A 105,708-nucleotide genomic window follows, 5' to 3' on the forward strand; every position below is an offset into this window, starting at 1 on the left:
TTGATAGCTATGAGGCACCTGCCTCCCTCAGCATATGAAAGAGTGAGTAGTTCTGTGGCTGCTCTGGAGTGGTGTTATTTGTGTTTTGTGAACAGTGCTCATAGTTTCCTTTGGAGCTGTTGTAGGTTTGTTTATGACCAATGTATAAATCCAAAGAAATATGTGAGTGTTTTATGGCTTATGTATTGATGGCTTTAGCATGCGTGGTATGGTGTAGGTATGTTTTGAGTATTTATGAAAGACAAGATGTATATTTTCATGTAAGAGTATGTTTAATTTGTTTGTATTGTATAAGTGCCCTTGTTGGAACTGATGGTATTTGTATAGTTCACCATCTGCAATGGCATTGATTCTGTTGCCATTTTCAAAGTTATACACACATTCTCTAGGGATTCCCTTTCTACATTATTATTATTATTATTATGCTGTTTTATATTGCTTTTTTTCTGTATATTATTCCTTTTTTTTAACCATTTCTGTATTTATTTTGGGATCTTTGGATAGTGCCTGTGCTATGTTGAATGTTTCTTTAATATAAGACACAGTAAGTGGACAAACCTTTCCACAGTGTATTTCTGAGCACTTAATCTGTTCCACCCATGGTGCCAGTGCTCCCTACTGAACAAAACTCCATACTTTTCCTATGCTTCTCCAAATAAAACTCATATTGTTTTTTTTACCTCTTTTATTACATTCACCCTATTTCTGTTATCTTGTGAGCAGCCTTTCCAATGTATGTTTTCTCCAAACAAGTCTATTCAGTTCATATCACAAAGAAACCCCTAATTTATTTGTACTCCCTTTCTCTGAAGTGACATTGCTCTGGTTCTATACTTGTCTCCAATTTCATTGTGGTTTTCCTGAATATGTTCTTTATTTCTCTAAATGTTTTTGTCCCAGTCTTCTCTTATTTTATATCTACCATGCCTGACTTAATCACATTTGACTAGTACTTGTAGCTCTCAATATAAGAAATTTACTACTCTGTCCCTTTCCTTATGAAACACTCTGCAGCAGTCTGCTTTTTTAAATTTCTTCAGCTCTTCACCTAACAAAACCCTTGCCTGTCTCCTTTTCCCACTCCTAATATGTTTCTCAAACTCCTGTCCTTTCCCCGACCTCTGTCATCTCCTAATGAACATCCCCTGCCACTCTCCAACAAAATTTATTCTGTACCTGTGCTTCTCATAATGATAATGCAGCTGTTCTTACCCATGTTTTACTTCTATCTTCTCATAAAGAATGTCTCCTGTCCCTGAGCTAACAGAACCCATATTATACTTGTGCATTTTTTCATGGGTCTCCTGCTGCCTGTTTTTTCTGAATTAAACTATTGCTCTACCTTCTCCTTCACTTATGAAAAAATTCTCTTTGCTCCACTTTATATGAATAACACATACTCTAGCCAACAGAGATGTTACCTGACAAAACAGTAAAAGGTGGAACATCTTCAGTGTCATTCCTTTAGTAGAATCGCTTACAGCTCTCTCAAGAGAGAAAGGCTGGGTGCCCATTTCCTGATTCTTTTGTAAATGTTTATTTCTGCTTTTCCTACTCTATAACTTCCAAAGATGAGCTTTGTGAAAGCTAGCAGGACACGCTGACAACAGCTGTGGAGCCCATTTTTTTCTGCTGCCTCAGGAGCCTGACAGCTTAGGAAGCTCGGCCCCTCAACTCTGCTTCACTGCTGTGGCTGCTTGTCAACTCTGCCGAGCATCTAAATTTAAATCATGCTGCCAAAGCCCAGCCTGCCGCTCCTGGTGTCCCTGCACGGTGTTGTTTTACCCTTACAGAAAACCAACTCAGCAGAAAGGCACTCGAAAGCGTGAAGGACAGGAGGAGAGGGAGAAGCAGCCACAGCGGGCAAACTTGGGTCCTAGTCCTGCTTCGTGTCCTGGGATAGAGGAAGCAAGAGTGTACGTGTGGGAAAAGGAGGGTGGGGGGGTGAGGGAAAAAAAGGAAAAAAGCATATTTTAAAAGCAAAATTACTCAAAAGAGGTGAGCAGCTGACATGGAGCCCAACGCTGTGGCTGCTCTCCCTGACAGCGACACACTACAAAGGAAGAAACAGAAGGAGAAACTGAAGAAACAGGCCAGTGCTGCCAACCCTCGACCGGCCAGGGCCTTGTGCTGTCTGACCCTCCGCAACCCCTTCAGAAAAGCTTGCATCAGTATTGTGGAATGGAAGTATCCTTTGGTTACAAAGCCAAGCATTCAGCATGTTTCTCTTGCCTTTTCTGAAAATATTGAATTATTATCTGAGACCAATGGAATGAGCTACAAGTGCTCCAACTTATCCAACTCATCATTTGGAATTACTTACTCTGGATGTTGCTTTAAGAAAAATATAACATTTTTGGTATGAAATGGGCTTGTCTGGGGATAAACAGGTCATTCTTAATACATGAAGTTAAAGAAATGACAAGATGGATTTGGACCTGTATAGTGGAAAGGAGAGGGGGACTTCTTTGCTGTACTGCTTGTATGGTATGTACTAAATTTAGTTATCCTTGTTGGTCTACAGGTTTATTTAGTTTTGTGTCTTAAATAACTATTCTGGAATTCAGGTTTGTCAGCTCCATTTTATGTTTTATTGACACTAAGACTGCTTTTCTTAAAGGTTTATGAGCTGTTAAACCCTAACTAAACGTTCAATAAAGCAGAATGGTGCCTTTTTGATGGTAAAAGAATAAACACTTTGCATATTATATGACTGTTAGCCTAAATGAGTAGACATTGAATAGCCACATTAACACATTGAAGTGAAGGAAGAATGATTTAGAATATGTCAAGATGTAGATTGAGGTTTTGAGCTTTCTTATATATTTAAGTATGAAGATGATATTCTTGGGGTCCACAGCTGTTCGTGTGTGTCAGCTTCTATTAACAGAAGTAAGGCAGAAGGTGGGGGAAGTTATTGCTCTCTAGTGGACAGATTGAGGTCATGCGTAATGATAAAAATTGCTTTTCTGTCTCGCAGTCCTGGACAAATAAAATAAGTGTGGAAAAGCTAGGTAACCAGGTTTTTGGATATTATTCATTTTTTTTAGTTGTACTTATTAAAGAATGAATAAAGGTTTTCAATGCTTGCTTTGTTTAAATGACACCTTCCTGTTTTACAAGTATAGAAAGTAAAACTGACCATTTGCATTTCCTACTCTTGTTTTTGTCTCTTTCCAAGACATGGCCATGTGTGAGTGAGTGTATATGTATTTGTTTACTCTCCCATCCAGATGTTTCTAACAATGCTTTTGAGCATCAGTTCCTCATTTACTTCTTTCCCTATCTGTCTAAGGCTAATGGTAAAATAGATGGATGAATTTTAATGTGTTTATTAATGTTACATTAAAACTTTCAGATATTTAAAATTCTTTGTGCCTTAGGAAGTGTATTTTTCACCCATGAACACTCAGGCATCTTCTAAATTTTAAACACTGTTATTTTATAAGAAAGCAGATAATAAATTTTACATATGAGAGGAGATTATGCATTACATCAAACTTATTTGATTAAGTGATATTTATTTAATTCAAAGATTCCATCTAAATCTGTCAATGTCTCCACGTCAACTATACTGGAGCTAGTTGTGCTGCTTATGACTTCCATAACATTTTGTGTGAAGTAGTGCTGCTTATATGTACTGCTACTTAAAATGTCATTAAGATAGTAATTCTCTGTTTATGTAGACAATTTTGAGGACCCAGCAATAACAGTGTCCTTGAAAAATTTGAACACCCAGATGAGTTCCTTATGTGACCTTCACTATTCAAGCTTAAAGCAGCCAGAAAAGGATATTCCCTTTAGTCCTGTGATGCACTTAGTTGTTCTTTGCGGCACAGATTCCATGAAACACATGCTTACAAATATAGACTAGTTTAAAAAGCAGAAGCACCTTTCCAACGTTCAGCATGCTGTTACTTCAGCCTATTCTGTACCTGAAGTTAAGGTTTAAATGTTGTAAGGGAAGATTTTATTTTAAAAAGCATTTCAAAGATAAGGTCACATTGCAGTTATAGTGCTCATCCCTGCATGTCATTTCAATGTGCATCTTTGACTGTGCTAAGGTAATTGTGATTGAAGAGAACAGCTGCTGCCTGGAAATCTTTCATGGGGGTAGCCAAAAGAGTCTTGTCTCTTTAAAGACAAAGGGAATGGAAGATTGCATGATTTCTAATATATGTGTCAAAATGTTTCCCATTAATTTAATTTTAACAGAGCTGTGAAGTTCATACACTTACAGACCTTACCTCCATACTGTAGTTTTTTCTATATTTATACAATTAATTTTGATCAGAGTTATAAAGTGAGTTATTGGTGGCAACATGGTTTAATGATGTGACACCTTAGCCAATAGTACAAAGTGCAAATTAAAACAAAATTATTTATAACACTTTTCCACATTGAATACAACCCATGCAACTTTCTAGATAAAATAGGTAAGTACTATTTCCATATTCCTGGCTATTCCAGTTATACTTTGGAAATATCTGTTCAATATGTGATGAAGATGGTGATGTGATTATTTCCATATTTTAATAGATGGATCTCTCACAGGTGATGTAACTTGTTTAGGGTCAGACAAGTTGACAGGACAGTATCTCAGGTACTAAAATACTTTCATAGCACCATTTCATAGTGAATTCAATCTCATGCAAATTACCAGGTATAAAGAGTACTCCCTCTTCCCAGTCATTTTAAAATTTGAATATATGGAGAACTAGCTTGTGTTATGACTTTGTCGTGCTCATTAAGTGAATCAGTTGGTTTTCTTCAACCGGCAACTTAATGGTTTACACTCCATTACCTTAGCAACAGAGAACACTGCCTATTCAAAAAAAAATATATACAGGTGCTGGTCATAAAATTAGAATATCATGACAAAGTTGATTTATTTCAGTAATTCCATTCAAAAAGTGAAACTTGTATATTAGATTCATTCATTACACACAGACTGATGTATTTCAAATGTTTATTTCTTTTAATGTTGATGATTATAACTGACAACTAATGAAAGTCCCAAATTCAGTATCTTGAAAAATTAGAATATTGTGAAAAGGTTCAATATTGAAGACACCTGGTGCCACACTCTAATCAGCTAATTAACTCAAAACACCTGCAAAAGCCTTTAAATGGTCTCTCAGTCTAGTTCTGTAGGCTACACAATCATGGGGAAGACTGCTGACTTGACAGTTGTCCAAATGACGACCATTGACACTTTGCACAAGGAGGGCAAGACACAAAAGGTCATTGCTAAAGAGGCTGGCTGTTCACAGAGCTCTGTGTCCAAGCACATTAATAGAGAGGTGAAGGGAAGGACAAGATGTGGTAGAAAAAAGTGTACAAGCAATAGGGATAACACCACCCTGAAGAGGATTGTGAAACAAAACCCATTCAAAATTGTGGGGGAGATTCACAAAGAGTGGACTGCAGCTGGAGTCAGTGCTTCAAGAACCACCACGCACAGACGTATGCAAGACATGGGTTTCAGCTGTCGCATTCCTTGTGTCAAGCCACTCTTGAACAAGAGACAGCATCAGAAGCGTCTTGCCTGGGCTAAAGACAAAAAGGACTGGACTGCTGCTGAGTCGTCCAAAGTTATGTTCTCTGATGAAAGTAAATTTTGCATTTCCTTTGGAAATCAAGGTCCCAGAGTCTGGAGGAAGAGAGGAGAGGCACAGAATCCACGTTGCGTGAGGTCCAGTGTAAAGTTTCCACAGTCAGTAATGGTTTGGGGTGCCATGTCATCTGCTGGTGTTGGTCCATTGTGTTTTCTGAGGTCCAAGGTCAACGCAGCCATCTACCAGGAAGTTTTAGAGCACTTCATGCTTCCTGCTGCTGACGAACTTTATGGAGATGCAGATTTCATTTTTCAACAGGACCTGGCACCTGCACACAGTGCCAAAGCCACCAGTACCTGGTTTAAGGACCATGGTATCCCTGTTCTTGATTGGCCAGCAAACTCGCCTGACCTTAACCCCATAGCAAATCTATGGGGTATTGTGAAGAGGAAGATGCAATACGCCAGACCCAACAATTCAGAAGAGCTGAAGGCCACTATCAGAGCAACATGGGCTCTCATAACACCTGAGCAGTGCCACAGACTGATCGACTCCATGCCACGCCGCATTGCTGCAGTAATCCAGGCCTAAGGAGCCCCAACTAAATATTGAGTGCTTTTCATGTTCATACATTTCAGTTGGCCAACATTTCTAAAAATCCTTTTTTTGCATTGGTTTTAATTGATATTCTAATTTTCCAAGATACTGAATTTGGGACTTTCATTAGTTGTCAGTTATAATCATCAACATTAAAAGAAATAAACATTTGAAATACATCAGTCTGTGTGTAATGAATGAATCTAATATACAAGTTTCACTTTTTGAATGGAATTACTGAAATAAATCAACTTTGTCATGATATTCTAATTTTATGACCAGCACCTGTATATACTGTATATATTGCATCAAACTCAAAGCAGGCACAAAATATGTGTGTAAATCCCACTGCATGCTCACTTCAAGCTGATTTTCTTGATTTGTTTTACCCCAAATGCATTTCTTTACAATATGAAAGGAAGCTAAACGTAAAAAAGGTCAACAGGGGAAACATGCAGATTCCATGCAGGCAGCAGCTGGGTCATGAAATTAACCCAGAGTCCAGTCCCTCCTCATTCTTCTGTCTTCTCAAAAGTCTCCGAAACATGCAATGAACATAATGGTCAGATTTTTTTAAGTAACAATATAGGGTGTTTCTCAGTTTACTTATTTAATTCTTTACAGTGATCTGACTTTTTTCAAAGATTCTTAACATAGATGTTTCAGTATAACATAAACGAATACCTTTGTATTAGACATTTCATGGCTGGCAAAGAGTGGTCACCATGTACCGTGACGGTAATGACCCTATAAACCTATAAAAGTCATTTACATGCTAAGATAGGCAGACATGGTCCTCTTTAGGGCATTGAGCCTTGTCATTGTAGAGTGAGCCCCATAAAAGAATTGCATGTTGAAGACCTGTAATTTTCCAAACATTGTTCCTCCTTTGTGTTTGTTTTTAAGTAAAGCACTCACTTTAACATTTTGGAGTCATTTTTGTATTAGTTCTAAACCAACTAAATCATATCTTCTGTCTATACAGCAGAGTGTGTCTTCTTAGGTTCCATATTAATCCCAAAAATTACTTCTGAGATCAAGTGCAGATCACGAAAGTCTCACCTGCCTTCTGAATGATCTGATTTCCAGCTATCCCAGGCGGATTATCACTGACACCATAAGTCAGCTCAAAGGAGTTGAGGTGCTTTAATGTCATAAATTTAATAAAAATGTAATGCATTTTTTAATGGATCTAGCATTCAAAATCTTGTGGGGGAGTACCAAAGAATTCCATCAAGAATGTAACAGTCTCCCTCAATCAGCTTCTTAAGATTCCTTTCTTGAACACCATCTGCACTGTCAGAATTTACTGTCCCTTGGAGTACTCCCTCTTCCCATTCTAGAACACAGAGATACTCTGATAGATAATCTGAAATAGATAATCTCTCTCTCTCTCTGTCTCTGTCTTTCTCTCTGTGTCTCTATCTCTCTCTCTTTCTCTTGATCCTCCTTTCTCTCTGTCTCTTACCATGACCTTCACTGTGCTGTTTTCAATTTCCTGCATTATTTTGGCTCCATATTTGCCCTGTAAAACCTATTACCTTTTAGACAATCCTCAACAGGTTAAATAAGGATGCATGAATTTTTGCTTTGGTGACAGATTTCAAATTACTATTCTCCTATTCAATAGCAACTATCATACAGTACATGCAGCTTTCATGAGGGATTCCCCCTATAGGTGAATGTGGCAGGACATGATGATGGGTACATTTTATTTTTAGCCTGTCATGTAGCTTCAGTCTTGACATCATCACACTCAAGGTATGGTTCTGTACAATTGATTAGTAACTTCTCTGACTCGGACAAAGGAAAAATTGTGAATATGTTTTTGTGTACTTTAGACAATAGAATTAGAAGCATAAGACTCATTACCACATAGTGAAATCAATAGCTTTATTGATGAACTACTGTATATATCTTCAGGATATGGGGACAAAATGAGAGTATCTAGAGGAAAATCAGCACAGATAGAAAGAATATGTAAACTTCACAGAGGCAGTCTCCAGGCATTAATCACTATGCTACTGTACATCCATTAAGAAATACATCATTTGTCAAGTGTAATATTGAATACATGAAGAACATTACATTCTTGTAGTTTAGCATCTTTTGTTGATTGTTAAAAACTGTTCTGGAAGTAGTGTCTGAAAATATGTATTTGATTGATTGGCAGTGTTATAATGAATTGGGTTAAGTTAAGATAGAACTTTTCCATCCGGAATAACTGAGTATGTTTTATTCTTTTGTTGTTGGCTCAAGCAATTAATTTTGTTAAAAAATTTGAGGTTTTCTTGAAAAGCACAATAACTGAATATAAGAAGATGTTGATGATAATGATACAAATGAATCAGGTGAATTTCATAAAAATAATCATTGTAATTTATTCCATAGTAATAGGAACTGTAATCTTACCAGAATCAGATAATTTTATAATTTCAATATATAGCATCTCTGCTTTTTGACAAAAATGTTGATATTGTCAGTTATTTTTTTAATTGCTTCCAATGTCTTCTGTGTCTTTGTCAACTGATAATGATTTAATAATGTTTAATTTAAGGTTATAAACTGTATATTTTCAATGGATATAGCCCTCTTCATATTTTGGAAATATTTTTAAGAATGGTCTGTTGGCAGTGGTTAAACTGGGCATTTTAGCACTTCGCTAATAAATAAAATAATCTGCGTTGGATAATAGTGTTTTGGGCCTGTAAGGGAGAATACCACATCTGTTTTTTTTTTTTTTACGAAACTATCAAGGGACCTCCCTTGCAAGAGCATTTAGGCAGCTGAAAGACCACACCCATTTTCATTGTTAAGATGTCAAAAGGATACATAAAGCCTTTAAGGAGTTCTCACAACTTCCAAATCTCAGTGTAATCCTTAGTTGTTCATATACAGTACATGCTCTTAAAAAGTTCTGTTAGTGCAGTATGCATTACATCAATGCTATTTAATATACTGAAATTAGGTAAGATGTTGTCATTAAAAAGTTCCATTGATTGATATTCTGTTTATGGGGTATGAAGGCAATTACAACACTTCTGCAATGATTATTTTCATTTTTTGTAGACAATGTAGATATGACCTGTAACAAATGTACAATGTGTAATATCCTGAACCAAAACAACTCATCTAAGAAATTAAAAAGAAACATCACTTCAGTGAGACCAATATCAGATGTATTACAAAAATAAGTGAATAACTAGCATGTAATGAGAATTAAGTTCTTGGAAACAGTGAATAATAAAAAAATTTAATGTCTTTTTAAGCAAATGAGTTTTAAATGGAATGTGTCAGAAGATCTAATAAATTTACAGAGACCTCTAATGAGTCTAGGTGTAATCGAACTATTCATGGCACTTAGATTAGAAGAATGACAAGACTGCTTGCATCGGTGAATTGGAGTGGGTGGAGTGATGGGTATTGATGCAAAATGTTGCTGATGTAGGGTTGCACAGGGCCAGATAAAGCTTTATGACTCAACATCAAAACTTTGTCTTCAGTTCTGGTAGATGTCAGACACCCAGGGAAGATTGAACAAAACAGACATTAAATGCTAGCATGTGTGACTGAGGATCCTGTTGAGAAACCAGTTTAAGTTAATGTAATGGATTAAAAATAGAAATACTGTACATGAGTTGATTCCTCAATACAGACAAAAGCACAATTGTATCATCAGAGTGACAGGAAAAGAAGTTAAATCTGTTTAGCTGTGCTTTATTGCCAACAAAGTTCTATTTCGTTGTAGTTGAATTTTAAAAAAATGTATAATTTAATTTCTACAAGGCTGTTCATACTCCAGATTAAATAATTGAGCATCTTCTGCATAAAACTAATACCAAACTCAAAGCCAAACATTTTATAGTGAGTTAAGTACAGAGCTTTGAGGATTTGTTTATGCAACTGGAGCTAACAATGTTGATGAACAAGTTTTGCCTAACCCTGACGTAGGACTCTAATCAGTGGAAAACTGCCCCAGAGATGCTGTCCATTCCTAAAATTAATATCATTGAATATTTGCAGAAAAATGTCAATTTGAATCCCTCCTACTTTAATTTAGGCTTGCAGGAGTTTGAGCTTAATTTGGCAGGTTTGAGCATAAAGCAATGACCATCTCTGGATGAAGTACTGGTCCATGACAAGGCAAACATACAGTAATCATAGTCACTTATACAAGACCAATTTACAGTTGCCAATCAGCCTAGCACATAGTATGTAGAAATGTAGTTTATTGCTTTGAACAGCAATTGCCAAAATTAAGCTTTTAGTTTAAGAACATGACCCTGATTACATATTTCTCTGGATTTTATGATGTGTCTGGGTGCGCATATCTTTGTACATAGTCTACTAAATAGCTTGGTTGCAAGCTTTTATCCTCACAGGTGGTGCAGTGGTAGTGCTGCTGGTTTGCAGTAAGGAGACTGTGGAAGATTGTGGGTTCGGTTCCTCCCTGCTTTGAGTACTGAGAAAAGCGCTATATAAATGTAATGAATTATTATTATTAACTAAGTAGATGAAAAAGAAATATGTACCAGTGATTATCACTTTAACTTTCAGCTTGACACTGAATCATTACTACCATTAAATGTGCTATATTGGTTTTGTGTGTGATTTTTTTCATCTGTAAGAGTGTAGAAAAATGCATTTTATTAATACTTACATAATGGAATATACATCTGCATTCCCACAGATGGTGCACCACTAACTTTAGCAATGCTGCTAGAGATTTTGACATTTAATCATTTAGTTTGGGAGAAGAAGCCATAACAAAAAGCTTTTCTTGGGTATTCTAATTCCTATTTTATTTAAATATGTTAAGACAATTTTCAAAACAACTTTCTACCAATTACTAAACTTTACAATTGTTAAGAATTGTTAATATCATTCTCCCTCTCCCGTATCTCTCCTCCATTGAGGAATTTGTATCACTATTTCCTTGCTCACTAAACAGAACTCATGCTTTTTGTTTACAACTTTAAAATGTTTGGTTTTGAAAATTGAGAATCAATGTACACACTGGAACTAAGTGGTCCACACTGTGTAGAAATAGAAATTCTGGTCAGAAACTTTAAGAAATGTATGGGTTTCTGGAGAATAATGACACAGCATGGCAACTTTCATAGCAGTGCAAATATCATGCTCATTTATTTTTTATTTATTGTTCTATTTAGTGTTCTGTCCAATATGGTGACGTAATTGCATTATTTAATTTGAAAATGGATCATGTAAAGGTGTTTGATGGGTGGTAAAAAGAGACTTCGGCATGTAAATCTTGAGCTTGTGTTTGGAATTCAAAAGTGACAAGATATATTTGATTTAGCAATAGTTCAGATGCTTACATTAATGATTACTCCAAAATAGCATAAACTGATTAAGGAAGCTTTTCAGGCCCAGCAGGGTAGTTGTTATATAGGAAATCTTAGGCAACAACTCCACCAAAAGTTATTCAAGTAAACCAATTATCTTTTTTTTCCAATTCACTTTTTCATTTCAGTGTTAAAATTATTTTCCTGATTACAGACTGAAGAGGATTATTACCATGTAATGATATAAAACACGTGTGAACAAAAAATAAAATATTTAACATTTATTGTGTACTGTGTGGAGTGAAAGTGAAAGAAGGTTAAGCTTAAACTATATTAATCATTTGTGAGGCCATACCTGGAATATTATTTGCAGAAGTGCATAACAATACTGAGGAAAACAAAGCAAAGAGCTATTAGACTTATTCTGGAACTTTAAGGAATCATCTTTAAGGAAAGATTAAAGGGAGTTAAAAGTGGATATCACCTTTTACTTTAACAATTAGTTCTTTAAAAATAACAAGATGGCTCAGATTAAAATTAGTTAAGGATAAATTGCACATACATAAATGTTAGGAAGTTCTTACTGAAGACTGTGAATACATGGAACTGGATGGCAAATGTCTGAAAGGAGAATCTTTGACTTTATGTCTCAGTTTGACAATACTGTAGAAGCACAGAAACATTAGGTTAATAGGAAATGACAGGTGTTGGGTGCAACAGTGTGTTCTTGTCAAAACATGTATTGTGTTCTTGCATTGTAAATGTGTTAAATAAATATTCTAAATCACTGTGGCAAAGAATTGAGCAAAAATCTTAAGTAAAATAAAATATTTTTTTGACAACACCATGGTGGATGTCACGGTAGTATTTTTTCTGCAATGACCCACATATATGTGTAACTTTATGTAGTGTGGCTGTGAATGTACCTTGCTCAATCTGCAGTTGGTTCCTGCTTTGTGCCAGTTATTACAGGGATGGGCTTCGGAGCCCTGTGAACCTGGACTGAGTTAAGCAGGTATGATAATAAATGCATTAATCAAAGAATAGTACTGATTAAAACTAACTAAATTAATTTATATTGTAAGTAATACAACTGTTTATGAATACAGGAAATTCTAATCTTATATTAGTGATGTCAAGAGCCAGAGAGGTTGCCTTAGTGACAGGCACAGCTTAGAGTTTTTCAGTTTGGATGATACATTTTTGAGCTGCCATTTCAATTCTTTAATGCTTATGAGGTTCAAGACAAGATAGCCTATGAATATACATAAATACAAAATATATTTTCAAAAAATTATACACAATGAAGTGTGTTTTTAAAACATTTAATACTGCAGTAGACTTAGTATTATTACAACTGAAATGCAGAATTCTTACCATGATTTACTGTGTAATGCAGAATTTAAGATAAATTAAGCATTACAATGTCTCTGTTGCATTTTAGTACAATATGAAATTTAGTACTTTAAATGAAGAGAAGCTTTAATTCTTTTATAATGTTTTTATACTGCTGACAATATTTTTATAACTAGATTTTTTTTTTACTTTAGACGTTTAGATGTTATTCTGTTGTACATAGGCATAGTATGATGCTTATTTTGTACAGTACTGCATTTTTTCCAAGTTTTCTGCCATTTGTATGCATTTTAATTGTTTTGCAGCCTGATGAAATTATAATGTTTTCACTAGCTAAATGCATTTGCATTATTTTGCAATCATACATTTTTTATATTTCTGTTTTATGTTTATTTCATTTTGTCGTATTTCCTTACTTCATAAATGAATATTAAAATGTTAGAATAAGAATACAAAAACATATATAGGTATGATGTTGTCTTTTCACAGCACAATATTTTGTTACTGTTCCAAGCTGCTTTTAAGAGTGATTAAGCAACCAAGGTCTGTCATGAATTTAATGAGATTTGACTGTTTAAACTTATGTTGTAAAACTTGGAAGCATTTGTTAAAATGATCTTATATGAGGTTGTGTCGGCACATTTGATGTTTGCAGTCAGTTCCATCAATTTCATGACAGGCCTTGTATCGCATGGGGAGGTGATGTTCATCTAGCCTATACAAACAAAATAAAATCAAACCTGAGGAAAACGAATTAGTACAAAGTTTGTTTGGAGGGTTCGGGAGGCATGCCATGCCTATCCAACTGTGTGAACTCATTCAGAGGCTGTTGGTGATGTATGTCAAATAAATCACCAGGTGGAGCTGGTGATTCAGGTAACAAAGGTTCTCAAAAGTGGAGGAAACTTTAAGACTGAATTCTGCAACTGTAGTGCAATCTGTATCCGCTCAGTGGGCTGAAAAAATCAGAAAATGAATCTTGAACCTCTTTTAGATTAATAAACATTATAAATTTACAATAAAGTGTTATCCTTTTTGAAGTTTTTACATTAAGCAGAGCTAATAATTTTTTAATCTGTAAATTTAATCTAATCATATACAATGAAAATACATTTTTAAGATAAAAATTTATTTTTATTGCTTTGATTTACCTATGGAATTTTCAGGATTTTACATTTTGAATACTTTTGCCTTTTCCTTCTGGTATCATTGATGTAATACTTATATGTGACTTCAAAGCAAAAGTGCATAAAATATAAATTTGTGTGTGCAGTGTTTGTCTTAATCTAAGATGGCTGAAGTTGTTTTAATGAAGTCTGCAATGTTAACTTTGGTTTAATTTTCCTTTACCTTGGTGGGGACTCATTTTGTAACTATTACTTGACATACATTTCTTTATGTAAAAGAAAAAATATCAAAAAACAGAAAAGGCAGCAGTTTTCAATCTGCCAGATGTAGACATGACATGCATGACACCTGCACCCCCAAGTATGTTCCTTGACTTTCTCCAACAGACCATTTGAAGTTATCATTCTTCTTACCATCTTTGCAAATTGTGTTGCATTGGCTGTTTTCCTTCCAATGCCTGAAGATGATACCAATTTGGCCAACTCAAGTCTGGTAAGTATCTAACTTTTCTATCCTAATAGCTAAATGTTGTACATGATTATTGTTTTACTGTTGCTTGCTTTTTGAGTGCACTATTGTATTTAATGTGAAATGTTGTACACTGTTTATGGAATGCATGCCACAGACATTAAAAGGCAGATTTTTTTGATAGGTCAATACATATTCACCATAGGGTAGGCAAAGTTTAAGGAATAGTCAGTATACAGTTATTTCAACATCAGGGGCATTTTGAAAGGTGCTCCAGATTTGCAGTAAATCCTGTATATTTTGTAAATCCTGTATAGTTTTCATCTAGGAAGGAAAAGACCGGATTACACATCACTGTAGTTACCATATTTACTGTATTTTACTCTTTAACACCAAGGATAACATAAGACAGCTTAAACATATTTAAATCTCTGCTTGCCATAATCTGTTTTCAGAGTACACTCAGTAATTTTATATATGCTTATGAATTTCTAAATAGCTATTGCAGGTATCTTGAAATTTGATCCCGATGCAATAATGACCAAACCTTAACTAGAATAGAATCCATTTGTTCAGCAAATACTGTATTTGTATCTTCAAGGTTAAAATGTACTAAATTGTAAACAGTAATCCCATAGGTTATTATACAACTTATTAATAAAGATTAAAAACATAAAGCAATTTTGCCATTGTCTATTTTGATTTACTGGTTGAACGTAAAGATGTTTGTGTCACTCCTTTGAGTGGCTTTGATTTTAATATTTCACATTCTTAATATCAACAATAGAGCTATTTTGTGCTTTGCAAATCACGAAGACATTTCAGGTTTTATGGTGAGTTTAAATTGTTCATGTTTGGGACTGTGAATGTATGGGTTAGTATGCCCTAGGATAGACTGACACTCTGTCAAGGACTGGTTCCTTGTTAAGATGAATATCCTTCCTAAACTTCTATTTTTATTTCAAAACATTCCAATATATATCAATAAATCATTTTTTAAGCAATTAGATTCAACAATAACCTCATTCATTTGGAACTCAAAACACCCACGTATCCGAAGAGCGACTCTACAAAGACCTCAGGCAGAAGGTGGCATGGCTTTACCTAATTTACAGTTTTATTACTGGGCAGCAAACATACAAGCCATAAAAACCTGGACACAAAAAAAACGAACATACACAGGCTTGACTCGCAATAGAAATAAAATCCTGTAGTACTTCTTTATACTCTCTGCTCTGCGCTCCAATAAATGCAAGTTATTGCAAATATACTAATAACCCAATTGTGCTTTACTCACTCAGAATATGGAACCAACTTAGAAAGCATTTTAAGATGGAGAATCTTTTATCTGCGGCACCTCTGCAAGAGAACCACCTCTTTCAACCCTCGTAAACATATCCAGTTTTTAATACCTGGAAAAGTTTTGGGATTAAAATTCTCAGAGATCTATATATAGACAACATATTTGCATCTTTTGAACAATTATGTTCCAAATTCAACCTCCCAGCTACACATTTCTTTCACTATCTTCAAATTAGAAATTTTGTTAAACAGAAACTGCCCGATTTTCCTCACCTCGTACCTTCCACCATGCTGGAAAAAATACTGCTCAATTTCGAGGAATTAAACACCATTTCCGCATTATATAAAATCTTATTAGAGTCCCTACCTTTCAAAGACCCCAGAGGACATTGGAAAGAAGATCTCTTAATCAATATATCAGAAAAGGAATGGAAGGTAGCAAAGCAAAGAATTCACTCGAGCTCCATATGCGCAAAGCATAGAATTATTCAATTAAAATTATATATCGAGCTTATCTGTCTCGCTTAAAACTGTCCAAAATGTTTCCAGGGCAAGATCCAACCTGCGAACGCTGCAACCAAGCTCCTGCCTCACTGGGTGACATGTTTTGGGCCTGCACCAAACTAACATAATTTTGGACCAAAATTTTTAAGTGCCTTTCAGACAGCCTTGGGGTCACAATCCCTCCTAACCCATTAACAGCTGTGTTCGGTGTTCTTCCAGACGGACTTGAAGCGGATAAGGACAAGCAAACGGTGACTGTATTCACTACACTTTTGGCACGCAGACTTATTTTGTTAAATTGAAAGAATCCTAACTCTCCTCTGATAAGTCAGTGGGAAACCGATGTTTTATATTATTTGAAATTGGAAAAAATCAAATTCTCAGTTTAGAGGATCTGTACAGTTTTTTTTCAAAACCTGGCAGGATCTAATCAATATTATTTTAGAATAAGAGAAATAACTATTACCGCATTTATTTTCCTTCTCCATTTTTTATTTACCTATATATATTTCTTCCTTTCTTTTGTTTATTGTTGCCTTATTAAAAAGCCCTAAGCAATTGGCTAAGCTCTCCTTCTCAGGGGTGGGGTTTGATTTGTCTTCAATTTTTTTTTGTTATAAATTGATCTATTTGTATGGAATGATTACAATAAAATTAATAAATAAAATTAAAAAAAAAAAAAAGGACTGGTTCCTGGGTTGAATTCTTTTCTGCTTTGATAGGCTCAGGCCTCTTGTGTCCCTGACCTTGATTGAGCAGGTTTAAAAATGGATGGATAAATGCATAATTTGAAGACACTGCACCATTCAATAAATATGAATTGTTTTGTGAGATTAGATCAATAGGAGTCAGAGAAACTGTCTTTTCTCTAACTTGGAATTCTTTAAACAGCATGAGATTGTTTTTAGGGTAGAGGTTAATAGTCATGGCAATTTCTCTTTATGCTAGATACACTGGATGTTTTTGTCAGCATAACCTAATCTATTTTCACTTTGTATAATTGTTTTTGGGTTCCTTTGCTGGGAGTAGCATAAAACAGATGTTGTCAGAGGGATACAGTACTAGTTGGTCAGCATTTATTTCTAAGTGAGACAGATGCTATCTGTATATTTGTTATGCAGCAACTGAACTGAATTATACCTTTTATGTTAGTGAGAAGAAATCAGTGCAGAATATTAAAGCTTGCTTTAGGCTTTGATTTAAAGACTACAGGCAGGAAAAATGTGTAAAGAAATGTGGGGTGACAGAACATTCAATAAATGTGCAAGAGATCTCCAATGGGATGGATCAATGCATTTAGATCTGTGACTAAACTGATTAACTGTTCAGTGGATTAAACATTTCGGGTTATATTTCAACACTACTTTGAACATAACCAGAGTAAGAAATGACCAAATTTAAAATTTTATTTTTACTTACCTTTGACTAATCAATTTTGAGCTTAAGGAGTTTATTTTATTTCTGGCTTTTCTTTAACATGTTGCTAGCTTGCAAGTCATCTGCTATTCCAGCAATTTGGACATCAGGTTCACACATAATATGGTTTATCAATCACCATGTTGCTCTTATCAACTACTTGTTTACATAACAATTGCAGTTAGTTGTCTTACTGTACATTGCATTATACAACCACTTTCTTTCACTTCTCAAGTATGTCCAGGATTCTGGCAATACCCAGTTAAACTAAAAATATTTTATTAATAATTATGGAATACACAATACAGTACGTATTTTCTAGGGTTGACAGAGATCATCTTCAACTTTGCCAGACATTATGCTGAAAGCTTGGGTTTTAGTGTATTTTATTGGAATGATAGCAGACTAAATGGCTTTAGTATGGCTTCAACTGAACAATGGAAAGATGATAAATATACCTTATAAAATATCGATCAAAAAGGCACTTATTTTGATTATTTCTTTCCTGGCTGTAACAAGTACCAACTTTTCAGGAACATAGTAAACTAGAATTTATCCTGGCAGTACTTAGAGCTGTAAAGTGCACTAAATGGGAGGTGTTATTTCATCTGAAAGTGCATTATAGGCACAGCCATACACACACAAAATGTAATCTAAAGGCTTCATAACACTTCTTTAGAGTTTGTGAAAAAGCCATAGTGTCCAGAGGAAACACACATAAACCTGCTGACATCAAACAGAAGGCACCAAACCTAATAAACAAATCAAGTGTAGCTAGCAAACTTATTCTGAATGTATTTGCAATATATAATATAATTCAGTAAACTTTCAAATTAAATTATATCAAAACAATTTAAATTACATTTATTATTTATATAACATAAGCCACCAAGATCCTATCTTTGATTAGGTGGGTTATAAAATGAAAAGTGTATGGATAATATAAACTGTTAGTTCAGTAAGGACCTAAACTAAATCATATTTGTGCTTTTATTTTGAATGGTTGTGTGGAAAGAATGGTTTCAATAGCACTGGCACAGGTTAAAGAAGGTGATAATCATGTACAGACTAACAAAAAGGACATATAAAAATGGCAGAGGACCAAAAAAAACTCTGAAACAGGGTATTCAACCTTTTTTATTACTATACACCTATTTTTTCACAATTTTTTTAATGTATGAAAAATAGTGTAGTTTGATAAAAAAATAAAAATTACAAAGCCTAAAAAATTTTTATTTTTAATAAAAAATATACATTTCAGAGCTTAAATTTCATGTGTGGCAGAAAGGGGAGGATTTCCTCACAGTGCAGCAACATATTTTATTTATTTATTTTCTTTGTGGGAAAACATTGATGTGATCATCATGGATAGTGCGATTTATCTTATTATTTGCACATAGTAAGTTATCCTCATTATAGTTTTTGTCTATTAACTGAAAAACAAATGTTGCTTAAAACCAATACCTGTCAGAGAGAAAACACCACTCAGTTACTTCCTGTATGAGGTATAGAAGAAACTACAGTAACCCTTTGGGAAATAATATTATTAGTATTCACAAATGTAATCAATGTTTAGAGGTGAACTCCACGTTGGGTATGTCTTTCCCAGCAAGCTTGATGATGATACTTGTACTCCAATGTTTTTCCACCTTTTGGCGAGTGCACAGCACAAGTACAATGTAGAGAGAAACAAAATTCACATGTAGATCATAGTCAAGATGTCTAAGATCACAGATTAAACAATGTTTTGGGCTTATGTAACTTTTATTTAAATAAGCTTAATTTAAATCTACTCTTTTACATTTCAAAAGGAAGTTTGTTTTTAGGTGTGCTTATGGCTGCAAGACCAGAAATATCAAAGATCTCCAAAATGATGTTCTTAATGAGTTGTTTGCATATTTGCATTGGTTTTTCATATTTGATTATTCTTAATGATTTTATAATACATTGGATAGAGTTTTCACATTGAAAGGTGATATAAAATTAAAAGTGAATGATGGCAAAAATGGATTAAAAAAGAAGGATATTCAGGATTCCTGAATCATATTGAGGTGTGTTAAATTCTTTTTCCTGGTAAGTGTAGGTGAAATAAATTATTGGTTCTATGCATGTTGCATTAGCATAGATGTAACTTTATTTTTAAGGTCGTAACCGGAAAAAGTACAGTGCCATTGATATTGTGTTCATGCAGATAGTATTGTTAAATCCTAGAAAAGAGTCCTTACCTCTACTCTAAGTGTCTTCTGTCTCTGTCCTAGAGTGGCTTCAGTGGCTGCATGTTTTTGGTTCAACTAATTTTATAAAATGTATGCCAGTTTTTTTTTTTTTTGCTTTAACAGTAATTCTTGACTTCTAATTAATAAACTGGGGACACACACTCTTGCACCTACTGCATCTCGTTAGAACATACAACATTAAAACATTAGAAAAATTTAGACAAGAACAGACCCTTCAGACCAAAAAAGATCATCAGTCTTATCAACTTAATTCTTCCAAATAAAATCAACTCGAGTTTTGAAAGTCTTGGAAGTCTTACTGTCTACCACACTACTTGGTAACTTATTCAGTGCATTTATGGTTCTCTGAGGAGAAAAGCCAAGCAAAATGACACCTTTTATTGGCTAACTAAAAAGATTACAATATGCAAGCTTTTGAGGCAACTCAGGCCCCTTCTTCAGACAAGAAAAACCTCCCAATGTTTGTAGAAAATTTACCCTTAACAAGTTTCCAACTGTGTCCACATGTTCTTGTTAAACTCATTTTAAAGTAACAGTCTCAATCCACCATACTAATTTCCTTCATAATTTTAAACACTTCACTCATGTCAACTGTTAATCTCAATTTGCTTAAACTAAAAAGGTTCAACTCTTTTAATCTGTTCTCACATCTAATCCCCAGCAGTCCTAGAATTTGATCGTCTAGCATTTCTTCTTTGTCTGTAGTACAGCTTGAAAACCAAAACTATACACAGTACTACAGAGTAGGCCTCACAGTGTGTTATAAAGCTTAAGCATAACCTCCTTGGACTTGTACTCTATACATTGTGCTGTATAACCTAACATTCTGTTAACCTTCTTAATGGCTTCTGAACACTGTCTGGAAATTGATAGTGACAAGCCCACTACGACGTGTGCTTTCAATTTTCAGATCTCGTATTGTGTATTCAAATCTAACATTTTTACTTCTTACATATAATACTTTACATTTATTTACATTAAATTTCATCTCCCAAAAATCTGCCCAAGCTTGTATGCTGTCCAGGTCCTTCTGCAATGATTCAACAGATTCACTGATAATCCACCTAGCTTGGTATCATCTGCAAACTTAACCAGCTTGTTGATACCACTCTTAACTTTACCCAAATCTGATTAAGTTCCTCGCACCATCACCCTCTGCTTCCAGTGTTTTGGCTAATTCTGGACCCATCTACACACAACACCCTGAATTCCCACTTCTTTTAGTTTGATGCCCAACATTTTAAGTTGTAACTTATTAAATGCTTTCTGAAAGTCAAAATGAATAATATCATATGCACCATTCGTATCATATCATTTTGTTGCTTCTTCATAGAATTCCAGTATGTTAGTAAAACACGACCTCATTCATCTCCCTCTAGGACCAAGCTTGAGAATTTTAGTGTAATTTTAAGGCAACCCTGATCTTGGAAAGTGCAGAATAATAATTTGGTTGTGCTTGTTGCATGTTTTAAAGAAAAATAAATCTAAATGTGAGCTACAATCTTTATGCAAACTTTTTCAGAATTACAGTGATGCTAATCATTAAGTAGGATGGGAAACAGGATTGAACGTTAAATCAGGATTAAATCTTGAGATGTTTTTGCAAAAGGTGCCTGACGCTTTATTACTGTAACTGTTTAAAGTAATCATAAATGAGCAATCTTCTTGTATTTCTCTTGTCTTCTCTACCACACAGGAAAAAGTGGAATATATCTTTCTAATTGTCTTCACCATAGAGGCCTTTTTAAAGATTATAGCATATGGATTTCTCTTTCACCCAGATGCCTATTTGCGGAATGGTTGGAACATATTGGATTTCATCATCGTTTTTGTTGGGTAAGAAGTATGGAAGTATTTTTTTCAAGTTGGAAATTAACAAATGCTTATGCTTTTTAAATTTGATGAACTTGAATAAAAAAATTAGATCACTAATTATTTCCAGCAAAGGTCAAGCATTATGTAGTGTGGTCATATGAGTGAGAGAAGGTTGTGACAACTGGAGAGTTATTGGGGTGCCAACACGGACCTCCTTGTTTACTTGCAATCTTAAACAAAAATAACACTTGATGGCATAAACAAATCATCAAAGTAATCACCACATAAAATGGGTGGCTTCTTATTAAATCAGCTCTGTCGTTTGGTCAGTCAGATTCATAGCTCCTTCTTTCAAGTCATCTCCCTGATAAGTGACACTTCCTTCTGGACACCTCCTCGGCTTTTATCCAAATACAGAAGCAGTTTGCAAAATGGTGTAACAATACATCTACTGCCCAAGGAACCTCTTTTTATCTTGAATGATATAATTACATACATTTTTCATACAGTAAATATTGCTTTGAGACCATTCTGATATATTTTCCACTGGCTTGGTTGGGGAATCTAAATGTTAGCAACAAAACTAGGATAATTGAAATTGTAAAATGGTACAGTAAAATAATATGATTCTATCAGTCAAATCTGACAGAGCAAGTATTGTAAAAGCAGTGTATTCTTTCTGACAGAACTCATCTACTATATTTCAGATTCCATTTGTTGCCATTATGTTGCAGGTTCATGTTTCCAAGGATAAATAGCAATTGTTTCAAATACCTATTCATCCAAACTACTATTAATCTTCAAAATTGTTTTACTTTTATAAAGGTCCATGGGCTCATCTTGTGGATTAAACATTTCTTGTCATTCATTTTATATGTAACATTTATGAGCTGATGTTTTATCATAGATATTATATTCACTGGTATACTTTATTTATTTGTACAAAGTTATGTTTGATGATTGACTTTTTGTTTGATGTGTTCATAATGTGATGTATTGGTCTTTCTGTGAAACCCTGTGACAAACCAAATTTCCCTGTTTGGACACTAAATTTTAATTTAAATCTAAATTTGAATGTTTAGTGCTTTCAGCATTGTCATCCACCTTCACTGTTTAATTTTTTATTAAACTCTCAAATAGTGCATTATTGTCACTTATAAACTGTGCTGTTTAAACATTGCTTAAAATATGAATTCCATTTTGTAACAGTTTCTTTGACTGAATTCAAAATTACCCTGCTAAGAACAACCTGGATGATGTCCTGCCTACCCTTCCTGAGATGCAGAACAGTAGGCCAGAACTTGATTAATGCCACAGCTACAGCTGTTGTTTTCTTAAACTACTATTATCTTTCAGTCAAACACGAAAACCCTGCTGCTAACAATGCATAAAAGACATTCTCTTGTTCCATTGTTATAGAATTGACACCATGTTCTTTATGTCTCCAGAGATGCCATGCCTTGTACAATATGAGCAACATTCAGTTACTTTGTTGAAAACTATTTACTACTCTGTTTGTCAGTCTTTCGGGTGGTAACAGAGTCTTTAAGTTGGGTTAATCATTGGGAGATTAGTCATCGTGGTCTCTCTGTTTTCAGCCTCTTCACTGTAGCCTTGGAAGCCATCAATCGTATCGAAGGAATTGAAACTCCAGTTGGTGGCAAAGGGGCTGGATTTGATGTGAAGGCCCTTCGAGCTTTCCGGGTCCTTCGACCTCTGCGCCTTGTCTCTGGAGTGCCTAGTAAGTCACAACAAAACTTTTATGTGATATATTAATATATTAAAATGGGATAAAAAGGATACAAGAAAAGTGAGGCAACATTATAATGAAAGCTACCCACAGTGAAATGTGTTACAATTTGTAATAATAAAGCCAAAACTAGCCATATATATATATATATATATATATATATATCTATATCTATATATATAATTCACTAAGCAGCCGACCATGGCACGCAAGACAGAGACCATGGGATATGCACGACAGAGCCATGTCCGCCAACTCACAGAGCCCCTCCCACCAACAATTCACTAAGCAGCCGACCATGGTACACAAGACAGAGACTATGGGATACGCACGACAGAGCCACGCCCGCCAACTCTAACCCTCTCCTCCCGCGTCATGGGATACGCATGACGGCGTCCACCCTCGCAAACTGTTTTACGCTGCATACAGCGACTCCCATCCGCAACAAACATGCTTCTTCTTAGATGGTCCTGCAGGAACAGGGAAAACCTTTGTCTACAAAAACCTGATTCATACCATACTAAGAGCATAGTGTTTTTGTTGGCTTGCCCGCCTGCGTGCCCGCCCGCCTGACTGTTACCAGCATTCACCACAATGTACTGGAGTGTAAAACTATCGCAGCTGCTACCTCACAAACTGTCCTTATTCCCCGGATTTCCCTGACCCCATCAGATTCAAATTTGCCTTTTACTTTTACATGCAGACAATTTCCTGTTAGATTAGCCTTTGCAATGACAATTAATAAGGCACAGGGCCAAACTTTCAAAAAGACATGCCTCTATCTGCCAACTCTAAGACCATGGGATACGCACAACAGAGCCCCGCCCGCCAACTCTAACCCTCCTCCCACGTCATGGGATACGCACGACAGAGCCCTGCCCGCCAACTCTAACCCTCCTCCCGCGTCCACCCTCGCTCTCGAGGCATGCACACTGCCTGCTTATGTGCCCGCATGCAACACCTCACCAAAGACCGCCTCAGTCGCTTTCGTCTCTGCTACAGTCCACATGCACCTCTCAGCCACGTTGACTTTTCATTGTTCTTTTCGGTTCCGGCTGCTTTTCTATATATAATCCACCAAGTCGCCCGACCATGGGATACAAACGACAGAGCCCCGCCCACCAACTCTAACCCTCCTCCCTCGTCATGGGGAATGCACGACTGAGTCCCGCCCGCCAACTCTAAACTTCCTCCCATGTCCACCCTTTGGTCTGTGCTACAGTATGGCGACATCGACTTTTGAACTGTCACTCTGGAACAACTCAGCACACGAGCTATATTAAGCGTCACCAACGAAGACTCGCTACACCTTAATGAACAAGTGCTGAAACTTATCCCTACCAACGAAGTGACTTTCACCAGCGTTGACTCCATCGTCACAGACTATCTTGCAGATCAACTTTCATTCCCCGAAGAATTTCTTAATAGTCTTACTCCCACTGGCCTGCCTCTGCATAAACTCAAAATTAAAATTGGTTCAGTCATCATGCTTCTCAGAAACCTCCTGCCAGCAAAAGGTCTCTGCAATGGCACTAGACATTCTGTCACCAGCATTCACCGCAATGTACTGGAGTGTAAGACTATCGCAGCTGCTACCTCACAAACTGTCCTTATTCCCCGGCTATCCCTGACCCCATCAGATTCAAATTTGTCTTTTACTTTTACACGCAGACAATTTCCTGTTAGATTGGCCTTTGCAATGACAATTAATAAGGCATAGGGCCAAACTTTCAAAAAGATATGCCTGTATCTGCCAAAACCAGTTTTCAGTCACAGACAATTGTATGTTGCTCTCTCCAGAGTTCCATCTTTTCATTCACTCACAGTCATATCCTCAAACCCACCCCATTTGGACAACTGTGTCTTTCAGGAAATGTTCACTCATCAATAAATAATTATGCGGCGTATGCCATGCCGCGGGTTGGCTAGTACTGTATATTTTTTTATCTCAATGGAAAAATAAACCACTAATCCCGTCTGCAAAGATCTTGACAACCATAGAACACAGATATAACAGGCATGAGCAAAAATTGTTTGATGTTTAGTTACACTAAGTTGGATTTACTCAATCATATTTTGTCTTGTTCACCTGTTCTAGTGTGGACCTATGTGTTATAAATCCACAGATTTGTTAAGCTTGTGTCTTTGTAAATTTGTTCTAGTGACTCAAGGTAATACTAAAGGTAATCTGATTGTAATTTCTAAACTGTTAGAGTTTTGTATCTATATGAAGTCCCCGAAGGAGTGGTAAGCTGTTCTTTTAATGTATTTTATGGTATGTAATCAGTATGATTATGTTTGCATCTCTAGGTTTACAGGTTGTGCTGAATTCTATCATCAAAGCTATGGTGCCTCTCCTGCATATTGCTCTGCTTGTACTTTTCATGATTATCATCTATGCCATCATTGGTTTAGAGCTCTTCAAGTGTAAAATGCACAAGACATGCTACTACACTGGTACAGGTTAGTTCTGCACATGATTATTTCCCAAGCTATAAAATTTCTTTCCATGACTATTCCAAATTATGGGTAGAGGACAACAATTGTCTAATGTGCCTATATTGTAAACTTTACCGTTTGTTAAAAATGTAAACGATGGATCTGTATCCTTCTGAAATGTATTTCTTCTCACTTGTTTTTTTAAAGAAATTGTCGCCATTGTAGAGGGTGAGAAGTCAGCTCCATGTGCAGTGGGAGGGCATGGCCGTGAATGCCTGATCAATGGGACTGAATGTAAAGGAGGATGGCCGGGACCCAACAATGGCATCACACACTTTGACAACTTTGGCTTTGCTATGTTGACAGTATATCAGTGCATCACAATGGAAGGCTGGACTGATGTGCTTTATTGGGTACTTCAATTTTACTTCTTTCATTGCTTCCAATTATCTTCATTTCTATTAGAGTTTTTTCATAGATTAAAACTGAATAACATAATGTTGTAGGAACACACTTAGAGACAGCCAAAGTTTTTGGGAAACATTTATCCTCAAACTTGTAGAAAGAAAGAAGAGTACCATATTGAGAGGGTATCACCAATCATAGTTCTGTTACAGAAAAATCCCTTTGACATGAAACAGATGAAGTTTAGCAAGTTGGTTCCTGTTCTCCTCTTGCTTGTTTTCTGTTCTCTCTTTGCTCTCTCTGTCTCCCTCCCCCTTTCTTTCTCCAACCATCCAGATTGTTTGTGTCAGCTGTGGAAACTTGGGAGGCTGCTTTTATGACTTGCACATAGGGTTAGGGTAAACATTTGAGAGTGTGTCTTCACTAGAAAGAGAACAGACAAGCTACTTTCGATCTAGTTGGTAGCCTCACCCCCTTTAATATCTCATTCAGAGGCTTCCTATAACAAAAATGTTTGAGCACTGTTATTATAATATCATTGTAATTGTTTTGTTGTACCCATGGGCTCCTTGCATTTGAAACAGAATCAGGAAACTACAATGCTTCACTTCACAGCCTTCCTGATCTTAGATTGGTATTTATTTCCCATGCATATTGATCTTAGCTATTATTGTCTCGAATTTGCTTCATCTATGGGTCCTTTACTGTGTTTAACTGCTGAAACAAGGGTATATAGTTAATTGTGAAGAGCTCCAGTAGCGTTCATCATAGCTTAGAAAGAAATAAGCTGTCAGAAGAGCAAACATTCAAAAGTAAAATTTATCTTTCACATTGTATTGTGTTTAATTGGTGAATGCTAACATTGAAGAACCACAATGTTTATTCTGTTAGTAAAGCAAATAAACTGATATGTCATGAAAAACAGATATAGGGCCAACTATTACTAACCCATGAAAGATTAACTTTGATTATCAAAAGCTTTAAAATTTTTAATGCAAGAAAAAGGGGCTAGAAAGATTTAAGCTAGTATTTGCCATCTGTTGTGTTTAAATCGTAAATGAACTGTTATATAAGACCTGCTTGGAAGAATCTTAGTATTTGTCCAGTTACTGTTTAAAAATGTAGCATTCCATGTAAAGTACCACACTAACAAACAGAAAGACTGCATTGCTGACTTACAATATCTAGACCCAGAGATGGAGCTTGCCATTTCTCCTGTGCGTTTTTTGGCACTCCTCCTACAATCCAAAGGCATGCTACTACTAAATACCTGGGGCCACATGCATAACGCCATGCGTAGAATTCGCACTATAACATGACGTAAGCACAAAAGCCGAAAAATCCAGATGCAGAAATCTGTGCGTTCGCCAACTTCTGCGTTTTTCTGCTACATAAATCACGGTCAGCATGAAAAGTAACACTCTTGCACGCGCCTGATGTCCTGCCCCAACTCCTCCCAGAATTACGCCTCTTTGGATATGCAAATCAATATAAATAGCCCTTAAGCTCAGCGTTCTATGAAAAGATAATAGGAAAAGCAAGAGGGAAAATGGAAGAATTTCAGCGAATACCATATGGAGGCAAAGAGAAATGTACTATTTGTTGGTTTAAACAGTTATATAAGCAACACAAGGAAGTTGATCGAGTGACATAGCGTGTCGGAGAAACTCGAAAGCTCAAGTTCACAAAGTCGCACAGTGCCCGAAATAAAAAAGAAGTTGTCAGATATCAAAGTCAGCGTGAAAAGGCGACTCGTAGCCCACAGTCTGAATGTCATATGAAAGCTCATTAGGGTACAGTGAAAAAAAAGGCAGTGTGAAAAAAAGCACAAAATGTCAACTTTAATCTCGAAATTTCCACTTTAATCACATAGTTTATTTTGTCATTAAAGTAGAACATCATGAACTTCATCTTAAAATCGTTTAATTTACTAGTTTCTCAAATCCCATCGTAACTAAAGTAGCACGCTAAATGCTTTGTTGTGTATTTAATCTTATATGTGCTCTATGTGCCTGAATCACTACGTGCTCTTCCTCCGACAGGACACAGAATCCATTACATTCGTAATATTACAGCTCTCTGAATAATTAAAATACTGAAATGCATACGTGATATCGTATTCATCATGATATTAAAGCATGTTATTAAACATGGGAACACGGTGGCACAGTGATTGTTCATGTCCTACGCAAGATACTTGCTGAGCCATGCGCGACCTTCGATGAAATGCTTTATTACAGAATTACTGTTTTTTTCAAACGTACTAACCCTTATTCCTGTCCTTACTTTTCTTTCTCCAAATACCCAATATAACATAATCAGCTCTGTAATAGAAGTTAAGCCATCTGTAAGCTTAGAACGCCAATTCTTCAAAACTTTTAAGGAACATCGAAATATCTTCGTAATGTTTAATTATTCTACCCATCTATCCTTCCAGTGTCGCGCCAGCCACAGCATGAATACAGCGCGAGGCAGGAAGATTCAGTGAACGGGGCTCAAGTTTCTCACTAGCGCTGCGGCACCGTGTAGTTAAAGTTAAAGTTTTATCTGTATAATATCATAAATATATTTTGCTGCATTTAATCTTAAAAATGATATCGTGATCATATGTAAATACGCGCTTTATAAAGTGGCTCAGGTTGTGCAATATTATAACTATCATAAGTACAATTACCTCACTGTAACTTGCAAGTACAAACAGTTCTACAAGGAGCACTTGATGGACTGATTGAGAGCGTGTATAGTTCTTGGGATGAAACTGTTTGTGAACCCAAAGGCTCTGAAGCGTTGGTCGGATGAGAGCAGTTCAAATAGCGAATGGCTGAGGCGGTGTGTGCTTGATGCTGTATACCGATAATTCTGTTTCCGATCGCTGTAGATCTGTGATTCACACTTAGATACAGTGATATAAATACTCTGAGTGGTGCAGTGAGAGTAATATGAAAAATGATGATCCGCTGTGGCAACCCCTAACTGGAGCAGCTGACAGAAGAAGAAGAAGGTGCAGTAAGTTATGGTATTTGGAATAGTTTGACCATTCTGTGGAGCATTATATTGTTACAGGTTAATTACAATCAGATGCATTAAACTAATAAACAATATGCGGTTAATTTCAGTGTATTTTATAAAACCACGTCAGGAAAAGAAAGGATAACCACACAGGAACAGTAGCACTGCTTTGAAGCTGGGTTCCGCCAGTCTGCAAAACCAAGCGGTGAACTTGCGTACGACAGGGTATGACCGTGGAAATGTGTGTGGCTTTACGCCAAGTTTAGGTTTTATACATCACGATTTGAATGTGGAAACGTTCTTACGCAACATTTCTGTGCGTACGCACCGTTTATACATGAGGCCCCTTCATGCATAAAGCCGTGCATAGAATTCGCTCTATAGCATGACGTAAGCACAAAAGCTGAAATGTGCTTGCGCACAGAAAAATCCAGATGCAGGAATCTGTGCATTCGCCAACTTCCGCGATCTTCCGCTACATGAATCCTGCTCAGCGTGGAAATAAACGCACGTGCATGAGCCTGCTGTCCCGCCCCACTCCTCCCAGAATTACGCCTCTTTGAATATGCAAATTAATATAAATAGCCCTTAAGCCCAACGTTCTGTGAAAAGGCAATGGCAAAAATATGAGGAAAATTAGAAGAATTTCAGCGAATACCAAATGGAGGCAGAGAAAAACGTACTATTTGTTGGTTTAAACAGTTATATAAGCAACAAAAGGAAGTTGATCAAGTGACATAGCGTGTCGGAGAAACTCGAAAGCTCAAGTTCACAAAGTCACACAGTGCCCGAAATAAAAAAGTTGTCACATATCAAAGTCGGCGTGAAAAGGCAACTCGTAGCCCAATGTCTGAGTGTCATATGAAAGCTTATTAGGGTACAGAGAAAAAAAAAGGCACACAGTATGAAAAAAACACGAAATGTTAACTTTAATCTCGAAATTTCCACTTTAATCACGTAGTTTATTTTGTCATTAAAGTAGAACATCATAAACTTCATCTTAAAATCATTTAATTTGCTAGTTTCTCAAATCCCATCATAACAAAAGTAGCACGTTAAATGCTTTGTTTTGTATTTGATATTATATGTGCTTTATGTGCTGGAATCACTACGTGCTCTTCCTCCAACAGGACACAGAATCCATTACGTTCGTAATATTACAGCTCTCTGAGTAATTAAAATACTGAGAAGTATACGTGATATCATTGTCATGATGATATGAGTTAAAGCATGTTATTAAACGTGGGAACACGGTGGCGCAGTGATTGTTCATGTCTTACAGCAAGATGCTTGCTGCACCACGCGCGACCTTCAATGAAATGCTTTATTACAGAAGTACTGTCTTTTTCAAACGTACTAACCCCCCAATTCCTGTCCTTACTTTTCTTTCTCCAAAATACACAATCGCCACACAATCAGCTCTGTAATAGACGTTAAGCCATCTGTAAGCTTAGAACGCCAATTCTTCAAAACTTTTAAGGAACATCAAAATATCTTCGTAATGTTTAAATATTCTATCCATCTATCCTTCCAGTGTCGCGCCAGCCACAGCATGAAAACAGCGCGAGGCAGGAACAAACCGTGAACGAAGCTCAAGCTCGCTAGCGCTGCGGCACCGTGTAGTTAAAGTTAAAGTTTTATCTGTATAATATAATCAACATATTTTGCTGCATTTCATCTTAAAAATGATTTCGTCATATGTAAATACGCGCTTTATAAAGTGGCTCAGGTTGTGTAATATTATAACTATCATAAGTACAATTACCTCACGGTAACTTGCAAGTACAAACAGTTCTACAAGGAGCACTTGAGCCGCCGTTGTGGATGTGGGTCTAAGAAAGGGTAACCACACAGGAACAGTAGCACTGCTTTGACACTGGGTGCCGCCAGTCTGCAAAACCTAACGGAGAACTTGCGTACGACAGGGTATGAGGTACCGTGGAAAAGTGCGTGGCTTTACACCAAGTGTAGGTTTTATACATCGCGATTTGAATGTGGAAACGTTCTTACGCAACATTTCTGTGCGTACGCACCGTTTATACATGAGACCCCTGGTGACTCAAAATAAGCAAATCCTGTGTACCTACTCGTACTCTATAGGGCACTTATATATCTTTCAAAATAGGTTCCTACCTTGTTTCTGTTGCTTCTGGAACAGGCCTTAGCTACCTGTGGGCTTAGTAAATGGTTAAATGAAAACATACAGTGATTGATGCATGGAAATATCCAGCAAATATGTGTAGTATCTTAAAATAGATCTTAAAATAGCTTGTAACTTGCTTTTTTCTACCCCAAGACTAATCTGGGTAGGTATTATTTTCTGAGTTGAGGTTCAAGTTTATTTTCACCATTTCATGCTACATCCTACAAAAGTGGGTTGACTTTTTTAACTGTTTGATTAGATTTAATGCATGGGCTCTAAAATATATTTAGCCAGCAGTACGCATTTTTTTGAAAAAAAAAATTGCATAATTTATTCTAAAATGAAGACTTGCCATTTTTTTGCCAATAAATTTTTGAATGGTTCCCATCCAACATTCTACCAGAGGTTCCTGATTAATTCATTGTAAAGAATTAACTGTAAACAAGCTTTGGGATACCAGAGCAACATTAATACTGTGCTTCCATACTGGTTAATCCCTTCCTTGGAGCTACATTCGCAGTGTGTGCAGTTACAATCTATGTTGTTTTTTTCATTATGAGAGCACAATGACAATCTTTGTGAATTGCATTGGACAGTGGAAAGAAATGTAGATCTTGTTTGCTTGATAAGAGGCAGGAGGACTCCAGGAAGGGACTAATTTGCATGTCTTTCACAGTTCATGACAAAGAAATCATGTATATCTTATAAATACAATTACACTAGCTTGTAAATAAAAACAGGCAACATCTGAGAACAAATCAGAAAAGATACTGTCATCTCTGAGGCAAAAAAACAGTTGTGGCCACACTTCCTTACTTGTACTACCTGCAAGAAGAAAAATATTTAGGATGTGTACTTGTGGTAACTGCTTGCATCTTATGTCATTCAATGAGACAAGAACCTCAAAGAATAATAGGAATGTGTACTAGAGAGGCTAATCTGTGAAAATGTTTCTTCATCCCTTGTATATTTGAGCAATGTTCTATTCATATCTATTTATTTAGCAACACTGTCAAACCATGCGCTAAATAAATAATTTAATGTTTCTCTAGACTCCTGGGACAACTGTTATACTTCCATGAATTTCAAAGTAATAATAATAATAATAATAATACATTTTATTTATGTAGTACCTTTCCCATGATGTAATGTGTTCACCCCTACCTCTTCTTTCAGGTTAATGATGCAATTGGAAATGAATGGCCATGGATTTATTTTGTGAGTCTTATTCTCCTTGGATCCTTTTTTGTGCTCAACTTGGTGCTTGGTGTTTTGAGTGGGTATGTGAAAACATGCTGTAAAAGAGTCATTTTGCTAGTTTCCAGTGTCCTCAAATCAATAATACTCAAAGTATTGTCATTTGTTTTTTATCCGTAAGTGAATTCACCAAAGAACGTGAGAAAGCCAAATCCCGAGGAACTTTCCAGAAGCTGCGAGAACGACAACAGCTGGAAGAGGATCTTCGGGGTTACATGGACTGGATCACTCATGCAGAGGTCATGGATCCTGATCAAGTGCACAGAGAAGGTATGTCCATTTTTTAACTCATACAAGTCTCACTTTGCTTAACAGACTTTTATCATGTTCATCTAATGTGTCAGTGCTGATAACAGATAAAAAATACCTCAAACACTTGTTATAAATATTTCTTTTGATAAATCTTACGCATTAGAGTATACACTGAAACAGTTTTGATCTTCCGGTAAGATTTTAATTTTTAGTTTCTGTTCATAAGGCAGAGGATAAACAGAATAAAAGTTTTTATGAGTATAGTATAATAAAGCAGTGGATAATATTACGTTTACAGTTTTGTAAATGACCAGACTATAAAAACACATTTTCATAATCAACAAATATGTAACAGAAACATATATTTGCTGTTGATTTTATAGGCTTACTAGCCTTGGATGATGCTGGATCAGAGACTGAGAGCCTTTATGAGATTGAAGGGATGAACAGGTGCATCTTTTTGCTGTAAGTATATTTACTAAATAGTAGGTTAAAGGAAATAATTTTACAAATTTTGAAACATGTAGCTGTCTACCAAACACACTCCAGACAGGCTGAACACAATACAAATTGTAGTTTTTTTGTTCTTTTTTTTACTTTTCTTAAGAAAGTTGGACCCATATTGGATTACAACCACACATTATATTGCCTTGGCATTCCTTTTAATAACCTAACCACTTACCATTGGATGCAAGTTTTCATCCAAAACCATTTCTTCTTTAAATCGAATACCTACCTTATTTAAGCAAATTTTCCCTGTTTCAATGTTTTTTTGCTTTAATTCTGAAATTACAAATTGAAACAAACATGTAAATGTGATTTAGATGTGGATTGCATATAACCAGCTTATTAATATACAGGTTATTTAAGCCATTATTTACTAATGAGCATTCAGTTGGGTTTATAAATAAAGTAGAACCTCAGAGAGAAAGAACTTTATGGGGGAAATTAGATAGATAGATAGATAGATAGATAGATAGATAGATAGATAGATAGATAGATAGATAGATAGATAGATAGATAGATAAGAATATTTATATATAAATGCATTATGATCCGACTGCGGTGGGTTGGCACCCTGCCCAGGATTGGTTCCCTGCCTTGTGCCCTGTGTTGGCTGGGATTGGCTCCAGCAGACCCCCGTGACCCTGTGTCTGGATTCAGCGGGTTGGAAAATGGATGGATGGATTATGATCCGAATACATACAAGAATGACTAAAAAGGAAGAAAATTAAAAAGAAAGAAAAACATCTGAATTTGTAGTCCCAGTCACAGTGAGTCCCATAACTTTGTTTGCCTTTTTAATTAGCTTGTTAATTTGGTGGCCCTCTCTTGAAGTGATGTTACCTGCCCAGCACACCACATCATAGAAAATCACACCAGCCATCATAGAGTTGTAGAAGATGTGAAGGATGTCATTGACCACATTAATAGAACTCAGTCTCCTAAGAGAAAAAAGAAGTATGAATAAAAGAAATAAAAAAGAGCTTGAATAACTCTGATGTATCTCCTGTCCTTTAGCATTTAATGTTGCTTGTATTGGCACTGGCATCTGCTCCCTTAATCATTGTTAGTATTTGGATACAATTAAGGCAGCAAATTGCACAGAGAAAGGGAATTTAAAAGAAAATAGCAAAATATAAATATGCTTGTAGAGAATGGCCAAAAATAGAAATATTTATATTTCTTATTTTCTTATACATGTAAATGTCACATTGCAGCACTTTTCTAAATGTAAAATAAGAGTAGGAAGAAAGGTCAGCTAATTAAAAAATGAGAGAGGACAAAAACTTGGAAGCCCTGGAAGAAACAGAGGACTAGACTTGAAAACCCCTGTGCTGACTCATGCAATGTGTCTTTAAACATGGCACTGTCAATAGGATACCACATTTGCTAAAAGTCTGCATGTAAAATTTCTTGTAGATCTGCCATGGTCAACTTTAAGTGCTATAATTGCGAAGTGGAAGTGTCTAGGAAAAACAACAGCTCATTCACGAAGTGGTAAACTACACAAACTCACAGACAGTTTGCCTCTGAATGCTGAAGCACACAGAGCATTACAATCATCTGTACTTTGTTGCATCGCTCACAACAGAGTTCCAAACTGCCTCTGGTAGCATCATCACAGAACTGTGTGTCAGGAGCTTCATGAAAATGGCCTATAGGAAAATTTTACTGCTCAAAGGTTGGTCTTTGATGGTTCATGAGACTTAAAATAAATTCTCATTTATGATTCATTTAAGAATTTAAGCAAAATTCCTTGGGAGAAATAACTTTTGACAAAAAAGAGACATGAGATACAACTGAGGTAAAAGGAGTCAAAATTGTGAATTTGGTTTGAAAAGCGAGACATATTTTGTGAAACATCTTTCTAGTCTTGTTTTACTATATTTCAAGACTTCATTTTTTAAGTCTTAACGACTATTTCAAACTGCCTGATTTTTTCTTCCAGAAAAACTATGATCTAATTGGAGCACAGTAATGTAACTTACAGCAACTAATAGTATTGTTCAGAAGCAAGGACTACAGTTTTGTAATCTTAGTAACGTGCCTTATTACCACAAACAACTGTCCATACATTTCACTATATATTACTCACACTTTCACTATATATTACACAATGTACATACTTTCAAATTGCAAAAAAAAAAAAATGTCTATTGTGTAATGTCGCTGAGATCTCTGTTAAAACTCAAGAGGAGACATCTGTGAAAATACCAGGATATTTTTTCAGGAGAAAAAATCTAAATAACATGAGACAAAAGAAAATATCTCCACTAAATGTCTCGATTTTGTTTCTTTCTGATCTCATTGTTGTCTAGGAGAAAACAAAAAGATATTTAGGAGATCTCTTTTTTGATCTGCATTAATTGTGGAGGGTTTCCATGGCCAAGTAGCTGCACACAAGCCTAACTTCATTATGAGCAATGCCTTGATTAGCCTCTGGAGCAATGGAAGCATGGTCTCTGAAATGATGAATCACGCTTCACTATTTTGAAGTTTGATGGAAGAATCTGAGGTTGGCAGATATGGAGAATACAACCTTCTGCATAGAGCCAAAATTTGTTGGAGTAGGAATTGTAGTCTGGGGATGTTTTTCAGCTTATGGGCCAGACCCCATGTTTCTAGTGAAGGGTACTGTTAATGCTACAGCATACAGAGACATTTTAGACATTTGTGCACTTCTAACCGTGTGCCATAAGTTTGGAGAAGGCCTTTTTCTGTTCTTGCATGACTATGCCCCTGTGCACCAAGCTAGGTCCATAAAGACATGGTTTGATGAGTTTGGTGTGGAGGAACTCTAGTGACTTGCACAGAGTCCTGAGGTCAACAATATTGAACACATTTGAGATGAATTGGGACACTGATTGTCAGCGAGGTCTTCTCATCCAACATCAGTATCTGACCTTATAATGCACTTTTGGCTGAATTGGCACCAATTCCCACAGATTCACTCCAAAATCTTGTGAAAAGCTTTTAGTGGAGGCTGTTCTAACCTAAAGGAGGAACAGCTCTATATAAATGTTTGTGGTTTTGAAATGGGATGTCCCAAAATTTTGAATAGGTGTGATGATTAGGTGTCCACAAACTTTTGACTATATAATGTGTTACTTGATCTATTAGTATGTCATATCGCATAAAGAATATCCATCCATCCATCCATTTTCCAACCCGCTGAATCTGAACACAGGGTCACGGGGGTCTGCTGGAGCCAATCCCAGCCAACACAGGGCACGAGCCAATCCCGGGCAGGGTGCCAACCCACCACAGGACACACACAAACACAACCACACACCAAGCACACACTAGGGCCAATTTAGAATGAAAGGTTGCCATGTACTTGTGTTTAGAGTTAACACATTAAACTAAGTTGTAAGTCAAAGGAGAATAACCAAACTTTGAAGATAAAATCACACAGTAATAATTTGAAATTATGAGATAAATACACATGAGCCCCTGAGCAAAGAGCCTTAAGTACAGACATAACTGTGAAGTGAGGAAACAAAGCAATAAGTTCTAGTACAGATATTTCCTTGTAAATTCTAAGCTATCTATAAAACACAGTTGACAGTTGTTCTTGCCATGTGTCTGAAATTTAGATGATGTTGGAATAATGGGCAGATATTGGAGGTTAAGTTTCAAAATAGGGTCAGTTTTAGTTACATATGAAGTATTAGCTGAAGTATCTGGTGCTGCCTGGGTATATGGTATAGGTATAATTGGTTCAGGAAAGAAAGCAAATATTTGTGTTTTTTGAACGTTGACCCTTTCTATGCTTTCATGAGTTAATAATTTGTTCTTTTTGTGTGTGATTGGATTCCATAAATTGTAGAAATTCCTTGCTAGGTTGTAACCTTGAACATTACTTCTTTGTATTTCCTGTTTTAGTGTGGTTTCATGGATAAGATGTTTAATCTCACATTAGTAAACTGGATGTCTTATTGAATAATTGAACCATTGTTATGGCATGTAACCTGGGCATCTCTACCTGTGTTTGCATTGTTCCTTCTATTGAACCCTAATCATGATGAAACTTTTGAAACTACTTAAATTCTGCATGTTAAGTTGGGTTAACTGTAATATTCATTCATAATTTCATGAACATCCAATCAACTAATTCAGAGTAATGATGATTTTTGTGGGGTTGTCCCTCCCATTATGACTCCCCAATGAAATTCATGAAATGCCACAAAGCTTATCTTTTAAATTACACGAATAATAATGTAAATGCAACATTTTGCAAAAGTAGACATAGCTGTTTTTTTTTAGAGAAATTTGACTTTTGGTTTTGGTCCACCATCACAACTCAACAAACCTGCAGTAATTTCCATTAAAGTCAAGTTTTTAACTTGTATCACCATTAATATGCATGCAAAATTTCACAAAGTTTAAGTGGTGCATTTTACACACCCCACCCCATCCATTACAACCACTTTTCCAATGAACTTTTTAAAATGTCATGTAGTCTAGATGTTAAATTTGCTCAGCTTTATTATACATGTAAAATTTGATTAAGAGTGACACAGCTCTTTTGGATTAATGAATATATTTAGGGTTGCCCTCTCATCACTGAATTTTGAGTTGGACCAACAGCAACTATCATGCAAAATTTTATGAAAATCAGTTTAGCTGTTTTTGTATGATTAGCAAACAAACTAGCGAACAGAAAAGATGTAATCTCAGGGTTAAAATGAGGTCCTTAGTGTGTAAAACTCATAAATAACATTAAACAAAGCGAAAAAAATTTAAAAAAACAAAGGGTATTATGATTTTGTTTATATAGATTATATTATCTTCCTAGTAAAATGCTTGCTAAAGACACAACTCTTTTTGTGACCCTTTTTCATTGGTAGTAATAAGTTAGATTGCAATCACTCAGTTCAAATTCCAACACCTGAATTGAATCACAATGAAGTTAAACAAAAGCTTCAACAATAGTTTTATTGCAGTATTTCTTGAAAGCATAATATAAGCGCTATATCTCTATTTTCAATTTGCATTAAGTTACAACCATTTTAAAGTCTACATAGAGTGACAGTTAAAAACAACTTTGGGAGTCTTCTTAGGAATAAATGTCTTGTTCAAAGAGGACAACTGGAAAGGACCAAATATATACAATTAACTGGTTTAAATTTTATTTTACATTTGAAATGAAGGATTTTGCTGAGACAACTAAATATTAAAAGGAAAAGATATCTTTAGTAATAAAGAGGAACATATTGGTGGGGCAGCTAGGATTATGTATTAAATATGCTGCTTGTTTGTTATACATACTCATAAACCTGTAACAGCAAGTATCTTAATGTTTTCTCATTCTGAGAATCAGTTTTCCTTCATCCAGCCATTCATTTGCTGAACTTGCTTTATCCAACAGCATGGTTTCAGAGCTGGAGTCTATTGCAGTGGTATATAGTATAAGACAAGGATCAGCCATGAAGGTGATTTTACTTCTATATACGACACAGTCGCACACACCCACACTCACTCATGGCAGGCCAATTTAGAGTCTCCGGCTTGCTTAACTGGAACATTTTTGGTATCTGAGACAAAAGTAGAGTCTTCTTCTTCTTCTTTCAGCTGCTCCCGTTAGGGGTTGCCACAGTGGATCACCTTCTTCCATATCTTTCTGTCCTCTGCATCTTATTCTGTTACACCCATCACCTGCATGTCCTCTCTCACCACATCCATAAACCTTCTCTTAGGCCTTTTTCTCTTCCCTGGCAGCTCTATCCTTAGCATTCTTCTCCTAATATACTTAGCATCTCTCCTCTGCACATGTCCAAACCAACGCAATCTCATACCTTAAAAAAACTCTAAAATTTAGAAGAAATTGCAAAAAATCATGAAGTGACTAAGCTGGAAATCCACAGTTAAATGAAGTGAATGTTTTAACAAGATCCTTTCTGCCATTCTTTTTTAGACGACAGAGTCGACACTGGCATAGGTGGTTTCGCAGAAAGTGTCGTGTCTGGGTGAAGTCCAGTTTTTTCTATTGGCTTGTGATCTTGCTGGTGTTCCTCAACACACTGGCCATTGCAACAGAGCACCATAACCAATCAGATTGGCTTACTAATGTTCAAGGTCAGATATTTGTAATACAAAGTTATAATGAATGTATTAGAGGAGTAGGTTTATAAGTAGTTTACTTATAATTAAATTAGACTGTTTTTGGACTCTATGTGACTTGTCTACAATTGCAACATTTTTTTCTGGTAGCCTCAATTGTTTATGTGAAGAGGTATCCTACCCTAAATGGTAAATCTCACTGCGCTTCTCAGGAATAAACATCCTTTCAAAACAGTCAATGAAATCTAAAACCAGATGTCCATTTGAGGCTCCCTATAACTTCTTAGAGCATGGATGTAAATCCTGAACACATTTTAAGATAGTGAATTGGTCTTAGATACAGACATTATATCCAGATTATTTCCTGAAAATGTTAGACAAAGTAACAGTGCTCACAAAGAAAGTGGAGATTTGATTGTAAAGCTTTATATTTGGTGAATAGTTAAAATGTATGGCAAATGAGTGATGAAATGCAATAAATAAAATGAGTCCTTCAAAGATTTTTATTACATCATTTTATTTAAAGCACTTCTACTTAACAATATAATTTATTTTTTCAGTCCTATATATCAGGGTAGCCAACTCCAATCCTGAAGAGCCATAGTGGATGCATGTTTTTGTTCCAACCCAGTTGCTTAATTAGAAGCCAATCCTCACCATTAACAGATCTTATTTAATTTCATGGCTCGTTAGTGTTTTACCTCTACCATGTCAGTTCTTTCTTAAATCATAGATTTTGTTTTCCTTTCTAATGATACATGTATCATTTATTTTGAAGCCTAAAACAAATGAGTAATTTTCAGTTCTTCACTTTCCCTTCAGTTTCCTTCTGAGTATTTAATCAAACCAAATTGTGAATGATAAATGATGGAAATGGAGACAAGCTAGATGTAGAATTGTTGATTCCTTTGTCATTTGCATCTTATTGCTAATACGGACCAGTTAAAACAACAGATACAGCTGTTTAAGAGTAAAATAAGCAATTAAGGGTTCACAATTTTAACAAGAAAGACAACAAAAAAGAATCAGAAAAATGTTACTTGAGCAATAAGTACTACATCAGCAGTGAATGATTTCTCTTGAAGCAATTGGGTTAGAACAAAAACCTGAAGCCATGGTAGCTCTCCAGGACCAACGTTGTTCACTTCATATTTAAAGGGTCTGAGTCTTAAAAAGCAAATAAATTAAGTGAAGTTAATTAGTAGCAAAAACTAGTCACTAATTAAGAAAATGGTTAGATTGAAAACCTGTAACCAACTGTGGCTCTCCAGGATTGGAGTTGGCCACCCTTGCTATATACACTGTACTGATTATAGATTAAGGAAATCCAGAAGCAGAATGTAATTCAGCATCATTATTGTTTTCCACCTGCTCTATGAGGAGGCCTGCAGTTGATAATAATCCTTTATATTTAAATTTGTAAGAAAGATTATTTTCTTTCACAGTGGTATAGAGTAACATTGAATGGGTTATGGCTTTAACTAGAGTGAAACATGCTAGATTACTATACCTGCAAAGTTTAACTTTGTTCTTTTATTCCCTATACAGACACTGCTAACAAAGTTCTTCTGTCATTGTTCACTGCTGAGATGATACTCAAGATGTATGCACTGGGGTTCCAGTCTTACTTCATGTCCCTGTTTAATCGATTTGATTGTTTTGTGGTCTGCATTGGTATAGTGGAGCTGATCCTGGTTGAAATCAATGTAATGTCACCTCTAGGCATTTCCGTTTTGAGGTGTATCCGGTTACTTCGCATCTTTAAAATCACCAGGTGAGCAGCCACAGACAGAACTGGAATAATAAAGATCAGAAAGAAAAGTAAAGAGTAGTATCTCTCAAGTGACTTGACTGCTTCACAGTCATTACTGGGCATTTCCATAGAACAGATCTGCATGTTATGTCATGATTAATTATAATCTCTGTGTTTCACAAATATGTAACTAGTAGCCATCTTCTTATTCACTAGGTGAGATGCTTACTGTCATGTTAGAAGTCATTTAAACCATGAATTCTTTCATCTGACTGCCACTGATGAATTTTTCAAATATTCAATTTCTACAGTGCTGCATTAAAATAATAAAGGACAAAACCCAATAAAAGTGTACATATTTGTATATAAATCTGTTATCTTCTCAATAACACTGTGGCCCATTTTGGGGAGGAGTACAAAGAGGAGTACAAAGTATTAAAGATGTAGTAAGCTAATTAAATAAAATCAAAATTCTAAATCATCTCTAGACTTACATATACAGGTGCTTGAAACCTATCTACCATGTGTGGTGTCTAAAGCACAACATAGTATCTCACTCTTTCCACCTTTTCACATTCTCCTACTTGCTAAACACTTGTCAACATAAATTCTACTGGCCTCAAGTTGGTCATGGTCATATGAAACTGTAAATTGCTTACAGGCTGCTCTTAGAGCTCCCACTACCTGTCCGAGGTGTCCCTGCCATTCTGAAATATATTAGAAAGTAATAGGGAGCCACTTATAGGCTTGACAGACTCCTACTCCATTTTCTTTGTTTTCATCCAAAAGTCTTCCATCCAAATCTAAACCCCAGGTCAATATTTTAAAAGCTTAATCCATTATAGATCAACAGAGTACTAGAGTGCTACACTATCTATCTATCTATCTATCTATCTATCTATCTATCTATCTATCTATCTATCTATCTATCTATCTATCTATCTATCTATCTATCTATCTATCTATCTATCTATCTATCTATCTATCTATCTAGAATTTGTCCACCATGAGACTGTAGAGCAAGCTACCTGTAGTGCAGTTAACCTGCTGCTATAATAAATAAACATATTAATTATAGTATGTAAGGGTGGCATTTTCCCCTTTTGGTATTTCAGATGACAGATAAGGATTTTTTTTCAGATAGTTTTAGGAAATTAGTCATCCAATCAAATTATCAATACATGTAATACTTTTGTTTCGTCTTCAGTATAGATACAGTATATACAGTATCTGCTTATTGTTTCTGTAACTATGAAAGTTAATCCTATATGCTCAATAAGAATTTGATTAATTGGCTGCATGCATAAACAGAATACGAGGGAATAAAAAATCATGATTTTATTTGTAGCTTGTATTTTACATTCTTTTTTCAAATGAAAGCAAACATGAGTGAGCATTAATCAAGTATATTTTTAAGTGTTTGACACCATTTTGATTTGCCGAATTTATACTTACAGTATGTTGCTCAAATGGGCATAACTGTCAAATGGGAATGCATTTTACATGAAGTGAAATGGATCATTGCAAAAATGAGTTACTTAACATATCAAATCACCCTATATTCTGACAGGTATTTACTGCACTTCATCAGGTCATATTCATTTACAACACTGATCTCATTCCAAAGATAACTTTACACAATACAGCATACAGAAAAGATACTGTAAATAATATGATCAAAAGCATACATTGCATTCAGGTTAAAAGATATGAGTAAACGCAGGTAACACAACTAACCTAAGAAACAATCTAATAATTAATCACCCTTATTTTCAATTCTATACAAATGTAAAGATTCTGTATTATCTAATAAATCTTTTGCTTAAAATTCTCATTTGATGCTTTACTGCAGTTACTTAAATGAAAAACAAAAATATACAATAATATCTTTCCAAAACATAACAGATTAAAAAAAGTTAATGACACCTATTACAGTGCAATCATTTAACCAACCTACTTCCTATACAAGTTGTCCTTTGTTATTAAGGTTATTGGAGAAGGTGGCTTCACTAAAATTAGATTGTATTATAAAACTGACTTAATCAGATGCTGCTGTGGGTCACTGCAGGTGCCATTTTTATTTCAGGAGAAACACTAACCAACAGCACCAGACCAAATGTGAACTCCAGATTCCAGTATCTCTTAGTTTATATTGCTTCTTCATAGAAGTGCATCCATTTCCTAATGTAAAGTAATGCTTTTTCGCATCTAGAGAAATATTTTTTCTTTATGTAATTTAAACGCATCAGCCTATATTAAATATTCAATTAAAGATCTTGTGAATTTAAACTCACATTTATTTTTGTTTTTTTTTGATAAAACTCTTAAAACTGAGCAAAAAATACTATTTTAGTATACATTGACTTTTAACTCTTGCAGATACTGGACTTCTCTAAGCAACCTGGTGGCTTCATTACTCAATTCAGTACGTTCCATTGCCTCACTACTGCTCCTCCTTTTTCTTTTCATCATCATCTTCTCACTCCTTGGTATGCAAGTGTTTGGGGGCAAGTACAACTTTGAAGACACTGAGGTTCGTCGCAGCACCTTTGACACTTTCCCTCAGGCCCTCATCAGTGTCTTCCAGGTACAAGCTTGAAGTAAAAACTTTTATTTTAGAATTGCCAGGAAGCTGATAAGCATGTGTATGGTCTGCACAGTCTCCATAATTATGTGATTACAACAAAAGTGTTTTTTATTAATTATTCGTAAGAGCTACTAGAAAATAAAGGTTACAGGTATCTGCCCTAGTTGTGAAATAGGATTTTCCAGGCCAAATCTAAAGATTTGAGCTGAAAGTAAAGTTAGGTCTACTTGGATCTCTACCAGTAAGGTAAGATTTTTTTATAATGTGTAGCTGCAAAACTTTAATCAAAAATATGTCTCTGGAAGCTTACTCTTTGAGTAATTAAGAAACACAGTGTCTGAAAGTACATGTAACAGCTGATTGCTTTAGTGCCATAAACTGAAAGAATTCACAATTTTGTATATTTTTTTATTATTACATATTTGGCAAAAACATTTACCAAATGTCACTTGTAACATCAGCATACTTTGCAATTGTTTATATTTTATTTTGTGCAGGTTAATTGATTTGTTGAGGGTCACATAGTTAAACAGAGGAAGAGACTGAACCAGCAACCTGTTTAAACTTCAGTGCCAATACACCACATTGCCCGTTTTTTCAAATATAGACAGTTCTAAACAGAATTCATTATAGAATGACTAAAACACAAAGTGCCAAATATATTGTACTGTATATGATTTGAACAAATAAATAAACCAGTGTAAAAAAAGGCCAGGTGAAAGTATCATTGTTTCTTCTTTTTGTTTAGATTCTCACAGGGGAAGACTGGAATTCAGTAATGTACAATGGGATTATGGCCTATGGGGGGCCTACTTTCCCAGGAGTACTTGTCTGCATCTATTTCATCATCCTCTTTGTCTGTGGGAACTGTATCCTCAAATGGTCATGTCATTAAATAATTACATTTTATTGGTATTATTAGAATGATGTTATTTTCATGATGAAACATTTTATGAGTTAATACTTTAATAGCAGCTTATGCTGCCTATGGATGCAGTTGTATGTCGAATAGATCACGAATACACCTCTGTGAGCTAGAGAAATAAATACAGTCTTCAGCATCCTGAAAAATATCACCAGCTGTCAGCTTTGGTATGTGAGCCATTCAGTTTAAACAAGGATTATGTATCCATAAAGGTGTGCTTCTTTCACAGATTATGAAACGATGCTGTGACTGTGCAGAGTGTCATCCCTTCTTATTTTAGGCATTCACAAATAACACTTGATTTTAACCTTCATTTGAGTTACTGTGCATGCTCCTAGACTAAAACCAGTATACCAAAAACCATGAGAGTCACTTGTGGCTTTAAATTAAGTGGATCTAAGAATGGCTATTAATGGATAGGAAGAGGTGTGGTTAAAATAAGGGAGGATCAAAGCTCAAGTAGTACATACATAACTAAACTTGTAAATAAATTAGGGGTCAAAAGTAGGATTAGAAAACAATAGCAAATGAGTGAAACAGAAAACAATCAGGAAACAATCAGAAAATGAATCAACAGAGTCAAGAGGCAAGCAGTCCATCCCAAGTCACATTTTCAACTTCTTCATTATTGTGCAGGTAGCTGAATATGAATATTGGAGACTAAGTCAAGTGTGGGAGGTTAAGAACTGTTAATGTTTTGTTTAATTTATGAATTCTTTAATAACAGATGGCTAACCACAGAAAACAGAGACATTATTAGCATAATCAGAAACGTTAGTATCTTGTCACAAAACAATCAAGAATTTATTACAAATTGAGAAAGTAATGTCATGATAAGAAACAGACTTATGATGTTAAAAAACAAAGACAAATTTAAAACTTAAGCGAGATTATTCATAGAAAAAGGTTAAAAACATGATTATCAAAAATCAAAATCTATTGTGAACCATACTTTCTAAAGAATTGCCTTCACCAAGGAATTGGTGGTGGTTTAGGGTGAAAAGTACAAATATCCAAGAGAGGCTTGGAGTGGAGCCACTGACCTTTTGCATCAAGAGGAGCTAATTCAAGTGTTTGGGTATCTCCCTTTGGAGGTTTTATGGCCATAACCAGCTAGGAGGAGACCCTAGTGAAGAACCCAGGGCTCACTGGGAGGGTTATATCTCCCAGATGGCCTTGGATCACCTTTGGATCCCACAGTATGAGTTGGCAAGTGTAACTGTCGAAAGGGACATAAGGACCTCACTGCTAAGACTGTTGCACCAGTAACATGGTCTCAGACAAATGGTGGAACATGAGAAATGATGAGATGAGAAGGTATTGCATAGACTAAGGCAAAACATGAAGCAACTTTAATTGAGCATAAAATGGGGGCCAAGGTCAATATTAAACATACAGCGTAATGACACATAGCAACAGCAGACAATGCAAACTAAAAAAGGAACTGGTCAAGAGTGTGAAGAGTTAGGTGTCATGAAAATTTTGTTTAATGCTTCAGTTTGTTTTGCCCTTATATGTAGACAAGAATATGGACTTAACAAGTTCTCACTATATTCAAGTGGGTTTTCTTAAAGAACTCTATGTTTTTTTTCTCAAATCCCAAAAATATGCATGCTACAGTAGATTGATGACTATTGAATGACCAAGTGTCAGTGAAAGTGAGAATGGTGTGTATCTGAGTTTACTTTTGAAAGATCTAATAATCTTTTGCTTCCCTTTGTATATTAAATTTTTGCATTGTGTGGGATGTTCTATTCAAGTCTTCTAGCCTTGCAAAAATATAACGTGTATTATATATCAATTGTTTTTGTTGTTGTTCTGATCAAAATTCCACCTTATAGATGGTAGACTCATATAACATTTTAATATTACCAACCCTGTTCCTTGTAATCAGTATTTTTGTTATCAATGTATAATAATTTGTAATCAATGTATAATAGTAACTGTCTTCATAGTGAGTATTTTCTTTACTATGATAATTTCTTATAGTAATATACAGAATAGTACATTTCCCATCCTTAAAGATATTTATATTTCTTCAGGTACAATTGAACTATGTTGTTAAAATACAAAAGCCATATTCGATGAGATGTTTTTCTTAGTCACCATAACTTCAGATATCCTGCTGAATGTCTTCTTAGCCATTGCTGTGGACAACCTGGCAGAGGCAGAAAGTCTAACCTCAGCACAGAAAGAGAAGGCTGCAGAGAAAAAACGGAGGAAAATGGCAAGGTGAGGACTAATGAAACCTACAATTTATAACAACTGAACATCTATTAAATAAGATACATTTGATATCTGTTGTGGTTTTCTTAAACCAAATAGTCAGTAGTCAAAGTTGTTCTGAATGAATCACCCAAGACAAAAAGATTAAATGCCTTTTGTTTTGATAAGGACAATTCAAAAACTGACCAGAAGATTAAAAAGAGGGTTTCCAAAACAAGTAGTAAAAACATAAGTAATAAAAGTTATTAAAAAAATCAAAAATACTACAAGGCAGGAAAAAGAGTAAAAAATACAAGTGCAAGTGCAAGCCAACATGTCTATGATTTTCAACCTTTAGGATTTTTTTTTCATTCCATAATATTTTATTTTACAGTCTTGGGGTTTTGGATCACAGATAATCCAGATTAATAATTTTGCTGGACCAATGTTAATTTTTATCATTTTGTTTTTAATGGTCACACCTTTTTGTGGCTCTATTGCCATATCACAACAGCTGCTGCAAGGGTGTGTGGCTTCTGGAAGATTGTGGATATCTCCTAAAGAAACTTAGTGTGCATTTCTCTATAGTTGTTTTTGTCATTTCTGCTCCTGGGTAAGCTTATTTTGACTTTTGGTTAATGTATTTCATTGACTTACTGGTATGCACATTAGCTAAGTTTTTGACTCATGTTTATCTCCTAGTCCCCTATCCTGTTTTGTGGTCTGTCTTCCTTCCATTCTTATGGCAATACAGATGTTAGGAATACATCCAAATGCTTGTATGCAAACCGAAGCATACTACTATCTTTTATAAGCAGACGTGATGACACAACATATCACAGGACTTTCATGTCTCATGATGATGTGGCACCTGTAAACACAACAATAAAATTATTTGTTAATAGCAGATTTAAAGGTGGAGCTGCAACATAAAATATCACATTCTAAACCAACTAACAAAGATTACGAAAGACACTATGTAATACTTGTAAAAATAAAATGAACACAACATCTGCTCTTTACTTTCACTGCTCCTTTTTGCTCTGTGTATAGTTCAGCACATGATACTAATGAGATTTGTTGCACTTATTCAAACTTTCCTCTTATATGCAGAGCCAACAAACCTGAAAAGTCAGAAGAAGAGAAGCTGCTTTTGGCAAAGAAATTAGAGCAAAAAGCAAGAGGAGAAGGAATTCCAACCACTGCAAAGGTAAAAAGGGTGTTATGCACTTCTCAGTATTCTGCTCGAGAAAGCAACACTTATTTAGTCTTGTTTACATGAAGGGGACCACTCAAGACATCCAAACAAATTAGAGGACTTTTATTGTTTTGACATTGCGAAATCTGACAATTGGCAAACATTGTATTGTCTGTTATCTGTCCTACTGGAGCATGTATATGAAAACAATATAATCAGCATATGAACATTATCCAGTTAGTATATAGGTCATTATACAAATGCATGAGACCCACTTCCATCACCTCTTAATGGCTGCCTCATTACTAGGTGATGAATATAATTACAAATTTAAGCAATATGTGATCTTAAGAAGGCAGAGAAAAAGTAGCAGAGAACATTTTAAATCATTCATTCATTCAATTTCCAAACACACTTATTCCAATATGGAATAAGATACTCTATTGGATGCTAAAGATTATCCTGCAGCACCTAGTACAAGTCAGGAACCACCCCTGGATGGAGTGCCAGTACATCATAAAGCACAGTCATACACACAAACACATTCACTAGCACAATTTCCAGACACTTATTAATTTAATCTGCACTTATTTCAGATGTTGAAGCAAACTTGACAACCTGATAAGAATATGCAAACCTAAAGTAAAAATTAATAAGGAACTGAAATTGGGTCTCTGGAGCTATGAAATTCATGAAGTCCTTTAGTTTATCCATTATATTAATTTATTTCATCTTAATGTGGTGCACTGTTATAGCAGATATTTCAATTACACATTGATTTTTTTGCTTTGAAGCACAGTGGTGCAGTGACTGCTCTTCATTATTGCTTATTTCATTCTATTGCCATTTTGTGCTTATTCTTTATTGATGACACCATTTTGTATGTTTAATTTCATGTGCACTGTCATTTTGGACAGATTCATTTTGGAATCATGCCCAGATGTGGTGCAGTGCATGTAATAACATGATGTATGGTATTATCATGGTCACACTGTAAAAGAGGGCTGTGAGCATTACATTTAGGAAATTAAAGAAAAGGAGTGGCTAGACACTTATGCTCAAGAAATCAGATAAGTAGGTTCTAATTTTGTTTTCAAGCTAATTAGTTCTAGGACTTTGAGTTTAATGAACAATAAAACTTCTAGGATACTGACATTTGTTCACAACCTTGACTATTCTCCTGATAAACGTCATTGAAATACCTTTGTCACTCAGTCATTCAAACTCTCTAAAAGAACCTGCAACTTAGTTTGAACAAGACAATTCTCATGTTCACACTTTTTTTTTCAAGATACTCTGATTTCCTAATACATCTCCAAATTTTCCTATCTATCTATCTATCTATCTATCTATCTATCTATCTATCTATCTATCTATCTATCTATCTATCTATCTATCTATCTATCTATCTATCTATCTATCTATCTATCTATCTATCTATCTATCTATCTATCTATCTATCTATCTATCTCAAAGGCATGCTTGAATATCTAATTGTGGTTATCTAATTTTCTCATTGTTGCCTATAATTTGCTCTGTATGTTTTAAGTGCGACCAAGTGCATGAATGTACTGTGCAATTGATAGGTGTCCCATCCAACATTACTTTCTGCCTTTTGCACAAAGCTACATGCAACCCTATAAATTGCATTAAATAGCTTAAATGAATAAATAAATGGGTTTCTAAAAAAGTAATATATGGCCTTTAAATTATAACATTTAAAACTGTATTATAATTTGCCACATTTTTTATTCAGGTAATCTTATAGCAATAGGAAAAATATATATATTTTTTGATTAGTTTTGTAAAGATGACAACATATTTGCAAAATATATAGGGACACATTACTAAGAAGCTCCAACAAAACTACATTGATCGGAACCTGCCTGGTATGTTTAATTCAGACTGTCATATTGCATGAGAAGCCCCAGCAGACAATAACTATTTTCTGTTTTTTCTTTAATGGCCACTGTACTTTTAGAGCAACTGTGGAATTTAACTGACCCATCTGTCTATAGTCAGGCTCAGTGTTATTTTTATTAATGTCATGTTCTTTATTTCAGCTCAAAGTGGATGAGTTTGAATCCAATGTCAATGAAATAAAAGATCCCTACCCTTCTGCAGATTTTCCAGGCAAGGATACTTCAGTTGTTCTGGACTGTCCTTCCTTTAGGCAATGGTTACCAATACAATTTTTTTTTCTTTCTTACTTTCTAATTCAGGTGATGATGAGGAAGAAGAGCCTGACATTCCCCTGAGCCCTAGGCCCCGTCCCCTTGCAGAACTACAGCTTAAGGAGAAGGCTGTTCCAATGCCAGAAGCCAGTTCTTTTTTCATTTTTGGGCCACAGAACAAGTGAGTTGTTTTTGGCCTACAGTATGTTCAGTGCTGTAGACAGTGATTTCTATTAAGCGTAGAAAGTGTCACTAGTTTGGGCTCAGTCCCCATATCCTGAATTAACTTCATTGTTTTTCACCTGAAAGTCTAACATTGCTATTTTATAGGAGGATATTATAATAGATGGAAGATGATGAGAACTTTTACATTGCAACCAATTAGATTCTAGGCACAGTATGGCATTAAGGAGGCACTGAAGTGTAGAACGGAATATAGGCAAGTGTTTCATCACTTCTGGAGGCATAAATAACTGGATCATTCTAATTACAGTATATACACTTAGGCAAACAAAAACTGAACATTTCTATAAGACAGAATTTAATCTTTGAATGCAACATAATTTATTATAGCTAAATAATGTAAAAAATTATCATGCCAATTCCAAGCACTACCATTACCACAACACTGGCTTCCATATTTCATTTACTTATCCACAAAGTACAGCTGCTTTGCTCAGGGTCTCTAGACATCACCAACATCAACCTGACCATAAACTTATCTTTCTGTGTGTTGTGTCTACTGATATGTAGGACATATACTGACAGTAAATCATTAACGGTGTACCAAACAATAATCGCTGTACAACCATCACAATTACTAACTTACTTCACTTCAACCACTTCTTCTGTCACAAGCAAACCAATTCTGGCATTAGGTGCACTGGAACAGAATAACATATAACAGTACAATATAAGCCTTGAATTGATTGTTGTTGCTGTTGTTAATTCAATAAAACAGAAAGTAATCCTTGTAAGATTATCTCAGCACTTCTATGTAACTGTAAACTCATTCATCTGTCTATCCATCAACTCATACGTTCATCCACTTTTACTTCCATTATCAAACCTGCTTAATCCAGGTTAGTGTCATTGGGCAAAGTGGAGTTGTGAATCTAAGTACAGACTGAATATGCCTGCTTGAAAATTTAAGTAAGAATTCTTGAGTTTGATTTGTGATTCAACTTTAAATTAAAAGCTATAATAAAATTGCAGTTATTAGTTAACTCTAAACAACATATTTTTGAGAATATGAAAGAAAAAGGAGAACCCGGAAGACCAAAAACATACCCAAAATAGACCCAGGAAAAGCATGCAGACCACGCATAATCAATGACATGGCGTGGAATTTGACTGGAGACTGGACCCATGAAGTAGTAATGGTATCCACGGAAAAACTATCCTATCCATAAAAAGTGGTTAGAGTACTGCAAACAATCAGTCTCTATTGTCTCTGGCACGGTAATTAAAATATTTTAGTAAATTCAAAACTCAGAAGGTAGACTTTTAACTAAAACTGTAGTTCCAGGATACATAATATTTGTTTTAAACTATTTCCACTGGCTTGAACTTCTTACACAATACATATATAGTGGTCTTCTGAGGGAATGACAGGTCGTAACAAAATAAATGTTGTAACGCCAACCCTGCCATCCCCATTTACATCAGACAAAAATAAAGACAGGAAATGCACAATGGCATCAAAACCACAGCAGATCATAGTGTCCTTCAAGGCTGCGACAAAGTAATCTTGTTATTAGATAATATAGGAGCTCCATTTCTGTGATTGATCTGTCATGAAACGATGTCTCCTTCTGGGTGGTTTGCTTCTATGGCCCGGGGACTAGAAGGAACAGAGTTATTTGCCCTCACTGGGCAGATTCCGGGTACTGTATAGGAAAAGGACGACAACGTAGTTAGTGACAGCGCCCATCTGTCGGCCTGGATTAGAACTACATACCTGGGAGGAACTCAGGGAGTGACCCTCTGACGCACAAGCACAACAATATACAGTATATACAAATACTATGGTATTTTGAAAATCTCAGAAAACTGAAATATGTAGACACTTGGTACCTCATCATAATGGCCTAAAAATAAGCCTCCAACTAAAACTAAGACTTAAGGTTTTCCAATAATGCACCAAGTTGATAGTTGCATTTTAAAGCTCAAATATTGCATTTCATTGATGCTTCTTTTGATCCCAGAGTGAACAGAGCTGATGTAAAGCATGTGTTCTCCTCAGATCCCTGTTAACAAGACCATTCTTATTTTTTTTTTTTTTTGTTTCCCACAAGGATTCGGAAGCTGTGTCACCGGATTGTCAATGCCACCACCTTTACCAACTTTATCCTCCTCTTTATTCTGCTGAGCAGTATTTCTTTAGCTGCTGAAGACCCCATCGATCCTGAGTCCTTCAGAAATCAGGTAACATATCCTGTATCCAGCATTTGTTTTGTGCAAATCCCTACACCTATATACTAAAATCATTCATTCTGCGCAAGATGCCCAGCTGAACTGAAAGTGTAGATATAAACTGTAAATATGAACATTTGGAAATGCCCAACTGAACTGAAAGTGTAGTTATAAAAACTGTAAACATGACATAATTGTGAAGTATTCCTGCAAAGCAGCATTGTGCTATAGTCCCTTTTGTTGTAGTCAGGGTGTAGCAGCCTTCAAAAATCACATAAAAAGATTTTCAGTACTTTGTACAAATAAAACACGTTATTTATACAGAAACCGGATGACACTGAAGAGAGTAACACACCTCTGATAATGCAAAGACATGCCTTTGTGTCTTAGTATAAAAAACAAGTTTTACAAAACAACAATTCAACATCCAGGAAATGTGCTAAAGTTATCATGTGTAATACAGTAGATGATGTAAGGAAGTAGATATTCTGATCTTAAAATCCAAAGTCCAAGCAGCAGTGTAAATGTGTGTGAAAGGCGCTATATAGGCGCCCGACCCAACACAGACTTACAACGGAGACACGTGTAAAACAAAAGATAAATTTATTTTTCTTCACCTGTGGGGCATGCCTTCTCCATGTCCCACAGGCACAGCACAGTCCCAAAAAGCACACAAACCCAAAATCAAAACAACAGTACTAAAGTTTTTCCTTCACTCCTCGCAGGCAGCTTCGTCCTCCTCCTCCCGACTCAGGCTCCTGGAGTAGTGGCTGCTGGCCCTTTTATATCTCACCCAGAAGTGCTTCAGGTGCTTGACCACCTGCCTCCGATTGCACCTCCGGGTGTGGCTGAACTACGCCCCAGACGGGCCCAAGAACCCCTGCAGCTCCTTCTGGTGGCCACCCTGCATCCCAACAGGGCTGTGGAGAACTCCATCTCCCCCGGAGCCCTGCGGGTATCTGAGGCACCACAGTCACCCAGGGTGGCTGCCACCACGTGGTCCAGGGGAGGTACTGCATAGCCCATGCTCGTTCCCCTGGAACATATAGAGAAGGGGCGTCCTGGCCGGGCATGGCCCCTGGCTGTCCGTTACACAGGCAAGAACCAAACCTGGGTGGGATGTCAATTGTTGGCATGGCACCTCTCATGCTGAACCAATTTAGAGACATTAATTAACCTAAAATATGCATTTGAGATGTGGCAAAAAAAGGAAGCAGTACGAAGAAGACCCAAACAAACACAGGGAGATTATGTAAACTCAACAAAAACAGTAAAAATTGAAACCAAATCCTTGCATCTGTGAAGTGCTAACCAATGTGTCACCCAATATAAAATATGGACAAGTACATAGAACACTTTAAGATTGTTGGTAAAGAACAAATAATCTGAATATTTTTTATTAAAGGTTTGAAACAAATAACCTATTTTTGAATAGACAAAAGCCATCAATAAAAAAGTTATATTCCATCTGCAAAATATAGAAATACCATATTTAGATTGCTACATAGCACTTTAAAATAAAAAAAACAGACATAGCCTAAGCGGTATCAATTACAAATCCATGCAAGCTTGTGAAGAACAGTTGGTGCATCCTACACAGAATTTGTTGCATTCATCATTAGATGGAAAAGATCAGTGACTGTCACAGTCCCCATGAGCAATTGACCAAAGGAAATAAATGATCCATAGTGTATCTAGTTGACCTTAATACCAATGAAGTGGTGGCGCAGTGGTAGCGCTGCTGCCTCACAGTAAGGAGTTTGCATGTTCTGCCTGTGTCTGCATGGGTTTCCTCCCACAGTCCAAAGACATGCATGTTAGGTGCATTGGCGATACTAAATTGTCCCTAGTGTGAGCTTGGTGTTGTGTGTGTGTGCCCTGTGTTGGGCTGGCGCCCTGCCCGAGATTTGTTCCTGCCTTGCACCCTGGGATTGGCTCCAGCAGACCCCCGTGACCCTGTTTTAGGATATAGCGGGTTGGAATATGACTGACTGACTAACCAATGAAGTGTTTGAAATTACAGCATTATAACTTCTTCTTTAGGAGGGTAAACTCCATCTGGACCCAAACCAGAATACATACTAAACAGCAAGGAGTGTTTAGAATGCCCTGTTGTAATCTAAACTATATTTCTGGGCATCTAGAGCAAAGTATAAACTTAGTCGAGATTTAACAGTGGGTTCAATACCTGCTGGAAATATTGTATGATACGGCTTGGGGTTAATTCTGCTTACAGTGCATGCGGAAAGTATTCACAGCGCATCACTTTTTCCACCTTTTGTTATGTTACAGCCTTATTCCAAAATGGATTAAATTAATTTTTTTCCTCAGAATTCTGCACACAACACCCCATAATGACAACGTGAAAAAAGGTTACTTGAGGTTTTTGCAAATTTATTAAAAATAAAAAAACTGAGAAATCACATGTACGTATGTATTCACAGCCTTTGCTCAATACTTTGTCAATGCACCTTTGGCAGCAATTACAGCCTCAAGTCTTTTTGAATATGATGCCACAAGCTTGGCGCACCTATCCTTGGCCGGTTTCGCCCATTCCTCTTTGCAGCACCTCTCAAGCTCCATCAGGTTGGATGGGAAGCATTGGTGCACAGCCATTTTAAGATCTATCCAGAGATGTTCAATTGGATTCAAGTCTGGGCTCTGGCTGGGCCACTCAAGGACATTCACAGAGTTGTCCTAAAGCAACTCCTTTGATATCTTGGCTGTGTGCTGAGGGTCGTTGTCCTGCTGAAAGATGAACCGTCGCCCCAGTCTGAGGTCAAGAGCGCTCTGGAGCAGGTTTTCATCCAGGATGTCTCTGTACATTGCTGCAGTCATCTTTCCCTTTATCCTGACTAGTCTCCCAGTTCCTGCCACTGAAAAACATCTCCACAGCATGATGCTGCCACCACCATGCTTCACTGTAGGGATGGTGCCAGGTTTCCTCCAAACATGACACCTGGCATTCACACCAAAGAGTTCAATCTTTGTCTCATTAGCCCAGAGAATTTTCTTTCTCATGGTCTGAGAGTCCTTCAGGTGCCTTTTGGCAAACTCCAGGTGGGCTGCCATGTGCCTTTTACTAAGGAGTGGCTTCCGTCTGGCCACTCTACCATACAGGCCTGATTGGTGGATTGCTGTAGAGATGGTTGTCCTTCTGGAAGGTTCTCCTCTCTCCACAGAGGACCTCTGGAGCTCTGACAGAGTGACCATCGGCTTCTTGGTCACCTCCCTGACTAAGGCCCTTTTCCCCCGATCGCTCAGTTTAGATGGCCGGCCAGCTCTAGGAAGAGTCCTGGTGGTTTTGAACTTCTTCTCCTTACGGATGATGGAGGCCACTGTGCTCATTGGGACCTTCAAAGCAGCAGACATTTTTCTGTAACCTTCCCCAGATATGTGCCTCGAGACAATCCTGTTTCAGAGGTCTACAGACAATTCCTTTGACTTCATGCTTGGTTTGTGCTCTGACATGAACTGTCAACTGTGGGACCTTATATAGACAGGTGTGTGCCTTTCCAAATCCTGTCCAATCAACTGAATTTACCACAGGTGGACTCCAATTAAGCTGCAGAAACATCTCAAGGATGATCAGGGGAAACAGGATGCACCTGAGCTCAATTTCGAGCTTCTCAGCAAAGGCTGTGAATACTTATGTACATGTGCTTTCTCAATTTTTTTATTTTTAATAAATTTGCAAAAATCTCAAGTAAACTTTTTTCACGTTGTCATTATGGGGTGTTGTGTGCAGAATTCTGAGGAAAAAAATGAATTTAATCCATTTTGGAATAAGGCTGTAACATAACAAAATGTGGAAAATGTGATGCGCTGTGAATACTTTCCGGATGCACTGTATAATGTAGTTGCACAGTTTGTTTGTAATTTACTTTATTTTGTGATCCAGAAAAATGAACAAGTGTACTGTATGTTTCTATTGTCTCCATGTTACTTTACATTTTGTACATACATTATGACAGAACTTATTTTGTAATGATGGTGAAGGTACTGCACTGCTTATTTTTTACCACCTCAGGAACATTTTAACAATAAGATCAGAATTCTTTTGAAAGTCTGTATACTAACATATCTAAGGTAAATATGAAGATAATAAAAGTGATACTTTTGGATATTTAAGAAAAAAAAAAAACAGTAGTCCTATCTACACAAACAAGCTTCTGTTTTTAGAAACATAAAATTGAACTGCAATACTATTCAGCTACAAGAGTCATTGAGGTCAAGCAACAATCTCTTTTCCTAGAATGCAGAGAAATGCAAAGCATTACTGTTTAGAGTAACGAGTAGCTGAATTTGAACTAAACACATTTCAAACAAAATATATTTAAGTGATTTTCTTTTATATTTTACTGTATGTTTTGCCATGTCTTTTGTTTGTAATGTAATGTACATAATAAAGCTTAACTTGACTTTGAATTTATACAATAATACGTTGTCTGTCACACCTCTAATTCCTTTCCTTTCTTTTTGTCTGTTTGATTTAGATTCTTGCTTACTTTGACATTGTCTTCACTGTGATTTTCACAACTGAAATTGTTCTAAAGGTATTCTTCAAAGCAATCTTTTTTATGATTTTAGTTGAAAGCAATTCTCATATACAGCACATGTTTTTAAAGTTACTTCTTTGGTTGATGCAATCTTTACCCTTTTACTGTTTATAAATACTTTTTTAGTACTAGAGTGTTGTACCATGTTAGCCATTATGGATGTAGTGAGAAGTTAAGCAAGACACCTTTAATTGGCTAATTTTAATATTAACCAATAAAAGGTGTCATTTTGCTTAACTTCTCACTAAATACTTTTCAAAAGAAATACATTAATACACATCCTTTAAGTGACAGAAAGCTATTCTGACAAATAATTTCCACTTTGCTTTTGGTCAGGGTCATACCTCTAAAACATGAGCTCTTCATGGCATTTCTATGCCTAAATATTAAGAAAAGTCAAAGTTAATACATCCTGTTGGAATTCATCAGCACAATTCCTCAACAGGTCATATGTGGAAATTTACCCCTTTAAATTAACATAGAAAATATGATAAAAATATCTGTAATACATTTTTATTATAGGTACAAGATAATTTCAAGGGAAAACGTTTATTCTCAGTACAGATGTTAACATTTTTGTGGTAGCATATTAATTGCTCATCACCTCTGTTATTTCTAAGATGCGTAAAACCTTTCTCTAAATCTTCTCCTACCCTAACACTGTTTTTTTTTCCTCATGTGCAGTCTTGTAACCCCTTGACTGAGATGTGTCTCAGCCAAACACTTTCAGGCTGCACTATTCTTTGTTCACGGTTTTTAAAACCTCCAGTAAACATTTCTTAAACATCCTCTCCCTTTTAATGCCCATTTTCAATACCCACTTCAATCTTATTGTTATGTTTTGTGGAATTGTTGACACAGGGGAAGGTTTTTGAGTGTACTTTTTAAAAGATTATAAAAATATTATAAAAATTATAAAAAGTTACAAGGATTAAATTATTTTCAAAAGTATGATTGTATATTGCTATGTGATTAGTAAAATAAATTATGTGGTTGTATTTTAAGAAAACATGGGAAAAATACACATTGATATACTGCAAATAAATCCACATTCATTTTTGATCACAAGAGGGGGACCAGCAACATTACTGCTGGAATTTGTATCATACTTATGGTTCACTATTACATGTGCAAGTATCTATGTTTAAGCTGCTTCACTGTATTTTCATTGCAGGTACCTGTAGCAGTTTAATATTTAGTATTTGAATCTAATTTCTAAATATTGACCTTGCTGAAATGGATTTCTATGGTTGGGTAGTAGATTCATTATAATGTAAATGTTTAGTTATTTTCTGCAAGAATATGAAATATTTTTAAAACCTTCATAATAAATATTCATGCTTGGAATGCCACTGTTTAAGCCTCTTTGGAATACTGAGATTAGTTACATTGACTTGTATTGTTTGGTCAGGAGATGACACTTTTGCATTTAGGTGGCAATCTGTAGTTGAGTCACTAAATATGGCTTTCTCACCCTCTTTCTCTCTCTCTTTCTCTCTCTTTGTCAATCCTCCTCTCTCTTTCTCTTGCTTTCTCTCTCTCTCTCTCTTGCTCTGTCACTCTACATGAAGATGACCACATATGGTGCATTTCTGCACAAAGGTTCTTTTTGCCGGAACTACTTTAACATCCTGGACTTGCTAGTTGTTGCTGTGTCTCTTATCTCCTTTGGTATCCAGTAAGTTATACTTTCATATAACTCCTTTAATTTAATATTCTGGGGATTTAAAAACTCAGAAAGTTTCAAAATTATAAACACTCTCCTTGTAGCGTTATCTCCAAGAGGAGTATGTTGAATTACCTGAAAACTCTAAATTAAACTGCAATGATTGCAGGTATGTCTGCGAGAAGGTCATTACATCTCATTTGGGGTTTGGGTTTTGTTTGCTTCTTGATGTTTCTTGCATTTACATGGTTCAGAAAGTAAATGGATAGATGGAAGGGATCATGTGAATTGTTGAAGAGGAGACACTTCTGCCCTTATAGGTAAGGGCATCCCAGATAGTGTCTTAGAATTAGAGAATGATTTTTAGCTCAGAGTATTTGGCAGTTAGTCATCTTCTGCAGGATTGGCAAATATGAATGTAAGATGCCAAGGCTTTGTTTTAAACCTGAAGACAGAGAATTTAGGAATATCAGCTTGTTTCTGATTCAGTTAAAGTGTTAATCCTCAACACTGTAGGCCCTTCACATGCAAGAGAAGTAATGAAATCTATGAAATAGATGAGATACACAATACCTAGAAGTTGCTTATTTAAAAAAAGTAAATCATAACCCAAAACATGTTCTGCTAATATGTATTTATTTCAGTGCACTACTTTCTTATTGTTTTTACATTGCTGTAGTTTTTATTATCTTTATTTTTACAGAATATTGCTCAGTTTTACATATAACTATCACTAACATAAACTTTACATAGACTAGTTTTCCTTGGTGGTGAGAGTGCCATTTTAGAGCTCAGTACACATAAAGCACATTATTTTGCTGGGATACATTCTCTTATTGGGATGCACAAGAGACATTTATCATTCTTTTGAGCATCACTCACCATTATCTTCATTATTTATTTAGAATCTTTTATTTTATGAGTATACATTTGTTTTAATTTCCCTTTCTGTTTCCACATTTTTTTAATTATTTTTCAGGTCAAGTGCCATCTCTGTAGTAAAGATTCTGAGGGTATTGAGAGTCTTAAGGCCCTTAAGAGCCATTAACCGGGCAAAAGGATTAAAGGTTAGTGCTATTCCCTACAAAGAAGACAGAAGCAAAACTCAGTGGTTATGTTTTCTTTGTTTACAAAGTGTCCCAAAGAGATTTGACAGAAATATCAAAATATATAATGTAATGTAAGATTTTTTTCTTTTTGTAAGATCTTTTCTTGTGCTATGGTTGTTTCACAAATGTACACAAAGAAAAAATTGAAGGTACTGTACATACTTCATCAGATGTAATCCCCATTGATATCTGTTATTAGAAATAATTTGTGACAAAGAGAAATTCAAATTATTTATAGGGTACATTAAATCCCTCCACCAATACATTAATTTTTCAAAATAATTTTAGAGAGCTGGTGCCAATAAATAAAAAATACATTTTTAAATCCCAGATACAAAAGTCTTACTTATAGTAAATTTCTCCATTTTTCTTATTCCTACCTTTAATTTATAGAACAATGTGCACATTCCCAGATTTAGTTTTCAGAGAGAGTGTTAAGTGAGCTGTAACAAAGGACTCATATGAAATACTTACAACATCAACACAATGAAGCTGTGCATTCTTTACATTTCTGATGTAAAAAATAAAGGTTCTATGCACTGAAAATGGAATGCTGTTTACACATGTATTTTTAAATCTGTCAATCATTATTTTTCTTATTTTAACACATTGTCACAGGGTCTCAGAGTCTATTATATACCAAGAGTGTGAAAAACTATTTTTTGTTGAATAACTGTTTTTTTGCCAAGTATTTGGAATTTATAAAAACAGTAAGAGGATACAAAATGCTTCCAGAATTCAAGTAAATTCTTCTAGTTTGTGATCAAAGATGATTTTTGGTTGACTAAATTTTTGTCTTTTGTTTTTTTCTTAATTTGGCAGCACGTGGTGCAGTGTGTGTTTGTTGCAATCAAAACAATTGGGAATATTGTCATTGTAACCACACTTCTGCAGTTCATGTTCGCCTGCATTGGAGTCCAGCTGTTCAAGGTGATTCTCAACCCCTTACCCTCTTCGGTTTGACTTGTTCTAGGTTTCAGAGTTGTTTCTGTATTACTCTGTTTATGTATGCTCCACTTGTTTAAAAAATCATATCTATTACAAGTTCAAAAAACATATTGGGAGACTGTTTCAATTATCAAGTTTTTGTTGTTTATTTTCACAATACAGTTGTAAGTATGACTGGAAATTTTCAAAAATTTCTCTTGCTAAATTGGGCAACTATTGATATATAAAACAGGTTATTATCTTTATTTTAACAACTTCAAATATTTTCACTGTTCTGAATCCTTCTCTCCATTTTACTTTTTAGGGCAAGTTTCACATGTGCACAGATCTCTCTAAAATGACAGCAGAAGAGTGCAGGTACAGTCATCATTGGATATCATTTTGGATATGCCAGGATTATGCTTACAGTTTTGTTCCTTTCCAAGATGGAAATCAGCTGAATGCTAACTTTAAAAAATATTCCTTATGATAAAATAATATAAATATAAGTTAGGTCTAGTAAAATGAAAAAGATTTTGCTTCTCTCTGATTGCCTATATTCTTTTATACCTTTAATATTTAGTCAGATCTTTTCTTTAATTGTATCAGTGAGGAGAATGTGAAGGAAAATGTCACCAAAGTTTAGTGTTTATTTAATTTCTTTGATATACAATCTAATCAATATACAGCCCACAAATGAAATGGTTTTATATGGAGGAGTAGGACAGCATGCATTCCATATTTCAGGGGGAAGAGGCTAATCAATATCTACAGGAAAGGTGTAGTTCCAGTTATTGCTTCTAAAATTGGACTAACCAATTACCAAGCTCAATACACACTTTTTGACACAAGATATTTGGTATTATACAATTTTCTTTAATTAATCCTTAAAATATTAGTCAAAATTTTGTATTGTTTTCTCACTCAGGTTATCTTTTATCTAACTGTAGGTTTTGGCCAAAGACATGTAAGCATTCAATGAATAATTTATGCTATAAGTGCCCTCTCATTTGTCAGCCTTCTGAAGTAACTTCCTAATATTTATCCTCAGAAATCCATGTTAATAAAAGGATAAGCGTTAGTGTATATATCTGTGTGTCCACCCAGTTGCTATGTCTCTGTTATTCCAACAGATGGCACATCACAAACATGAACACTGCTTTTATGAATCCCATACCAAATGACATATAACATAAACATATGCATGGTACACTGCAGATATCAATGTTGTGGTGTATATTTATTACTTAGATTCAACCTGTCGAGTGGCACAGCTATTAACAATAAAGCAGCTGTCAATCAATAAGCAACAGCATACTGTATAATGCTTTTCACTACAAGAAACCTTCCTTAAAATTTGCTTTAAAAATTCAGTTAATGTCAAAATACAAGACATAAATAATGCAGAACTTTAATTAAATTATATTTCTTTATTACTTTCTGTGTTTTTGAACCATTATTTTGCTCTCATGACTTTTTTCTAGCCTCTTTCTGTAGCCATTGTGCTTCTCTGTGTTTTAAATTCAACTGTATTATAACTTTTTGCTTCCCATTTTGTTTACATTCCAGTTCCAGATTTTGATTGTTTGTTGTCCTCCCGTATCCCAACCAACTCATTAACACAAATCAGCCTTTAAGTAATGTAGCTAGCAGTTCTACCCCTCTCAGATTATCTGTTTCTCAACAAATGATCAGCCATAGAGCTACAAACTGAAGGCATTACATAGACTGGGCTGAACATGCAACAGAGTCATGCCATAAACATTGTGATTTTTTTCACTCCTCTAGCCTCTTCTAGATGTACATTAAAATTTTCTAGATAAAGCTATCCACTCTGTTAAGAATGGGGCTATAGATATACAAGAGGTCATGTGTATTGTTTCTAAATGAAACAAATTTTGTGGTACCTCTATTTCTTTTAGAGCTCATTGTTGTTCCTTCATCTAGTACTATTTTAGTTTAGGATTAAGCAAACTCAAGACCATTTCAGAAGGTTGAAATTCGTAACCATTTCTAAACTGAAGAGCAGTAATTCACTAGCTGTGCCTGTCAACATCTTTTCCTCCTCCTTTTTAGATTTATCAGGGGCTGCTTGGTGGTGTTGTGAGCTGATTTCATATTATTTTGTGTACTAAGCCTTATGGAAAATTCAATTTTGTATTGTTTTTTGTATTTACAGTAACTATTATCAACAGTTGTTGAAATGATTCTGCTTCATTTACAATGCCTTCATGTTTGTATGCGGGTGTTGCTGTTTGATGTATTCTATTACCTTGACACAGCTTACAGTTGCTGGGGGGGGGGTGTCTCGGAGGTTGCAACATTTGTGTTATGAGCATGATACAGTAACAGGTCACTATTAACGTATATTCCTTATCCAAGACTGTGGAAAATTGTACTTTGCTTACACTACCTTTAAAAACAAAACTATCTGTTACCTGATCTTTATGGCCCATGTTTTTTGACTGTTGTCTCTCGTTTTGCTTTTGTCAATGGTATTTTTGACTTTCCAGTAATGACCCTACCCTTTATTTTTGACGGCGTTTCTTCTTCTCGTTCTAATCATTTAAAAGTCCTTCTGTCCTTTTGTAGACAGCTAAGGTGGGGAAATAAATATGACAGTATTACTACTACTACTACTGCTACCAAAGCTACAGTTTTGTTCCTTTTTGTCCTAATCTGTGTTAAAACATTTTTCCTGTGTTTAATCATTCATCCTACTGACCTTAATCCGACTTTCCATGTTTTCTGACTTACTGCCCCTTGACTCACATATTTGTAGCAGCATCAGTAGCAGTTCTTGGCCTGTTTTTCTTGGGTGTAACTTCCACAATAACAAACAGCCAGTTCTACCACTAAATGGTTACCATTTGGCATTTGAGTGGAGGTGAAATCTTAATGTGGTATGGTAAGCATTCGATACCATAATGGTTATGAATCAGGAATTAATAGAAAGAAGCAGGAGTTCAGACAGGTAACAGAAAATACTCCTCTGGTTTTCAGATATTCTTTCCCTTCTAGCCTCAATTTCTTGAGTGTAAATTAGCCACTACAAAAATTATATATATATAAAACAGTAAAACTGAGAGGGAAGCCCCAGAAACAAAGTAGTCTACCATGTCATTTAGCAGGACAAATGTCAAACATAGGTGTATTGATCATTACACATGCTACACTAGCAGCTATTTTCCCATAAGGTATGCATGTAATTTAACCATTACTGTTTAACAATAATGAGCTTTAAATTAAACTAGAAGTCATGTACTGTTCCTCCACTGTGTCTGTAAAAATTCAGAAAACGTGCCCATTTTTACCTTCAAGCTATATTTGATTATACTATTTATATTAAATCACCTCCCTTCTTTCCCTCACACACATATTAAATTATCATCTGTTGTGTACTTATGACTTGTAGTCAGGATATGACAGTATTGAAATGACATGACATGATAGAGTCAGATGATTCTATACCGTAACTTCCATACATTAAATTGGATAAGAAAAGATGAAGACTTCTTTGTGGTATTTTTTACTTTTGTCTTTTTCAGAGGCCAATACATTGTATACAAGGAGAATGACTTGCATCAGTTGGAGGTCCGGCAGCGCATGTGGTACAACAGCGATTTTCACTTTGACAATGTGCTATCAGGCATGATGGCCCTCTTCACTGTTTCCACATTTGAGGGTTGGCCACAGTAAGTTTACCCAAGTCAGACAATTGTTCAGTTTCTTTGATGCACAAAGTAAAATATTTAAAAACTGTGACTTTACCATGCTTTAAACATACAGATGCTTATTAGGGCCAAAGAGAAGAATAAAACAAGAGACACAATGAATCTCAAAGTTTCAACTTTAGTGTTGTAGTTTATTTCATGATTAAACTGAAAAAAATCATACATTAAAAAAATCCATAATAAGTTTGTTGCATTTCAATCTGTCAATACTATCTTATAATGTGCCTTTTTCTGAAGACTTTTTATGATTGTGCATGTGCAAGACACAACATGCTAAAAATGTATTAGCAAGGTTGATGAAGTAGGAAGGTTGCCCATTGAAAGAATTTAAAAGGTCTTCATTGAAAATTTGGGTATAGCAATGAAGACAGAATCAAGTAATGCTCCAAGACTGATGAAAACCATGAACAGGAGTAGTTATCATGATTTGACATTCCTGAATAAACAGTTTAGAATGTAGAGTATCAAACATTCTGCAAGGAGCAGTGCATGGTGCACAATATCAATTGATCTTTATGGGCATAGCTTTCTTTTTAAATAGAGTACTTTTACATTATTTTCTTTTTAAATGTATTCTGAATTTTAACATTTCATGAGCATTATTTGTCCTTTAAATTAACATTCACATGTTTATGAAGTCTTTCTATTTGTCTGACAGGCTTCTTTATAAAGCAATTGACTCCCACACAGAAGACATGGGGCCCATTTACAACTACCGAGTGGAAATGTCCATTTTTTTCATTGTTTACATAATTCTCATTGCCTTCTTTATGATGAACATCTTTGTGGGCTTTGTTATCGTCACCTTTCAGGAACAAGGAGAGCAGGAGTACAAAAATTGTGAGCTGGACAAAAATCAGGTAAGATACCTGCATTATTTTTAGAAGAGCACTTGAGTTGTCGACATTCTTGGTCAGAAAACTGCATTATGGGTAAAATCTGAGAATGGACATGATTGTGCATTTTTTAGTAACAAAAAAGAAAATTAAAACTTTGTTTTAAAAAAATCTGTATTGTATGTTAATATCAGGCAAGTCTGCATTTCAAACATAATTAGATGCATTGTTACAAATTGTGAGGGGGTGCCAAGCTGTTAAGAGGTTTCCTTGAGAAACAGTACCACCAGATGGGCACAGAACAGGAGTCAGTGTCTCTCATGGTGAGCCTCCAGATCAGAGAAAGCGCACCATAATGGCAGTAGCTGGAGAGGTTGTTTAGGGGGTTGCCAAGGTCCATATGTGTGCTAAACACCCTGGAAGGGCAACAGGTAGAGACACTTGCATGTGTGGGAGATAGAGAGAGAAAGAAAGGAAGAGGGTGAGGGAAATGGAGAGAAAAAAGAGAGACAGAAAGGCCAAAGAAGGAATGACAGAGTGTGAACAACTCTAGAGAGTGCAGAAAGCTAGGAAGCCGCTGCTTTTGAGACCTGGAACATCGAGGTCGACAGAGAACTCATGATTGCAAGGACCCCTGTGCCTGCTAGACAGAGATCTGATCTGGTGTCTTTGGAACAAATGGAAGGTCTCCTCAACCCCTGAACAGATGCCAGGATGTACTGTAAACTCAGAGTGTGATTTAAAGCCACCCCTCCATAAGAGTCAAAATGAGTCAGGAGGGAGTGAAGTAAAGTAAGTAAACTGCAAGCAGTAGAGAGACCACAGTCAGTCTAGAGATAAAAGAGAGACTGGAGTTTAAAGATATGGTTGAGGTGGTACTATGATGGACAAGTGGGTGGGCTGCAACACCTGATGGACAGAGGTTTAGACCTGTAAAGAAAGACACAGGGGTGGGTTGGCAGGAGCAACAGGTTTTATTGGTCTGTTTATTCTACTGTATATTATTAGAATTATAATTTATGTGTAATCAAGATGTCATATTTGGTTAATTTATGTCTTCATGATGTTTTTCAAGGTCTAGAGGGCTACCAGTATTATAATTCTATGACTCAAGATATGACATAATGTTAAGAAACACTGATAAAATACAAACATCATTTTTGTTTCAACCTGACTCTATTACATGAAGTCATTATTTCAAGATAAAGTTACAATTAAGACAGATGCTGCATTATATTGTTTATATGAAAATAATAAAGTGACCTTGCCATGAACTGTGTAATTATGTGATGATCATTTAACACAAACAATTAATGCTCTTTCTTAATTACAAATACTTTAAGTTAGTAAATATATATACATTAATAGCAGTGGAGAGATAGGCTGACAACACTGTATTGCATTCTAATTCTAATTAAATATATATACAGTAACTGTAATCTTCATAAAGCTGTATTAATGCACTTCCACCTGTAATATGTCACTCATATCTTGCCTATAGAAAAGCCCATCAGTGTTCCTTTTACCATGCCTCTATTTACTTTTGGTTTGTCTCATATTTATGCCTCCTGCTTATTGTGTTTTGGTGTTGACAATCCTTTGACAGTCTCCTGCAGCTCTCTTGAATCAAATTGACCTCATTATTAAGACAGGCCCCTGAAATGACCTCTGAGCTCAAAAATTGTTTTCATATTTTGACATTTGTTTCTTGGTTTTTTTGTCATGTTTTTGCTTCCTGGTTTCCAGCATTATTAACAAAAGTCTTGAGTGTGCTCCTTGCCTCTGTGTTTATGGAGAGATTTTCTCTCATTCTCCATTTCTTGTTCTTGGATGAATGTACTGTAATGCCATTATTCAGCTTGATCTCCATCATGGTTTTGTACTGGTGGAACTATGCATCTTCCATCTGTTTTCTTTTTTTATCCATGTCTTTTTGTCATTGTCTTGCTTTAGTGGATTATTAAGAAATATTATCAAATGAAAATTGTTAAAATGCTATTTTCCTTAAAAAGTCTTGACTGTTTTTCAGTAATCAGGCATAAGCCTGTGCTGCATTTGTCAAGCCACAGAGTGCAATATTGCATCTTGAATGTGGGTTTTACAGATATATCAGCCAAACCTTAATTATTGATTTTTTTTTGCCTTGCAGCGGCAATGTGTACAGTATGCATTGAAGGCCCGTCCACTGCGTCGCTATATTCCAAAGAATCCCTACCAGTACCAGGTGTGGTATGTGGTTACATCATCTTATTTTGAGTACCTGATGTTTGTGCTTATTCTTCTAAACACTATCTGCTTAGGCATGCAGGTAAGTAATTTGACCCTTTAAATAATCAGGTATCTATTTCACAGTATGAATTTTCACAAAGTTCTTTGCAAATCAATGTAATAAGTACAGTGCTATTTTCTATTGCCTAACTATTATAAATGACCTTGTACCAGATCCCACTGTGTTCTTACCACATTTTTCTCATTTGTAGCCATAACGTTTGGTATATATTAGTTGTCCAATCACAAAATTACTCCTCTGGAGAAAAGGAAACCAGTTTTACAAGTGAAAAATCAACTCTGAATACTTCCTATTAGCAAAAGAGATAGGGTGAAGGCTACAAGGCCCTAGGTTATTTTAATAAAATGTGCTCTGCAAACATTAAAGTGAGTTTGCTTTATTATAATGTAGATTATAGTGCTCAAAGCATCTCTAATATGAAATTTTGTAAAAGTCTTTGGGTTAGTGTTCAATGTAAGCATATGCCATGTGCAAAAAGGGGGTTAATTCTATGTTTATTTTGTGGAATTTTCTTTACTCTCTATAAGCATAACTTCTTAATATGTTTTAGATACGATGAACAAATAAATAAAACAGATAATGAGAATACATTGATGGAAGAATGGATCTGAGGCAATCTCCCATGCCAAATATTTTCAGATCAATGATGTCTTTAGATACCTAAAGACTGCCCACCTTTTGCCAACCACTGATTTTCAACCAGCCTGAAGTGTGGAGACTGAGATGGTCATCGTAAAACATCGATTCTGTTTTCAATCAATGATTTCTTCATGATTCTTGGACTTTAACTTTGTGTAAATGTAATTCTAGAAGGCCCAACTGTGAATCTGCACCAGTATAAATGGATATTACGTAGAGGTCATAAGGCCTGTGATACTAAAGAGGTCACCCAAGACAAAAGGCATCATACCTGCATTAATGATTCAACAACTTATTTTTAATATTAGGTTTTTTAATATTAGTTTTTTTTATCTTTCTTCAGACAGCAAACATGATGATGGTATAAACAGACCAATAGTTCAATTTTGGTATGTTCTGGCTGTAATATCCAGTTTTAATCAAAATGCCAATGCCACCTGCCAATATTTTTGTAGATACAGCCTTTGAGTGTTGATTTAGAAACTTGATGTCTTCAGTATGCAGTTAGATGCTGCAGTATCTAAGGGTGACCCTTTTTGTCTCCCTGCCTCAATATGCATGGAGACAAAACACATTTGCATACTCATCATTTTAAGTTATTAACTGTTTTAACAATTTAACTTTTTGATTGATATAATAGTGACTAATTGAACTGTTTTATGTATTTGTTTGTAACCAATGCCTGATTTGTGAAAAACAATTACTATGTTTTTTTATATGACTCTTCTTTAGGTAAATACTAAAATGATGCAGTGTATATGTTACCACTTTTTATGGCAAGTCAGATTTGAAAAACAATTAATATGTATGTTAATTAGCAGAATATTTTTACAGATTTGCAGATTTTCTTTTTCATTAAATAAAGGGTACGAAACAAAATAAATGTACATCCAAGGTTTAAGCATTAACAATAAACAAAGGCTACTCATTAGAATAAATACCTTTAGTTTTTACTCTTTGGATATATATTACAATAAGTCATTAACTGGTGTATTTATTTTATACATCATTGATGGAATAAGGAAGTACCTTAAGTTGACCTGAGGCTTGAGCCATACCACCATGAACCTCATCTTGCCTTTGGGCAAGACTATTTCTTTGAGCAGATAAAGGACCTCTTTGAGAATAAAGTTCAAGTATGCCCAGATTCCAGCAACTTTTGAGAAAATACAATATTAGGGCTATCTGAATTACTGAGCATGCTGCATAATAAACATGGTAAAAAGAATAACCAAAAACAGACTATCAAGTCAAATCTTCTTTCAGTGGTATAGTTTGTTTTTCATTTTATAGGTACATAGCTTCATTTGACTGTTTTGAGTCTCTCATTATGTAGAGAAAATGTATACTCAATAGCTGATCTTTGGTCTTTGTCTGCACTGGCATCAACATAGCAGTATATTGGCAAGAAATAGGCAATCTACCTGTTTTATGGAAACACCCATGTTTCTCATTAAATCTTTTTTTGCTTTACTCTTGGTGACTGTAAGTTTTTCTAATTTGTACTTCTCTTTTTGCCTACTACAGCACTGTGGCCAGTCAGAAGAAATTAATTACATTTCAGACATGCTGAATGTGGTCTTCACTGGCCTTTTTACTCTTGAGATGGTACTGAAGCTAATGGCCTTCAAAGCCAAGGTAACACTATTAAGCCATTCTCAGATCTTGTTTCCCAAGAAAGAATTTCCATAGGTGATACCTTGTTATGCTTATACTGTATTTTTACAGGGATACTTTGGAGACCCCTGGAATGTATTTGACTTTCTGATTGTCATTGGTAGCATCATCGATGTCATCCTCAGTGAGATTGATGTGAGTAAAAATCTTTCTTTTGGAAAGTTATAAGTGACGTGTTGGGTAATAATGATCGGTCAAGTGGATGTTCAATTAATATAAAGCAAAGGCATCACTGTATACTGTATGTTACACCATTTACCAGTGGTTAAATTAACAAAATGCTAAATAGCTGAAGTCTGTGAGACTGAAAACTAATGCAGGTAATAATAACATTTGTTTTGTTTGATTTGCCAAATCCTTGTTGTAAACTTAAGTAAGCAGTTATTTAGTAAACCTCTGGAAATTCACTGCATAGATGAGCCATTTTCATGCTAGAAATGAAAGAGTCTGCCAACCTTTTGAAGAACATGATTCTTTAAATGTGTTGTATTTTGTTTTAAGAAGTCCTCTTCAGTACAACTTCAATCAGCCAATTGAAGTGTTTTAATATCTACATGTATTTGCTGAATATGTTATCATTTTTTAGTTTTTATATAATAATTTTATTCCGTAACAAAACACATTTAAATAAGTACGGAGATATGTACATGTACTTTTTTCTTAGATATATATTGATAAATAAATCGTGTATATAAGGAAAAAGAAATTAATGTTAATTTTGACTCCAGATGTGCCAAAATGTATCCTGTTTATTTGAATGCTATGAAAGTTATCTTAACCTTTTCCTTCTTTCCTTCTTCTTCTTCTTGTCTTCATTTTGTTTTTAGTCCTTCCTTGACCTTTTTTAATCTGCATTGCACTGCTCTTCATCCATTTTCTCCTCTTTTCCTGGCATAAGTAGTTGTTCTATTACTTTCATACATAACAGCTTTTAATTTTGTATCATGTTATAACCTACTCCTTTTTAAGTATCCCTAGTTGCATTTTACTGGCCAATAGTTTATTACACTCCTTTGTCTGAACGGTGCTTAGGATTAGTGGCAGCATGCTTTTCCTTAATTCCCTTGTGATGACCTTTAAACAACATAAATAATTTGGCATTCTAATTGTCAATGCTTTGTAGAATGGCATTCTAATACTCTATATTTTATAAAATATATAGAGTAAAACTAGATAACTGGCAAAATGCTGGAAAACCACCTAACCTCTTCTCGCTTTTTGTTTGTTTGTTTGTTTGTTTTCATCATCCCATCTCTGTTTCCTGCGTCCTCTGTCCTGTCTGATGTTCTCCCCATTTTATCCTCTCTCTTGCCATCTTTTTCTGCGCCTATGACTTTTATCTGTCTTTCTTTCTACTCAACAGACTGCGCTTGCTTCCAGTGGGGGACTTTACTGTCTGAGCGGTGGCTGTGCTGTAAATATCGTTCGCACTCGCATGAGGCTTGATGTGTACATGTTTGGCTCTAGCTTTCTCTGCCTGTCCTGTTTGCCTCCTTCTTTCTTGATCTCATGAGTTTTGCTTTTGTATCTCATGGTTACGATGACTGAGGCAATGAAGAGGTGATGAGTTGTTGGGCAAGAGAGCTCATTCTCCTACCTGTACTCTAGAGACCTTATTGCTGCAGTCTTAGGTCCACAGATAAAACTTTTCAATTCATTACCTAGGCTTTATTACATTATTTAAGTCTGCGTGCTAGCTTAGGAAAGGCAGGAAATTTTGCTTAATCTGCAAAAAATAGAAGTCTATTTTGTCCATACAGTTAGCCTTAAAAGGTAAAATAGTACTTTAGTTTAATCTATGACTATCCCACTCATAGTCAAAGTAGCATATAAACAACAGTCTCTCTATTCACACCTCCCTGTTGCTCTCATTATTTCACAAATACACAAAACCTTGACCTGTTCCCCCTGCCACTGAACCCATAATCTCTTCTTGATTCCAGGCTCAACATAGGTCCTCTTAGGGTCACTTTCGATGCTGTTACTTCTAGTGTCATGTTTAGAATTCTTTGACTATAGAATTGCCAGGTTAGAGCTTATTCTAGCAGACCCTAGTATACTTGATCCCCTAGAAAAGGCCAGATATTATATACCTTATTATTGAAACAACACTATTCCACTCATGTCAGGCTGGAACAGTGTATTATCCCCAAATAGCTCAGAAGGACAGTATTTTCTGGTCTGCCATTCCTAATGCCATTCTCCCAAGCTGAAGAGCATGTTGAGTTAGAAAGATACTGTGGCCAAGCTCCCATATTCTGATTTCATGAAGACTGTACAGTATATTTACTGTATGTATATATCTTCTCCACGTGTTTACCAGCACAACATACTGAAGTTGTTAGCTATTCTGCCTCACAGTTCTAATCATCAGGGATAACTTACAGACTTGGTATCCACCTGTAGCATGCCCCAAAATTACTCACTGGGTCTTCCTCAACCCTTTAACCCTATTAGGTCATGTGTCATTTCTAAACTTGTGAAAAGCCTTCACTCTGGCTTTGTCATTTCAGATTTTTTAAAACTTCTGTTGTGGCTTGGCACAGTAACGTTTGCATGCTCCAGCCCACATAAAATAAAAGAAATGTGTTTCTAAAAAGCCAGAAATTCATAAAAATTGTTGATTAGTTTGCAGTAGCCTTGTCTGTTATTACTGATGGCTGCAAGATAGACCATTGAGTTTAGAGACAGGCATCTCAAGACAAGAGTTACAAATCTTTTGTAAAGGAGGCTTTATATGTATGCAGCTGCATGCTGTCATTGCTTTTTGTGCCGTGTCTTTATTGTTTTTGTTGTTTGCTGTATAAACCTGTGATTCAGAAATCCAGGAACTGAAATCAGAGAGTCGATTGAAGCTATCTGCTGTCTCTGGATGTGCAAGACCCTTGGAACACCACCCCTATTGCTCAGACAAAAAGGAGTTCTGTCATTCAATCTGTGCAAAGTAAAAATTGTCCAAACATACAACCAGACTTTATCAAGGCAAAAAGCATTTTTTTTAAGTTATTACGTAATTGTTGTATGCTGTTTGAAAAAATGTATGAAATGGTACAGTTAGTTCACATATCCAGTTTAGTGCTGCTTGTTGTAACAAGTATAATTTTCAAGTTTACTGACAAGAAATTATTCACAGGGAACACATAAATTATCAATGATAGCATATGGATCTGGACATGACTGCTTTATTTATACCAACTATTCCCACCAGTAATAAATGACATTATTGACCAGTTATTAGCATAATTGGCTTTATTAAGTTGTAGGACTGTATTTAGGGAACAATAGTCCTAACATTGGTATATTTTACTGATGTTACAATTGCAAAGTTGACTTAGGTAGTTTTAGTTTATCAATAGCATGGTTTAAGCTATAGCATCAAAAGCAACATTTTTGTGAAGGTTTTTCATTTTTCATCTACATATTTCACAGGGAGCATTTTCAAAAAATAAAGTGAAGGCTGTAATCTATTTATGCAGTATTTAAATGAGAGAGGTCTCCTTTTGCTGTTTAACAGCTTAACTGTTTAACTGTTCTGCTGTCTGAAAAGTTAATTTGAATTGTAGCAACCAGGGGATGGGTGAAAACCAAGCCAGAGGCCATAACTAAGAAGTTGGTCGTAAAAACATCTCTAACAGAATTACTAACCAGAACTCAAAGTCAAAATGACAGCAAAGGATCTAATCCCAAATGAAAAGCACACTGTACAAACTGGGTCTTATTTTGAAATATCAGCTAATCTGGGATGAAAGAACATGCATGGCACAAACGTTTTAAATAATAATGTCACCGTGTGTTGCAGACAAACCCTGGTAAACAAAACCATGACCAATTGAAAACAAAACAGTTTCCTTAATGGCAGTGCCCATAACAGAACACAGAATATACTGTATATTCTGCACATCCCACAATCTAAAATCCAAATCCTTATACAGAGTAAAAATGTTCTAAACCCAGAAAATCAAAAATTTAAAATTATGGGACCCACAAAACAAAATAAAAGGAGAACAGAAGAAACATGTAAAGAATCAGCTTATAGCCTGCTAATCCTCTAAATAGGAGGCAGGTGGTCCAGCAGCATCAAAGGGGCCCAGCCCCACCCCTAGATTAAAGATGTAAAAAACAAAATTTGCAGAAGAATTTATAGAGTAATAATACAAAAAAAATAATACAATAATTAGATACACAAAACAGCCAAAACAATCATTAGAAAATAGAAAAACGAATAAACTCAACAAAATAAAGAAAGCAAGTATACAGTGTGTAAGCAGAATTTAATCAGACATATTAGCATATGTTTGTTTTACTATTGAAAGGGACTATAGGCAGCAAACAAATTTACAGTGTTTTTCAAAATACACAAATTACCTGGTAGTACAAGAGAACATGATTCTAATCACCCTATGTTTGGTCAATTTTTTCTATTCATTATTTATAATCTGAAAAAATCTGTATTGCACAATTCATCTGTTATTTGAATTTATCCTTAGGTTGATTTATGAAGCTGTTTATAATATGATATTTTCAGTCATTTAAGATATTTCATGTTTGATCTAAGCTTTCATTGTCATGGATATAGTTATACATGCAAGCTGATGGTACTTTTTTAAAGTTGCTGTTCAGTCACATTTGATAGTCTTTGTAATGGATATTGTTGGTATGATTAATATATATTATATTGTAGCTGCACAGTTATTTTTAAACATTTCTGGATTTCTTGTTGGTATCGTTAACTGATAGTTGTGCTGCTGCTGTTAATCTAGTAGTTGATTATTTTTGACCTTGGTTGCTAGTGATATCATTTTAAATATGAAGTTTTGATTTCAGAAGCACGATGACAGTGTTTTGTGTTGCTGCTTCATAGCTCAAAGAAACTGGGTTTAAATCAGGTTTGGTTACACCCTGTTCAGAATTTGTTTGTACTCTTTGCATCTTGCCAATCTTTTTCTAGATATTTCTGTTTTCCTCTCATTTACCAGTCAGTTTAATCTGAGATTTTAAATTTACCTTGTATACATGAAAGTGTGTGTGTGTGTGTGTGTCTGCTTGCATGTGCGTATGTGTGTGTGTGTGAGAGTGTTCCCTGCACGGGACTGATGATCCTTGCAGGACTGGTTTCTGACTTAAGCAGAAAACTGTTGGAATAGCCTTGAAGCCAAATACCACCCCCAACACCGTGAACTGGATTAAGCAGGTTCAAAATGCGTGGATGATTTTCATTTTAACTAACTTGTTATAAAATTTCTTATAATTTGTTGATGAAGGCATACATAATTAAATAAGTTATTCTGATATTGGTATAACATTTTGTAAATGGATCCAGTCGTAAAAAAGCACCTCTACCTTTGGAGAAGAATAAATTACCATTTTGAATTGTGTGATTAATATATATTAATATATTGTAATACCACTTGTATAAGGTGATTCTAACAAAGTTTCATACTTAATATTACTAAATGAAATTTAGCAATAGTTTAGTTTAACCAGTGAAAATATTAACAGAGATCTAACTGACAGAAAGCAATGGCTTGGGTGACCTTTTGGTTCTGTATGCTGTTTTAACAGAAAACACCCTTCCAAAAGGACTTTTTAAGAGTTTATTGCTATTCCAGCCATTAAGATGAAAAGGGCAATGATTTTATAATTTATTAATATTTGTCCAGAAATCTTACTGCTAATTTATGAGAGCTAGATAAATGCTTTTTTTTTTAAGACACAACATATCACTGCTAGATTTGAGTTACTTTTTAACATATTCAGATAAGATATCTATGAATAAATCTGATAGTAAAGAGAATTAATTTTGTGATATTATAAGAACCATATTGGCAAAAAAAAACCCAAAAAGGTTTTGTCAATTGCATTCACAATGAGAGTAAACATTGATCAATTTATCCACCTTTATATGGGTTTTATTGTATCCCAAAAATGTTCAGATTTATCTAGAGTTTACTGCACCATTTTACGCATTTTACTTATCCTTAAAAGAAAAATGGCAACTTCTCATGAACCAGGTTGGTGCTATTTACCTTTAGCTGAAAATAATTCTTCCATGCATCAGTTTAAAAGTAATTTCAACTTTACTGAGATTTTGTATCAGGTTGGTTTCTTATCAGTGTGTTGAGAGGATTTCTTTAACTTAAGTAACACAGTACTTTAAAAATAAAAATGTATTACTTTTTCAGTTTTGTATTATACATCACCATATCTAAATTGCTTGAGGTACAAACGACTCCAGGGACTTTCAGTTAAAAGAGACTTACTTTCAGGAAATAAACTTTATGTTCAGAAATAGATTCTAGTGTTTTTATAGTACATCAATGGAATTGGATGCATACCTACAAAACCTAGCCCAAGCTGTGCATTCCTATGTATCTCTCTACACTGGTGTGTTTCATAAATGATATATGTCAATTTAAATGAAAAAAGTGTAATTAGTGGAGTATTTGTTTGTGTACTAGAAGTAACATTTTCTTATCTTTCATTGGTTCTTTAATAGTAGAGGAAGGATAAGTTCACACCCAGAAACAGACCTACATAAATATGTGTCTTCTCTTTTGCTTTAAAAACATTATAAGTTTTGGTCTTTCATTTGTCTACCTTTTCAGTATTTTTAATGATTCATACAAATTGTGTATTAATTGTAAATGTTTAAATTTTCAATCGAGGGCTTTTGTGTATTTATCGATCCTTTGATGTAATTACAGTAGCTATGGAATGATGACCTATTACAATACCATCAGTGAGTAGTGGAGAAGTTTGCAAATGCTAAGACATTATGGATATTGCTTGGTCAAATATGTCTTCTAAAACTAGTTGACTAGTATAGCGGTGCCAGACTCAACCCCTTGGAAAATTATTATATCATTGTTCAGATGGTTTCTTCTGCCAGACTAGATAAGTTAGGCTGTTACAGCCAAATTACTATCTATTTTTTTATTTTAAATCCTTCTTAAAGTTACTGTTCACTAGGGCCTGCCTTCTAAGAAAAGATAAGAAAATGAATTTGAATACACAACCAGAGACTCCTGAAGAATAAATGAGTTTAGAGGGCCAATGTGCTTTCTAATAGCAACTTCAGCATCTTGTGGTGATTGACAATACTGTATATAGTATTATTTCTGTTAACTCTGCCAGATACTTGAGCCACTAGATACTAGTCAACACATAACAGGACATTTTTGGCTGCTATGTCTATCAACAAGAAATGATAAGCCAGTCATGCTGAAGTTTCCGAGTGGACAGCCCACTGGTAACCGGCCTCTAAACCTTCATTCTGCTTAATTCTATTTCCCATTTTCTTCACTCTTTTTTCTCCACTTCTATTTTTTCCCTTTTATGAAGGAATCTGAGGACAACTCTCGCATCTCTATTACTTTCTTCCGACTCTTCAGAGTGATGCGGTTGGTCAAACTGCTTAGTCGTGGGGAGGGAGTGCGAACATTGCTCTGGACATTCATCAAGTCTTTTCAGGTGAGATTCAAGTACCAAGAACACACATTTTTGCTTGTGTATAGTTGAAATTTGGACTAAAGTTAAAACTCTACCAAATCAATCAACCAAATCGAGAAAACCAATAGGTGGAAATGTCTGAGCGCTCAATAATTAAGTATTTCATAAAGAGTTGTAATAGGAGGATGTGCTGTCTTGATAAACCTCTGCATCATGGAATTCAAAAGCATAAGTGTGTTCATAGAAGAAATGCAAAAGGTGGTAATGAAGACAGGGTCAACGTAAAAGTACAAAGAAACGGAACTGAAACAAAATCCTTTTGCTGCTCTGGGCTGAGCTGCAGTATGTAGATCTAGTGCACCTATCCATTCAGTGGAGTGACTTCCTCACATCAAATTACAGTTTATCAAAGCACTCTTACCTCTTTCGTTCTCTAGACCCTTGCCTCTTACGTTTGCCAGTTGACTTGTCAGTCCAACTTGATTCTTTTCTATAGGTTAAAAGAGCCGTTGTCCTGAGGTGGCTCTAAATTCCATTCCATAGTCACTTGAGATTACGTCCAGACAGGATTTGGTCTATAAAGTATCAAGGTCACCTAGCATTTTATATAGCCTTTACAGTAACACCTTTTAGGCAGCTTTGGGGCTACCACATTTAAAAGAATAACATGGTCTTATTTCCATTATAAGATGATATGCTGCCACATACTAAAGTGAAGGTTAACAAATGGGCTTCATACCAACACTTGTTTCAACAAAAATCGGGACTGAATAACATACAATTCCATCTAGCTAGACTGCCCTTTCACCTCAGACTAGCTGGCCAGTTTATGTCCTACTTGGGTTGACAGGCTTATAGAATGTACTGCACAGCGGGATAATCCAGCAGTCTTGCCAAAGTGGTTACAGCATTCCTAAAACTTTGGGGAATTCATAATGACCTGCTTTAAGAAAGCTGTTTCTTTCTTTAAAGCACTAAATAATCCTTGACTGACACTTTACAAACAATCATCAAAATGTTAAATATTAATCTACATCACATTGGTTTTACTGACATAACACCCACGTAGCTATTTGACATGGAATATGTCTTTTTGTCATGGCTTATGTCATTCTTTTGTTCTGTTTTTATTCCTAATATAACATTAATATCATTAAGACTCCTTGACCTCTTCACATGTCTATAATCTTTTGCTACAATCTTGTGCAATGGATTGTCTGATGCCATTCATTGTCCAGTAAGTAAAAAATTATTACCATACTGCAACCAAAAAAGAAGATTATTAGCATAATGACAGCAGAGCCATACATAGACAAATAACAATGGCCATATAACAAAAAAGTAATCATTTTTGTTTCCATTCAAGCATAGATTCACACATGAATATTACTAAAAGAGAAAACTATAAAAAAACATTGTTAATAAAACAATAATTGTCATTTAAAACAGAGAAGAGAATTCCTAGGCATATCATTGTGAGGCACAGCGGTGCAGTGGGTAGCGCTGCTGCCTCACAGTTAGGAGACCCGCGTTCGCTTCCTGGGTCCTCCCTGCGTGGAGTTTGCATGTTCTCCCCGTGTCTGCGTGGGTTTCCTCCAGGTACTCCGGTTTCCTCTCACAGTCCAAAGACATGCAGGTTAGGTGCATTGGCGATTCGAAATTGTCCCTAGTGTGTGTGTGTGTGCGCGTCCTGCGGTGGGCTGGCACCTTGCCCAGGGTTTGTTTCCTGCCTTGCGTCCTGTGTTGGCTGGGATTGGCTCCAGCAGACCCCTGTGACCCTGTAGTTAGGATATAGCAGGTTGGATAATGGATGGATGGATGTTGATGTAAATGCTTAATGTAAGCTTCAGTAAAGCTGATAGATATGATGATTTTTCATAGGAAAGTATGGATGGTCATTTAATTTAGTCACATGATTTATGGTGTCAGAGAAGGAATAAAGTTCTCAAAAAAGATTTAATTGATGCAGTTTATTTACCATGTTTTAAATAATTTTTTTAAAAATAATGCTTTTCAGACAAGCTCCACAATTATAAATACTTTCTTCTAAATGATTTTGGAAATTTGTATATCCCAGTTTTTATTCAATAATTCAATAAACTAAGTAGGAAAAAGTTGAGTTGCATAGCAAGTTCTTACTAAAAAGAAATGTGCTGTTTGTATTTTATACAGTTGATGAAGAATTTAGCAAACAAGTCAGTATAAAATGTTTAAGGGTACTGACTGGCCTTGTGCTAAATGTAGAGGTCTCTTCTCTACAGCTTATCTCACCTTTTTTATATTTTCTGTGTTGTCATCATTCTCAGTGGTCCATTCAAACCACTATCATACCATTTTAAAATTGTGCCATGAGAATGAACTTTAATACAAAATCTTCAATGAGGCACCAAAACTCCATTTAGCATACAATACTGTCATGGCACTTCATATACCCCCACCCTATTCACTTTCCTCTCACAACACACCAAAAATCTTCACATTCTTTTGTTACACTATTTATTTTTATTTCAACATTTCATATTAGCACCACTGTCCGTTTAACTCAGTGCTTGTCTATCATTCCCACCTCTCTCGCCCTTTCTTATACATGTCTTTGCTTGTCATTTATCTCAGGTTGATTGAGTTGCAGTTGTACTGCTTGCAAGTATATGTTGCCATTTAGATAACTACATTTCTGTAATCCTGCAGATACTATCTTGTTTTTTGTACTTGAGGACTGTACAGATCAGTCTGGCACAACCTATTTGCTTTACTTGGATATGAGGCACTGAAGAACCATTGATTTTATCTATTTTTTTTAAGTCATGGCTCACTGATTTTAGTTGGGATTGACTTTGTTTTTGTTTTTAACATTAGCATTTCACTTTGTTCACTTCACCAGGCTCTTCCTTATGTTGCTCTACTGATTGTGATGCTGTTCTTTATCTATGCAGTCATTGGAATGCAGGTAATTTATCTTACTAGAATCTTCTCCCAAGCCTAGGTTCATAGCAGACTGGAACAAGTTCTTCTGTAATACTGTGCGGTATTTGTTTCCACTGATTGTCCCTTCAACTCTGATAAGATTCCCAGTCCCAGCACATGAAAAGCATCCCCATAGCATAATGCTGCCACTACCATATTGCACTGTAGGTATGGTATTTCTTGAGGCATATTAGTTTTATGCCACACATACCTCTTTGAAGTCTGGCCAAAAAGTTACATTTTGATCTCATCTACCTCATAACCCTCTCCCACATCTTAACTATGTCTTTCTCATGCTTTGTAGCAAATGCCATATGTGCTTTTATGTGGACCTTCTTAAGGAATGGCTTCTTTTTTGCTACCCTCCCATAAATGCATGTTTTCTGGAGAGCTGTTGAAATTGTGGCCCCATGGCCCTTCACTCCAGTTGCAGCCAAAGAGCATTTCAGAGTTCTGAGATTGACAGTTGAATTTTTAATAGCCTCTCTCACTGGTCAACGTCTTACTCTGATGTTTAGTTTTGAGGGATGGCCTGTTCTAATAAGAGTCTGGGTGCTGCAATGAACCTTCCACTTTCTGATGATGAATCCAACAGTGCTCAACAGGATGTTCAAACTCTTCAATATTTTTTTAGCCATTTCCTACCTTGTGTATTTCAATGACTTTGTTTCTCACAGCAGAAAGCTCCTTTGTCTTCATTTTTGTAGTGATTGTCCAGCAAAGACTATGGTCCTTACAAAGGGTGCTTTTTATATTCAGAGAGATATAAAGGACTCACAGCTAGCATCTAATTGTGTTTAATTATGGTCAAATGACTGTCACCTTTGGGATTAATTTATCATTTGTATAACCCTGGAGCTCCCAAAGCAAAGAGGTTTAAATACATATACAAGCACTAACGTTTGAGATTTCCTTCTTTGGTTAAAAATCTGAAGAAAATGGTTTATTTTCACTTTGGAAATGTATTGTTACAGCAAAAGAGTTCACATTAAAAATACTGAATAGATAAATATGTGAACAAATCTTTTTGATTGAATGCTTTTGCATGTCATTGTATTTCAAAAAGAGTAAGGGACAATAAGACGTTATACTGAATCACTACTGCAAACTAATTGGTAGTTCAGCTACTAACATTATGGCGTTTTAGTCAGAAATCAAGTGAGTTTTATGGAAGTGAACAGTGTTATAGCCTCTGAGCACAAACTGTCTATAATACTAAAATAATGCTTGAAGGTTTGTAGGATGGGAATAATTTGTTATTGGAGTGTGTGGAAGGTGCCTTGTTCAACAGAGTCAAGTTTGCTCATTGTATTATTGGAATTTTTGTACCTGTAATAAGTCTAGTGTTTTGGATGGAATATTTGCTGCATTGAGGCATATTATTATCATATCTTGCTTCTCATTCTAGGTGACTGAGTCGTACTTATAAATCAGAACTGGTAAACATTTGCACGCTTGTGTGGGGAACAGTATTTTGAGCATATCTGTTTATTTCAGGCTCTGAAATATTTATAAATTTTTTGATCAATTAGAAGGAATTTATTGTTAAAATTGTTTTATAGCTCATTGTCTGACCTGCTGTAATTTGTAGTTTTTCTCTTTAATATATTTCTTCAAGGTGTTTGGCAAAATTGCTTTGGTGGATGGATCGCAAATCAACCGCAACAATAACTTCCAAACCTTTCCTCAGGCCGTGCTTTTACTATTCAGGTGAGTAAGAGGTATACAGTTGGTTGAAAATAGTACATGACTTTTAAGAAGTAAGAGAAAAGACTAACCACTACATGACATATTCAAGTGCCACATTTGAAATGGTACAGCATCGATACTAATTTTGAAGGATGGTTTTTATGGACAATTCATTGCTTCTCAAACTTCAAGTTAAGATTTCACATTGTGAATAAACATTGACATTGAACAAAGACACAAACTGCTTTATTAGACTGTTCATCTCCTCTCTCTATATACCATATAAATCGGCAAGCAGAGTCACTTTATAGATTAACCTGGTGGACATAAATCAGATTAGAAAAATCATGACTAATCTTTCCAGACACAGAAATCTAAAAGGATAATTGACAGTTGTAATGTTAAGAAAACTGCAGAGTGGAACATAAGTATTGTAGTCAAGCATACTTCAAAGGTATAGTTACACAGAGAAAGAATTTCATTTTTTCCAAATTAATTTGGAGAAAACCAATAATATTGTCTTACTGTACTGTATATAGGCCAACACTGAGGTTAACTTGATAGTACTCCTATTATTTCTTGTATATAGACAGGAATATAATCAAACAGTGACCCCTGCTTCTCACTAATGACATTAACCCTCAGCATCTAATGCAAATGTACATGAAGAAATCCAAATACTGGCCCCATGTCATGCATAGCGTCAAACAACAGAAACATGGAGCCAAGCTTGATATATCCCTCAAAGTCACCTCTCAGATTATCTCTGTGATAAAGCTGATCAACTGCTCTGCATCTGCTCCAGACTGACACTAAGGTGAGGTTAACAGAATCCCTATCTTCTGTTCTAGTTTCACATTGCACTTGAAAATGTCTTGAAAAGCAGTCATAACTGTACTTGACAACATTCTGCTAATATAAACTTATACAATAACCAAAAATAGGTCCCAGTGAGCTAGCTGTATATCTAGAGTATATTGCAGGTGATTGAGAGAACATGGGTAAAGTCAATATTCCCCTCGCCTAGAACAGGGTATCAGTCGTAACTATTGTTTACTTGTTGGTCCTGTTGTTCATGGTGAACCTGGTATGTGTAATTTTTGTTTTGTATAATATCTGTCCCTTACAGCCTGATATTACAAAGGTTTAATCTACACATTTCCACTACTACAGTCCACTAAGCAGCTCAGATGTTAGTCTAACAGAAACTTCCATTTCCATTCCAATATTAATGATTTGTAGTTTCTCAAGTTAGAACCTAGGGTATATGGACCAAATATTTCAATTATTTTCTAAATAATAAAACTAAACTGTTGCACACAATTCTAGTACTGCATTGCAATTTGTGATTTTTTAAAATTAATGAAACATACTAAATTCAACTCGGTCTGGCAGAATAAGATAATTGACATATAACTTTGCATCACCTGTCAAATGCTCCAGGTACAAGACTCCATTCAACCATTTTCAAGTCTGAATAAAATGAATTTAGGTTTTGGGGTGGAAGCGGCCTGTGTTTTGGGGTGCTGAAGAATATCCCTGCACTATTTGGGTCAAAACAGGAATTAAGCCTAGATGGGGAAATAGACTATATAAAACACAAACAATGTAATTTATAAAAGTACTAGCAAAATACCCGCGCTTCGCAGCGGCGAAGTACTGCTTTAAAATTTTAAATAATGAACTGAGGGAAAATATACCAATAATTATTTGTTAAGGATCTCTTTGTATACCATATTGTCAGTTCGCCCCTCTGGTTGTAATATGACCAAGCTGTGTGCTGAGCTTACTCTTGAGCATGCAACGTATAGTTGGCCATGTGAAAAGCAAATCAAGAACGGCAAGACCGCGTCAGCTGCGGAGCTCAGCTCGGAGCAAAATGAAGTGAATGAAATGAGGTGAATGGGAGGGGAGATAATCACGTGACTCCCCCACCCCCCTTAACTCTCCATCCCTCCACAAACACACAAAGACAGTCTCTCGGATCCCAACTCTCCTTTATATATATAGATTACAAAATTTTACTGAAGTGATGTTTTTCAAAAAAGGATTTTGCTACCTTTTTATATTCATTTAAAGTCTGTGACAATTTTTGTGGTTAAATTATTTTTTTCTTTTAAATAAAAAATGTTACAAATAAGAAAAGACATTTCATTCTATTTAATTCAGTTATTTAGTTAAGAGCGAAGATATCAAAATGTCTTTCTTCTCCAAACATTTTTCAGAATTTTTAATGGTCTCGGTTTCAGTTATGTGACTATACCTTTTTTCAAATTTTGATGAAACTTTGAATTTAGAATAGCTTCCAGCTTCAGCCTTGAATGCAGTTCACTCTAGTTTTCATCAATGACTTCAGATACATACATTATTGCTTACATTACCTGCATTTGTTTCACAAAAGTCACAAATGTGAAGATTTTATTGCACTGTGTTTAGACAAATTTCACCAGTGAATTGTGAATTAAATGAATAAATTGTGGTTCTTCTATTCTTGTTAGATGTGCGACAGGTGAAGCCTGGCAGGAGATCATGTTGGACTGCATGTATGGGAAACTTTGTGACCCCAACTCAGACTTCCTGCCTGGAGAGGAATATACATGTGGCTCCAGCTTTGCTGTCTTCTACTTTATCAGCTTCTATATGCTTTGTGCCTTTCTCGTAAGTAATATTTCACAATAATTAGTAAAGTACAAGGCAGAGCATTAGTAATTATTTTGCCTGTTGAATTATCTTGCATTTTAACCCACCTCACATTGCATAGTTATTCTGGCTTTCTCCTGTGTTTAGGAAGAGTTAACATCTAATTGATAGACAAACACCAACTCTGCAAACATTATGTAAATTCAGTCATCTTATAGCTTGTGTACCCAGTCTATAAGGTGCTCAAGTCTGAGTGACATGAAAGCCTTTCCAAAAAAGAGTTTTTGTTTTTTTGGGAATACAAATGTTTCACAATATCTTAAATAGGTGGCTAATACATTTGTTAAAATGTTCAGAAATTAAAGATTTAAAATTGGCATCATCTAAAATGTGTTAACACTATTCTGAATGATTTATTTCTAAAATCCTTAGTTTCATTATGAAAAATACTTTTCCATTAGTTTTCATGTAGGCCTACTATTGTTTGATTAATGTTATAAAAATAAAACTTGAAAGTTTCTATAAGAATATGTCACATCTGTGAGCTGCACAGAATGGCAACTTCATTTTAGGAAAATTATTTAAGATCTAGAATAAAACAGAAACAGACAATAGACAATGTGGGGAACAGCCCGGACACAGACAGGTAGACATGATGGTTTCATCACACACACGTTTATTTACAATATTTACAAGTTTTGAAGTGCACAAACCCAGTGCCGCAGCACCAATCACCCGTTAAGTCCTGGCCACACAACACAATGCCTTCTCAGTCTCTGGTCCACCTTCACTCCTCTCCACCGAGCTTCGTCCTCTTCCACCCGACTCTTGCCATTGAATGGAGGGAGGTGGCCCCTTTTAGACACCCCCGGATGGACTCCAGGTTCTTCCCGAGGAGCCTCCGTTGACACACCCCTGTGTGGCGGAAGCTCTGGCTGTGTACCCGGAAGTTCTCCGGGTGTCCCCAATCCTCTTCCCCCCAGCACTTCCGGGTGTGGCGGAAGTGCTGAGGTCCAGGGCTCCCAAGGCATCGGGGCGCCCCCTGGCGGTGACCACGGGCCCCTACAGGGTTGAGCTTCCAAGCTCTGTACCCGTGGTCCCCAATAGAACCAGGGCAGATGACCCCTAGCGGTCTGGAGGAGGAATGAGCCCTCCTCCTGTCTTCCTGGGTGTCCCGGCCGGGTGCCACAACAAGTTGATAGATTTTATTCTTGACACGTCTCTTTTAACTTCTTGTATGTTGCTTATACTTGGTGAGTATAACCTCACCTACATAAATCTTTGAGCCTATTACAAGTACAAGTACTGTGTGGTTGTCCTATGAAATGACTATGAACCAATACAGTATAAATATATTTTGGATTGAAACTGAAATGAAATTAATTCTGCCCTAGAACAGTGGCGGTGACCAGAGTAAAAAAGACAGAGCACAATATTTTGTATTTGGATATCTGTTTGGGTGTAATGTGTGGCAATTTATAATGTGAACCTACATAATGATAGGAATCTTTGCCTTCTTTTCCTAAAAGTAATAGCCAAAAAAGATAATAATCTGAAAATCAAACCTCAACCTTCCCGATAGGTATTCTAATTTAATATGTGCCTTGTAAAATTTTGGGGAGACTGATATTTAGAAATGAATAAAGGCTAGTCACATTGTTCTTATTTTTCTATAGATTATAAATCTATTTGTAGCTGTTATCATGGACAACTTTGACTACTTGACTCGAGACTGGTCTATCCTTGGGCCTCATCACTTGGATGAGTTTAAGAGGATCTGGGCTGAGTATGACCCTGAGGCCAAGTAAGCTGTGTGTTTTTATCTAAATATAATTTGTTTATTTAAACATCCGCAGACACTTCTGCCTTGCATAATGTGATTTACAATGCTGAGTATGCAAATTACACTTTCTCCACTAGGGGCCGCATTAAACATCTGGATGTGGTGACATTACTGCGTAGAATTCAGCCCCCACTTGGCTTTGGAAAGTTCTGTCCTCATCGAGTTGCTTGTAAGGCAAGTATGGATATTAGACTAGAAACCAGGCTATATACAGTAAATACCGGAAGGTTACTGATTGTGAGAATTTTTTACCCATTGAATTTTTGCTGAATTCATTAGCTTCACTTTAGAAAATATAACATACATTTACATCATTTAGCAGACGCTCTTATCCAGAGCGACTTACAACAGTGTTTGTTAGTTTTTTTCGCATACCCCTTGGGGTCAGAGCGCAGGGTCAGCCATTGTACAGTGCCCCCCTGGAGCAATTACAGGTTAAGGGCCTTGCTCAAGGGCCCAGCAGAGTAGGATCTCTTTTGGCACTGACGGGGATTCGAACCGGCAACCTTTGGGATACCAGCGCAGATCCTTAGCCTCAGAGCCACCACTCCGCCCATAGATGGTTATGACAGATACTCTTTTTTATTTTGGTAAAAAGGGTAATAACATAATCAGTGAATAGGCAGCCTTCTTATCACTCTACTTTTCTATAAATTAGATTCACTCTTCAAGTATTTTATTAAATATGAAATAAGAACCATCAACAGATTGGTTTTAGACAACCAAATATCATTGTGAGTGTCTTCTGGAAGTAAACTCTTGCAATAAAATTTTGTTATAGGGAAAGTAGTTGTCATATTTATTTCTGCTCATATCATTTTGAAAATTGTGCATGGAATCTCTGTTTCATCTTTCAGAACCATGATGAGATCTGTACATCCATAAATTGGCAAAAGTTCACATTAAATAAATTCTCTTTCTGTATTTATAATCCAGACTTAGTAAATCAAATAATACAATTTATTCAAAACATAAGGATAGTAGAAGATGAATGTATGCAATTATGTACTGATGAAGGACAACAACAAAGAACACAAAACATAAATCTGTGCAAGCTTAGTTTGATCATTTTCTCTCCTGTAGAACATAACAGTGCAATACACATAACTTATGAAATTTATTTTCTTAATTCTTACCTTAAGAAGTATTCTGCAAACATTATTCCTTCATAAGTTCTAGAACTAGTTATAAAGCTTCTAGTGTCTGCACCATGATGGTGCTGTTGATTTTCTCACAGCTCGTCTATACTGGTTTACAGTATTCACCCAAACACAGCTCCCCTGTGTGTGTGAGAGAAAGAAATTTATAGAGAGAAACTTACAACAACTAAAAACATATTCACAAAAGTTATTACTTTTGGTTGCAGTGATACCAATAACCAAATTACTTTAGCTGGTTTTATCCTAAGTCCTAAGTTGCAATCTATAGTTCTTGGAATCAAAGTAGTTGTACTTATAATTTGGTTCTTGTTGACTCCTTGTGTGGTTGATGATTTGTTCCTGGCTTTTTGAGTCAGCTGTCAATGACATACATTGAAGGATGTTCAACAAGACTTTTCTTTTTTAGTTAAGAGGCTCTTTTCCTTCTTTGCTTTGGTCACATCTTTTGGTTGCAAGCGATACGACAGTTATCTCTGAGGTTTCCCACATACAGTGGTTCTCATTTGCTAGTATAAAGTTTCATCTGCTGGGCAGTAAGTAATCAGTCAGCTCTAATTGTGAACAAGACGAACGTATTGCTGTTCATATGGTCTGTCTTGCTTTACTTTAGCAAGGCTTGGACTTGTAGTACCCTTGCCTAACTCTGTAACAGACTTGGCCACATCCTAGGCAATAGGTGTCCTGCTATGGAGATGATGTTATGGTCAGGCTGAAAGCATAAAGGGAGCAGAGAGATAATGCATGCAATGAGTTATATAGGAAGGCATGGACGTCTTGCCATTCGTTTCTCGGGAACACATATGTCCAACATTTTGGTTGGCAATTGGTGCAAAGTTTTCTTCTTCAAGGTTGCCAATTGTTGAGTTATGGCTCTTTATTTACTGAACAATGTTTAAATGGTGCATCATGGCGACATCTCTGGATGTCATTTTCTATGATTGATTAGTGTTATCATTTGTTACCTGATGCTTTAGAAGTTAGGATTGTGTCACACCTGCCGCTTAATCAACAGACTTGTGTGCCAGAGCAAACTACTGTAAATTGGGTAATTCCTGTCTGTTCTGTGCTGTGCAGTGGACAATGTATAGTATTTCTGGGCTGCCACCCCAAGGGGAACCTTGAACAAAATACGAGTAAGTACCACTGCTCTTCTGGAAACTGGAAAAAAGATTTTTTTTCTTTTCTAACAGCGTCTTGTCTCCATGAACATGCCTTTGAACAGCGATGGCACTGTTACTTTTAATGCTACTCTGTTTGCTTTGGTAAGGACTGCCCTAAAAATTAAAACTGAAGGTAAGCACAGCTCTGTGTTCTCATAATCTTTCTCCTATTGAGAAATTGTCTGTATTATTAATAATTTCAAGCCAATAGAGATCACATATTGTAAATGTCCTACAAGTACCAGGCAGTCTGATGGTACATGTTGAGCATCTTTCTTATTATTTGAACAGTACTAACCTAACTAAAACAAAGATCTTGCCTTTCACCATTAGGTACATAAATTTTTGATGGTTTTACTACTTGAGCTGGAACCCAAATGCAGACCAAACCACAGAGTTATGTGTCAGTAATATGACTACTTTAGGAAGCAAATGTCCTAATTAATTTAGTCAGAACCATTTCAGTGTTGAAAAGAGATCTGCATATCTGTTTTGTCTTTTTTGTGTATTTTCTTTGCCCATGCCGTTTGTTCAACAGTAGTGCCTGGGAAGGAGAAGTAAGTTTGATAACACTATTGCTTAAGTCAAGACATATTCCTTTACATTCAATAACTCAGCTCCCCTCTCATTTTGTATTCAATCAATATATAGGTTTTGTCTTAACAATATTTTTTATTATATAGGTAATTTTGAACAGTCCAATGAAGAACTGAGAGCCATCATCAAGAAAATTTGGAAGCGAACTAGCATGAAGCTGCTGGACCAGGTCATTCCCCCAATTGGAGGTTAGATTCTATCTCCGTACAAGTACTTCTTGTATCTTTAAGTTCCTAACCAAAGGAAGTAGTTATGGCATAATCTGTTCTCAAAGTTGCCTAATCTAAATCAAGCTGGTAAGTTTCAAAACCTATACTGGCAGAATTGGATGCAAGGCAGGCATGTGGGGTATCAGTTGTTCATTCTTAATGAAAGAATTACATTTATTAGTTCATGTTAATATCGTAAAACATGGCTATAAGATACATGTTGATTCTGCTAATAGTTTTATAATATTCATTGTTTTTAAATAAGTGTCCATGCAAAATGAGAGTGAGATTGTTTTTACTGAAGTTTGGAGGTTAGCAATACAGAGAAGAAACACCACCAAGGATACCACACATGGCCTCTTCAGAATGTCACAAGTCATTTTCTAACTAACCATGCTTTTTCCTTCTCTGACACCTTGCTACACCATCGGTACAGCATGTGAAACTGAGTTTCAACTGTGCTTGTCACTGAATAGTTTTAATACTACTATCTTTAGAATGAACATATTACTCCTTCTGTTCATTTATTGTGGTCAAACAGTTCAAGTGCAGGCATAAATATCAGCAGCAGTAAACAGTTTTAATGGTCAGTTGGTATACAGTCACTATGGTTGGACACAAATAAAATGCTCCCACATTAAATGCTTCTTGTCCACCAAAGTCCATTTATGTTATCACTCCACACTACAAAGAATACATTGTTGGTCAGCTATTCAGAATTTGCAAGACTGTTTTCTAATGTCTCAAAGAGTGCTTCCATTTTTGTTACAGATGATGAAGTGACAGTAGGCAAGTTCTATGCCACTTTCCTCATCCAGGATCACTTCCGCAAGTTTATGAAACGCCAGGAGGAGTATTATGGCTATCGGCCAACAAAGAAGAGTGCAGTTGAGATACAGGTATCATTTATTGGTGTGTTCTAAAATCTCTCTAGACGTTTCTGCATTGAGATCTTGGCTTTGTTTCTCAAATTGTGATTTTTATACTGTGAACTGATACTGCATCACTGTCTGAATATGTGCTTCTTTGGGGGAATGGCTTTAATAAGGACACATTTTAACTAAACGCAAGAATAACCAGGAGCTACAGCAAAATGAGACTGCAGAGTTGGTTTCGGTCCTTTTTTCATTACATGAAAGAGCTATAACTGTTGCATTACTTGTCCATTAATTAAATCATATGTCAGAGACTGATATTTGTATACTACCTCACATCAAATATCTGAAGGAAATTTTGGCAGTGCTGAATTTTTTGTCTATTTTTATTTACAATGTTACAGAATACATCCACATTATCTCCATATAAGATATACAGTAGGTATCATATATCCTATTTTCACAAGTTTACTAGGTTCAAACACATATGTATTTACAAGTCCAAAATATGGTTTGTCTTGCATTCCTGATTTGCATGTCATTTCTGTAGCTTCAGCTGGGGACTAAGCTTATGGCATAACAGTACCTTTGGTTTTACCTCCCAGGCTGGGCTGCGCACTATTGAGGAAGAAACTGGGCCAGAACTGCAACGGGCCATCTCAGGTGATCTTACAGCAGAGGAGGAGTTGGAAAGAGCAATGGAAGAAGCTGGAATGGATGAGGGCATCTACCGGGTGAGAAGGGTTCAATAAATCTGAATGGACTTTATGTTCTGGGCGGCATTTGTTGTAACAGTCATTGTTATTCATAGGTTATGTTTTCTGATGTCCAAGTTACAGTATATGGTCTCACGTATCTTAATCTATAATGTTGCTTCTATAGCTGCCTTTCTGTCATTTTCTCTCTTTTTTCCCTTGGATGAGCCATATTTATTTCAAAATGCACACGTGGACATGTGACATTGGACACATTTGATTGGGTATCTCTAATTTTGAATGACTCTGATCAAACTGTTTGATCTTTTAAGTACCTTCACACTCCTTCCTTTCTCAAGATGTAAATTAATTCTGTAATTCCTATTCCTATGGCATCCCTCCATTCCCACGTTAGAAATTAATTAGAACATGTTCTGTGGCATCTGTACTTATTTCCCATTCCCAGGTCATAAACGAATTGAAAAAGAAACTGACTGGAACATATGCATAAACTACTGGTACAATACAGGAAGAATGTAGAAGAAAGAATGCTTGCAATGGCTTTAATTAAAGTCCTGTAAATTCAGTTCATCATGGTTCATTTGAGCAAAATAGATAAAATTTAATATAAGCAGTCTGCAGTTTTCCACTCCGGGACACTCTGATTTTCCACAAATATACAAAGATGATGTGTGTTAATTTAACTGGTATCTCTAAATTGGCTCTGTATGAGTTACTGTGAGTGTGTGTGTGTGTGTGCGTGTATGTGTGTGTGTCTGTGTCTTTGTCTGTGCTTGTGTGACCTGCGATGGACTGGTTCCTACGTTGTGCCCAATTCTGACATGATAGTCTCCAGCCTAGGCAATGAATGGATATATGTTTTGTTTTTCTAAAAAAAAACATTTTGCTTTTCCTCTAACCATATGGATTTAGAATTGGCTTACAGTTTTTTGTTAACCAAACAGAAAATGTTTCCTAAATGTTTACTCTTGCTTCCAGAGGTCAGGCGGTTTGTTTGGCAACCATATTGATCATTTCCCAATGGAAAGAAGCAGTCCTATGCCATCTCATGTCACCAGTCAACGTCCACTGCAGTTTGCAGAGACCAGAAATGAAGATATCGAGTCCCCTCCAGATTCTGCTTTTCTTCACAATGAGATTGAGTTTTTCCCTCTTCAGGATAATGTCAAAAATACCAACAACAATGCAGTAGACAGGTAATCACACCACATACCTCACATACTCCTTAAAGATTTGCTGTAGCTGTTATACTGCAATTTGAATAAGTTGAAATAATTAATACTTTTTTTCAAAACCCATGTTTTACACATGCGTTACATTCATATAAACAATTTATGCTAAAAAAACTGGCCTAAACAATATATCAGTACAAATTGCTTAAACACCCTTTACTTTTTCCTCATTTCTAACCTTTTCTGCATAACCTGCTGCTCATTTTAAGGTTTGACTATCAGAGTGAGACTGCTAGAGAGCAATCCGTAGCTACTATTGATGAGCTCATCAATTGTAGACCTCCTCAAATGAAGAAAAGCAATAAGCCTGGTGAGTAAAGAATGACTTCTAACCTTCATGGCTGGAATGTGCATCTTTTATAAGTTGCTTTACTTACGTGTGTTTGTGTAACATGCACTGAAATAATGCTGGACCCTTCTGCTGTTTTATTGGTCAAAATTACTTTTTTTATTCTTTTTACCTATTTATTTTTTCTCCTTTCTTTAAAATACTTGGCAATTAAATTTTTGGTAACAGATAGCATTTTTAACACTAATGATAATGTCATGCAAGAAGGAAGATACTCTACATTCTTGTGTAAAAATCCCAGAGGTTTACCCGCTACATATCTCGTTAGGAAGTCAGTTCTTGGAAATTGTACAAGAGGAGGTGAACATACACTACCACAGCATGCTTTCCTCCTTTCTTTGTCTTCTCTTCTTATTTCTTCTTCTCCAAATCAGTTCAATTTTTTGTATTTAAAGCCATCTCCCTGATTAATATAGGTGCATAGCGTGTCTTTATGAGCAAAGCACACTGGTTGAGATTACATTGCACTTACCTTATAAGGATGAAAGTTGTGAAGGTTAAGAGCACCAGAATGCTGCAGTGCCATTTATCTTACCTTTATGTGGAGTGTAAAGGCCAGCCCTGACCCAGACAGATGTAGGATACAAGTTCAAAGCACACAGGGCTTTTATTTTCTTTTTCTTCCCTCGTGGAGAATGTCTTCCTGTTCCCACGAGTACACAGCACAGTCCCAAGCACAATACAACACTTGTCTTTCTCCTTTTCTCTTTTTTTCTCCTTCACTCTCCCTCTGGCAAGCTTCGTCTTTCTCTTCCCGACTCAGGCTCCCGGAGTAGTGGCTGCTGGAGCACTTCCAGGTGCTTGATGACCTATTTCCGGTAGCACTTCAGGGTGTGGCGGAAGAGCTTCTCTGTAGGGCTCAGCAGCAGCTACAGCACCCCCGGCAGCCCACACGGATCCCATCAGTGCTGCACCAAACTCCAATTCCTATGAAGCCCTGCGGGAGTCCTAGGTACCGCTGCAACCCTGGGGGGCTGCCATCTAGCGTTCCGGGGGAGCTACTGTGCTCCCCCGGTCCATACAAGAGAGAGGCACCCCAGCCGTCCGCCACAGGAGAAAGTTATAATTTATGAGTGTACAAATACATTTTTGAAAATCTAGTGCTTTAAAATATTTATTAAAAAGGCAAACTGTAAATGTGGCCAGCGACTCTGTAATATTAAGAACATAAGAAGATTTTTGTCAAGAACAAAACATTGAACCCAACTTGTCAATCTTTATTCATCCATCCATTTTCCAACCCGCTGAATCCGAACACAGGGTCACGGGGGTCTGCTGGAGCCAATCCCAGCCAACACAGGGCAGGAACCAATCCCGGGCAGGGTGCCAACCCACCGCAGGACACACACAAACACACCCACACACCAAGCACACACTAGGGCCAATTTAGAATCACCAATCCACCTAACCTGCATGTCTTTGGACTGTGGGAGGAAACCGGAGCGCCCGGAGGAAACCCACGCAGACACGGGGAGAACATGCAAACTCCACGCAGGGAGGACCCGGGAAGTGAACCCAGGTCTCCACTGCACCACCGTGCCGCCAATCTTTATTCAGTTGACTGTATATTAATACCTGTTTTTTATTAAAATGTTGTCAGTGTTAATACTCATCAAAATACACTGATCAGCTGCAACATTTAAACCACTGACAGGTGAAATTAATAACATTGATTATCTTGTTACAATGGCACTTGTTAAGGGGTGTGATATATTAGGCAACAAATGAACATTCATTTCTTGAATGTGATATGTTGGAAGCTGGAAAAATGGGCAAATATGAGGATCTGAGCGACTTTGACAAGGGCCAAATTGTGATGGCTAGACGACTGGGTTACAGCTTCTCCAAGACGAAAGGTCTTGTTTGGTGTTCCCAGTATGCAGTAGTTAGTACCTACCAAATGTGGCCTAAAGATGGACAATTGGTTAACCAGTAACAGGGTCATGTGCACGTAAGGCTAATTGAAGCATGTGGGAGGCAAAGGCTAGCCCATCTGGTCTGGTCCCACAGAAGCTACTGTAACAAATATTGCTGTTAAACCTAATGCTGGCCATGAGAGAAAGATGTCAGAAAACACATTGCAATGCAGCTTGCCCGTCCATCACTAAAAGTGCCTACAATCTGCAGATGAGCTTCAGAACTGGACCGTGGAGCAATGGAAGAGGTTGGCCTAGTCTGATGAATCACATTTTCTTTTAGATCATGCAGAAAGGCAGCTGCATGTGTGTCATTCACCTGAGGAAGAGATGGCAACTGGTTACATTATGGAACGAAGAAGGCAGTGTGATGCTCTGGGCAATGCTCTGCTGAGAAATCTTAGGTCCTGGCATTCATGTGGATGTTACTTTGACACGTACCACCTACCTAAAGATTGTTACAAATCGCGTACACCCCTTCATAGCAGTGGTATTCCCTGATGGTAGTGGCCTCTTTCAGTAGTATAATGCATCCTGTCATACTATAAAAATTCTTCAGGAACAGTCTGAGAAATACAGCAATGAGTTCCAAATTCATCAGATCTCAATTGAACATTTGTGGAACATTCTGGGAAAACAAGTCCAATCAATGGAGGCAGAGTCATACTGTATATGTGTGTGTTCAAGAGATGGTTTATCTGCATTGCTACATGTTTATTGAATAGTATCCTCAAGCTGATTGTAAATTACTTAAGAGTCCGTTTCTGTGTAATTTAAGCACTTCAACAGCTGCAAATACATTTTTACAAAGTCAGTTTTATTGTGCTAGTATATTAATCATACCTTTTGCTGTTTAAAGCATACAACTGTATCGAGTTCACAGAAAGCAAACCACTCTGATACAAAAATTTGCACTAAACTGCATGTGTGTGGCCATTTTGTTTGGTGGTGAAATTTGTACTTTAATAGTTCAGCTATGCGATCCTCACTTCCAGCTCTCTTTGACATATTTGTATTTAGAAGGCACCCTTTCACATGCCTATGGAATCTGTTGAGAAATTCTGAGCACTCACAAGTATGCAGACATATATTTGTAGATATACTGTATATACCTGCTTTTTTTAAAGTTGTAAGTTCATAATAACCAGTTTTATGCTATGTACCAATTCACTTAGTAAGATTTATGTTTAAGAAAAAGTGTACTGAACTTCTTAAAGATGATTTAAACTGGTTTATTGCTTAAATCAGTCTAAGTAAAGATTGGTCTGTTAATTATACTGTTTATTTTGAGTTTTACAGTTATTGCTCAGAATACTGCACACATTTACTGTACTGTTAAATTTGAATTAACGATTAAAATATTGCAATTTAGTAAATATACTATATATTATGTTTTTCCATACTTTGTAATCATATATGCTACACTAAATTATTACAGCTGGCAACATTCTGGACTTGACAATGGAAGTATTCTATATACAAATAAATTGAATTTAGTTATTTTGAATTGCATCAAACAATGTGATTTTGCTTTTTAGTTAGAAGCCTCTCTTTTCATTTAAACTACCTGAAGCACTGCCTAAATCAGCAGAGAGAGGATGATAACCTGTTTTCTGAAATTTCAGTCCAGAACCTACATCGCCAGGTAAGATTTTAAACATATGTCATTTAAAAGTAGAAACATAAGAAATGTGACTAGCTTAGTTGATGTATACGGTAGGTCAGTTAGCAACATTGCACATTTGAGAGAAAAAATCATTGAAATATGTGCAAGAATATTATTTGTGCACTTTTAAAATTGTGTATGCTGTAATGTACAGTATATACTGTATATTAAACTAGTGAAACTCACAGACTTTCAGTCCTAAAATAAACATAGTTCATATAGAGCAAGCTGACCTTTTCCATGTTGGCAACACATGCTTTTGGTTACATCACTAAAAAATATAGCTTTACAGTGATCATGTTGGTAATCTAACTTTCCTAAGTAGTGCTCTTCAAACAAACATTGATCTAAGGATGTAAAAACACTGCCTGCATATGGTGGTTAATTTTTAGTATTTAGCAATCAAGCTTTTCTATTTTTACAACACATACTTTTACTTCCAACATTTATTCATAATCTTCAAAGAAACATCAATGCAAGATTGTAAAAGCATTGTCTTGATATGGTCAGAATTTCAACCATTTGATGATGTACTAATTGCTGCTTACATTTCTGTATGTAAAAAACAAATTAATGCTAAGCATGTTGTTTTAAGATGGTAATTTAAAGAGCCTTTCATCTAAGTGTAAATAAGAACATCAGTAAACTCTCCAACAATTGCTTGCACATGTACAAACTCACACTTCCTTCTGGATACTGATCATGTATGTGAGGTCTACATGCATTTCTCCATTTTTGTTGTTCTTGCATTCTGTATCCCACACTTGATGTTCAGCTGAAACAGTTGAACCTGTTCTTCCTATCATGGTGTTCTTCCTAACATCATCAGCCTCTGCTATTTCCTTGATGCTCAGCAGTAATCCCCAGTGTTCTTTTTCTTTCCCACATGTCACTTCATTTGCTAATCATTTTGCTGTACAAAACCCTCAAGCAGAAGCCAGTTTCAGAGGTTGATGCCACCTCTGATTTTTTGTATATTCAACATGTAGGTGTCATTTCATTACCTGTTGATCAAGACTAAGAACAAGACAGATGGGCAGACCTTAGCATTTTATAAATACAAGTTATTGATATTTTCATTTACTGCACGTTTGCCATGCAAAGTTCCTTGTAAATATTTAGTTACTATAGTTATTTTATAATCATCTTTGTTCATCACAAATCTTTCTCTTTGTTACAGGATGACAGAAGTTCAGTGAGGTGCAGCAGCACTTCTCTCCCAACTGACTGGCTGTATCAAGGTTCCCAGTTCACAATGAGAGGCACCCCAGTGCTGGCTACTGACCAGCTCATTCAAGAGGTTAGATATCCTCTGTTTTATTTGCTAATCATAATAATAATTCTTTACATTTATATAGTGCTTTAATCATTAGTCAGAACCATTTCAAGTTTGTTTTTCTTATGTAAGCTGTATTTCTCTTCAACTTTCATATCTCCATAGGTGCTGATTGATGGTGGACTAGCATCTTTAGCAAACGATGCAAAGTTTATAGCTGTCACAAAGCAGGAAATGGCAGATGCAATTCAAATCAACTTGTCAGAAATGGAGGGTGCTGCAATGGTTCTCCTGAATGGGCGAAGAGGTCATGTGGTCCATCCTAACTCCGATGAATCAATGAACACTCAGTTGTAACCCTGAATGGAAAGCTGCTATTGCCTTGATGACACACAATGTCTGCCTGGATGGTGGTACCTCAGGCTAACTGTGTACTTGGACGTACCAGGTTGTACTGACATGACTTCACGCTCTAAAGGGAGTAGCCTGCTACTGAACAGAGCGCTCCCAGTGTGGTGGATTGACAGCTGTCCATGAGCAGGGTATCATCAGTGTGGAACACCAAAGCTCATACACTAGTTTCACAATTCAATAAAAAGTAGAGCGTTAACAAAAAATACAAAAGTTTTTGGACATTTTTTAGGTTGAAAACAAAAGTATTTATGTATATTTTCAGATCATTACTTTTGCAGATTAGAGGGTTTAAACCAAGAAAGCAAAAAATACAAAATTTATAAATAATAAATTTCACTTTGGTTCTTAAACTGTGAGACTTTACTGTCATATGAGTAATCTGCTCAATGTTGGGCCGCTTGGTTCATTGTGGTAACTGAGGCCTGTTTTTATATGTTCTGAAAGATACATTCATTTCACTTTTAAAGACTTTACAAAAAGAAGAGATTACTCACACTACTTAAAACAGGTTTCTTATGTAAACCTATTGCAACAACATGATTTTTTATTTATTTTTATTTCTTCTAATGGACAGTGGGGATGTTAATACAACTGGATCACTCAGTTATACATTGAATGGATGTTCTGGAGCCCTCTTGCTTACAGTACTACAGGTGCAAGGAGAAGCACAAGGCACACGTCAGCCAGAGCTTAAGAGAGAATGGTATTAGTCTTATTCAAAAGTCACATGTTTTTTAAAGGCATGCTTCATTGTCACAGTAAAGACTACTGTTGGTGATGATCCTCACTATATGCCTATAAATTATTTGAAATTTTTTGACTATCTGTAACAGTCCAGTAATTAAAAGCTATTGAATGACCTATTGCTACATCATTTTGTTTGGCCAGCAGGATCAGAATGCATCCATTGAAATCAGTCTAGCTACTTTAAATGGAATTTTGGAGTAATATCAAAATTTCCAAAAGTTCTGCCTATAACAGGGTCAGATAATGCAAAGTACTATTTTGAAAGCACAGTGGCTATCTCAGTGTGATCTTTCTTTTCTGAGCTAGACCTTAAAAGGTAGGATAAAAATTCCACACATGATGTCAGACAGTGTTTTTACATTTAGTAGGAAGACATCAGAAGAGATTTTATGTGGTTAACGTGGCTTCAGGCAGTGAGGGAATAAGGTGCACTGCCTCAGACTGGTTGAGAAAGACAAACAACTGATTTCTTTACTATATATAAATATATATACAGTATATTAAAATAAAATATTGTTATTTCAGGGCTTTCACATGCCATTTCTGTGTTGTTATATACATTGAGGACATGACAGTGTTTGATACTATAGCTGATGATTTGGCTTGGATTGCAGAGACATTTATTTGAAGTAAATGCATATGCTCACTGCTTCTAGATGCTCATTGAAATAATCCTGGAGGCTTTTTTTAACCTTCTGACTATAATATTTTGAAACATACATGATGAGTGCTAATAAATTTTAATTTACATGTTTACTATTTTTAACACTTAAGTGCTTGGTCTGCAACATTTCTTTTTGGCCCTACTACAGTTACATGGCTGATGTGCTATCCAACTATACACTCACTTTTTTTAGAACAGGGCAACGGGGAAGCAGAGTCTATCCATACAGCATCAACCCCAAACCTGAAATGGACACCAGTCCATCACACTCTCCTACACAAACTAATGATGGGCTAATTTAACTTGTAGTCCTTTGATATGAAACAGGAGACACAGGGGAAATGTACAATTCCAGCCAGAAAGTGACTGGGCAGGGAATTGAAACGACTTCACTGGGGATAGAAGGAAACAACAGTAAATAATCAAAGCTGCTGCACCTTTAATTCAGCAATAACTGTGGTGACAATAATCTCAAAACTCATTTGAACATTGCATGTAATAAAGATCTGCACCATTTCTTTGAAGTTTTCTAATCCTTCTATGATAATAGCAAACAACACATTGACCAAGGGCCCCCGAAAGCAGAAATTGAATGGCTTTTTAAAATTAATCTGCTTGTCAATGCTGATGAAGACTATTCTATCAAGTCCTTTTAAGCCACTGTTATGGTGCTGAAGTAACACATTTTTAAATGACTTATAAAAAAGATTCTGATTAATAGGGGAGATGTCATGTGTCCAGAAATAAAATATTTTGTGGAGACAAACAATAAGGGTACAACTTGTGAAATACTTTCACTTGAACTTGGTACTTATTCATATTTTGATTGGCTCACAAACCACCCCAAGGCTACTATGCACACTTGTAGATTGGAATACTCCTGCAAAGTGCCTCAGAATGAAATATTTGTTCGAATATATTCAGTTTAACTGTGAAGTGCATGGACTGATTTTTTCCCTTTACTCAGATGAAAACATAATTGATCTGAGAGGAGTACATTGTTTGCCTCTCCTCATCGAACTCATTCATCTCCTTTGTCATCTCACTCGCTGTTCACTCATTAATGCTTTTTTGCTCAGTTGCTGTCAGCTTGTGCTGCCTGTGTTTTGCTGTTTGAATTGGTGCCTGCCATCAACTTCACTTTGATAGAGTGAACCTTTTTAGTAATGCCAATAAAAAGAAAGCTTAAAGGTAAAATTGTTAAGAAATGCTTGTCATTCTTATTTTCAATCCCTCAGGGCCTCATACACCTCTGTTAGATAGATAAAAGTGAGTAACTTTGTAAAGTTGTATTTTGCCAAATTTACAACTAAAACTATGTGCTACCATGCATTCTGCAAACAGCTTCTTTAGGATTACTAGCACATACACAAGAGATATAATACTGTATATATTCAGTGGGGAAAAAAACAGTTTTTAGGATATGTAGCTAACAGTCAATTGTGAATTTGCTTTATACATAATGTGAAGCTTTTGACCGGAAAGGGCAGGGGTACTCAGCTACAGTCCTGGAGGTCTGCAGTGGCTGCAGGTTTTTGCTTTAACCAAATTTTGATTTAGAAATCACTTATTTACTACTAAAGCAATATGGTTTTTGGCTTAGTTTTAGTTAACCCATTTGTTATGATTCTGAACCCTTTGATAGATAGATGTATCTGAATACTAGATACAGAATCACTTGACAAACCCCAAACCATATAAACACAGTTTATGAAGAAATCTGCACTTGTAACCCAAGAGCCTCTTCAGGTATCAATGTGAGTAAGAATGCAGCAGGGCTCAGCATCCTTTATTTAATTGAAAGAAGCAATGGAACTAAATACTTAATGGGCAATAACATGAGAAAGAGGTCCTGGGAGACAGGCAGGAGGGTCATAGATAGATAGATAGATAGATAGATAGATAGATAGATAGATAGATAGATAGATAGATAGATAGATAGATAGATGGATGGATGGATTTATTTATTATTGTCTATTTTAGTTTTAAACCGCTGCATTAAGGTTTTAATTGTTGCCTGCTTTCTTATCCAGCTGTCAGTTAATAATGAGGTGCAAATGTCAAAGGAGCTACCAGCAAAGGGGTATATGCGTTAGTACAATGTTTTGAGATGAATGAGAGAGAAGGGAAGAACCAAGAGGTACAAATTTATTCTGGACCACAATACATTACTAATAATGTTCTCAAAAAGCAAAAAATCTACAACATGAGAAAGATTTGTCTTGGAAGAATGAAAGCACTAACAAGCAATATACTTGAATTCTAATTTTCATTATCTGCTATTCCCAGCTTCTAATTACATCACCGATTAGAATGAAACCCTGCAGCCACTGCAGACCTACAGGACTGGAATTGAGTAGAGAGTATGCCTACATGGACTTAATATGGCCACCTGCAACCCAAAATCTTTACAGGCATGTAGTTGGCGTAGGGTGACAATTTCCCCACTAAGTCCTTTATATGACACGAGCTGACCACACTGGTCTATATGAATGCATGTGTAGTAACGTAGCCCTCGATTCATAAAAACATTTCTAGGCATGCATGTGACACAAAGTGATTGCTGTTACAATAAAGGCATGCATTACTGAATTTTTGTGAAGCTAGGTGTCAGCAAATTATTTGAAGTGAAATACTCCTTATATGTGTAACTTTTATCATTTATCATAATTTTTGGCACAAGACTCATACGACAGTGAATGCTCACTTTTTAGAATGTCAGAAGAAGCTACCATTGGTTTGCATGATGTCTGCCCCCCTGTTGAGATGATGATTCCCACAGTGAAATAGTTTGGCTTGAGCCCCATTGTATCATTTCTGTATCATTCATAGGCCACTTGCATGTTGCCCTATCATCAGAATTTTCAAGCCACTGCAACATTTTTTCTGTCTTGTTAGTCTCTGTTGACACCATCCGTAGACTCCATATTTAGCCTCATGCAACAAATCAAACATTCCTAATCCCAGATTAATCCCTTCAGTCAGCCCCAATTTTGTTTTCCATTTTGTGAGGTCTTGAAATCAGAGTAACAGAGGGGTTTCTGCACCCTGGTGGTTCTGCCTTGACGTTATCACCTCACAGGGCTGAGCTCTACCATAACAGGTGCTTCATTTATTTATTAAAAAAGAGTTGTGTTGATTTCCTTAATTGACTTGGAATACAACACTGAAGTATTTTTTTTCTTTAAGCATAACATGATATTTTCAAGTTGCTTAGTTCAATTCAGGGTTGAAGTGCTGCAAGGACTTGACCAGCAGCACTGGGTGCAAAGCATGAAGTAGCCCTGTGCAGAATGCCATTCCACTGCAGGGTCCACTTACACTGAGACAATCTGGTGCCACTAGCGAGGAATCCCTCAGGTTCAGACCCCTCTCTGTTTCTCATTCTTACATGAAGACCTTAACTGTGAACTTGGGGCCTCCGAGTCAGAGCATTGACATATCCAGCTTTGCTAAAGGTATCTTTTCTTGATCGGCTGAGTAAGTGGGCCGCTTGATGTCTACACTCTGAGAAGATAAGCAGTGGGCTCTGTGTCCCCTTCTCACATTGCCGCGGCTCTCACTTCCCATTATCAGTCCATCTATAAAAATGTAATGAATTATTATTATTATTATCTATTCTGCATTTCCTATTTGTAAACAAGGGAAGATTGCTCCAACTTCACAGAAACTGTGACCGACATGGGACTCAACCTTAGTTTGCTGGATGATGAGACAGCAGTGACATCCATCTGTCATCCTCCTTTATAGACATCTAAAAATATATTTTACATTATTACATCCATTCATCCATTTCATGGACAGTCACCGCCTATCCTGACATCACTGGTTACAAAGCAGAAGCCACCCTTGAATGGGGGGCAGTCAGCCACAGATTACTGTAATAGTATTCATTATTAGACATGGGGGATTTACTGAAGTTTGAAACTTCCTTTTTCTCCCACTAGTAGTTATTTTTAGTGGATTCAGAAATGCTGCCTTCAGTAATACGCCTTTAATAGAATCTATGACTAAATGTTTTGGGCAGTCTGTCTTCTTCGTATTTCATACCACCAGTTCTCTTAAAGAGAAGGGTGGCACAAGCACCTGGCCTCGTATATAGATAGAGGGGAAAAAATGATGCAGCAAACTTTTTACAAACACTTGGGGATGCAAAGTGTAATTTGAAAGCACTGCACAGTGTTACGCTGTGTCAGCTGAGCTGAGAAGTGGCTGATGCTTCCTTGAAACAAGAAGGTCCAAGAAAGATGCAATAGCGGAGACAGAGTATGCAGCATGGATGAAATTTGAGATGCCAAACAAGAGATACCAAACTAAAACAAGAAGAGAATTTACCTTTTGAATTGAATGCTGATTTGGTTCTCAAAAGATGGTGCATCAAAAAAAATGAAAAAAGCCAAATGGGATATCCTGCAAATAGCAACTGGTCACACCAGTAAATCTAGTGGATTGGTTAAACTGAGCTAGGAAGATGTAGAAAAAGAGAATCACGATAATAAAGCGTTGGTTGTGTGCAATTTTAATGCAGAAAGCATTAAAAGGGCTTAAGATAGGAGATGCACATCTGTCAGTGTTCACTTCATGCTACACATTTACATGGGCGCAGATACGTTTTACACAGCCAATGATGTTCATCCCCTTTAGACATTTTTTTCTTTGAATCTCCTGCACATTGCACATTTCATTACACCTTATGTGATTTTGATTATATAATGTTATTTGTAGTCTGCATTTTTATAATCTGCATTTTGCAAATCATAAATTATTTAAATTGTGAAACAATGGTGTTTATGTCTTTGTCTTTTAAACCATCATTCATTTTCCTTTAACTGTTATTTAAAATTGGAGCAGTACGTACGCAGTGTAGGATATTTATCTCCTGTTTCCTATATTTCAATAAGTAAAGTAAATACTATACAAGTATAACATTATCTGGAATCTGTATTTTTATAATCTGCTTTTTATAAATCATAAGTGATTTAAAATGTTTACTTGTTTGACATTTAAAGCATCTGTTACATCAGCACAGCTTTCCGACAATGCTGTGTTTCGAGCTGTCTTTGTGCATCTTGGGGTCAAGTTGCGAGATGAGCGGTTTTCACACCACAATGGGCTATTTTTGAAGGTGTTGTGTTAGCTAAAATTTTGACCTACCAGTGTGTGGGTTTTTTGGGGAACCAAATGGCAAAATTCCAAAGGTGGACACACACACCCCACCCCCCAACACCCCCACCCTCCCTGCTTGGAGGTTGAAAGACGTCAACAGCAGCAAAACTACGTCTACAGACAAAACACTCCACCGGGTCGTCAACAGCGTTATTCATTGGACAGGTCCACAGAATCATTAGGTGGGCTTTCAGCTGTCACTGGGCTGGAAATATTTTCAGGATCTGGCAACCCTGCTTGGCACAACATGGGCTTTTTTGAAAATGTAAGAGAATGTTGCGTAAAAGACTCTTGCGTACATGCTGATCAGGACTGGCTCAGCCATTTAGGTGAAGTAGGCGGTTGCTTGGGGTGGCATTGTTTTAAACAATACAGACCTACAAACATTAAAAGACTGTCTGATTATATTGTTTTATATTATTTTGCATACTAACAATGTCTGATCATAACAACTGATGACCTACACAATCCAACAATAGCATGAAAATGAAAAACATTCAATTCATTGTATGGACTGCGTAAATGTGCAGTTTGCAAACGCCATTGCTTTGTGTAATAAGTTAAAGTAAAACACGATTCAGTCTAAAAACTTTATTGTCTGGCTATATCTTTTGGGGTAAAGCCAGATTAGTAAAATTAAAAAACAAATTACAAAATAATGAAAAGGAGCTTGAACATATATCTGATGAAAAACACACAAACAAATGAAAATCATAGTAATATCCATCCATCCATCCATTTTCCAACCCGCTGAATCCGAACACAGGGTCACG

At 36.0% G+C, this 105,708-nt stretch overlaps 1 protein-coding gene across 1 annotated transcript; it reads left to right on the forward strand.

Annotated features, from left to right (window-relative positions):
* Positions 1 to 1,755: 1,755 nt before the first annotated feature.
* On the forward strand, positions 1,756 to 100,966 carry LOC114648167 (voltage-dependent L-type calcium channel subunit alpha-1S-like). The gene is made up of 44 exons (XM_028797039.2): positions 1,756 to 2,187; positions 14,332 to 14,437; positions 21,569 to 21,708; positions 23,286 to 23,428; positions 25,748 to 25,900; positions 26,084 to 26,289; positions 32,610 to 32,713; positions 32,812 to 32,960; positions 33,326 to 33,407; positions 39,364 to 39,524; positions 41,058 to 41,283; positions 43,642 to 43,849; positions 44,598 to 44,718; positions 46,892 to 47,006; positions 48,093 to 48,189; positions 50,241 to 50,310; positions 50,400 to 50,532; positions 52,649 to 52,778; positions 57,263 to 57,322; positions 58,897 to 59,003; positions 59,971 to 60,058; positions 60,923 to 61,030; positions 61,353 to 61,405; positions 64,576 to 64,722; positions 65,420 to 65,621; positions 67,747 to 67,905; positions 70,054 to 70,164; positions 70,255 to 70,338; positions 71,567 to 71,617; positions 77,545 to 77,673; positions 80,534 to 80,599; positions 82,235 to 82,326; positions 84,804 to 84,963; positions 86,622 to 86,749; positions 86,866 to 86,962; positions 89,139 to 89,241; positions 89,792 to 89,893; positions 90,686 to 90,813; positions 91,395 to 91,523; positions 92,484 to 92,701; positions 92,947 to 93,047; positions 96,541 to 96,647; positions 97,849 to 97,968; positions 98,110 to 100,966. The coding sequence occupies exons 1-44, from the start codon at positions 2,012 to 2,014 to the stop codon at positions 98,299 to 98,301; spliced, it is 5,562 nt and encodes a 1,853-aa protein (XP_028652872.1). The 5' UTR covers positions 1,756 to 2,011; the 3' UTR covers positions 98,302 to 100,966.
* Positions 100,967 to 105,708: the final 4,742 nt, after the last annotated feature.

Source organism: Erpetoichthys calabaricus, chromosome 3 (assembly GCF_900747795.2).
Source record: "Erpetoichthys calabaricus chromosome 3, fErpCal1.3, whole genome shotgun sequence".
Lineage (NCBI taxonomy): Eukaryota > Metazoa > Chordata > Cladistia > Polypteriformes > Polypteridae > Erpetoichthys > Erpetoichthys calabaricus.

Excerpts from the sequence above, each read along its gene's own strand:
- LOC114648167 (XM_028797039.2), top strand. The coding sequence starts at position 2,012 with ATGGAGCCCAACGCTGTGGCTGCTCTCCCTGACAGCGACACACTACAA. Across the intron at positions 70,165-70,254 it reads TAATGGCCTTCAAAGCCAAG|GGATACTTTGGAGACCCCTG; the intron begins GTAACACTATTA and ends GTATTTTTACAG. Across the intron at positions 71,618-77,544 it reads GTCTGAGCGGTGGCTGTGCT|GAATCTGAGGACAACTCTCG; the intron begins GTAAATATCGTT and ends CCTTTTATGAAG.